This window comes from Enhydra lutris, unplaced genomic scaffold (genome assembly GCF_002288905.1).
Source record: "Enhydra lutris kenyoni isolate GAN:26980312 unplaced genomic scaffold, ASM228890v2 scaffoldscaffold37, whole genome shotgun sequence".
NCBI classification, from domain to species: Eukaryota; Metazoa; Chordata; class Mammalia; order Carnivora; family Mustelidae; genus Enhydra; species Enhydra lutris.
The window spans coordinates 14,487,846-14,632,024 of NW_019154121.1; the positions used below are offsets into that span (position 1 = coordinate 14,487,846).

General features: G+C 40.8%; 4 protein-coding genes across 10 annotated transcripts; 3 read left to right on the forward strand and 1 right to left on the reverse strand.

The window, feature by feature from the left end:
- The first annotated feature begins 28,857 nt into the window (after positions 1-28,857).
- Positions 28,858-95,389, forward strand: LOC111154440 (synaptotagmin like 2). Of its 2 annotated transcripts, XM_022514039.1 has the most exons (19): positions 28,858-28,958; positions 42,902-43,053; positions 44,678-44,810; positions 56,113-56,194; positions 57,100-57,214; positions 58,801-59,598; positions 64,449-64,517; positions 71,478-71,579; positions 73,595-73,648; positions 74,916-74,963; positions 77,899-77,993; positions 81,115-81,234; positions 82,706-82,875; positions 83,981-84,083; positions 86,184-86,354; positions 88,574-88,652; positions 91,692-91,791; positions 93,238-93,443; positions 94,319-95,389. In XM_022514039.1, exons 1-19 carry the CDS (start codon positions 28,858-28,860, stop codon positions 94,462-94,464), a joined length of 2,844 nt encoding a protein of 947 aa, XP_022369747.1. In that variant the 3' UTR covers positions 94,465-95,389. The 2 variants fall into 2 exon arrangements, with proteins under 2 accessions (XP_022369747.1, XP_022369748.1); XM_022514040.1 differs by lacking the exon at positions 74,916-74,963.
- Positions 95,390-100,709: 5,320 nt separating this feature from the next.
- On the forward strand, positions 100,710-102,406 carry LOC111154530 (coiled-coil domain containing 89). Its single transcript, XM_022514189.1, has one exon. The coding sequence runs from the start codon at positions 100,809-100,811 to the stop codon at positions 101,919-101,921; it is 1,113 nt and encodes a 370-aa protein (XP_022369897.1). The 5' UTR covers positions 100,710-100,808; the 3' UTR covers positions 101,922-102,406.
- Positions 102,407-118,363: 15,957 nt separating this feature from the next.
- On the forward strand, positions 118,364-123,838 carry LOC111154400 (CREB/ATF bZIP transcription factor). 6 transcript variants are annotated; one of them, XM_022513954.1, is made up of 5 exons: positions 118,364-119,700; positions 119,909-119,986; positions 121,066-121,134; positions 121,760-121,874; positions 122,920-123,838. In XM_022513954.1, exons 1-2 carry the CDS (start codon positions 118,607-118,609, stop codon positions 119,922-119,924), a joined length of 1,110 nt encoding a protein of 369 aa, XP_022369662.1. In that variant the 5' UTR covers positions 118,364-118,606; the 3' UTR covers positions 119,925-119,986; positions 121,066-121,134; positions 121,760-121,874; positions 122,920-123,838. The 6 variants fall into 6 exon arrangements, with proteins under 6 accessions (XP_022369662.1, XP_022369658.1, XP_022369660.1 ...); XM_022513950.1 differs by adding an exon at positions 120,231-120,345 and having other exon boundaries at positions 121,066-123,838; XM_022513952.1 differs by having other exon boundaries at positions 121,066-121,874.
- Positions 123,839-127,453: 3,615 nt separating this feature from the next.
- On the reverse strand, positions 127,454-136,145 carry LOC111154401 (transmembrane protein 126A). Its single transcript, XM_022513957.1, has 5 exons — positions 136,027-136,145; positions 133,663-133,788; positions 130,170-130,363; positions 128,311-128,425; positions 127,454-127,692 (listed from the first exon to the last, which is right to left on the reverse strand). Exons 2-5 carry the CDS (start codon positions 133,752-133,754, stop codon positions 127,500-127,502), a joined length of 594 nt encoding a protein of 197 aa, XP_022369665.1. The 5' UTR covers positions 133,755-133,788; positions 136,027-136,145; the 3' UTR covers positions 127,454-127,499.
- Positions 136,146-144,179: the final 8,034 nt, after the last annotated feature.

A 144,179-nucleotide genomic window follows, 5' to 3' on the forward strand; every position in this document is an offset into this window, starting at 1 on the left:
GCTGAAGGCAGAGGCTTAACCCACGAGCCACTCAGGTACCCCTTGTCTGCTCTTTTGTTTTAAATTTTAAATTTTAAATTAAATTTAATTTAAACTTAAATGTCTTCCTGAAAAGGTGCAAGTCAAGTTCTGAAAGGAGTGGAATTTTTTTTTAAGATTTTATTTATTTATTTGACAGAGATCACAAGTAGGCAAAGAGGAAGGCAGAGAGAGAGGGGGAAGCAGGCTCCCTGCTGAGCAGAGAACCCGATGTTGGGCTCCATCCCGGACCCTGGGATCATGACCTGAGCCAAGGAGTGGAATATTTTTCAGAAGTTCCTTTGAGCCAGAATATTTACTGAGTGTTCTTTGCCTTGGAAGATACACATTTGCTCACATGTCCCATTTCTTCTTCTACATCATACTTCATCTCTCTATCCTAAAGCGATTTCTAGGTCCTTTGGTTTTCTCTTCTGCTGTGTAAGTGTGATGGGGCAGGAGCTGCCAACACCACAGGGCTCACCTCAGTTTCCCTAAATAGCAGACTAGCAAGGATCTTCAAACTTTTCTTTCTCTCTAACATGTGGGAACCCAGGGATCAGAGGAACCTGCTGGGAGACTGTTCTTGCAATGTAGATGAATTTAGAAAGAGAAAGCACAGTGTTAGGCAGTAGTCACTTAATAAATAATTGTTAGACAGATGGATTACGGTGCTTCTCTCCCTTCTTCCTTTGTAATTATAGAACAGAAAGGGACTAAAGATGCACTCAGCTTGATCTCCTCATTTTATGTGGTCAAGCAAGTGAAGACCACAAATCTTAAATGATTTGCCCAAAGTCATACACTAGTTAGGGTCTGTGCTGGGGCTAGGCACAAGCCATTCTGTGTGTTCATATTATATTAGGTTGAACCAAGTGAGATTGCCATTTCTGTGGGACAGAACATTTGTATATCGACAGTTTGTGTGGTGCAACCTAAATATGTTTGAAAGATCACTACTGTATGTTTTCTTAGTTCAGTAATAGCAATAATAACGTTGGCCTTCTCTAAAACAAGCAAGCATATAGTAGTGGAGCTTATTGTAAAGGTCAAGAATACTGGTTCTGAATCAGGTGATTCTGATTTTATATCCTTGGTGTTTGTAAGCTGAAGTTTCCTTGTCTGCAAAACAGGAAAAGTGTGAAGTACATCACTTTTGATTGTTTTAAAAGTTGAAAGAGCTGATTCTTTGAAGGGCTTAGTATAGTGCCTGGCACATAGTAATTACTTAGTAAGTTTATGCTATCATTCATTGTATAAATAAGGAAAAGAATAAAAATCAGAAAGTTTTAACATGTATAATCCTTCTGAACAATTGTTTAAGATGGACATACCTTTATATACATACCTTTACATTCTATTTCATGTGGAGAATGTGCTTCGAATGACTTTCAGTTTTTAAGACCTTTGCTTTCACAAATGTGCTGTCATGTCATGTGAGATCATTATGGTAGAAGTCAAGCAAACACGTGTGAATATGCAGACTCAGACACAAGCCCCATAAAGGAAGGGGACCTTTTCTGTCACAGTCATACATGACTCTTCCTCAGTTTTTAGCAGAGGCCAAGTATTTGCTCGAGGCTCAAAATGTTGTTGACTGACCAATTGAGCTAGTATATTCTTTTAAAACCTGGATCCTGGAACCATATCCAGTGTTTGTCCATCTCTGCCTCATGGATCAGCAAATATCTCTACTGCCTGGGCTTGGAGACACCCATGTGTAAAGTATTTCTCAGAGAACTCCTCCTGACCCAGTGACACATCCAGAACAAATACGCTTTCAGACAGCTGAACACTTAGGGGAAAAGTTATTACCCTCAGAGTAAGATTGGACCAAGGCACTCCCAGCCCTGAGAAGGAAGCGGTAGACTTACCCTGAAAACAAATACTTCCCCAGCAGAGAAAATAAACATAGGTAGTCCCTCCTTCCCTTCAGGACCACCAGCCTACCATTCTTGCGTCTGTAGGTGCTGTGGGTGTCTTCCCCAAGTGTCTAAGCTGCCTTTGGGCAGGATCACTGCCTGGAACTGTGAGGGAGGAGAACCAGCCCAAGACAAGCCGTCTGTAGTGGTTTACAGGGAGAGGGGCTTGTGCTACACTGACAGCTACCCATAACTGCCCTGATGAGCTTCCACTCAAACTGGCCTCTTCCCATTTAGTGCCCCCTTTAGCTCCATTTACTTTGTCCATGTGCCTTCTGCCCTTGTAAGTGGAAGCAAAGTCTGATCTTCAGAGAAAGGTGTGATGTGAAGGGAACACTGCTTACTTATTTAAGAAGACATAAACTTACTCAGAATTGGCTTCCATTTTGAAGTATGAGGTGAACACTAGTGAATAGAAGTATCTGTGGAAGAATGTAAACATTTCTTGAGTTTCTACGTAGGTTGACATTGAGCTTGGCTGTTTATGTACTACATGTCTCAGTCACATAGCCACCTTGCAAAAAGAAGTATTATCCTCCATTTTCCTAATGGGAAAACTGAGGTTTAGAGAAATGAGCTGCCACAAGATCACACAACAAATAATCAGTGCAGCTCTGACAAAAGCTATGTATGTATTAGCTACTACTGTCGCCCAGCTGCAGATGACCTTTAATTTTGTGAGGCCTCTAAGGTAGTGGGCACAGCTGTCCCTGACCTCATAATGTTCAGAAAATTGGAGCAGAAGCATTGTGAATTTCTGGTTTGTCCAGCTTTACTATGGGGAGTAGAAAATGTATACATTCTTTTGTTCATTTACTCATTTATTAAAAACACTTCTATTCATGCTCTAGGCTCAGCATTGTGCTAGGCACTGAGAGGGTATCAAAAAAGGTTTAGGACATGGGCCCTATTTCAGGAGATTTTAGGTATGGTGAGAAGAGAAGAGTGCTGAAATAGTTACCCTTAGTGTAAGAACAGGTGTTAGATTGGGTGATAAAAAAACAGTTGGTACATTGGGAGTTTAGAGGTGGGAGAAATCTGTGTAGGTGGTTAAGAAAGGTTTCATGTGTTACCCAACCCCCCACACACATACACACAGTTTCAAATTAGTGGTGCCGATGGTCGCAGAGGAGAGATTGCTTGAAGATATTTTTTTAATTAAACTTTTTATTTTGAGATAATTGTAGATTCCCATGCTGTTATAAGAAATCCCTCAATGGTATAACATGATGCACAACTATAGTACAGTAATCACATCCAGGATATTGACACCCATATCATGTGTGTACCTGTGCCCCTGTGTGTTCTCTTCTGTATAATTTTATCACAGGTATTCAGTGCTATTACCAAGATAATTATCGGTTCCATCCCCACAGGGATCACTCCCATTTTTCTTTTATAACCATATCCATCTCCTGCTTACCTCCCCCGTCTGCATCTTAACCCCTGGCAACGATTTATCTGTTCTCCATTTCTGTAATTTTGCCATTTCAAGAATGTCACATAGATGGAACAATACAGTGTGTAACCTTTGAGGATTGGCATAATTCCATTGAGATTCACCAAAGTTGTACAATTTGTTCCTTTTTATTGCTTAGTAGTAGTAGTATCCAATGATACGGATATCCCACAGTTTCACTCTTCACCTATTGAAGGACATCAGGGTTATTTCCAATTTCTGGCTATTATAAACCAAGCTGATATTAATGGGATTTTTTTCTTGCTATTTAGATAGCATGGTTGGGTCCAACATTAGGCCTCGAGGCAATTTTATTTTTTCATTTAGCCCTCCTCATTCAGTGGGTACCTTTTGAGTTAGGCATTGCCTGCTTATATTCTACTAAGAAATAGATAGATGAAAATTACCTTTGGCTCTTAGACTTCAGTGGCCTAGAGCTCTTAGTATATAGCCTCTTTGGAGAAAAACTAGAAGTCCAGACCTCATTTACACTCCTGTAGCCTCTGATACACTTCACAAATTAAATTTCGGATGTTTTACTCTCTTTAATTCTCCTGGACCAATTTGGGCTTTCTGTAACTTTGCATGATCATTAAAAATCTCATTTATAATCTTAGAAATCAGGGACATCTGGGTGGCTCAGTTGGTTAAGTGTCTGACTCTTAATCTCAGATCAGGTCTTGATCTCAGCTCAGGTCCTGATCTCAGGGTTCCATGTTCAAGCTCCACACTGGGCTCCATGCTGGGTGTGGAGCCTACTTCATAAAAAAAGATCTTAAAAAACAGTCTTTTGCATTATTTCAGAAACAGAAGAATAGAAGAAGTTTCTGCAAAAATTGTTTAAGGATCTGCTTTTCTTTTTATAAAAATGGTAGACAAGGACTTTTATGCCTAGGAGGATATTCAGCATTTGCCAGATGATGCCCATTTAAGGAAGAAATGAAATCCCACTTTTCCTTCTATTTTCTTTCCCTAAAGCGGGTTTTTATTTCTAGCTGCACTCCAACAAACTGTGTTGTTTGCTTGAGCTCATAATGAAACTCTGTCCTGTCCACTCTGGTATTTAGTAAATATCTTTTTGTTTTCATCTTGTTTCAAATTACAAAAACCTCTACCCTCAGTTGAGATGGAGTCCCACAGAGTAGACCTTCTTGGTCTACTTTGGTGTTTTGTCTTCCAGCTTTCAGGGGCATTCCATGCTTTTCACTGCGTGGCGGGGGTGGGGGGGGCTGCAGAGACTGCAGTGTGGAGTGGGCGTGGGATTTCTCCTGGCTTCAGATGCCCTTTCCTCACCTCCCCCTTCTTCCCAACCTACCTTGACTTCTGGTTGGCTCAAATGAGAAGTAACACCCAAATAAGAAGATGCTGCCTTCAGTACATGCAAATGTTACATGTTACGGCAGGCAGAGGGCTGTGGTATGAGTAACTTCTCATTCCCACGGCTGATGGAAACTGGTTTATAAACCCAGATGATGGAAACATGGTTTTCCTTACCAGCTCTGTAGGATGGTAGGAAGAAATGAAAACTAAGATTTAAGATGATGGGGTTTTCTTGGGTAGTTCTTTTCTTTTAATTTAATTTTTATTTTAATTAATTAATTAATTTTTTAAAAAAGATTTTCTTTATTTATTTGAAAGAGAGATTACAAGTAGGCAGAGAGGTAGGCAGAGGCGGGGGGCGGGAAGCAGGCTCCCCGCTGAGCAGAGAGCCTGATGCAGGGCTCGATCCCAGGACCCTGAGACCACGACCTGAGCCGAAGGCAGAGGCTTAACCTGCTGAGCCACCCCAGTGCCCCAGTTCTTTTCTTTTTCTTTTTATTTATTTTTTTAGTTCTTTTCTTTTTAAATGAATGTTGGAGTCTGGTTAACTTTCTGTGCTTCTGATGTGCATAAATTTAATAAAATGAACGTGTAATAAAGTTAAGATTCACAATGGTATCATTTATTTCCCTTGTATCTCAGCCTAGGTAGTAGTGGCATTTGAAAGCCATTAATTTTGGGGGGGGTAGTATAATTATGGACCCAGTATAGGAAATGAAAAACCATTGCAGGCTGATGAGTTTTCCTTGATCTTCTTGGTATTTTCTTTCACTTTCCCCCCGCCTTTCTCTTGTATCTAAGATGAAAAAAAAAATGAGCAAGGCAGAGAATATATTTTTAGAGAAGATTTTTGTCTTCACATTTCTGTTGACTTACTTACTCCTTTTTTCAATACATTTGTGAGGTTCACCACGCTCTTCTTTATCCTCTTGGTGGCTTTGGCCTTCCTAATGGAAGAATAAGGCAGGAGGAAATTGAGGGTTAGCGGTTAAGCAGCTCACCAAGCCTGAGCTCTGTTTTCAGACCACTGTGTTGCACCATCTCTGCCATTAAACTTTTACAAAAGCCTAATCTCAATCTATCTGACTTCATCAAATGCTTTTCTTGGGCAAATGTTTCTTTTCTCCTTTGGCTGGGTCAAGTTCTCCCTGGATTTAAGAAAGATGATCCCTTTACTTTGCCGGGGTTGATTGTAGGACATTGTCTCAGGCCACACCAAGAAGTTTGCCCAGTGGCACATGGCTGTTGAGGCTGAGGAATGACCATCTGGAGCTGGAGGAGGCTGGAGGAGGCTGGAGGAGGCTGGAGGAGGCTGGAGGCTTCCACTGCCTCATCTCTTTGGGCTGTTGCGGAGCTGTTCAGAAGAAATCTGCCAGAGATTAGAAAGTGCTGAATCTGCCAGAGATTAGAAAATGAGCCAAGCCAGAGGGTCTGGGAGGATCAAAGAGAAAGAAGTAGGAAGAGTCAGAGACTTAAAAAGCTACATCTGAGACCATCTAGAGAATGACTCTGTGCTTTGTGACGTCATTATCCAAGAGAGATAGGGGGGTGTGGAGGGCCAAAGTGTGGACCCTGGAGCTGGGCTGCCTTTGTAGAGTCCTGCACTGCCACTTACTAGTTATTTCATTTCTCTATGCCTGTTTCCTAAGCTGTAAAATACTTGTCATGTTGTGAGAAAACATTGAGTGAATGATGTAAAGTGCTTAGAACAATGCCTAGCATATATATAGTAAGTGCTATGTAGTAATTTTTCAATATTGTTACAATTAACTAATGATAACTAATTTCTCTCAGTTTGCTGTTTACTGTCAAGAATTGGGGTACTTAATTTAGTTGTACAATACCACACTCTTTAGAGGAGTTTGAATACTATGGAAGGGCTGGCTCTGTTAACTTGCCCCTGCCGGGTTGGGATGGAATTATCCAGGCTTTGAGGTGAAATGAAAGTAGTACTCATGAGGTACTGGGCTGTGGTCCCCATAGCCCAGTGGACATGGTCCGTTGTAGCCAAATTCTGCCGTGGTCTGAATTTTGCTCTTTCACCAATATGAACCTGAGCATTGTATTATTGGCAGGGGTCTTTGAGAAAGCTCATCTTCTTGACCCTCATTTCGCAAATGATAACAAAGCTCTAGAAGTTAAGTGATTTGCCCCAAATCATAGCGAGGAAGCAACTGAACTGGGAGTAAAATGGACCCTGCCTAAGCCCCAGGATGTTCTTTCTCTGACCCACACAAGTTTTCCACCATCGTGGCCCAGTGCAGTGTGAGGCACCTGATGGGTCTCTCTCACGCAGCATGTCTTTAGGAGATATTTATGGTGGATCTTTGTTGATTAAAAATTTGAGAGTGTATCTTCTTCTGACATCAAAGTTATAGATAAAGTGTTTTGTCTAAATATTTTCAGTTTTCTGTTATAGATTTACCTCCGCTAGGAGAAAAAAAAAGAAAGAATAATGAGATTTTATGAGTATTACCTGACCTATCTGTTTTTAGTTTTCGAAATGAAAACTTGAATTCTGTTATCTCAGTTTGTAATTGATATCTATAATATAGAGATATACACAAACATGACGTAGTATTTAAGAAGACAGACGGGGGGGCACCTGGGTGGCTCAGTGGGTTAAGGCCTCTGCCTTCGGCTCAGGTCATGATCCCAGGGTCCAGGGATGGAGCCCCACATCGGGCTCTCTGCTCAGCAGGGAGCCTGCTTCCTCCTCTCTCTCTGCCTGCTTCTCTGCCTGCTTGTGATCTCTGTCTGTCAAATAAATAAATAAAATCTTAAAAAAAAAAAAAAAAGACAGACAGGGGTAAAGTTACTCCACTTCTCTGACCCCAGCTCCTCTCCTATAAAGAAGAATGATAATGGCACCTTCCTTCCAATGTGGACCAGAGGGTTTGATGTGGTAACTATGGAAACCTTCCAGCCTGGCAGATCTGCGTAGAGATGACAGCAATAGCAGTGACTTTGCATATAATCCTGCTAGTCCCTCCCAATGAACAACTACATCTGAACCAAAATAAGCCTTTTTAGGACATCTTTTATGGGGGAGGGTGCCTGGTTTTACCTACTACTTGGGCACCAGAATCCTGGTTTTACAGTCACTCACTTAGCAACCACTCTGCTTAGCTTTCTCTATGTAACTTTAAAGCAAAAATTCTCAGGATTTCACAAATTGATTGCAAATGACTGGAAACTCAATATGTCTTATCTATATTATTACATATATCTCTGAATGTATATGTATCTATATCCATCTTCAGTGTTCAGAATATATGTAGTGACAGGTAGAGCCTCTGTGTGTCTTTCCTGTTCCTCTTCACTTAGTCATCATTAGGCCCTTGCCTAAGGACAAGTCTTCAAGTCTCCATCGGTGGATGTCTATGGAAGGCTTTGCTGCCTCCTGATGAGGGCCTCAAGATGCCAGAAAAGCTGAAAAGATTCTGGAAAAGGTTCTGCACTCTGACTTGGTAGCTCGCTTCTCTTTGGTCATTGTATTTGTTCTGCAAATAGTACTAGATTCTGATGGGATGGAAGAGAAGGTTTAAATTCCCTTTGGTGGGGGTGCTGGGATCGTTCAGTCAGTTAAGTGTCTGCCTTTAGCTCAGGTCATCATCCCAGGGTCTTGGGATCGAACCCCACGTGCTTCTCCCTCTCCTTCTGCCCCTGCCCCCTGCTCATGTGACTGCTCTCTCTCTCTCTCTCCCCCCTTCTCTCAAATAAATAAATAAAATCTTTAAAAAAAAATTCCCTTTGGTGGAGTCACTTCCAGCTTCGAGTCCAACCTACAATCCTTTCTTGGGCACTACCACCAATAGTCCCTGCTTTTACCTCCTCCCTACTGCTTGTCAGTTACCTGAGTTTGGGGGTGAGACAGGATCGTTACTCTTATCCTATCCTGTATCCTGTGAATTTCATCTCAGAACCTTTGATGAAATAGATATTGTTTGAAATGTTACCTGTTTAAAAAAAAAAAAATGGAACCAGAATTCTCTAAGGTTGACTGAAGTCTCACTAGTCAGACCTGTAATTCTGTCAGGAGTAACCCTTAAAATCCCTGTCCCCTAACTTCCCTACCTGCAGGTCTGTGGTTTAAACTTAAATCTCACTCTTCTTTGTGCCTGAGGCTTCCCCTCTCAAGGACATCAGCCTGATCTCCCCAGTTCCTGGTTTTTTTTTTTGGCTTAAATCCCGTTCTGTATGAGGTACAGAGCTTGGGCCTGCTTTATTAAGCCCTTCTGTAATTTTAAGGCTCCATCATCACCTTGAAATCTTTCCCAGCCATTTTCTCCTTCTCTTCCCACCTTAGGAACAGGTCCAGGTTGGTCATTAATTACATTCTTGAACCTTGTAGCAATGAATGCAGTCTGGGAAGGCCGGCTTGCTGTACAAGCATGTGATTAGTCACACCCACAGAGAAAAATACTTGACTGAGGCCAGTTAGCTCAGGTAGCTAGAGTAATGGTCAAGAGTGCCAAGGTCAGGGATTTTCACCCTAGCTCAGTGGGTACAGATCACATATCCCTAGCACCATGTGGCCCTCTCCATGCTCCCCACAATAAGTGCCAAAGGACAAGGCTCAGAGCCACTCATTCCCGCTCCTGGGAAAAAGTACTCAGAGCACACACACGCTGATTACTGATGACAGCTAAAGAATGACTACTTCTTAAATGAGAGACAGTGTGCTTCTGTGTGTATAGCGACATCCTTATGTTTTTCTGCACTCCACCCTCTAAAGTAGTCCTGTGTTGTCTTCTGCATTGAAACCAGTGAGCACAGGGTGTGAACGGTCTAAATCTTCCCTCATTTTCAAAGCTCACCACAAGTCTTGCTTCTTCCCGGTTCTTGCTCTGATCTCTTCACTTCCCCACTTACCACATAATTGATGTTGAAGTATGCCCCCTTTGTCTGTAGTCTTTTTCCACTTTTGGAAACGTATTCTCTTCCCAGCTCTTTCACTCAGCAGCTGCATGACCTTAGACAAGCCACTTGACCTTGTGGAACCTCAGTTTTCACGTTAGTGAAGGGGGATTATGAGGATGCTTACTCTTAGCCACCTTCCCTACCAAGGTTGCTGTGAAGCGTACATGTGCCCTGAGTATAGTGTAAACTCCCAGTGTGGGACACATGGGAGCCATTATTATTGCTATGAGCCAAAGTCTTCTTGACAACACAAGACAGGTCTTACTCCCTAATAGTGCCTAGCCCAGTCCCTGAAACAGGAGACACTCTCAGTGACAAGGGAAGGGAAGGAGGGAGCAACAGAAAGAGAACAGAAGAGCAACAGAAAAGGGAGAAACACTTTTTTCGGTTTTTGTATTTTATTTTCTTCCCTTAACATACCTCTATCTTTCAAAATGTTAAGTTTCTGAAAGGAATTTGCTCTGGACAGCAGAATAACTTTTTTTTTCCCTCCAGTTGTCCTCCTCTGTGTCTCCTACCCCCTCAGCTAGCTTGGTTGTGGTGTTGGAATTCATTCTGGCTGTTTGCTTTTATGCTCATGAGGAAAAAATTTATACATTTGGAAGATGTCTGAGTGATTAGAGATCACAGGCTTTGTTTCACAGGTGAGGGCACTGTAACAGATGAGTGACACCAAAGGGTTTCAGTCACTTGTGGCAGAGCAAGGACCTGCATGCTGGTCTTCAGCTGTTCCTCCAGGCAGGGCACAGGCTGACCCCAACTAACAATGTGTCGATGATCATCTTTTAGCTTTGGCTAATCCTCTAAAGCTCTTTCTTAGATCAGTGCAAGGATTTTTTGTTGCTCATGAGGGTTTAGGAAAATAGATTTACTGATGCTACACCATCATATTCTCTGCCTGCTCTACACAATTCAGGAGTTTGTTGTAAGCTGATAAATTGGGATCAATATAGAGAATAAAAATACCTTTGTAACTCGTTCACACATCAAATTTCATAGCATTCTGTACTGCCAAGCTCAGTGTTTTGTGTGTACAGGGGTTTGAGGGGAAATCCTGGCTCCTCTTTGCATCTTTGGGTTCCTTCCTAGGGCACTGTGTGCATGGCCCTTCCTTTCTTCACTTTTACCAGAGCTCTTCATGGTGTGTTGGCTAGAACTCAGAGCTAGGCAGTCCTGGTTCAAATCCCAACTCTGTAGCTTAGAGGCAAGTCCCTTAACCTCCAGGAACTTCAACTCCCTCATCTGTAAAACACAGATGACATTGCCTACTTTGCTGGTTTCCTAATGCTATAGAAAGAATGTGTATAAAGATGCAAGAAGGTATTGGAGGAAGATAAAATGTCTGTTTCATCTACTCTTCCATCAAGTCTAACTCCTACCTCTTAATTTCACTAACTGAGTTTTAAAATCTTCTATAATACATGCACATGTATGTGCCTTTTAATGTTATTAGTGGTTAATAAGGCATTTTGCTTTTCTGATACAGGATCACATTCTTTCTTGCTGCTTTTCTTCTGATTTCCCAGAGCTTGGCTGAGAATTTTCAGAAAGCTTAGTGTATAATTTATCCCTTTTGGAAATTTTCCTTCCTTTTGGTAAACACACACACACAAAACCCCAAAACCCACCAAGTTGCACATCATTTCTAAATTTGAATCTCCCTTTTTTTTTTTATTGTGGTTCAGAGGGTTAAAAGAGAATTTTCTCAGGGAAAATGTAATGTATATTTTTCTACTCTGCAGAGATGATATCACAGTTCCTAACAGCTGTATATATTTTTTCCTAATAAGGCAAGGGTTTAGAGATAGTTTATTTTCTTGCCTTTTGAATAGAGAAAAGAGTACTTAAAAATCAATTTCTGGTCTTTTGGACTAACACTGTAAAATCATGTGGTACTCTGGTGGAATGCAGTACAGTATCAGCAAGGAGGCTGGCACAGGGTCAGATAGTGGGAATATGGAGAAGAACATGTAGTCTCTACTTTCAAGAGCCACTGAGGCTTGTAAGGCTGGTAGATAAGTAAACAGTCAATTGTTACAGAATACAGAGCTTGGTGAGACCACAGAAGCCAAGACTGTAACCAGCTTCTGAGGAAAGCGTTCGACTTACCTTCCCAGAGGAGGTGACACCTGGACTGATTTGAAAGATGACTAGGAGTTTATGAAGCTGGGGAAAAGCATTATAGGCAGAGAGGGGTCTATATTCTGAAGATACAAAGGTAAATTTAAGCAACATCTAGGTATAGTGTAGGAGGAAACGGAGAGGAAGAGGGGGCAGATCTGTGGGGGCCCATGTAACAATGAGGGGTGTGAATGAGGAGCCATGGAATGTACCTTCCAGGGAGTCTTAAACCAGGAAAAGGCCTTGGAGGTCAGAACCTAACATTTTATTTCACAGCTTTGGAAACTGAGGCTAAGGAAGGGCAAGTGTCCCACTCTTGGCCCCAGAGGTAGTTAGTGGCTAGTAGTGTTCATCTTTATACAGACTCGGTGGTACCTGGGAAGTAGGGCAGGGGGAGCCTTGACTATGAAATTGCAGTGCGGACCTTGTAAAGCAGATTCTCATAGGAACATTTGGCCAAGGATCTATCATGGGGACTGTATGGTTTAGGCTAATGACCCCAGCATGCCTTTTTGCATATTATGTCCTTTAAAGGAAAGGCCATCATCAGTAGCTAGAAATGCTCTTTGGCTATTTTTAGGCTGTGTGGTAGGGGGAATTAGTGGAATTCCTAAGGTCAGCTCCAGCTGTTTTTCTCCAAAAGACCAGCTGAATTTTTCATGAGATTTGCTCATTAGAGTTTTTATCCTTCTGTGAGGCATTGCACTGAGTCTGAGTCAGGCTGTCTTTGGAAATAAGTAAAGGGACTAGAGTTTGGGGAAGACTAAACTGGGATTAGGAGAGTTGCTGTCCTTTTTAATGTTAAGTGCTTTCTTAGATGTGGTTGGTCATCTCTCACACCTTCTCAATCATAGTGAAGGTCCTCCTGGATTACAGCAACTAGCTTGAAGGATGGCTGGATTTTGAAGATTTTGAGGATTTAGGGATGCCATATATGTAAAGAGTCTGGCATGATGCCTGGGCAGAGGTGATATTGACTATATGATAGTTACACTAAATAGCACCTCCCATTCAGCGATGTCAACTCAAAACACTTAATGAATATCAAGACAGATATTCCTTAGGACTCCTATGAGGGGAGCTTACCTTATTTTATTCTCCTGTAGTTATTTGGCATCTAGTTACAATACTACTGTCGTGTCTCAGGGCAGGTGAAGTGTCTATATGAAGGTAGGCAGAGTGAATACATTCTTCATTTCTTCTAGACTGCACTATGCACCCTTCCTCTTTAGTCTAATGGGATCTGATGGCGCTCGTGCTGTGTTAGACAGTGAGTGGATAAATACAATTGTACAGCATTTTGCAGTTCATAAAATGTCTTTCTGTATATGTTGTCATTGGCCCTCTGTAGGGATTTAGTGAGGGAGATGGGCAGTTGTTAGTCTCAATTTGAGAAATGAGGAAACTGTGACTCAAGTAAGTCCCACATTTATGGCCACCAAGCTATTAAGTAGGTAACTAGATTTCAAACCAGTTCTTAAGACTTTAAATCTCACGTTCTTTCTCCTACATGATGCTGCCAACTGAGTTGAGAAATAAAGGGCCAAGATTCCCCTCCATAAAAGGGGTTTACGGAATGCCTTTAAAGGAACGTGATTCTGTTGTATACCTGACTGAGGAAGGAAGGAGCATCTCCAGCATGAGGAATCTGAACATGATGGAGTAAACGTGGGCTCTGTCTCACTAGCTCTGGAACAACCACTGTTTTCTGAGCTACAGTTCAAGGACATTAAAATAACAATGTGTAACTTATGCTACTGCAAACAATGCTTCCTCTGCTTGTGTTCTGTCTCTCTTGGTCAAATAAATAAATAAAAATCTTTAAAAAAAAAAAAAAGAAAAGAATGCTCTTCGAATGTTGTTAGTTGGGATGAATAGTAGTTTAGAGGCATTAACTAAAGAGAGTGGGTCTTGCAAAGTTTCCATCTTAAGAAATCTAACACTGATACTGGTTCTCCCTTAAATGGAAAAAAATGAGGCTGTCCTTACTATCCCCAGAACAGGAAGACTGCAGAGATGCTCCTAACATTTTAGTGACTTACTCAGTATTTGAAAGTTTCTTCACTGCTACACGCAAGGTACTGTGTGGCTACAAAAGGAAGTAGACATACATATTTCTCTTAAAGAGATGATGGGAATTTGATATGTGTATAAATTACTATAATGTTGATGTAATTATTGAATACTTACTGTGCTGGGTACCTAGATATGAATTTTAATCTCAACAACCCAGTGAAATAGGTAGGATACCCATTTTACAGATGAGAAAACTGAGGCTCAGAGAAATTAATAACTTGCACAAGAGGGTCACACTGTACCAAGGTCTATCTCACTTTAGAGCCTGTGTTCTTTCTAACTTCAGATGGGACATGTACAAGTAAGTATCATAAGGGCTCAGTGAGAGAAGTAATTATTGCCAGCATGTGGAAGGGATGTTGGTGAGGTGGAAGGAGGCTGCAGGAGCAGCTTCATGGAGGAGGAAGTATCATTTAAGCTGGGACTTGGGTGAGGGCTAAGGTTTGGATATATGCAGATATAAAGGTGGTAGACCAGAAGGAACAGAGGTGTGGTGGTGTCGAGATGCTATTGAGCAATGCTTTGGCTGGGATTCATGCAGGAGGAAAGGCTCCATGTGAAATTAGGTTGATAGGGAGCTGGGAATGAGAAGAAATTTGGACTTACTCTGCCATTGGGGAAGAGCTGGGGAAAGTTTTTAAATTGTGGTATGGCATGCTCAAAGTAGGGCTTTGGACTATAAATCTAGCTGGATTGTGTGTAGTAATAGACCCAAGTGAGGGAGAACCAGGAATGAGAGAAGCTGTGTTTGGAGACCATTGCAGCCTTCTCAGTGAGTGATAGAAAAGGAAAGAAAGGGTCAATCCAGAGGCAAATGGTAGAGGTTTGGTCAATGGAAACTGGCACATGATTGGCTGGAGGGCAAGGAGAGAAAGTGTTTTTTCAGTGTTGTTGATGAGGAAGTATGCAGTCCACAGAGTTCCAGGCAACAAGCTGGAGATTCAGAGATGAATGAGGACATTATCTGTCTTCCCACTGTGTCTGAGTTCCCTATTTCTGCTGTAACAAGTCACCACAAACTTACTGGATTGAAACAACACAAATTTATTATCTAACAACTTTATTATCTTACAGCCCTAGAGGTCTGAAGTCTGAAGTGGGTCTTACAGGGCAAAATCAAGGAGTTGGCAGAGTTGAGTTCCTGTTGGAGGCTCCAGGGGAGACTCTGTTTCCTTGTCTATTCCAGCTATCAGAGGCTGCCTTTGTTCCTTGGTTTATGGCCCCTGCCTCCACCTTCAAAGCACATCACTCCAACCTGTCTTCATTCTCAAGACTGCCCCCTCTCCTCCTGACCATTCTGCTTCCTCCTCTTGAGGATCTTGTGTGTGTGCTGGGTCTGCTTAAATGATTCAGGATCATCTCCGTATCACAGGATCCTTCACTTAAACACATCTATGAAGTCCCTTTCACTGTGTATCCTATTCATGTGTTCCAGGAAGTAGGATGTAAACATCTTTGGAGACCATGATTTTTTTTATATGTTCAGTTAACTACTGTATAGTACATAATTAGTCCTTGATGCAGTGTTCAGTGATTCAGTAGTTAAGTATAATACCCACGGTTCATCATAGCATGTGCCCTCCTCAATACCCATCACCCTGTTACCCCCTCCCCCACCCTCCTCTCTGAAACTCCCAGATTGTTTCTCGGGGTCTATAGCTTCTAATGGTTCATCTCCCTCCCTGATTTCTCTCCCTTTGGATTTCTCTCCTTTCCTATTGCTTATGTTCCACATGTGAGTAAAACCATATGATAATTGTCTTTCTCTGCTTGATTTACTTCACTTAACATAATCCCCTCCAATTCTATCCATGTCGATGCAGATGGTGGGTATTCATCGTTTCTGATGGCAGAATAATATTCCATTGTGTATATGGACCACATCTTCTTTATCCATTCATCTATTGAAGGGCATCTGAGCTCCTCCCACAGTTTGGCTGTGGACATTGTGGACATTGCAGCTATGAACATTGGGGTGCATGTGGCCCTTCTTTTCACTAATCTGTATCTTCGGGGTAAATACTCAGTAGTGCAATTGCTGGGTTGTACCGTAGCTCTATTCTTAACATCTTAAGGAACCACCCTACTGTTTTCCAAAGTGGCTGTACTAACTTGCTTTCCCAACAACAGTGCAAGAGGGTTCCCCTTCCTCCATATCCTCACCAACATTTGTTGTTTCCTGTCTTGTTAATTCTTGCCATTCTAACTGGTGTAAGGTGGTATCTTATTGTGGTTTAGATTTGTATTTCCTTGATGGTTAGTGATGTAGAACCTTTTTTCATGTTTCTGTTAGCCATTTGTATGTCTTTTTTAAAGAAGTGTCTATTCATGTCTTTTGCCCATTTTTTGACTGGGCTTTTAGTTTTTTTGAGTGTTAAGTTTGAGAAATTCTTTATAGATCTTGGACATTAGCCCGTTTTCTGTAATGTCATTTGCAAACATCTTCCATTTTGTGGACTGCCTCTTAGTGTTTTGACTGTTTCCTTTGCTGTGCAGAAGCTTTTTATCTTGATTAAGTCCCAAAAGTTCATTTTCGCTTTTGTTTCACTTGCCTTTGGAGACATCTCTTGAAAGAAGTTATTGTGGTTGATGTCAAAGAGGTAACTGCTTATGTTCTCCTCTAGGATTTTGATGGATGGAGGATGATGATTTTGCCAACCTCAGGGAGTTGACAAATAGATCCATAAAAGATAACTTGTCATAATTTTGTTGTGCCACTCTTGTAAACTTTCTTGGCTTCTTCTCTATGCTGTTGAATTGTCTTGCTTTTCTTCCCTAACACCCTTCTTCTTTTCTTCATCCACAAAATGGGGCACCTGTTGTGTGCCAGGCACCATGCTAGGTGCTGGGGCACAGGGATGCCTCTGTCCACCACCAGAGGAAGCAGAATTAGATGAGGGATGTTAATGCAGACCCAGAGACCAAGATGTCAGACTGTTGACTTTTGGTTTTCTAAAGCTGAGGTCCAGACCTAAGATGAGAAGATTCAGAAGAATTTTTGGTAAGTGAAAAATGAGATTCTCCCATCTACCTTCCCTCCCGCCAACCCCCCACCCCAAATTTAGATTTTTTATTTCCTTTGGGGCCCCCTCAGAGGGAGGTTTCCTTTGGAAACCAGGAATTTGATTCCTTAACATGGGGTGGGAAGTCAGAAGATGGGAAACAGTCTAATGAGGAAAAGAGAAAAACAGCAGTAGTAACACTCTACCTCAAGCGAGCATGGAAAGGTGACTGAGTTGGTGAAATGTGGTTATTGTCAATAGGTATTTATGGAGCATGTACTGTGTCCCAGACCGTTTCACTTGTAGCCCGATGTTGTACTTGCTGTGACCCCATAAGGTGGATCTTGCTGCCACATAGTACAGAGCAAGCAACAGTATAGACAGAGTCCTCAGGGAGCTGCCAAGGAGCTAATCAAAGGTCAGTCCCCTTCCAGGCATCTCCTGATGCCCAGACCGGTGGGTTCCACTCCATCACAGCAGCATCTGGTATTGGGCAAATGGACATCCATAGTCAATGGATATGGTAGGCATTATTCACAGTTTCAAAATAAGTGTCTCTGTAGAGGATGGAGAGGAGTGAGGAAGACCTTGTATGTGGTGGGAACTTGATGTATCTTTGATGAGATAACTAATGGCCTGACCAGAGGGATTTGAACAGGCCCCGGGACTGGGGTAAGGTGCCCAGGGCACACATCTGTGGGCCTATGGACATGAGATCATGAAAGTACTGACCCTAGATGTGTGGACCCTGAGAGTGAGTGTCTTCTTGCAGTTTGTGCCCTCGGTGCCTCACTGATAAGGAGACCTCTTTCTTGGGAGGCTGCAGGGATGGAGTGCTGAGCTCACACAACCTTGCCTCCTTGAATTTTGTGCCCTGAGCTTCTTGTTTGCTTCTCCCCAAGGTCTTGGAGTTGAGCGGGGGCCAGAGAGATGGAGGACATGTTAGTTCGAGGGTCTCATCCCTGGCTCCACCTTACGATCACATGGGCGGCTGGGGACTGACCCCAGACCAGTTACATCAGTGTCATAGGGGGAGTTAGAGAAGGAAGAGACCTGGGCATGGCTAATTTTTTTTTAAAGCTTTTCAGGTTGATGCTACTGTACAGTCAGTTTTGGGAATCCCTGAGTTAGTACACTTGCAGAGAACCCCTCACTTTCCCAAGTAGGAAAGTACATGATTGTACAGGAGGGGAGGCTTTATGTCGTTCTTCTTCAAGTCTGAGTTGCTGATTGCTCCAGTTCAGTTAACTTTACGATCCTGGTTTAACTCCAGCCTAGTTAATAAATCAGCTTGTTGCTGCACTACCTTCCTCTGAATTTGAAACCTAGAAAATTATTAAATCTGGAATTCACCTGGAGTGCCTGCTGTTATCAGTGTGCCGGTTTAAGGGGCACTCTGAACTGGGGCTCAATCCAATTCTTAGTCCATTTGCAAGGTCTTATTCAGGTGGAAGATGCCCCTGTCCTGGAGGATAGAGGAGGCCCCCTTGGGGTGTCCCAGCTCTCATAATGGGTAGCTGTGTGACCATAGGCTCTTGGTCTAACCTCTGCTGCTCAGCTTCCTCATCTGCACAGAGAACGTGTGATGACTATATTCAGCTATTACTTCCATTTTCAGGTTTGCTGTTGTCACAGCCAGAAAACAACTGATGTACAATGAACATGTTTCACTTTGACTAGATGCTGTGCTCTTTAACCAGTCATAAGTGGTTTCTGACCTATCGGGAGTCCTTCAAGCTGTGATTCCCAGACCTGGCCAAGCATCTGGCAGCATGTGGGAACATTCTAGAAAATGCAGATTCCTGGGCCTCATCCCTGATTTTGATTCTGTAGGTCTTGAGCAAATCTGGGAATCTGCTACTCCTCAGCCACATTTGGATACAGATGATGGTGAATTTAATTAAAGTGACTGAACTCCCAAATTTAGAGGTCACTATAGAGCTTAAAGTTGATAGAGGTTGTATTTCTTCATGGAGGCTTTCCCTGGCCCTCAAAACTACATTAAGCCCCCTGGTTAAGAGTTTTATAGCTTCCTGCTCTTCTGCATTGTAGACATCTCCAGCTTGTTCAACATCTACCCTCCTTTCCAGAGCATCGATGCTCTGAGGGCAGGGACTGGGTATACTATCAGAACTTTCAGAGCATACAATTTACCCTCTCTCAGAAGTGATATCTTGGATTGTGGAGGGTGCTGCCCTTTTGAGGGGAGAGGGTGTTTCTCTAGCATTTTGAACTTAGACGAACCTCGTGGTGCTTCCCAAGCTGGATAATCAATAAAAACCCGTGGATATGTTGGCTTTTACAGCAGGTCTGTGCAACATCAGATGAAGCTTGTTCTACTGTGTCTTTTTATGATTATTATTATTATTTTAATTGTGTTATGTTAGTCACCATACAATACATCATTAGTTCTTGTGTTCTAGGATTCATATAATAGTAGTGTTCTAGGATTCATAATCCATATCTTAGTGCTTCCTATTGATAGGTTGTCAAAGGTAAATCATCCCTTTTGTAGATTGCCATCCTGTTTTAAAGACTTGAGTTTTCTGCCCAAATATGAAGTTTATTTTTTTTAAAGATTTTATTTATTTATTTATTTGAGAGAGAGAGCAAGAGAGAACACAAGTGGGGGGAGAGAGGGGTAGAGGGAGAAGCAAGGAGTCCAACATGGGGCTCGCCAGGATTATGACCTAAGCTGAAAGCAGATGCAACTGACTGAGCTACCCACATGCCCTCAAATATGAAGTTTAAAATGAATTTCAGCTACCCATTTCCCCAGCTCCTTTCTTTCTTCACTGTTTTCATCTTTTGGAATCCTGCTTATACAAAGAAAATACAGATTTAGCGGGTGGTTCTGGCACACTTATCAAGACTGGAAAATGTAAAAAATTCAGGTTCAAATTTCTCTTCCCTGGCATTTCAGGCCCTGTGGGGTCTGACCCCAGGTACTGTTTCCCTGTTCATACCCTATGCTCTGGTTACCAGCCTTCTTTTTGAGTCACTTCATGGTTTTGTGGCCCAGGACACTGGCCCAGAATTCCTACTCTCCTCTCTAATTCAGCCTTCAAGGCTCACCTCGCTTTATTTCCTTCCTAAAGCCCTTGGTTTGGGCCTCCTTTATTAGTACTTCACATGGTACTTGGAGTATGGTTAGTTGTGTGTGACCTTGTCTATCTCACATGGCTTGTTATCTTGTCCTTGGTTGGGGCTTGATGAAAATATTTTGTTCCTGTGGATACAAGTCCAAACTTGCCTAGGAGTGGCAGAGGTGAGTTTTCAGAAATCTGGGGACATTATCATTAGGTTTGAGTGTGAGATTAAGGGGTGGGGGGAGTTGTCACATATAAGGAGTCATTCCTTCTCTCTATTTCATTCTTAATTTGAGGTCACCAAGTTAATCTGTGGGAAACATGAGCTGTCAGCCACATCAGCCTGGAGCTGGAGGAGAAGAACGAACTAAAAAAATGGCTTCCACCTTTAGAATAATCCTCATGATAGCAAAAGCTTTGTATGTTGAAGATCTATCAGTTTTGATCTTTCAGTTGTTCCTCTAAGAAAAAACAAAACACATTTGTGATTGGATAACAAGCTAACATATTCTTTCTTATTCCATCTGTATCATTTACTCTTTTATTCAGAGGCTCATTTCATTTAGACATTTTATTTATTCATTCAATTTACATTTTTTTTAAAGTTTTGTTTTTTTTTTAAGATTTTATTTATTTATTTGACAGAGAGAGATCACAAGTAGACAGAGAGGCAGGCAGAGAGAGAGAGAGAGAGGGAAGCAGGCTCCCTGCCGAGCAGAGAGCCCGATGCGGGACTTGATCCCAGGACCCTGATATCATGACCTGAGCCGAAGGCAGCGGCTTAACCCACTGAGCCACCCAGGTGCCCTCAATTTACATTTTTTAAAAAAGATTTATTTATTTGTCAGAAAGAGAAAGAGAGCACAAGCAGGGGGAACAGCAGAGACAGAGGGAGAAGCAGGCTCCCGGATGAGCAAGGAGCCTGATGCAGGGCTCAAACCCAGGACCCTGGGATCATGACCTGAACCAAAGGCAGATGCTTAACCAACTCTACCAACTAGGCGTCCCTCAATTTACATTTTTGAGCAGTTACCATGAATCAGTCATAAGACAATGAATTATGCTTTCAAAAAGCCCAATTTAGGCAACATATTGGGTTGAGTAATTTGCTTATTTTAAAATAGCATGATGAAGGCCCTGACCACACAAAAAAATATTCATGTAGCATTGTTTCTAGACAGTGCTGTGGACAGTTTGCTTTTCATGGAAACACATCTCTATGTAAGTATAGGAGAATGCATTCTGATTGAGTTTAAACACATAAAGGTAGGTTCTTTTAGTAACAATGTCTGGTTCCTAGGGTCTCTACCATTCGAAGGGACTCAGGGCCATGTTATAAATTCCTGCATGTTGACACAGGTGCGTTTCTCCCTCCTTCCTGTGCTTTTGCTCCTTTCCATGTCTGTGCATAAAACAAATTGAAAGGGCTCAGTTATTTTCCGGTTCTTACAAGTTGTTCTTAGAGGAGCCAGCCCTGCTTTGAGGGCCAATGCATGTTGCTCATAGCAGATGACAAAGAAGAAAATAGAGCATGTGTGGAAAGAGGAAAGCAAGGTGAAAACAGACCTGGACTGGGGATCAGGAAACTGGGGTCTAATCTCATCTTTGCCCCTGACTAGCTGTGTGACCTTTCTGGGAATAAGGGGGTGGTTAGGTAGTGAAAGATGAAAAACAATGGCTTTGGAACCTTCCAGCTCTGGCTTCATATCACGTTCTGCTTGAGTGACTATAAACAAGCGATTTAACTGCTTGAGCCCAATGTTATCCGCATGAGGTAGAGAGTCCCCGCCTTGCTGGGTGGGCAGAGAGATTTGGTGGGACTCGGAGGTAAAACACGTAGCACCACCTGCTCATTTTTCAGTTCAGAGAAAAAAGAGCAAGATCATAAAAAGCTTAGACGACATCATGTGAGGAACAGCTGAGGGAGGAAGGAAGCTCATCTTCCCCTCAGCGAAGGAAATTCAGGAAGAACAAGAAAGCTGTTGTCCTTTTAAATGGCTCTTTGAAAAGGAGAGTGAGGGACACCTGGGTGGCTCAGTGGGTTAAGCATCTGCGTTCAGTGGGGCTGAAGGGTCTGGGGATCAAGCCCCACATCAGGCACCCTGCTCAGTGGGGAACCTGCTTCTCCCTCTCCCTCTGCCCCTCCCCCCTGCTTGTGCTCTATCTCACTATCTCTGTTGCTATCTTTGTCTCAAATAAATAAATAAAATCTTAAAAAGAATCTTAAAAGATTTTAAGAGATAGAGCACACTTACTTGTGAAGCATAAGGAATAACACGGAGGACATTGGGAGATGGAGAGGAGAAGTGAGTTGGGGGATATCGGAGGGGGAGACAAACCATGAGACACTATGGACTCTGAGAAACAAACTGAGGGTTTTGGAGGGGAGGGAGGTGAGGGGATGGGTGAGCCTAGTGAGTATTATGGAAGGCATGTCTTGTATGGAGCACTGGGTATGGTGCATAAACAATGAATTTTGGAACACTGAAAATAAAATAAAATAAAATAAAATTTTTAAAAAAGAATCTTAAAATCTTAAAAAATATTAGAAAGCAAGAAAGCAAGCAAACAAGAAGGAAAGAAAAAGAGAAAAGAAGAAAGAAAGGGCGAGCTGAAGGGGTCAGGGCAAATTGAAGGCAAAGGGTAAAAATTACAGGCAAGTTCAACCATAGGGCCAACTAAGCCCGAGAAGTGGAGCAGCCCCACTGGGGAATTAGGACTTTGGGCATGGGTGCCCTGGCATGGTAGACTGAGGGTCTGAGGACACCAGTGTGGTATGCAGCTAGGAGATCTTTGTGCTGCACAGGAGGTGAGCAAAGGTTCTCTGACTGTTCCACTCCACTTGTTCCTTCCTAGGCATCCTCTGAACAATCTGTGGGTTATTCCATCTATCCCTTGATGCCACTATGATCTAGGAAGCTTATAGAATACTTGGTTTGATGCATGATGGCTTGTCCCTGCTGGAAGTGAGTCCCTTCATTGATCAGGGCTGTTTCTGTCCAACGTTGTTTTCCCCAACCCCACCCGGACTCTGGCATAGTTATGCCTGCTCTCCTTCTGCCTCCCAGATTTTTCTTTCCAGCCTTCATTCTAGATGTCATGGGACTGTCAGGACAATTTGCTTCTATTCTCAAAACCTCATCATGTGAGAGTCACTACTTACTTGAGGTTTCCTCCCCTCACTTGGGGTCTGCAGGCTTTGGTACAAACAACAACAGTCATCTGGGGAAGGAAGAGGTGTTCTGTGGGCCTGCCCTTGCACCAGAGCACAGTGGGGGAACAGATGGTGTTGTTAATCAGGCTCTAAGTGGGGTTTGGCCGGGCACCATGATTGGGATTAGGCCTATATGTCTAGCTCTTCTAGTTGTGATCACCAGCAGGCGCCAACTGTTTGGGGCCTTGGTTTTCATCTCTTGCTTAACTTTGGACACTTGACAAGGAGAAGAGTATTGGCTTTTGTAGATGTGGCATAATAGGGCTGACACATGGAAAGCTTGAATTCAGCACTATCTGCACTTGGAGGCCGTAAATTTCCCTTTCATGCTGCTGTTCCCACTGCTGCTCACTCCTTATTTTTTTCTCCACAGTGTCCTGCCTTCTCACCATAGCTTCAAATAATCTCTGTAAGAAAAAGGAAAGCAGAGTAAATACACCCATCACATAGATGAAAAAACTAAGACTTGGGGAAGTCATATGAAAGATCTGGAGCTAGAACTCCTTGAATCATTTGGACCTGGTTTTTCAGTCTGGCCCTAGAGCCAGCTTCATGTGAAAGGAGAAGTGGAAGCTCAGGCCTCTTCCATCTGTGTTCATGCATTAAGTATGTGAGTGCCTAGGAGATGCGAGGCACAGTGCAAGGTACTGGGGTCCCAGAGCTCTCAGGTGCCCAGGCCTTGCTCATAAACGAGTGGAAAATGAGCATGAGTAGATACGGATTCGAGACAGTGTGATGAATATCCTGACTCAGGAAGTCAGGTGCTAATGAACACACCAGAGTGATGCCTAACCTGACCTTGAGAAGTTAGGAAAGACTTCTGTTCAGAAAGTTACATCTAAACCTGAGGTCCAAGAGGTGTCAACCCAGGAAAGGTATTCCAAGAAGAAGGAATAGCATATACAAAGGCCTGGGGGCCAAAGGAACTGAAGAGTTGTGTGTGGGCAGCCTCAGGCGAAGCACTTGGGGAAGAAAGCTGGTGCCAGTTCACGTGAGTCCCACAGGCCATGGTAAGGAGCTTGAGCATTAGCCAATGGGCAATGGGAAGTAGTGGAGGGTTTTAAACCTGGGAATATGGCTTAGTCAGATCTCACTTTTAGAAAGTCACTCAGTAGCGTGATGAGAATGGGTGGGAGGGAAGCTGAAGCTTAGAACTTTTTGCTCACCCTGGAAGCTACTCCTTCTGTGAACACATCGGGAATCCTCGTGGCCAAAATTTATCCCTCCCAATTTTTCCATAGAAATTGCCCTGATCGCTGACTGCCAACTGTGGGCCACTAGTTTTTCTATGCGTAAGCAGAGAATGAAGGTCCATAGTCAGAAGAATTTTGTTCTGCTTCCCAGTTTGAGGAATCTGTGGATGGGAGAATTAAAGGACAGGTCAGCACTGGGGTGGATTAAACTGACAAAGCTCCTGGCAAGGGGCGCTTGGGTGGCTCAGTCAGCTAAGCATCTGCTTTGGCTCAGGTCATGATGTCAGGATCCTGGGATGGAGCCCCAGGTCAGACTCCCTGCTTAGCATGGAGTCTGCTTTTCCTTCTGCACCTTCCCAGCTTGTGTGCACTCTCTCTCTCTCTCTCTGTCTCACTCTCATTCTCTCAAATAAATAAAATCTTAAAAAAAAAAAAAAAAAGGGCGCCTGGGTGTCTCAGTGGGTTAAGCCTCTGCCTTCGGCTCAGGTCATGATCCCAGTGTTCTGGGATCGAGTCCCACGTTGGGCTCTCTGCTCAGCAGGGAACCTGCTCCCCCCCGCACCCCATCTGTCTCTCTGCCTACTTGTGATCTCTCTGTCTGTCAAATAAATAAATAAATAAAATCTTAAAAAAAAAAAAAAGCTACTGGCAAATACCAGCCCTACCACACAAGGGTAGTGGCTGACACTTCGCTGAGCCCTACTCTCCTCATTTGAAAAACACAGATCATAAAATGCTTGCCTTACATCTCTCAGAGGATCCCATGAAATGATGTTAAGTGCCAGGCATGTAGGACATACCCAGTAAATATTTACTTCCTTCTCTTTTTTCCTGTCTTTCCTTAATGCTGCTCCATCTCAGAGTAAAAGCTGGAAATCGTACAGCACTAATGTAAGGCCTAATATAGGATGATCTACTTCTTTCTGACCTGCTCTCTCCTATCCTCTTCCTGGCACACTCTGCTGTCCCAGCCCTGACTTCTGTGATACTCTTCAAACACGCCAGACCTGCTTCGACCTCTGGACCCCCGATAGCAGTGTGGCTTGTTTCCTCACCTCTGTCAAGTTTTTGTTTCAGTGTCATCTTCTCAACAAGACCAACCCTAACCACTCTCTTTAAAACTCCCAACTCCCTCACTCCTTCCCTTCTATGCTCTGTTATATCACCTTCTGGCAAGTTATATAATTTAATTATTTAGGCGTTTTAAAATTATTATTTAACTTGATGTCTCCTCTGAGGGTCATGTAGGCTCCACAAAGACAGGACTTTTTCTCTGTCTTATGTATTGCTGTGTCTCCAGTGCTTCCAAAAGTGCCAGGCACATACTAAGCTCTCAGTAAATGTTTGCGGAATGAAATGCGTGATTAGCTTCCATGACAGAGAACATCCAGAGTATTGGGAACTGGGAAAGCAGCTGGTATTGAAGAGTCTTGACTGCCATCCAAGGGCTCTGCTGCTCTCTCTCACAATTAGGAGTCAGAGGTTTCAGCCCTTCCCTCCTTTCTCTGTAAAATGAAGACATTGCCCTTTGTCTCACTGATTTGGGGGAAAAACCTTTAACTCTTGGAAGCTCTTATGCAGAAGCACTGGTTAGCTTGCGGTTGTACATGAAGGTGTAGAAACCAGCATTTCCTCCTTCAGCAATGCTCCTAGTTACCACCGCTGGACAACCTGAGTTGTTTCTCTCCTTTTATCTCTTCCTGTCCTGCACTCGTTGACTTTAAAAACAGTCTCTCACTGAACCATATGTCATCATCCATGGTTCTCCAAAAGTGGCCTAAATTCAGGTCCTTGTTAGCCTCTGAGGTCTAAGGAAGTTACTATGCATCAAAGAAGCTATTCTGCAGGAAAGAATCGACAGCCATCCGCTGGTGAACTTGTGTACTTGGATGAGGTTCATTCATTGACTTACCTACTTCTTCACATTCAGAGACTCCCAGTCAAATGGGAGTGACTGAAGGAAGATAAATAATTACAGCGGTGGAGGTGGGTATATGGAGAAGAAAGTGTTTGTGTTAGTCAGGCTCCCACAACATAAGGATTATAGAACAATCCCAAACTTCAGTGGCTTCCAACAACAATTATTTATTTCTTCCCATAATCTCCAGGTCCGCTGGGGTGGCCTCACATACTCCGGGCGGCTCAGGTTCTGGTCTGACCTTACATCTCCTTTGCTGGGACTCAGACTGGAAAGGCAGGAGCTACCTGGGGCAGGCTCTTCTTGGGGCCAGTGGCAGGAGTATAAGCAGCCAAGCCAACCCACATGAGCCTATGCTTGTATCACATTTGTAGCATTCCATTGACCAAAGTCACAGGTCAGGCTCAACAATAGGAAGATAGGGATGAATAATCTGCCTACTCTCGTGGCATCATGGTTGTATGGCTATTTCAGGGAGGGAGTGAAGAGTTAGGAGGAATAAGTGAATCTACTTTTAATTCTAGCCGAGGTAGTTAAGGAAGGCTTCCTGGAGATGGTAACTTTCATCTTTGAAGGGTGAGTATTTTTCAAGATGAGCAAACAGGCACCGACTTATAGAAATGCATGTACATTTTAGTACATTCTTAATATTTGAGTAGTCAGTGTGAGCTACGTTCAGAGAGCCTCAGGAATATAAAACAAAGGTCATCAGAATACCTGTTTTTGAACTCTATACTTCATGGGGGAGATCGGAGAGAAATAGAACACAAAAGAGAAAAGGGAATGCCATGACCAAGTACACTCTTATTTGGGGGGATAGAACAAAAGTGTGAACTCAGAAAGGAAGCTAGAATATATTTTTAGTTGCTATTTTTGGTAGAGGATGCACGATACGTGCTGTTAGATTTTCATTATTTCACTTCATCTTTACAATCTGTGAGGGACCTCCTACTGGCAGGCAAGTGGGAATGAGAAAGCTGAGCCTCAGAGTGGGGGTCACTTGCTAACGTGACCAAGGGGATACTTCCCAGGGGTTCTATTTGGCCAAAGTGAGGAACTTATTCATAAAAAGGACTCAGTGGTACACGTACTGTTTTATTCTCAAATGAGACTGCCTAAAACTTACTGAATACTTGATTCTTAGTGTCTGTTGTCTGTGAAGCACTGTGTTTGTTAAAGGGCCCCCATCCTGGAGTAGGGGACCTCTGAAGCCCCAAACAGCTGTGAAATTCTGCATGTCACCTTCTCATTGTACATGGGTTTGAGTGGCCTCAAAGGAAATAAGATTCTTGCCCAAAGTCCTACTTAAAATCCTCACTTTGGTTGGGGGAGGTTGCCTCTTCCTTTCCCCCAGTTTGTCTACTTGTACCAGTAAGTGTTCTTCATCCTCAGAAATGAAGGGAGCAATCTTGGGGAGTTGCTCTAGATCCAGCAAGGGTGAGAGTTGGGACCAGGTGAAGAATAACAGTCTGCCCTTTGTGCACACTACCTTTACGTGATACTAGCTCATGACCTGTCATTACAGAGCCCAGATACGTTCCCGTGCAACATTCCTACTCACGGAGATGTGAGTGCTTGCGAATTTTTTTTTTTAAAGATTTTATTTATTTCTTTGACAGAGACAGATTAGAAGTAGGCAGAGAGGAAGGCAGAGAGAGGAGGAAGCAGGCTCCCTGCTGAGCAGAGAGCCTGACGCTGGACTCGATCCCAGGACCCTGAGATCATGACCTGAGCTGAAGGCAGAGGCTTTAACCCACTGAGCCACCCAGGCGCCCCGCAAATTTTTATTTCTAGTTTCTTACCCATGATCACTTGACAGCTGGAATCACGTCTTCCTGGTCTTACTGACATTGAGTGTGACTTTTTAGCCTAACATCCCATGATTTTGGAGAGCGAGAACCAGCTCCTTTTTACAGCCATTGCTTTCCTCAGTGAGTTGTCAAACATCAACAGGCATTTTGTGTGCTCTCCATCTTGGCGTTCTGGAATTGAGTAGAAGCGTGTTTCATGACCCGTTTGCTCAAGAAGCTGACCAAATCGGTTTCCTTGATCTCGGAGACCATCTCACTGGTCATCCTCTTTCCCCAGGCACCTTTTAAATCTTGTAAAAACGAGCAATGCTTACAGAACTGCCTCACACTGCCTCACACGTTCACTGTCTCCTGATTCCCCAGGTGTCACGAGATGCTCAGATGTTGCTGCCTCTCCTCGAGTTGATGACCTGCACGCAAGACGAATGAACTGAGTCTGATAATAAACTGAGTCTAAGACTGGTCCAGAGTGGGAGTGTGAGTAGGAATGCCACTGTGGGAACAAGTGACCTGGCTGGTAAGGAATGCAACGTCCTTCTGAGAGCCTCCTCTCCACGTCGTCCCACAGACCACCGCTTCCTCACTGGAAAGGGTGCGGAGGACTTTGCAATTAGGCACCTAAAACTTTGGCAGAGCCAACATAAGACTTTTGCTGCAGAACTGAACAAGACATTACTTCATTTAATTTTTTTTTTTTGCATCTTCTAATCATTGAGCAACAGGCATAGTTGTTTTGCTTTGAGAACTGTAAGCCAGATTCATTGCTCTTCATTTTGTGTATGATTTTCAAAATGATTGACTTGAGCTTCCTGACAGAGGAGGAGCAAGAAGCCATCATGAAGGTGCTGCAGCGGGATGCTGCCCTGAAGAGAGTTGAAGAGGAGAGAGTCAGGTAAGGGCCTGGGAGATCCCCTGGCATGGGGGAAGGAGGGACAGTCTGTCAGAAGATGGGACACATTCTCTTCTCAGCCACAAGTGGAAATTCTGACTTGGAGCTTGAACTTACAGGTTTTAGGTTTTAGGTTACTCCCTGGATGGGACTTCTTTCCTTCTTAGTGTCTCTTAATTAATCCCTTAGGACTCCTGCCAGAAATGGTCTTTTTTTTTTTTTTAAAGATTTTATTTATTTATTTGACAGACAGAGATCACAAGTAGGCAGAGAGGCAGGCAGAGAGAGAGGGGGAAGCAGGCTCCCTGCTGAGCAGAGAGCCCGATGTGGGGCTTGATCCCAGGACCCTGGGATCGTGACCCGAGCTGAAGGCAGAGGCTTAACCCACTGAGCCACCCAGGTGCCCCCTGCCAGAAATAGTCTTAAACGAAACCCCTGTAATTTATTAAATACTGAATTAAAAATGAAGTCTATACAAACACATACATACATCTACATACATATATTTGAATGTGTGTGTATTTATATCTACCTTTTAAAAAACTGAATCATGAGGTAAATTGAAAATATTTTTTAAGATTTTATTTATTTACAGACAGAGATCACAAGTAGGCAGAGAGGCAGGCGGGGGGGGGGGGAAGCAGGCTCCCCGCTGAGCAAAAAAGCCCAATATGGGGCTCGATCCCAGGACCCTGAGATCATGACCTGAGCCAAAGGCAGAGGCTTTAACCCACTGAGCCACCCAGGTGCCGCTGAAAAATTTTTTTAATTCCTAAGATTTTTAAAAGAAAATAAATCGGGAAGTAGCTCACATTTCTGCATACTTTGAGAAATGTTTGAATTGGTTTCAACAGCAATTGAAATTGGCTCTGACTGAGCCACTCTTTCATCTGTGTCTCACAAGAAGGAGTGGCAGCTTCGACATGTGCTTGCTGAGAGGAGCCCACATGTTCCATGTCAACATTCCCTCCACTTTCCACTCACCCACAGGGTTGGTAGAAAGAGAGTGAGAGCAGGATGCCAAAGAAGTGGGCTTGAGCCCAGGCCCTGCCATCTGTTACCTGTGTAACCTCGGGCTTTGAAGACCTTGAAAGGCTTCTGGAATGTGAGTTGGTGTATTAACTGCATAATCCCCATCCCAGGAGTTATCTGAAAGGAGCATAAGCCATGTTCCTATTTCCTGGGACACAGGACCATGAGTAATGGATCTATTGGCACCATTTCCCATATTTTGACCCTAATCAAACATGCTGAAATTCACTCTAAGCCCTTCAGAGCATCTATTTATGGCTACTAATAATAGCTCATGAGACAGTGCTTAACAAACTAATGATTCACAAATGGCAGCAATGAACAGATTGCAAAGGGCATTTTTCTGATTTCAAACACACTTGTGCAGTTGGTAGGGGCTCAGGGTGGGATATAATTATGCCCCCTTGATGTGTGAGGAAGTTGACTTTGAGACAGGTCAGGTGACTTGCTCAAGCTCATACAACCCATAGGTGTCAGGATTGAGAGTCACATTCTGGTCTTCAGGTCCTCATGCACTAACTCTACCACTTTTTTCTGAGAAAACAGTATCAGACTGGCCATCCTGGCACCTGGCCATGGAGAACAGGGCGGCTACTTGGTATGAGGTAGGACGCTGAGCTGTGATGGTGACAGGTGCTGGAGAGCCTGAGAATGGGACTCTTTACTAGTCATGCACCTCCCTACAAGCTGCCTGTAGTCCTCTATGCACCGGGATATGGGGTGGGGGGGCTGCTCTCCATTCTTAGCAAGTAGGGTGTCTTGAGTATTTTTATCCATGAGGAGCAAAATTTACCCTAATCCTCCCTCAGAGCCTTTTAGTAACACTGATCCTTTACCCAAATACAGTTTATAAAGCCCTTTCATGAATGATGTCCTACGTTTCCTTACAACCATGCTGAGAGTTGGTGAGGCAGGACTGTTACACCCATTTTAAAAAATATGGAGTGAGGACAACACAGAGACAATACTAGCTGATTCTTAAAGCATGGTGGGAATTCCTTTATCCTCTCAGGAGATAAGACAGGGAGACTTGGAAAGAAAGTGGTGGAGCAAAGATGACCCTGGGTCCCTCTTCCTACGTCAGGATGTGGGGACTGTAACTACTGGGTTGCTGAATTCCTTCGATTCCTCCACTGATCAGTTGTCATGTGTGGTCTGCAATTCTGTGTCCTCTGTTGAGCTGGGTTAGGAAGAGAGCTTTGTCCTCCCCCTCTTTTAAATGCACTTGGCCCTTGGGACTGCAGGCTACTGAGTCTTCCCTGGAGTTGTGTGTTTGAATGGAGGTGTTTTACAGGCATCTGCGTGGCTGATAGAAAAATCCTCCAGAAATGTCAAATTCTGGCTGGAACTGGGCTTTGTAAGGGGTGTAAGCCTATAGCCTCTGGTACCAGCTGTCAGCAGCTCCAGTGACAGGGAGTCCCTTAGTCAAAGCAGTGGGTTTGCAGACTCCCTTTCTGTTCGCTCTTTCTCAGGGTGCCCCAGCAGCTGCTGCTGCTGCCCTTTTTTTTTTTTTTTTTAAGATTTTTTATTTATTTATTTGAGAGAGAGTGAGAGAGCATGAGAGCGGGGCGGACTCGATCCTGGGACTCCAGGATCATGACCTGAGCTGAAGGCGGTCGCTTAACCAACTGAGCCACCCAGGCGCCCCGCAGCTGATGCTTCTGTAAACTGATAGTGAGAAGTCTTGGGGTGGCAAAAAAATCAAGTGTGAGTCAAGCCCCGTGTACTACCACCACACTGGGGAAGTTTTTAGTTAGGCATCAAGCACCTGATGTAGACTCAGCTACAGATAGGTTTAGGACTCTGGTCCTGGGGAGGAGTGATGGTGCATGGTGGATGGGGAATGGGGCAGCCAATGAGCGTGAAGCCCGTAGGGGGTGGACACAAAGAGATGCAGCCCGTGGCCTGGCCTGCTTCACATAAAGAGAATGGCGCTCTGACCCCTCTTTGATTTAGGACTGAAGGGACTTGTTGTTATGGGTCTGAGGCTTTCTGCCCTATGCTGGTGGAAATAGATCTCTGGTTTTTGAAAATGCTGTTCTGTAGGCTTTTGCTTGCAGCCCCCTTTGCCAGCCTCTGGCTGGTTGTCTTTGACTGTTGGGTTAGCTTTCCCTATAGCCTGACAGCTCTGGAAAGATTTTTTGGTCCCTATCAGTCATTTTACAGACGAAGAAGAAGGTAAAGCCCAGAGAGGGAAAGTGACTAGCCCGGGGCCAAACAGATAATCCCTGCCAGAGCCGTGGTAAGACCAAGCTCTCAGTCCGGTGCTATTCCCTCCACCCCATGCTGCTGTTATTGCCCTTTGCAGTTTGGGAAGCTGCAAGCTGTCTTTGTTAATCATTTGTTAATTGTGAAGCACTGTCTAGGAGGTATTATTAGTAGCGGTAATCAGACACTCCAGAGTGCTTGAAGTGAATCTCAGTGGGTTCACAAAGCATCATGTTCAGTTAGGGTCAAAATCATTGGTATTCTTTCTTCACAAGACTAGGGAAGAAGTCCCCTGCTTAACCTTGGAGTCAAAAGTGACATGAGTTTGAATCCTCTCCTCACCACTGATCAATTGTGGTTCACTGGACAAGTTACTTAACCTCTCTGAGCCTTAACCCAGAGACTGAGAATGACCGTTAACACCAAACCCAAAGGATTAGAGTGAGGATTAAGTAAGATAATTCTTAATCTTAGCACGTAAGAAGTGATAGACATATTTCCATTCCCTTATTCCCCACTTCACCTCTGCTTTTAAAAAAGGGCAGAATTCTATGCTTGATAATCTGACTCCTTAGGAGGAAATTACTCCCCAAACTCTCCATTATTTAATGTAGTGAAGTTTAATCGAGCATCTACTAAGTACAGGGAACTTCTCTGGACAGTGATATGAAGAGAATTCTATGGTAATTAAAATACGGTCCCTGCCCTCAAGAAAACTGACCTTTATCAATAAATTATTTATTATCAATAAATTATTTATTATATATTTATATATAGTATATAAATATTATCAATAAATTATTTATTATCAATAAATTGATAATCCACCTAATGGATTATCAATTGCACATTTAAAATCTCAGCTTTGTTTCCCTAACATGATTTTACAGTTTCCCAATACTTCTCCCTAGCTGGTGTGTGGTTTTAGAAACACAAATCATAATTCTGATATTGGCTTAAGCAAAACATCATTAGAAAGGCAAACCTGCCACTATAAATCAGACTGATCTTTCGAATGCTAATTTTTTATGGACTGTGGAGTATGATTCTCCAGCAACTCTGAGAGGATCTCACTAATGCAGTGAAGCACTATTGCCCACTAAGACCAGGTGCTGCCTCCCAGTGCTTTTCGGTCCGGCTCTAGGTGAGATTTCATGTTCACGCTGAAATCTGTTTGCCTTTCCTGACATATCAAGGGCTTCCAGTTGTTCACAACCATGCTCATCTGAAACATTGTGCAGATGACTTCATCTCTGTGTTACCTCCAGTCTGATTTCATGAATGAGAAAGAGGAGTGTCACCCAGGGGAAGTAAACGTTCAGTTCCCAAATCACTCTACCTATTTGTGGTAGAACATGGACTCAACCCAAGGGAACAGCCCCTGTGGTGTCTCAAGAGGCAGCTAGAAGATACCCGTCCCAGGTCACGGCCGCCCTGCAGCTGTGTTTCCCGCTGCGTCTCTGGGCACAGTCTTTACCATGCGTGGATATTCAGCTCGCTCCCTAACTGCTGGAGACATTCCACAGACCAGCAGTGAGGCAGACATCAGGATAGATTCTTTCTCTCTTCCTACCGCCTCTTCTTTTTAAGAAACACCATTCTGCATACACATATGTAATTTTAGTCTTTTATGGTTTGAAAATGAGACACTCTAAAGGTGGTGTTTCCTGTGCTTGACGTCATACTGTCAGCAGGATATCCCAGCACCACGCCTCCCACCCCCGTGCACACAGAGCCACATCGCCAGGACGGGCATTCTTGCCATAGATAGCATCTCAATCGTGACCACATCTTATGATTCTTAGCTGTTCCCCTAAGACCTAGTTTTTTATTTTTATTTTTTTCCTAAGTAAAGGCAGTTGGCATTGAAGAACTGCTTCCCAGGACCTCTGGGGTGTTTTCTGTCAAAGCCAAGAGTAGAGGAACCAATATTTGTCAAGAAACCATATTGTATACAGAGCTCCACATACATTTGCCCCTTTCAGCTACATAGCAGTAGTAGCTGAACCTGCTTAACACTGAGGAAGTGAGGTAGAAGAGGTTAAGCTCCCCGCATGATTGAAGCCTTGTGCCTCACACTGCAAAGCCTGTGCTTTCCATCTGCTGTGCTGCCTCTCAGCAGGTGGTAGGGATTTACGATGTGTCCACAACACAAGGGACACATGTGTCCTCCCATCTTCCACTGTGAGGAACATTTGCAATTTATTTCATTCTCACATGTGTTGGTTTTCAGATTCTCTTTCAAAGGTTAATTCCTTTGTAGAGTTAAGGGTGATGGTCATCTTAGACACCAACATCATGTTTGGCTCACTCAGGATGGAGTAGCAGATACAGCCTTGACCAGGAGCCTGCATGGCTTTTGGTCCTGGCTCTGTGTGACTTTGGGCAAACCTCCTAACTTCTTTGGCCCCGGAATACTTTCAAATCACACAGTATAACCATCTAGTCTAGAATATACTGAGGGGTTAAAAAAAAAAAAAAAGGCTGGGGAATGGGCCAGTTAGCCTCTCTGGACAGTCTGCTGGTTCTTATCTAGTTGACTAGATGACATCAAACAGGTAGGCCTTTGCCAAATCATGATGCGTAGCTGAAAGCTGGGGTGTGTTGTATAAATAAAAAGGGGGAAAAGAGGATAGACTAAGGGAAAACTGTTGAGGCCAGCCTGGAGGGTGTCCCTGCTTTTCTGGCTTTCCTCTGGAAGTGCTCACACCCTCTCTCTCTGCAACACCGGAATTGAGACAGGCATTGGGCTGTCTAAAATGTTGAATTTTTTATGCACAATTCTGAGAATATGGCTGGTATTAGTGGGGATTAATGAACTGTGAACTATGAACTATAAAGGGGATTAATGAACTAATGAACAAATGAACAGATATGGCCTTTAGCATAAGGAGGAGACAAGATGGCTGTCTTTTACAATTGACCAAATTCTTTGTATGTGATGGTGAAATTGTAGGTATTAAATGAGATGATGCATGTTAGGTTACTTGCATGGGGCTAGTACAAAACATGCTTTGTGTGTATTAGCCAAAAGAATGGGGGGCCAGTCCTGCCTGGAGGGCCAGCAGGACCCTGTCCTGTCTGGGACGAGGGCTCTTCCTCTAGCTTCACTTAAGCCCACCAGCCTGTGGGTGTTAAGTGGACCTCTTCTCCAGCCTCAGCTCTCTCCTATGCTCCATGTGCCTATGTGCATAGGATAGTAAGGGATGAAAACTGGGATCTTAAGAAACATCTTTTTCTCACTTCAACTAAATGATATAAGAATTAGAGAATCAAATGTCATTTTTTATTGGTACAATTAGAGTTGATGAAAAACGAGACATCAACCCAGGCTGATGGAGAAGATTGTAAGAGCACCATCTAGATGGTGGGATTTTTTTTTTTTTTAATGATCTTATATCTTTATAAAACCTGGGTTTTATTTTTTTTTTTAAATTTTATTTATTTATTTGACAGAGAGAGATCACAAGTAGACAGAGAGGCAGGCAGGCAGAGAGAGAGAGAGGGAAGCAGGCTCCCTGCCGAGCAGAGAGCCCGATGCGGGACTCGATCCCAGGACCCTGGGATCATGACCTGAGCTGAAGGCAGCGGCTTAACCCACTGAGCCACCCAGGCGCCCCAAAACCTGGGTTTTAATGTCATACATATATATTCATCTATGAAATATTCCAAATGACTAAGATCAAAAAAGAAATTGATTAAACCTAACAGGGATTATCATGTGAGGAAAGACATAAATGGCACTTAGTGAATTGGAGTAGTTTCTTATTCTTTTGCCACTTCAGTGATAAGACAGAAACCCCTCCTAATTCCATACTGTAATGGCTCCCAGCCTTCCAAGGGACTGCGTGTTTCGGCGGGCCTGTCTCAGCCAGCGTGTGCTCACGGTGCACACAATCAGGGCTTCCAGACAGTTGTTTGGGCAGGAGCAGGTCCAGAGTAGCACACAGGCACCTACAAAATGCCTCTCAGCCAAACACCAAAAATAAGTAAATAAACAGCCTCCTGAAGAGGAATCGAGAGCTGTTAGGTTAGGAAGGTTTGTGGTCTCTTTCAACAAGATGATGGCTGATGCCCGATTTCATGTTTGTTCCTATTCTGCCGAGAGTGAGGTGCCCTGCCTCGTCAGGAGAAGTCACTGCCTTCGTGATGGGTATGGTTCACTTAACCCCAGCGGTGGTAGGATCACTCTTATCTCTTGCCTGACTCAGACTTGGGTGGCCATGGAACATTTATGTGTTCTTTAATTTACCCACTTGCCAAACAATTGTTGGGTATCAGCTCTGCGCCAGGCTTGGTGCTGGGTGCTGGCCTGACAAAGGTGATTAAGACGTAGTCCTCACCTTCAGGGAGTTTGCAGAGTTGACAGGTTAGTGGGTGAGACAGATGTGCAAATAGGTCATTGGAATATGATGTGGTCAGTGCTGGGAGTGCCTGGGGAAGGGCAAGCTGTTGCCCTGTGCCTTGGCATTCAGGGAAGGCTTCCCCCTGGCGGTGGCATACGAGCCAGATCTGAAGGATGAGGAGCAATGTGCTGCTCAGTGAAGTGAGGATAGAGATCCTGAGAGACTTCAGGATTTATTGGCTTCCTACCAAGATGGAGGCACTGCTAGGGGCTTTTAGGTAAACACCTCATTTAATCACCTCAGAAGTCCTGCCAAGTAGGTCATATTTTCCTGTCTTTACAAAGAACTGAAGCTTCAAGGGGTGCAGTAACCTGCCCAGGTAGCATATAGGAAGGGCCAGAACTAGGATTTGGACCTGTTTGGGAGAGTCTAAAGCTCATAGTCTTTCTGCCAGGCCTTTCTGCTTCTAATGTTTAGGGAGGTCAGAAAGAGCATTTTGGAGAATAGTAAGAAGTCTAGAGTACTGGCAAGTAGAGTCTGAGGGTTAGTGCTGGAAAATGAACCTGAAAACACAGCCTGAAGCCAGGCGGTCAGGGGCTTCATATGAAATGCATTCACTCCACAAGTACTAAATAAAATCCCACTATTTTCCAGAGACACCAACCAAAGATATATGCTGCTGGGGCTCGTTTTCTAATCAGGACACATGGGAAGGACTTCTCTCTTCTGGAATTGAACTCAAACTTGGTCCTTTGGTTGGAGAAGGCAAAAGCTCCATCAGCAGCCCATAGGGGATTGTTTGCCCCACGGAAATCCTTAGGCAATTAGAAACCATTAGAAATGTTTGGTAAGAACCAGGACCTCTCTGATGATTCAAAATCATGAAGTGATGACTCTCTTTGTCAGGATTTGGTGATGACATTGTGTGTCCAAGTGTTGTGATAGGGTGTGTTTGGAATGGAGTCACTTCTACCCAGGTAATTGGGAGAGGAGAGAACGTTCCAGCAGAGAATTGAACTCTGGGTAAAAAGACACTCCTCAGGCACACTTAGGAGAGAGGAAATGTACTTGCTAGAATCCCTCCTTTTGCCCCACTCCCAGGTGAGTCGGTGTGCAGTGCTCACATGCGGCCCTGATGTCACCTTGGTGTGGCCATAAAACATGTTCTCTGGCTAAGACACACAGATTTGCTACTTTAGGAAGGGTGCATATTAGCTTGAACGACAATCATGAAACCTTCTTGGATTTCATAGTTCAGTACCTTCCAAAAGTTCAAAGTCAGCTTAAGGCTTTTATACCCCTTTATTCTATGACTATGTTCTAGAGTTTGTGATTCTCATTTTATTGAGATGGATGGAGAGATGTGGAGTTTAAAAGACTTGTCAAGTAGAGGGCTGGCTGTGAAGATTGCAGAGTAGGAGGACCCTAAGCCTGCCTCTTCCCAAGGATACAAGTAGATAACACTCCTATCTGCATAAATAACCCAGAAAGTAACCTGAAGACTGGCAGAACAAATTCCACAACTAAACGGTGAAGAGGCCAGATCAAAGAAGGTAGAAAGGGCCAAAACCTGGTCTTAGAGTGAAGTGGACTGGGGCCATCTGCAGTACAGAGGGAGCTGGTGGCACAGAAGAGAGTGAAAAACAGACTTTCACACTAGAGAACCCACCAACTGGAGAATGAATCCCCATAATATTTGCCTTTGAAAGTGAGAGGAGCTGAATTTGTGAATTCTTAAAGCCAGTGGGACTTAAAGCCTGGAACTTTAGAAATCAGGGGCTTGGCTCGGGTGAGAGCATGGAGGGCATTAGGAAGCTGAGGCCCCAGCATTAAAGAAACAGCACACAAATAGCCCAAATATACAGCTAGAACCAGCAGTTTGAAAAACACCGAGGGAAGACAGGAGGGAGTGATTTGCTCATCTCAGAGTGGCTTGTGGCTCCAAGAGACAAGAATCGTGGAGCAACCCCTCCAGGAACAAAGGAGCTGGCAGGTGCCATTTACCTCTCCTGCTCCCCAGCATGAACAACAGCCACCTGCAGGAACCAGCCTGGCTCTGACACTTGTTTACCTAACTTGTTTACACCAAGACACACCACCCTGCGCTTTGGTGGAGCCTCCCTTTTCAGTCACACTTGCCCTGATTTCAGCACTGTGGGCCCCTCCCCAGGAAGACCAGTGCAAATCTTGCCAACATCACATCTCCCCACCCAGGCATTGTGTGGGACATCAGTTCCAGCTGCAGAGGGAGCAGGTCTCATTTTGCAAATGGACAACCACACACTTTGTTAAAATGTGCCCCGCTCCTGCTGGGGACCAAACACTGCCCATGATAGGCAAAGAGAGCCTCTGCAGACAACTGGACTAAAGGAAAAAGAGGTCAAGACTCGATAGCAGAGGATACCAACACACCTAGGAAATATTCCTTTTGCCAGGCCCTGGGGAACAGGACATGCACTGCAGGTCACTACAGGACCTCTTCTTCATGAGGCTATTATTATCAAGAGCAAGAGAAGTAGCTGACGTTTCTAACACAGAAACAGACACAGAAAATCAGTCAAAATGAAGCAGAGAGGTATTTCTCAAATGAAAGAGGAGGACCACACCAAGGCACATAGTAGTTAAAATGGCAAAAAATAGTTATTAAAAAATGAGTTAGAGCCTATTCTTCTCAAACTATTCCAAAAAATAGAAGAGGAAGGGAAATTTCTAAATGTATTCTTTGAGGCCAGTATCACCCTCTTATCAAAGCCAGATAAGAACACCACAAAAAGTGGTGCCCAGGAGGCTCAGTCTGTTAAGCAGCTGCATCTGCTCAGGTCATGATCTCAGGGTCCTGGGATTGAGCCCCACATTGGGCTGCCTGCTCAGTGGGGAGTCTGCTTCTCCCTCTGCCTCTGCCCCCTACTTTTTCTCTCTCTCTGTCTCTCAAATAAATAAAATCTTAAAAAAAAATAAGAACACCACAAAAAAGAGAACTACAGGCCAATATTTCTCATTAATATAGGTGCAAAAATCCCCAACAAAATAGTAACAAATGAAATGCAACAATACATTAAAAAATCATGCACCCATAATCAAATGGGATTTTTCCTGGGATGCAAGCATGGTTCACTATTCACAAAACAATAAACGTGATATGTCACACAAATAAGAGGAAAGGATAGAAACCATATAATTTCAATAGATGCAGGAAAAGCACTAGACAAAGTAAAACATCCATTCATGATAAAAACTTACTGTAATGTAGGTCTAGAGGGAACATACCTCAACATAATAAAGATCTTATATGAAAAACCCCCAGTCAACATCATACTCAATGGTGAAAACCTGAGAACTTTTCCCCTAAGGTCAGGAACAAGATAAGCATGTCCATTATCAGCATTTGTTATTTAACAGAATACTGGAAGTCCTAACCACAGCAATTAGACAACATAAAGGCATCCACATTGTTAAGGAGGAAGTAAAACTCTCACTATTTGCAAATGACATGATACTGTATATACGAAACTGCTCGAATTGATAAATGAATTCAGTAAAGTCACAGGATACTAAATCAATGTACAGAAATCTGTTGCTTTCCTATACACTAATGATGAAACAGCAGAAAAAGAAACTTAGAAAACAATCCCATTTACAATTAAACCCAAACCAATAAAATATCTAGGAATAAACTTAACCAAACAGGTGAAAGACCTGTACTCTGAAAATTATAAAACACTGGTGAAAGAAATTCAAGATAATTCAAAGAAATAGAAAGACATGCCGTGCTCATGCATTGGAAGAATAAAGATTGTTAAAATGTCTATACTGCTCAAAGCAATCTACATATTTAACATAATCCCTATCAAAATATAACAGCACTTTTCACAGAACTAGAACAAACAATCCTAAAATTTGTATGGAACCACAAACGACTACAACCAGCCAAAGCAGTCTTGGGGAAAAAACAAAAACAAAACAAAACAAAAAACAGAACTGGAGGTATAACAAATTCCAGATTTCAAGGTATATTACAAAGCAGTAATTATTAACCAGTATGATACTGTCATAAAAATAGACACGTAGATTAGTGGAATAGAACAGAAATCTAAAAACAAACCCATAGTTGTTTGGTCAATTAATCTTCAACAAAGGAGGAATGAATATCCAATGGGAAAAAGACTTTTCAGCAAATTGTGTTGTGAAAACTAGACAACCACGTGCAAAGTAATGAAACTGGACCACTTCTTACACCATACACAAAAATAAACTCAAGATGGATTAAAAGGTCTAAACGTGAGATGTGGAATCATAAAAATCCTTGAAGAGAACACAGGTGGTAAGATCTCTGATCCTGGCCATAGCAGCATTTTTCTAGGTATGTCTCCGGAGGCAAAAGAAATAAAAGCAAAAATAAACTGTTGGGACTACATTAAAAGAAAAAGAAAAAAGTTTCTGCACAGTGAAGGAAACAACGAAACTAAAAGGCAACCTATGAAATGAGAGAAGATATTTGCAAATGACATAAAGGGTTAGTATCCAAAATATATAAAGAACTGATACAACTCAACACCTCAGAAAACAAACAAACAAAAAAAATGGGCAGAAGACATGATTTAAATTTAAAAATGGGCAGAAGACATGAACAGACATTTCTCCAAAGAAGACATACAGAAGGGCATCAGACACATGAAAAGATGCTCAATATCATTCATCATCAAGGAAATGCAAATCAAAACTACAGTGAGATATCACCTCACACCTGTCAGAATGGTGAAAATTGAAACACAAGAGACATCAAGTATTGGTGAGGATGTGGAGAAAAAGGAATCCTCTTTCACTGTTGGTAGGAATGCAATTGAAACAGCCTCTGTGGAAAACAGTATGGAGGTTCCTCAAAAAATGAAAAATAGAACTACCCTACAACCCAGTAATTGCTTTACTAAGTATTTACCCAAAAAGTACAAAACACTCAGTCAAAAGGATACATGCATCTCTATGTTTATTACAGTGTTATTTACAATAGCCAAGCTCTGAAAGGAGCCAGGTATCCATTGGTAGATGAATAGATACAGAAGAAGTGGTAAATATATACAATGGAATATTATTCAGCCATAAAAAAGAATGAAAGCTTGCCATTTGCAACAACATGTATAGAGCTAGAAAATATAATACTGAACAGATTAAGTCAGAGGAAAAAAAATGTCATATGATCTCACCCACATGTGGATTTTCTATACAAAAGAAATGAGCAAAGAAAAAAAAAGAGAGAGAAAAAAAAAAAAAAGAGAGAGAAACCAAGACACAGACTCTTAACTACAGAGAACAAATTGGTGGTTACCAGAGGGGATGTGGGAGGGATGGGGAAATTAGGGGATGTGGATTAAAGAGTACACTTATCATGATTGGGAGAAAAACAACAAAAATAATGACAACACTTGTCAAGTAAAACACTTTTTTTTTTTAAAGCAAGTGTAAATTAGGGAGATTTAAGGCTGTATTTGTTTGTCCTACAGGTGTTAGTTTTTCAGTGAGCATGAATGATTGTGGAACCCTTGAAAGCAGTAATTGCACAATTGGAATTTGCCTCTGCCTCTATACCTCCCATCCCCTTACTTCCATAAATTTGATCTTGCCTGCCTCTAGACTACTTTTTCAGTATTCATTTTCCTGACATTAAGAATCAGGGACATCATTCACCCCCGCTGCCTCCTTCTCCCTCCCACTTCCCCTGCCACGATCCCCCCTCCCACCAGCATGCCTCTGATACACTGATTTCACTAAAATGGAAAGGATTGATGAGCTGATAACTCCTCCACCAGGTATTCATTGGGTGTTAGGTGCCAGGCATTGGCAAAGGGCAGTTTTGCATGCATTAGCTAATTTAATCCTCAAAGCAATCCCATGAAGTAGATCAGTATGATGAACCTCTTTTTATAGATATAGGAACAAAGGCTTAGAGACACTTAATATACCATCTTTCTCTGGGGTATTTGCATTTAAATAGTAGACACAAAAGACTGTAGCCAAAAAGTGAACTGGAAAATTCCAAGCATCATGTGGAGGTCATGGGTGAATTCTTTGATTTTTAAAAAAGTGTTAGCCTTCCATCAAAGAGGAACATATATATATATATCTTTAATCAGCCAAGTGTGTGTGTGTGTGTGTGTGTGTGTGTGTGTGTGTGTGTGTATATATATATATATATATATACACATACATATATATATATTTCTTGGTCTTCTAGGAGATGTGTGGTATCTTCTAAAATATTGAGAGCTTTATTTGTATGTTTACAGATTTCTTAATGCACTGTCCCAGTGAAATCATTTATTTACTGTGGGCTCTCAGCAAAGTAAAGCTCTTTTCCTTTTGTAGACGTTTGCCTGAAAAAATTAAGGATGACCAAGAGTTGAAGAACATGAGTGGCCAATGGTTTTATGAAGCCAAGGCAAAAAGGCACAGAGACAGAATTCATGGTGCAGATATCATCAGAGCATCCATGAGAAAGAAGAAGCCCCAGGTAGCAGGTGAGTTGATTTGGCTAGGACATTTTGAGCCAGCATTTGTTTGGGAAGCCATTGTCAGGAGTTGGGAAGGGTGTTAGAGTCATTACTGAAATCTGCAGAGGGAAGTCACTTAGGGGTATACTTTGCATATGATTAGTCCTCCAGCTCAATATCTTCTTGCCCTGGATTCAGATGGATGAAGGCAGGGCCAAGGGACTCAGGGTAATATATAGAAAAACATTGGAAGTCCTTTAGATACTGTGTTGAGTTGTAGTGGTATAGACAGATGGGTTTATAAGGCATTCCTTTGCTTTTAACTCTGAAGATTTAGAACCATTTCCTCTGAGTAGGAAGACAGGAAGAGATTAGCTTCCCTTTCAACAACTTTGACATCTGGTACATCTTTAATCAGCCAAGTGCATCATTTAAGGGACTGTAAAGACAGTATTTTGAGGGCTTCTTTAGAATTCTGTTGGGTTTGTTAAATGGGTATGTTATGCCCTCTCTTTCACTCTGAGCTAGGCAGTCTAAACTTCTACCCCTGAGAAGAGCCCCTGTTTATATCTAGTCTGTACCCAATGAGGAAAATAGCTGTCACCTTTTGAACGTTTGACACATGATAGGAATTTGCTCTCTATTACATGCAACTATAGCAGCAGTCTTAAAAAGTAGGTAGCATTGCTAGCATCCCTCTTGATTTTCAACACCATCCAGGCCTTCGGAAATCTCGAGAGGTAAAGGTTAGTATTGTGGATTCTATTATGTGACAGAAGAAAGTAGACTTCTGTGTAAAGAGACCTGTGGGGAATACCACCCTGGAATGTGAGTATTTGGGAATCGGGAGCCCTAGTATTTCTTCATCTTAACATCAATGTAAAAGCATTCCTGGCACTTACTAGCACTGGGGTCAAAAGCAAGTTTCCTGAGCCTCAGTTTCCAAATCTGTAAACTTGGAAAATAGCAACTTCCTCACAAGGTAATGCAGGCACAAGACAATGCTGTGCCTGGCACTTAGCATAATTACTTAATGCTGATTATTTGAAAGGTGCTGGTAAAGAGCTCTGGCTGTTCAGAGGCAAAAAGAAGTCACTTCCTGAAGAGGGAGCATGGAGGTTTTATTGGGAGGGCCCTGGCATCTGAGCTGGGTATTGAGGAGTATGTAGAATTAGAGACTGGGGGAAGGAAGAGACGGTGGAGAAGAACATTCCAGGCTAGAAACATCTGTTCCCCTCTGCATTCCAGAACCCAGCCTCAAGTTGGACACATTGTTGACATCCAGTAAATGCTTGGTAATGATGGTATCTCTGTCCCAAAGAGGACTAGCTGCCCTGAGCATCTCCTGACCCCAATTCAGGTGAAATTCACCTAGAGGTGGTCACTATTTTGCTGGAGTGGTCTCTGGAGTTACCTGCACATTTAAAGGTCCACTCTTAGTCTCAGGAGATTCTGCTTGGGGGAAGCCAAAATCACGTATAATTTTGCAGTTATAATTCTGACCCTGGGGACTCAGACTCATGAATGATTGCCTTGGCACTGCAGGAAGACCTGAAGTTCAGGTTTGAGCTTCGGTGATAGGAGATTTAAGAATGTTATAGGTCATGGAGGTGAGAGATAACCTTCCTGACTTCACTGTTTCTTCTTTCAGCCGAGCAGAGTAAGGAGAGAGCAAATGAAGCAAAGGAAAGTTGGGTAAATAACGTCAACAAGGATGCTTTCCTCCCTTCAGAGCTAACTGGTGCTGTGGGAGAGCCAGAAGATGTAGCCCCAGCAAGCCCAAGGTAAGACAGAGCTCACAAGGACAGTCACTGCATGTGGGATTCATGGCTCAGTGTGCTATGAGCACCAACACCAGACTATTCTCACAGGTACTGTGAAGTATATATAAGAGAAATCTGGGCCTTAACATGGATAAAACTGAGTACTACTCTTTTCCAGCTTCCAGAATTTCTAATAATTCGGAACATTAAGTAAAACTAAAACGTTGAGGGGGGATTTCTTCCAGCACCAACAATAGCTGGTTTTTCTTTGTATTAACGATTTTACCCTAGAGTGGAATGAAGAGGTACTTCAAAATAAATATAGTCACTTCAGAGAAGAGGTGAATAATGATCAAATTGTTATAACATGGTGTGGTGGCAAAAGCTCAAACACGGGAACCAGACATGAATTCAAATCCTAAATGTGCCATTTATTAGCCACTTAATGATGGGCAAGTCATTTAACCTAAGTCTCTTTTCTTAACCATGGATAGGAATGATAATATAGACCAGGAAAGGCTGTAGTGAGAATTAGTGGTAACATATGTAGAATACCTGACACATAGTAAGTGCTAAGTAAATGGCTCTTCAGGATGCAGGTTGTCCTCAATATTTCAGTCTGATCGTGTTGGTGTTTTCCATACCTGTTACCATCTGTCCATCTGTCCGGTCTAAGTGTACATTTGAACCTGATCGTGGAGCTACATTGCCACAGATATTTTGATGATTTGCTTTTAGGTATGTAGAGATCTTCCCATTAGTGTTCATCCCTTGGGACTTTGGTTGTTACCCTTTAGTGGGAAGGCAGGTGCATTTTCTCTGTAGCTTCTCAGTGGAGATGATTCAATTCAGAGTCTCCAGCAGGGCTGAAGTCCACAATTTTCCTGATGGTACAGCCACCGAGTCAAGTGCCAAGTCTGAGGCACCTGGGGAACAGAGGTGTTCCCAACATAGTTTACAGGTGAGGGAGAGGGTCTGTAACATAGGCATCAATAGACATTTCAGAGCCGAATATGACTAAAGTTACATCACATAGACAAGGGAATACTGATTCTATTAAGGCACCCATTGTCTATTTCCCTGTTGGAGAGGACTCACTTTGTTTTCCATGGGTGGTAGACTGGACTGTTTCCCCTCTGGGCTGATTTGTAATGTTCTGTTATGTCTGTAGAGGCCATGTTGGCTAGAAGTTAAACAGTAAGTAGCCACTAGGTGATTTTGTGACCTTGTACTAGAAGTGACTTAACTTCTTGGGCCTTTGGTTCCTCAACTGTAAGATGGGATGATAATGATTTGCCAGCAGGATTATTGAGAATTTAATTAGCTAGTAAATGTAGAATTCCTAACATGGTCAACAGCACATAGTAGGCATTCAGTGAATGGAAGTAGGGGCTATCACAGAGAGTGAGAGCCTACCCCTGCCACCTCCCTTTGGTGACTCCCCATTCACCAGCAGTCCCCCAGTGGGATAAAGGATATCCTTCCATAGGGGAAGATGAGATCTGAAGTATTAGAAACTCCAGGAGTGAGAATGAGAACACAGTCATTTAGAATGACCATCAAGGAGCTGACAGAAGCTCCTAAGAGCAAATTTGATAGGGATCAAGGATATCAGAACACTGACTGACTAGGCGAGTGGATATAAGTCCCACAGAAGGAGGAAGGAGATTTGGGGATATCAGAAGACCAACTTAACTCACTGAACAGTTTTGTGTGGGTCAGACTTCCTGTCCTTCTTCCAAGAACTCATTTCTACTCAAAGGCCCTGGGGGACAGAGGCACCACTGCCCTCCTAGCCCAGCTCATTTTCTTTATGACCTAAGGCAGTCTGGTGGGTGTATCTCCCCTCTTCCTCAGTTTGAAGCTACTAATACAGCTTCAGCAATTCATGTCTCCAGTATTTCCTGCATTCCTTGTGTGACCTCAGAGAGTCTTTCTGGTCTCATCTATAAATCAGAGCAGAGCTGCCTCACCAGGATATTATGAGATTAAATGAAAGGAGATGTGGGAACCACTTAGCATTTCACAGGAAGAAAGAAAATTGGTAATTTCCAGTGGCTTTATAATTATGTGATTGTAACATAGATGAGGTATGGTCGAGAAGGCAAGAATAAAAATGTCAGATGCATCTAGTTTGCTTCCCTCATTACATGACCTGGGTGGTAATCATCCAGAACTGTGGAAGGGGCTGATGTATGCTTCCTCCTTCCCATGTCAGAAACTACTACTTGACTCAGTGTCAGGTCCTTGCGGTGTTTCTCACTTACACTTTAACCTTTGGGAACTGGGTGTGTTAAGTGTATTTTGGGGCTTGTGCTTTTAGAGGAATTGAACTTCAAAAGAATGACTCAGTACCTGTCAATATTTTCTTAGCTAGGAGTCAGGTGTCTGGGAGTGTTGTGAGGCAACAGTGACTAGAAATTGAAGTTTCAGAAGGAGTTTTTCTTTCTTTCTTTTTTTTTTTTAATTTAAATTCAGTTAGCCAATATGTAGTACATGTAGTGTTCAATAATTCATCAGTTGCATGTAACACCCAGTGCTCATTACATCACATGCCCTCCTTAATGCCCATCATCTAGTTACCCCTCCCCCCGACTCACCTCCCCTGCAGCAACACCCAGTTTGTTTCCCATCGTAAAGAGTCTCTCATGGTTTTTCTCCCCTCTCTGATGACTTCCCATTCAGTTTTCCTCCCCTCCCTTATGATCCTCTGCACTGAAACTAAAAGGTAGTATGCTGAGTGAAATAAGTCAGTTGGAAAAAGGCAATTATATGGTTTCACTCATATGTGGAATATATGAAGGAGTTTTTCTAATAGACTCTGTGGCAAGATTCCTTCTTTCTATGAGCACAATTCTGTGTGGTCCTGCCTGGGAAGAACTGAATCGCTGTGGGTGCCCAGCATGAACTCAACTACCATCCCATACCTGTGTTTTTCACAACTCATCTTTGTTTGCACCTGTCACATGAGGAAGCAGAGAGAGGCTTGATGAACAAAGGATCAGAGAATGAGGTTTTCTTTAGATTGGCAAAGGAAAGACTCCAAATACTTACAGTTCCAATGCTGGTTGCTGAATTTTAAGGGCAGTGTTGGTGCTAAGTGTGGTAAAAGACTAGTGTATTCATTTCCTAAAATGTGTGTATTTCTAGTCATCACAGATTAGTACCTTTTATAAAATATAACAGAAAAAAAATACAGAAAGCAACAAAGGCATGCAAAATATAAACCATGTGCTAGGATGTCTCAGCAAATTGCTATAAATGATTCTAAATGCATACTCTCAATTTCTGTATTTAGCTCATTGTGAACCAGTAACAATTCTCAGATTGGCACTGGTCCGTGAACCACACCTTATAGCACGTGTCCTTTCCATAATAGTCTAGAGGGCATGGCTAGGCCAAAGTGGGGAGTACACCATAAAGATGTGAAAAGCTCTTCCCATGGGGTCAGGACCCTACCATAAAGAAGGTGTAACATGTCTTGACTATGGAGGGAGACCTGCGCTGGAATGAGAAGACCTTCTTTTGCTACTTGAGATCACATGTTCTATGAAATAAGGTTGGGCGCCCTGGGCAACGCTGAAAGTCTAGTAGCATCTCTACTGACAAGGGCCATGGATGTCCCTACTGTTGGTGCTTCTTTGGTCTGAAGAAACCTGGAAATGGACTGGTCTTATAGTTTCTGTCTCTCTCTCTAACCTCTTCCTTGAAGATAGTCTCTATGAAGACCGGAATAGTTTATATTGTCTTAGCTCTGTGGCCTCACATGGGGCCAGTACTCTAAAAAGAAAAAAAAAAAAAGATAGTTTCTCAAGTGTGTCCCAAGCTTCCCAATTCTTTCTTCCTTCTGATTCCTCTTCCTACACCTTTCCCCCTCCCACATCCCTCAATTGCCTGGTAGCCTCTCCTTTCTCCTCTAAAGGGATAATTCCACTTAAAGGAATACTTGACATTGTAATAACTTAAGCCTGTGTGGATGGAAATGTTGAGCTTCTTGTCTTTTCTCAGTGGTCACCCTACTGAAACATGAGTCTGAGCATGTTTGTGACATCCTAACACACCAAGTCGTTCTTATCATGTGGTGTATAATGCAGATGAGGGCATTTCATTGAAAGGAAGCAGAGGTCTGTCACGTGCCTGTCTCCAACACTGTGTGGATTTTCTGCTGGGAGGACTTCCAGTTCCTCAGGGTTTCTGAAGATTAAAGAATTACCTTTTGAATACAGAAAGGTCAGAGGCTTCAACCATGGGAAGCAAGGTGTTAGGTGCTGAGAAGACTATGTTAGGGGCTGTGGGCATCTGAGTCAGGGAAGCTTCTAGAGATAGTTACATGTAGGGCAACTCTTGAAAGATGAGAAGGATTATGGCAGGTAGGCATGGGGAAGGAACAATACAGGCAGACAGGATGATGTGGGGGTCTGGTATGTTGGAAACGTGGAAAGGGTTTAGTCTGGTGGGTATGCTGTGTGAGTGGTGGGCAGTCAGGCTGGAGGAAGAGGCTGGGCCCAGATTGTCAAGAGCCCTGTGTTGGCCAAAAGGCTAGACTTTTTCCTTAAGTCACAAGAAGCCATTAAATGACTTTTTGATCAAGTTTACTTTTTAGAGTGATCATTCTGGTAACTCTGTGGAAGATGGGGTTAGAAAGTTCAATTAGAACATTGTAACAGAAGGGGTGCCTGGGTGGCTCAGTGGGTTAAGCCTCTGCCTTCGGCTCCGGTCATGGTCCCAGAGTCCTGGTATCAAGCTCCGCATCCGGCTCTCTGCTCAGCAGGGAGCCTGCTTCCCCCTCTCTGCCTACTTGTGATCTCTCTCTCTGTCAAATAAATAAATAAAATCTTAAAGAGAAAAAAGAACATTATAACAGAAGCTTAGGTGAGAGATGGTAAGAACCTAATGAAGGGAATGGAGAAAAGAGGAAAGGTATGGTGGAGCTTTAGAGATGAAATTAGAAAAAATTTGAAGGGTTGGTAGGACACAGATATCTGATAATCTATAAAGGATATGTGGGTCATTTGATGAGAAGTTCTCAACTCGGACCTGTAGATCAGAACTGCTCGAGGAACTTCTAAAAATCCAGATTCCCAAGGCTGAGTGTCCCTGCATTTCTTTCTCGGGGCTGAGGACATAGGTACTATTTACTACCATGTCCCAAGCATCTAACACGTGCTAGGTACTTAGGAATAAGTACCTGTAGAATGAATGAATGAATGAATGAATGAATGCCAGCACCCTCTCTTACTGTCCTTCAGCACACTTCTCACTACCTGACATCATGTTATATATTTATGGTGTGTATGTATTTTCCCTTCCCCCCAGATCCATGAGGAAAAGGACCTTTTGTTTATTGCTGATTGTTTCACTGCACTATTCCTAGCACCTATAACAGTGCCCAACGAGTGTCTTGTGGAATGAGTGAATGAATGAATGAATGAAGAATAGTGAGAGTCCAACCAACTAAATGAAAATTGTTGATGAGATAATTATGAAATAAAGAATAATGGTGAATGAGGGTTAATGAACAAACGAATGAATAAATGAATGATTGGATGAAGCAGTTTACAGCTCAGGAAGTGAGTAGAAAGAGGAGAAGGGAAAAAGTTAAACTCCAAGAATGGGACTGATAGCTTCCACTCTTCATTGCTGTGTGTTACTGAGAATCTCTCAGTTCAGTGGGCTCTGATGGTTATACCATGATGAAATACCGTGAGCTCCGGTGATTATAAAAGATGGAAGAGATTGGGAGGGGTATTCTCATGTTTGGACAACTACAAGAAAGGGAAGGGCATTCAGGATAGAGAACTGGAAGGCACAGAGGCAGGAGGGAGCTTGGCTGCCCCCTGAAGTTTGTGGTGTCCATTAATCAAAAACATCCCTAGAGAATGAATGTCTCCAAAATGAGTTCAGGTAGAACAACGCAAAGCCTTCCCTGCGGTGTTTCTCTCCATGGCATCAGCACTTCCCTGTGACGTGGAGAAAGCAATGAGTTTTCTTACAAGGGAAGCTGGGTGTCCTCATCTCACTTTGTTTTTGGTGAAATTAAAACACTGTTTTGTTGTATGTTGTAATGAATAAAAAGGCTAGTCTTTAAGCTTCACTGCCCGTGCTTCAGTAATACTTCTGCCACTGATCTCCCTCTTCCCTCCTGCTGAATGGGAACCAAGCAATTCAAACCATGTCTTTAGTTCTGAAATAGTATTATTTTTTTCTACTAATGTTCTTTTCCCTCGAAGGCTTTTGTTTATCTCTCTCTCAGTCTCAGTCCCTGTCTTTCTCCCTCTCCCCCGCATCTCTTTCTTACAGAAGGATTAGCTATTTACCTCCATCACCTCAATAACAAGATCAATGTGAGCCTCTTATCTTGCTCCCAGGGTCAAGGTAGAGGTGAGCCGATCTATGGACAGTGCATTTGATCTTTTGTCCTTGGATGCACTGCGAATCCAGGGAGTGACTGTTTCATTTTTTAGAGGCCTGCCCCACAGAACCACTTCTATGGAGCTCTTTAAAACAATCTTTCTTCATCCTGTAGGATGTTGGATTTACTCAAATCACTTTTGGTCGAAATAGTTGCACTGTGACATCTGTGTGAGAGCAATGTGTAGCGTGTGGTGTGGTGGCCCCACACAAGTAATGTTTTACTTCAGAAACTACCGACTTAAAAGGCTTGGCCCAGCATATTTTCTAATTTACTTCTCTCCCTTTATCCCCATTTCTTTTGTTTATTCTTTTGTTTATTTCTTTTGTTTATTCACGTGATGGAGCTTCACTGAGTGTCACTTGGCCAGCATGATGCTGGGCGCAGGGGGTGTGACGCAGCATTTGCTTCCAAGGTTCTCATCGTCCAAAGGGAGAGGTCAACAATAATGATGACGACACATGACAAAAATCACTTGCAGAATTTGCTTCCGGTTCAGTACTGTTAATATGTAAGCTGCAAAATGCCTCAAAAGAAGGCATAAGATGTCGGCTGTTATTTTTAACTTTTTTTTTTTTTTTTTTTTTAAGAAGGAAAGGCCAGTTAAGGTTCAAAAGCTCTTAAGCGTTGCTTTCATGGGGCGCCTGGGTGGCTCAGAGGGTTAAGCCTCTGCCTTCAGCTCAGGTTATGATCTCAGGGTCCTGGGATCGAGCCCTACATCAGGCTCCCTGCTCAGTGGAGGGCCTGCTTCTCCCTCTCTCTCTGCCTCTCTGCCTACTTGTGATCTCTCTCTCTCTCTCTCTCTCTCTCTCTCTGTCAAATAAATAAATAAATAAATAAATAAAATCTTTAAAAAATTTGCTTTCATGTGCTTTGGAGCACTTTAGGGCTGGACACAGAAGCAGATGGGGTATCCAGCTGCCTAAGTGGTGTGATCGAAAACCCCACCTCTTTCCCCAGCATCCCTGCCACAGTACCGAACGTGATTATTCTGTAGAGCTAAGTCTTCAGAGACTCGTGTTAAAAAGCAGATACTTTGGACCCTAATGCCAATATCACAATTTAATACTTTAATAGTTCTCCCAGCAAAGTGAGCACATTTTGTCTAAGTGTTCCTTCTGGTATTGCAGGTAGTTTTTGAAGGGTGCCTGAGGGAAGAATTACAAGCACAGGGTGTGGAATTTGGCTTGCTCCGGTTTAAAAAGCTCATCTTGTGGAATGTATTGGATATCTTTTATATGCAGGACACAGTCTCCTGCCTCCGAGAGGGATTCCAAGAAACAAAGACATAGTATCTGGCTATAAAGAGACTATACTCTCTTAGGATAAATTATGGATCCTTTATGTGAATATCTGATCACATGATAACGAATAGCGCCAGGCAGAGAGAACATTCCTGATCCAAAGTACCAAGGAGATGTGCTGCAAGATTGGAGACAAGGAGACCCACTTCCAGTTGGGCTGATAGAGGAGGAGCATTGCGTGAGGGTGAAATTTGGCTTGGGCTTGGAGATAACAGCAAGGATTTGGGCGAAGAGCCCAGCAAATACACAAGGGCAGGGCTAGGGAATAGGCTGAGTGCAGATAGCAACAAGGCAAGGAAGTTTTGGGGATAATGAGTAGACAGACAACTTCATTTAGCATGAAGGGTCAACAGGAAAGAAGAGGGGGAAAGTACATTGGGTAGACGGCAGAGCATCTCCAGTTCCTTCCTGACAAATTCAGACTTCATTCCACAGGCCTTGGGGATCCAGGGAAAGGTAAGGAGCAGAAGAGGGACAAGGTGGTCAAAGTTGTGTTTGAGACCATCCAAGCTTAGTGGCGGAATGCTGAGTAGGTTAGAAAAACAGGACTTCAGTATCAGGAGGTCAGATGTGAACCTAATCGAGTCAACAGAAATATAGGAGGTGACAGTAGGAGTGGAAAGGAAGTGATGGATGTGAGAGTCACTGGGAAGGAAGAATCACCTGGACCCCAGTCCCCTTGCTATGAACCATTGCTTTATTAATGTGAGAAGTCAGAGGCGGGATAGCCTAGCCATGACAATGTGTGTCTTTGGGGTCACGGTCAGATACCTGCCTCAAATCCCCAGCTCTTCATTAATTCATTTTGTGACATTGAACAGATTCCTTAGCTTCCCCAAGCCTCAGTTTTCTCATGAGTAAAAGGGGGAGAAGGGTACATACCTTATAGAGGTGTTGCAGAAAGCAGTTGAAAATTCAACGGTTGCTGTAATGGTTCTTGCCAAATAATAGGCAGGCATGCAAAACATTGCTGTATTCCTCAAGAGAAGCAAAGCCAGACCTTAATCTAAGAAGTCGCTCTATTTTCACAGACAGACTTGGAGATCTAAGACTCTTATTTTCATTTTTTCAAAGTAAGCAGACTAACCAAGTAGCTAACCCTGTGTCCCACCCCCATTTCATTTTCCTCTCTCCCAGCTACACGGTAACATAGCGAATACTGTGTGTTTCTGTATTTTAGTGACTGGCCCTGTGCTCTGAATGTGTCATTCCTTCCTCTTTTGCTTTCTGAGCAAATAGAAAGAAAGGCATTTTTTTAAAAAATCTAAATAATGTGCCTCCTTGTTGTTTGGCAAATAACATGAATTTTAAAAGGAAGAGTCATGGTTACTTATCGGCTGCTGCCTTCCCTGGTGCTGGCTCAGTGGCCTTCATCTTTTCAGTTGTTTACTGGTTGTAGTTTTGCACGAGCTTCTCTACACGGCATTGCAGGGGGTTATAAAGATGGTCAAGATGGGGGCGCCTGGGTGGCTCAGTGGGTTAAGGCCTCTGCCTTCGGCTCAGGTCATGATCCCAGGGTCCTGGGATTGAGCCCCGTGTCAGGCACTCTGCTCAGTGGAAGGCCTGCTTCCCTTCCTCTCTCTGCCTGCCTCTCTGTCTGCTTGTAGTCTCTATCTGACAAATAAATAAATAAAATCTTAAAAAAAAAAAGAGATGGTCAAGATGGTACTCCTGGGGGATCTCCTGTTTACTGTGAGAGATGATATGTACGCACAGAGTGAGGTTGCACAGTAGACATGAGGTACATTGCTGGGTAGAGTTTAGTAAGAGAGAGACTGGTTTCATGTCTGGTTTTATGATGTGAAATATACACATTCAGAGCTGAGGCCCGGGAGGCCCAGGAACTAGGTTTCCAAGGAGAAGAGAGGGCAAAGCGTCGTGTCCCTGCTTATCCTTTGTTCTTGCTGAGTGGGGGGAGAAAGGAGGACAGTGGTAGGAGAACATGGGTGTTCCATGGACTGCCCCAACCAGCAACACTGGGTTCAGGTCCTCTGATCATGTGATTGCTTTATGTATAAGGAGATGATCTAAAATGTTCTGAGACAGCCTGCCATGTGCTATAAAGTTCCTCATGTCCCTCCATGGTTCCTTAAAATGGCAGTCAAGAGAAATTGCTTTCTAGTCCTGGGCTCTTGGCTGTGCATTCTCTTAGTGACCAGGTCTTTTTTTTTTTTTTTTTTTTAACATTCGTTGCTAGATGACCTGATAGAAATGTGTGCCCACCTGTTGTGAGAATTGCCTCCTGTAATGTGTTTTTCTATTAGCCTTAATTCTGGCTCCATTGTAAATTCCCATTCTTCTTCCCTGCCCTTCCCCTCCCCAACCTTTTCCCCTCTTATTCACACCCATGTGATCAAGATGTATCTTACACACATCTGCCTCAGCTGCTGTAATTCCTTTCTGGAACAATGAGGAGGGTAATGAAAGGAAGAACAGCTCCTTTGGAAGTTCACCCTCTTCCCGGGAGTAAGTCTGTGCAAAAAGATCAACTGAAGTGCAGAAGGAAGGAAAGGAAACAAAGCCGCAGGGATGTGGAGTTCACGACTGCAGCCACCATATTCTTGGGCTGGGCTCTGTGGCCTGGGGGCAGATTGTCTCCCTCCCCAAACCCCAGTTCCTTTGCTGCATGGTGGAAAGCCAGTGCCTTCCTAGGTATTTTCCAAGTTGTTGACTGTGATGTCACTAAGAGAACAGGTCTAAGGGGCACAGTGGTTTCAGCCAATAGTGACTTCACCTGTCATGCCTGAGGCAAGCCCAATGGAGCAGGACGTCTGAGCAGGTGATTCTCCTCCCCTCCTAGAGCCCTTCTGACTCTCCTTGTCCCTTCTTCCTCGGTAGCCATGGGAGTGGTAGCTCAGGAGGGAGCCCTGTGAAACTCACTTTTCTCCATTTTCTCTCACCCTGCTCTCATTCTGGGACTTGGGTAGAGACTGTTCTTCCTTCTTCTGAGCCAGCGGCTGCTGTGCTTGGCCTTATCCCTCTTGTGTGTGGACAAGAACTTGCTGGCCAGCCTGGAGGGTGGGGTTGAGAGTCCTCAGCAAGTTGTCAGCACGCACCAGCCTCCCTGCACAGCATCCCTTAGATCTGCTGTCAAGTCATTGGTCTCATCTGAATCTTTTCTTCAGTTACTTCCTCCTGAGTTAAGAGTAAGCACTGCCATTCTGTAAAATCAAGCCATAAAACTCTTTGGGGCTTTATTTAAACAATGATGTCCGCCGCTGTACCACCCCCCAACACCCCCCCCCCCCCCCCCCCTTGAGATGAGTTCCTCCCTGTCATCCACATCTGATCAGATTCTGACTTGGAGATGAGCGCATTTCTACAAATTTACACTGTGAACCTCTTGTGTGCTTGGTACCATGATAAAAACTGGACAGCTTCTGCTGGATGGTTTTGCTTGTCTCATGCCTGTCTTTTCTTTCTGCTCTGCCCCTGCCTTTGCTTTGCTGCTTACTCATCTCTAGGCCCCAACTCCCTCTCTCTTCCTGGCGTTTGGTTTTACAGATTTCCTCTGCTGTCCTGACTTAAGAGCTTTCAGCTTCAGTGGCACAATTTACTCTTTCTCAAAGGCTGAGGGTATTTATTCTCTGAATTGTTTCTTTTGCAGTGCTAGCGTGGTCAGTCCAGCCTCAACCGTGATGGATATGTCACAGGAAAACACGAGGAAGTCAGCTGTGTCTTCGGCTAAGGTAGACTGAGCTCAGACTCCGAACATCTCATCTTTGGCAAGAATGCCGTTTTTCTAGCTTTAGCAAAGCACCATGAAATAAAGGGGATTTTTTTTTTTTTTTGGCACCAAATGCAGATGATTTTTACTATTTAATGTAAGAAGACTCTCTTGTGGTGGAAAAGTTGATGAATACCATGTTTCTGCATTGCTGAAGACTCTAATTTCTTGCTCTGGAGAATAAAAAGTCTCAAGCTACTGGGGGGTGCTTCTTTTTAAGCATTTGGAACGTGACTTGTTAGTCCCATATCAGTCCAAATTCTTCTTCTTGACTTCCTGAATCTCTGTTAGAGGTCTGCTTGTGGAAGGGGATTGACAATTTATGAAACTCTAGACAGCAAACATTGACACTCAGTTTTATATTAATAAAAAATTCTATTTACTGATCCCCTTTCTGTCATTGGAATTGATGATCATAATAGTGATAATGAAATACTTCAAATACTTTGATTAGTGTCTTTTAATTCTTTATAGGAAAGGTCATTTACAATTTTATTTAGTTCAGCTTTAATCTAGCACAGCAAGAGTCTCATGTGGTAGAAAGAGCACACATGAGGCAGGGCGGGGGTGGGGGTGTGTGGGGATTCTGCCCTGATTAGTCCCAGGTTTACCCTAACCTTGATGATTCTATATTTTGTCTAACTTTCTAAGACTCTGGATTATGAGTATATTTTATACAGTTTAATTTTTCTCTGGCATCTATGGTAACTCTTAGCCAGCCCCATTAACCAGGACAGTACTTTTTCAAACAGGCCAGATAGAGTTTACTGGATAAAACTATCAATACTGGAGATAATAAGCATTTGCTAACACTGAGTTGCTGCTATGACATTTAAAATGAGTTTAATAAGCAATATTTTTCCCTAGCAAAGGAAGAATCCATTTAATAGCTCCAAGTTGCCAGAAGATCAGTTATCTCAACAAACCAAAAGTGAGCTGTCAAAAAATGGAAAGGGTGATTTCTTTCAGACTCCAAAAGAAGGTAAATATTATTTTTATGGACTAGATATTTTTATCTTTGTTATCTGTGGACTAAGGGAAATTCTTAGTGTTCCTTTAACTAAAATAACTTCCAGGGGAAAGTGAAAAGTCCTGATGGTTTTCTTATTTTACTATGCCCATTGGTTCCCTGCCTGAGGGAAGGAAGCAGAAATTTTAGAAACTGGAAGTTCATGCATTCCAGTCTTGGAACTGACACTTGTTTGACCTCTGGGCCTTGGGTTCCCCCTCAGTGAACGAGGGAATTTTTGACCAGAGGCATTCAGTCATTCATTTCATGGCACATATTAGATATCTCCCACATGCAGACACACTTAGTGTGAAATTAAGACTTTGCCTCAAGAAAAAAAAGCCACTTGACAACGTTGTGATCCTCTGATCTGTAATTATCAGGCTGGTCTCTGAGGAGGCATTTGGTCAGGTTTGTGGCTTAGTTGAATTAAGTCTGTGTCTTATGGAATTTTACCATTCTCCCATGCCATTATGAAGAAATACTAGAAAATTCAGTCTCTTCCAAAGCAACTGTAAAAAGATTCCACAGGCATTAAATATTGGACAAAGGGTAGAAAATTAACATTGAGTAGTGGAGTTAGAGTTTGAGTTATCCTGTTTTAATATTAGCATTTTCCCCTCTCTATTGGATACATATTATGTTATGTAGAATATTTTACAGAGAAAAAAGGGCACTGGAACATGCTACCTATTTTTTTTTAACTTTCTGAAAAAATTAATTTTTGTTTTTATTTTAAATATTTACTTATTTTGAGAGAGAGAGAGAGAAAGAAAGCAGGAAGGTAGGGGCGGAGGGAAAGGAGAGAGAGTCTCAAGCAGACTCCATGCAGAGCACAGAGCCCAACTCGGGGCTTGATCTCACCACCCAGAGATCATGAACAGAGCTGAAACCAAGAGTCAGACACTTCTAACCAACTACATCACCCAAGAGTCCCTGAAAAAATTAATTTTTTATTTTAGAGATTTTCTTTTTAAAAATATTAATTTTTTTTTTTTTTTTTTTTTTAGAAAATTAAGTTCCTTAGAGTGGCTGGGTGGCTCAGTCGGTTAAGCATCTGCCTTTAGCTCAGGTCATGATCTGGGGGTCCTGGGATTGAGCCCCACATTGGCTCCCTGCTCGGCAGGAAACCTGCTTCTTCTTCCCCCTCTTGCCCTCCTCGTGCCCTCTTTCTCTCTCTCTCTCAAAAAAAAAAAAAAAAAAAAAAAAGAAAATTAAGTTTCTTTTTCTGGTTTTCATATATAAATTTTTAAAGTACCTTCTATGTTTTTCCTTAGCCTCCTTAAGGAATTTTAAAAATCTTTTCTAGAATTATTTTATTGAATATAAAAATACCACAATGTATGTATGTAAAGCACAGTAATCTTAAATGTATGGTTCAATGAAGTTCATGCCTGAATTTTTAAATGTTTTTTAATTAGATCTGCACTTATGATAATACTTTATTGTCTTTAATATTTTACTACTTTTGCTACATGTAGATTAAGTTTATGTTAGGTGTTTTAAATTATATAGCTATTCTCCATTTGACATGTCACCTAATGTGTTTTAATTTACAGGTGAATTGTCAGAGTCCAAAGAAGACTCATCTATCCCAGAAACTTCAAGCCAAAATTTAGAGAAAACAAAACAGACATTTCCAGGCCCTGAGAACAGATCTCAGGTCAAAACTCCAATCCCCAAAGCCAGGAAAATGCTCCCCAAATCACATGAGTTAAAGCTCGATGATAACCAGTCTTTTCCCCGACAAAGGACAGACTCCCTGAGCACAAGGGGGGCTCCCAGAGGGATCCTGAAACGCAACTCCAGTTCCAGCAGCACAGACTCAGAAACAGTGCGTTTTCATCAGAACTTGGAACCCAAAACCAAAATGGTGGCCCCTGGCCTCACCATCCATGAGAGAATTTCTGAGAAGGAGCATTCTTTAGAAGGTGACTCCTCCTCAAACTCCCTGGAGCCATTAAAGCATGTGAGATTCTCTGCAGTGAAGGATGAACTCGCCCAGAGACCTGGGCTAAGCCGTGGCCGGGAAGTAGGAGAATTCAGTGTTTTAGAATCTGACAGGTTGAAGAATGGAACAGAAGATGATGTGGACGTCGATGAGTTTTGCAATGACCCTCAGCCTTCCCAATACAGGAAGTCTTTGCCTTTACATCAGTCAGCCTCAAGCCCGACAGCATCCAAAAATGAAACACATCAGCCAATGGCTTCTGGTTCTTTTCCAGTTAATGGACGTCATTCTCCCTCAGAAGTTTTAGCTGCAACACCAGAGTCCATTGAAAATTCACCCACCATCAATGAACACAAAGCTAAAGAATTATCACAACTTGAATCAGAATTGTCCAAAAGCCCTGCTGGTAAGAGAGTTGTCACTACTAGACTATAAAAACCAACCCATGGGCTTAGAATGGCCAGATCAGCCCTGTAGAAGCCCCATTTGACCTCCTAAACATTCCAGCTACAATTCAGACAGGTGCCACTGGGGAATGATTATAGTACCTCTTTTTTTTTTTTTTTTAAGATTTTATTTATTTGTGAGAGAGAGAGAGATCATGCGCCCAAGCAGGGGGAGTGGCAGGCAGAGGGAGAAGCAGGCTTCCTGCTTAGCAAGGAGCCTAATGTGGGACTCAGTCCTATGACCCTGGGGATCATGACCTGAGCTGAAGGCAGATGCTTAACTGACTGAGCCTCCCACGCATCCCGATTATACTATCTATTAATGGGTTTGGAAGTTTTCCTCAATCATCACTAGCTAAAGGGCTAACTAAAACTAAAACCAGGATAGCATAGTTTCTGCCCATTATGCTTTTCCCTAAAAAATGTAACTATAAATTATTTAACCAAACGAATTACAGTGTTTTGAATTAAGTCAAGGTATGTATATAGAGTAAGAATTAAATATATACTAATACCTTTGTACAGAATATATTATCCACCTAATGCATATTTATCAATTACCATTCAATTAAACTTTGGGTTTTTTTAAAGATTTTAAGTAATCTCTACATCCAATGTGAGGCTGGGATTCACAACCCTAAGATCCAGAGTTGCACACCCCACTGGTAGGCCAACCAGGCCCCCCAGATTTTTTTTAGTCTCAGAAAAACCTTCATTTTTTTTTTTTTTTAATTTCAGAGAAAGACAGAGGGTGAGTAGGGGGAGGAGCAGAGGGAAAGGGACAAGTAGCCTCCTTGATGAGCACAGAGCCCAATGCCGGGCTCGATCCAAGGACCCTGAGATCATGACCTGAGCCAAAGTCAGATGCTTAACTAACTGAGCCTCACAGGTGCCCCAAACTTTCATTTTCTTAGCCATTTATTCTTAGATGTTTAAAGTACTGAAGGAACTTTCTCCTTCAGCTGCTGTGAGCTGAGAGGCAAAGAGAATGCTGCTTTTCCCTGCTGCCTAGCTAACTAGCCCTGTCTTGAAGATCTTACACCTCTCAAGGGATGAGACACTGTTTTCCTACACCCATACGACAATTTCATAATTCTTATGCTTTAAAAAACAAACAATGGAAGAAATCATGCTGTGTATTCTCTCCCATCTTCAGTAAGTGTTCCTCTGGCCCTATGATAATTTCTTTATAGTCAGGAGAATTTACAATGGCAGCAGTCACATGTCTGATGTACTTGTTCTCCCCCTTCCTTACTAGTCAGCATTAAGTGAACCCTGGGTCACTTTGCTTGGCCCTACAGTTCTATACTTGTTCAGATCAATCCTCTTCTTAAAGAGCAAAGCATTTTCAATTACCCATCCCTGCGCTCCAGACATTTTAATCATTTGAACACAAAGGAATATTTTTTTTAAATTAAAAATTAGTAGGTGCTTGTTCAATGAAAAAAAAACCTTCATATTAAAGGAACTTACTGAAGTTTGATGAACATGGACAAATAACTGGATGGTGCTCACTTAAATGTTTATTCAAAAGATGAAAAAAATTCTTTAATATTTTCCTTTATCATCCACAGAAAAAAATTGGTAAACCTTTCCTGTTTTTTGAACTGCACCTGCTTTCCCATGGACTACAGACTATCTTTATACTTTTGTATTAACTACTTATTTATGCTTTCTGATTTTTATTTTCAAAGATTTATTTATTTTAGGGGCACCTGGGTGGCTCAGTGGGTTAAAGCCTCTGCCTTGGGCTCAGGTCATGATCCCAGGGTCCTTGGATTGAGCCCTGCATCGGGCTCTCTGCTCAGTGAGGAGCCTGTTTCCCCCTCTCTCTCTCTTTGCCTGCCTCTCTGCCTACTTGTGATCTCTGTCTGTCAAATAAATAAAATCTTTAAAAAAAAAGATTTATTTATTTTAGAGAGGGAGAGTGAGCACAGATTGGGGGAGGGGCAGAGAGAGAGGGAGAGAATCTCAGGCAGACTCCTCACTGAGTGCTGAACCCAAAGTGGGGCTCGGATTCCGTGACCCTGAGATCATGACCTGTGTGGAAATCAGGAGTGGGAATTTAACCACCTGAGCCATCCAGGCATCCCTGCACTTTCTGATTTTTAAGTCCCAGCTGACCATGAAATTTGGGAGGAAGGCATCATCAGCTACACATATTTTTTTTTTCCTCTTTGAGGGAGAGAAAGAGCAGGGGCAAAGGGAAAAGCAGACACCCTGCTGAGCTGGGACCCCCCCCCCACCCCCGAACATGGGATCACAGCCAGATCCCAAGGTAGAAGCTCAACTGACTGAGCCACACAGGCATCCCCAGCTACACCTGTTTTGATTGACAGGACTCCTGGCCTTAGAGCTTATGCACAAAGTTCTGCTTACTTATTAATGCCCTGCTTACCACGAAAATATATACAAGTAAATAATGAAGCATAAAAAGAAAATCAGGCCCCAAAAGTGGTAAATGCAAAGTATGTGAATTATAAGGGTTTGACTTTAGCTCTGACCTCCAGGACAGTCAATATCACATTCGTTACTACACCGCAGAATACAGAAGAATTCCTCAGAGAAAATGGAACACTACCTTGCATCAAATCTTTAAAATAACTCCTCTTATTTTAAAAGTAATACACTTTTGTTGTAAAGCATTAGAAAAGAAGAAATGGATACGGAATAAAACAAATTCCATCTGTGATGTCATCATGTAGCACTAACTACAGTATTGATAACATTTAATTGTAGAACCTTTCAATAATTTTCATGCATGAATATAATCTTAAATTATGTTTATACTGCCAGAAGTTTTTTTTACTAGTAGTATATTATAATCATTTTTTCATCATTGTCTTCTGTTAAACAAATGAACACAGACTTCTTCAAGATTTCTCAAAAGAACTTCACAGTTATTGACATATATTCAATAGTAAAATGTGTAGTTAAGCGAATCAAGATCTATCACATGCCCATTACTGTATAACCCTTTGTTTTTTTCACACTTAGCCAGAGTTGATGATTAAAATTAAAGATAGAATTTTATTAACTGAATTGTCCTCTAGTGCATTGAAATGTAGCTGACTTCCTAAAAATTCAGCTGACATAATTTTCAGGAACATGCATTGTACAGCTTAGCATCTGTAAGGAAGGAGGAATGCAGAAACACCTGGTGTTAACTTAAGGGACAGGTGCCCGAACTCCCTTATCTAAGTCTCCCATGTGCCCTTTGATTAAGGCTCAGAAAGGATTCTTTGCTTTCTTTTTTATTTTTTTAAATGATTTCTTAAAAATATTTTATTTATTTATTTGACAGACAGATCACAAGTAGGCAGAGAGGCAGGCAGAGAGAGGGGCGGGGGAAGCAGGCTCCCTGTTGAGCAGAGAGCCCAGTGTGGGGCTGGATCCCAGGACCCTGAGATCATGACCTGAGCCGAAGGCAGAGGCTTAACCCACTGAGCCACCTAGGCGCCCCAGATTCTCTGCTTTCTTGATAGCTTAGAGCTTAAATAATCTTGTTTAGCTTCTCAGCCATTGGTCAGCCAACATCAGGGAATGGGTGGAGATCACATAATGCATCAGTTTTGTTTAGTTTATTTGATTCACAGAAACTACTTCGAAACTCACAGACTGTAGAAGAGAAATGGGGAATAACAGAGGAGCCCCTTGAGATCATGGTCCTCAAACTCCAGTATGCAGAACAATCACTGAGATAGTTGTTAGTAAAGATTCCTGGACCCCTCTTCAGAGATTCTGGATTAATCTATTAAGAGGAAGGCCCAGAAATACAAATACCCTCATTGTACCATTCTAATGTTCCGGAGGGAACTCCAGAAGGTTGTTTTCCCTGCTCCTGAAATTCTCCTTGGGCTGTGTTCCTCAAACTTGGTATAAGCCCGTCTAGTGTTTATTAGTATGCCAGTGGGTGGGTGGAGTCATAAAATCAACAATGTGTATCTTCCTACAGTGTAAAGTTCTATGCATAGATTTGAGAGTAGAAGGAAAGTAATACTTAAAATGTAACATGGATCACAGGTACCTGGGTGGCTCAGTTGGTTAAGCATCCAACTCCTGGTTTCTGCTGAGGTCATGATCTCAGGCTCATGAGATCCAGTCCCACGTTGGGCTCCATGCTCAGCAAAGAGTCTCTCTCTTTCCCTCTGCCCCTCCTCCCATTATTGCGCACCCATGTGTGCTTTCTCTCTCAAATAAATAAAATCTTTTTAAAAAATGCAACATGGATCAGAATACAAAATCTGCATGAATTTTTTTTAAGTAAGCTCTACACCCCACGTGGGGCTTGAACTCTTGACCCTGAGATCAAATGTTGCATGCTCTACTGACCAAGCCAGCCAGATGCCCCCATATGAATTTTCAGAATAAATCAGAGACTTCAGAAGAATTTCTCAATTAGGTCCATACCCCATACCTCAGAAGTCTACATTTACCTGCCTTTACTGTCAGAGCAACTCTAGTAGCATATCTTAATTAGGATGGTTTATATTATAGCCTCTGAAAAATGCTGATAGAAACAGTTAATGGTATGGAAAGTATAAATACAAAGTGCCTATTTAAAAGATAATGTGAGTGATTAATAATAATTCTTTTTAAAAAAATTTTTATTTATTTGACAAACAGCAAGAGAGGGAACACAAGCAAGGGGAGTGGGAGAGGGAGAAGTAGGCTTCTTGCTCAGTGGGGGCTCTATCCCATGACCGGAGCCCAAGGCAGAGGCTTAATGGCTGAGACACTCAGGTACCCCTGAATAATAATTCCTTGAGCATTCTCTTTCCTTATTTAGAAAAGCATTTCTGTGTTGCAGACGGACTGTCTTGTGTTGAGCCTGAGCCATTTCAGGTGCCAGATCACAGTTCTAGAGACCGTCAGCAAGGTAAGCCCCCTCTTCTCAAGGCTCTAAAAACTAGGACGTCCTCCCATTCTGGTCCATTTGCCACTGAGATAAGGAAGACAACTAATGATTCCATATCTAAAGTTCTAGACTGGTTTAATCGAAGTTCTCATTCAGAAGACAATAAGTCACCTCTCCAACATCCCCAAAGAATAGAGCTGAAGGAAGAGATAGACTCAGAATCACCGATTGCTACTGCCTTGGTGAGAGATGACACCATTCTAAAAGAAAATGGCTCAAAGGCTCTATTACCCACCAAAGTTAAACTGATGTCTATGGAATCTGATTCACCATTCCAGGGAAAGGGAAATACATTGCCTTCTAGAACTTGCCAAAATAATAATGTGAATATCAATCTCAAATCCATTATTTTGTCCCAACAAGGCAAGGAAGATCCAGGCATATTACAACCATGTGAAATCTATGGCCCACATCAAGGGAATAAAACTATGGATTCTAGCCATGGTTTAAAAAACAGAGGAGAAGGAAACTGGGCACTTTCCCCAAACAGTAACTATCCCTACAGTGCTATCAAAGGATCTGAGAGAGAAGACCAGGTTCCATGCAACATTAAGAATGTTGGCAGCTTAAGTGAAGAAGAGCCTAAGCTTCATGTTCATGAAAAAAATAGAAGAAACTCAGAAGTGAATTTTGACTCTTCAACACTTGTCAAAGAACCAAGTTTGAAAGAGAACATGAATGCAGAGCGAGAGAGCAAAGGAGGAGATCCATGCATCCTGAAAACTCCTTTAGAGACAGAGAATATTGAGTCACTACATGGGGCTACCAAAAACAAATCTTGGAAGAAGCCTGAGGTCCAGTTACAAGAAACTGCTGAGGTTCCCAAGAACCAAGTGCAAAGAGAAAAATACAAAAGAGTAAGTGAAAGAATATCTTTCTGGGAAGGCGAGAAAGCTGCTGCTAAGTTAGCTCATAAAGAACCCACATCGTCATGCTGTCAAGGGAAACCTCCTGCTAAAGAATATCAGCCTGTGAAGTCCATGGACAGTTTATCTACAGGCCAGAGTGAATATAATCAAACCACTAGCAGACAAGTGGTCCTAGATGAGAATGGCCACACAGCCCATCTCTCCAGTTTTTATTCCTCAAATAAACCTGAAGAAACCAGACCCCAGATATCAGGTCCATCCAAAAACTATCCTTCTGTTGACCAATCAGGTGAAGTGTCTCCATTTCAGAATAAGATAAATGAGCACATAAAAAGATCGCCAGTGGCAGAGAGTTGCCATTATGAAAGGGACAGTACTTTACCGGCTTGGCAACATTCTTTGAATATTGGGAGTGCAGCACACTCGCCTTTGGAGAAAGACAAACCTCTAATCGGTGAATCAAATCCCAACTTTAAAGTTATGTCCCTAAAAAAGAGAATGGATGAACCCAATACAGAACAGGTCTATAATCACTCTCAATTTGAGAATTTGAGAAAGTTTTGGGACTTAGGAGCCAATCCAAACAGTCAAGAAAATGTTGGGAAGAATACGAACACAGTAAGCCAAAAATATGTGGAGCCTTTTTATAGCCAGAAACACAAACAATTCAGTGACATCAAATCATCAGGAAAGAATATCCATGAAACAGGGATGCTTCCAGGTAAAAAAAAAATTCTGGCAAGAGAGGAAATAGAGAAATTAAATTCAAAGCATACACTCCAGGTGTTACCAGATGAAACCACATTTCCATTGGGACCATCCAGAAAGTCTACTCATCATTTGCCAGGAAACGAGTCATCAAAGGAAAATGTGGGAAAGAATATTAAATGGTTTGTTACACCAGTGTTCAAGGAAGAAAAGGATTACTCAGACCAAGAGGTTCAAGAATCCATAGTTAAAACAAGTGCTTTGTCTAAAGACTACAAAGACACTTTTAATGACAGCTTACAGAAGCTACTTTCAGAAGCTTCATCACTAGCCATGCATCCTTCGGGTGGAAAAGTTCATGGAAAACAAAAGTCTGAACCAGATATTTCCAGAAATAAAACATGGCCTCAAGATACAGATTTTGCTGAGACTGAGAGAGAAGACAAAGGACATAAGGAGAGCATTTATGAGCATGTAGACAAAACAGTAGCTCCTCCAAAAGTTAAGCCGAACACTTTGACTGCTAGTCTAGACAAACTCCTAAAGGAAGCTACTGGAACTTCACCCTGTGCCTTGCCAAGTGTGTTGGAACCTGTTACCACTAGGATCAACTCTGAACCTGAAGAGGGTAGAGTTTATAAAAAAGGGATAGAAGGGACAGAATGGAGTCACAGCACATCAGCCTATCAGAAAGAGCTAATAGCTCCTTTTCCAAAGGGAAGCGAAACTTTGGTAAATACAGCTATCTCCCAGAAATCTGGAAGTGGCGAATGCCAGCCAAGCGCGGAGAATGGGTGTCAGGTAGCTGCGGAAGGTTCTCACCCATTGGGTCCGCCTTCCCATCTTTACAGAAAAGATTCTTTTGGGAATGTGGCCAACTCTCCCCAAGAGAGGCCTTCTTTCAGGGATGCTCATCTGGCTCCCCAGGATGAGGCATTACCTTCACGAAGGGAAATTTCAGAGACTGTAGAAAAAGTCATTCTTCCACCTAAACCTGCCTTGAAAGATATAAACGCTGTATTACAAAAGCTGCTGAGAGAAGCTTGCTATCCAGTGGGGAGGGTAGTAGTGCCTGGGGAAGTAAAAGCAGAATTTCCTGAAGGAGTCCAGGCAGCAGGTAGCCCCCCAAATTCTACACCAGGGGCTACAATGGACGTTACAGTTCCAGACAGAGATTATTTTTGTTCCTTCAATGTAGTCCCTGATAAAACTCAGAATGCTGGATCTTATTTAGCTGCCCAAGTGCCTCCATCAGAGCAAACCCGTCGCTCATGTGATTCCCCTGATACTCAGTGCGGCAAAGAGTTACCTCAGGAAGTGGCAGAAATTGTGAGGGAAACAGTTATTCAGCCTAAATCAGAGTTCCTAGAATTCAGTGCTGGCTTAGAAAAACTACTGAAGGAAGCAGCTGAAACCCCCTCCTCAAAATACGAAAGTGACCCAGGGACTCTTTCTCCATCAAAGTTAACAGGTGGGACTGAGGTGTCCAGGCAAGCTGCTTCTGAATTCCATCCTGAGGAAATCAGAGAAACAGTAAAAAAGTCTGAGGCTCCATCAAGAACGGAGAGTGCTTTTGAAATTGGTTTTGAGAAACTTTTTAGAGAAACAACTGAAGCTCCTCCTTACCAGCTCCAGGTGTCAGTGAAGGAAGAAACTCCTGAGAAGGAGGCTTCCCAGTCAGAGCAGGCCAGTTTCTTGAGGACAGTAACCCATCTTGACCGGACAGCCTCAGAGACCTCTGAAATGAAGTTTAAGAGTAATGTTTTCCAATCACAAGTCAACCAGTGTGATGAAGTGCTGGGAGGTAACAAAGGTGTGACTGATTTATCAGTAGATCTTTGTGGTTCTGAAAGTTGGGTTGAGATCCCTGGAACCCCGCAGTTCTGTGTGGAATGTGAAATAGGGATCACTAAAACTATAAACCCCGCAGAGGACAGGGAGAGTGAAAGTGAGGTTGCAGGGGTTCGAGAAAAGTCTTCTCAGGAGCCTGGCTTAGAAGAGGCTCCTAAAGCAATTAGTGTATCCAAACGTAGGCAACTCATTCCTCTCCTGACAAACAGAGAAAACCCTCCAGAAACAAGTAATGTCGAATTGATTCTGGCATCGCCATGTAAGAGAATAGAGAAAGAAGAAGAAAAAGGAGGTTTCTCTGACTCTGATTTTTCAGGTGGAGACTTGAGTTCCAATGCAGACAGCTGGAGAAAAACCTCCAGTGAGCATTCTGAATTTTTTAACTCATTGGTTTAATGAAATGATTTAGGGAATGCTGATGTAAAAGATGATACGGTTTTAAAAACTGACACACGGAAATAGTGGTAAATTCTTATCATTTTAGGTCTTCCTAGCCTTTCTTAATAAAAAGCTACATTTCCTTTTATATTCTTTAGTCAATGCATTACATAGAGAAGTTTTACCCATGAGGGAGTGTTTCAGAATCTGACTTTATTCTCAGTAACAGAATTGTTAGGTTTTAAGAGTTTTTTTTTTTTTTTTAATTTTGGGTTTAGAAAGCACTTCTGAAACGTTCAAGCCAGTTTTTCTCCTAGAAATAATTTATCCTGGAAATAATTTTTTTTCTTAATTGACAGTCCACACAGAAGTCTCTAGTAAGATTTGTGGCAAGAAAGTGCCACACACAAATGGACACAAATTTCCCTTTTAGGATGAATATTTTACCACAGTAGTGGCTAAATTCCAGAAACAGAGGGCAAGACTAGAACCTTCTTTCCTCAGAAAACTTTGCTGTGGTGTTTTGTTGCCACCCTTTTCCTCTTGTTTTCAGTTATCTGCAGAAATCTGCAGAATCTTCCGCAGAATCTTCTCTAGAGTATGACTTTGGTCAGATGACTTCATCTGACACCACCTGAGGGCATCGCCTGGCTGGCTGCATTTCTTTGGCTCCAGCCTTGGCTAGGTGAATGAAGAACTTACTCGATTACCACATCCATCTAAGTGGGCTTCGGGGTATTGGTTTCAGCCAGGCTGGGAGCTACAGGCCTTGTCTCAGTTTGCTATGGTGATCAACATGGGCATTTTAGCAGAGAAACCCAGAAGCAAATAGGAATGCACAACTACCCAATTATAGGGATGAATGATAATAGATGCCTTCTGGCTGGGACATTTTAACCACAGTTGCAAAACAGCTGGTGTCGGTCATCCTCCTAGCAGTTTAGAAAATTTGTCATTTTCTAGTACTCCTCAGTATTGAGGAGAATGAATAAGCTTTCCTGAGTGGATGACTCGGGAGGTTTGGTTTCCTTTGCAAGTAACTATAGGGTCTCTTCTTGAAAACGAACCAAAGGATCCAACTTTAATCCTGATTAATCGATTGAAGCCCCTGTTACAAAGGTTGCTGGTAAGAAGAGGAAAAGTGGAATATCAGTCTCTGAAACAGGAGTATACATGACCATGTTCAACTTGCTGAAGTAGACTTTCACTAAACCACCCGTGAGTGAGGAGGGTAGACCGACCTACAGGAGAGCTTGTACATTTGTACTTACTCTGGAGACTTACCCCTGATGTATATAGCTTTGTTTATAGGGTATCAGCATAACTGATTGAATAGTAAAAAGCCTGTCTAAAAATGAAATCATCAGTATTAAATAACCACCCAGGCAGAGCTCAGAGAAGATATTTAAAAGTTACAAGCCAATAAGAGGTACAAAATGGTACAACTGTAGTTTTATATACTCTAACCTAAATTTTTATTTTTAAACAATTGGCTGGTGGTGGACTGGAGGAGGGAGGAACTTGCTTACAATGGTACCATGATTTTGGTGAGCAACCTAACATGTTTCACTTAGGGCTGAGCTCTTATTCAACCAATACCTCAATATGTTCCTTAAAAATTAAAAAAAAAATGTTCCATGGTCAGGTACTTAATGTGCTGGGAAATTATGCACATTATTAGCATATTAATGTCTCCAAGAAGATCTATAGTAAGAAACCTTTAAATTGGAACAAAGAGCATCCCAAATCCAATTCATCTTAGAATCCATTTGCTCTAGAATGCCTATTAACATTGGGGAGAACTGGGATGCATTTCAGGAAAGCATTGTGTGTAGAAGTGGTTCCCAAATTCATTGACTCATTAATGGAATCATTCATTGATTTAGCAACTTCTTCTTCTTTTTTTTTTTTTTTTAAAGTAGGCTCCTTGCCCAACATGGGGCTTGAACTCATGACCCTGAAATCAAGAGTCACATGCTGTATCAGCTGAGCCAGCCAGGCACCCCTAGCAAACATTTTTGAAGTGCCTATTGCCAGCCACTGTTCTAGGCACTAATAATGTAACAGTGATGAATGACCATATTCAGACCAGAGCTAATCCATGATGGAGTTTTAACTGTCAAAATGAAAAAGTTAAGGTATCTAGAGATATTTTTTTGTAACATTAGATATATTTAATTTAAAAGACTGCCCTTATTTTGAGGATATGCCCCCCCTCTTTTTTCCTTTGGTCCTAACATGCCTTTTTTTTTTTTTTCTAACATGACTTTTTAAAAAAAAATATGTAGTTATTAGAACATGATAGAACCCCCCTACACACTTTATTTTTTTTTAAAGATTTTATTTATTTATTTGACAGAGAGAGATCACAAGTAGTCGGAGAGGCAGGCAGAGAGAGAGAGAGAGAGGGAAGCGGGCTCCCCGCTGAGCAGAGAGCCCGATGCAGGACTCGATCCCAGGACCCTGAGATCATGACCTGAGCCGAAGGCAGTGGCTTAACCCACTGAGCCACCCAGGCGCCCCCCCACCTACACACTTTAAAATGACATAATAAAATAAAAAGCTGACTACCTCGTGTCATTTCCCAACATTTTGTTGGAAATTTTACTAGCTCATGAATCCCCAAGGGCCTGCAATCGTTGATTTGGAGAATTCGCCCATCTGTGTACCTGATTATACACAGATGTTAAACATCTGAATCCTGCCTTCTATGGTTTTCAGCTAATTGTTTTAATGCTCCTAAAACCACTTTGTGGTTGTCTTCAAAAGCTAGAAGTGAAGTGGAAAGATTCAAAGTCTGGCATAGAACAAATCATGGGCCTAAAATAGAGGTGTAGATGGCTCAGAGATCACTTTTCTATTCATGTGGTTATCTTGTTCCTTTATGATTTATGCTTGCAAATACTTCTTGACTAGGAAAATGGTTTTTAAAGGATCTGCAAAGAGTGGAGAAATTTTGCATTTTTTTCCCTGAGAAGTGTTTCATAGAGTAAATAAAAGTACAGAGGCTTCTGAATCTCCACCTACAACACCAACGTCCATTGGTTATTAAGAGTTAGGATTTTTTGGATCTTTTTTGTATTGCGCAGTGTTCAACAATTTTGTCTCGTAACAGGTTCAGAAGAAGAACCCAGTCCTGTCTTGAAAACTTTGGAAAGGAGTGCTGCTAGGAAAATGCCTTCCAAAAGTCTAGAAGACATTTCGTCAGATTCACCAAGTGAGAATAAAGGTTGCCCCATTGTTCACGCCCCCCCGTCTAAACTTTAAAATGCTCATGTGCTTTTCTGTGGCCTCACTGCATGCTTTCGTGCACTGAAGCCCCTGAGGCGGGGGTTAACAGATGACCGTAACCTTTCCAGAGTGAGCAGAAGAAGCTCATCCTACAGTGACTAGAACCTTCAAAATAGTGCCTGAGGTTTGGTTATTAGAACACTAGGTTTCCTTGGATTGAAGAACCCCAGCTCAAGCATTTCAAGTCCAGTGAGTTTTAAAAGACTGGGGTAGCTGGTGGTTCTAGTAGGAATAGCTAACCTTTATTGAGCACTGTGTGCCAAGACGTGCCTAAGTATTTCACATGCATTATTTCATGTAACTGGCGTACAGAACCCTGCGAGAGATGATGGTTATTCCTATTTTACAGATGAGGCAAATGAAGCTCAGAGAGGTAAAGTACCTTGTTTAGTGTCACACAGCAGAGCTGTGAATCCGAATCAATAGTCTGCTATCAAGAACATTTATGAGGTGACCGTCTTATATATGACAGTGTTGGATGTCTGATGAGTTTTGCATGATACGGAGATGAGTCGGTCCCTAGCTTCAAGGACTGTCCTTTTTCTTTTATCCCTTCTTTTCACACATTTCTTTTGTATATTGGAACTAGAAGCCCAAAGACTACTTGGCCTGCAACACATTAGGCGCACTGTACCCCCCAGCTGCTGCTGTAATTGGTGAAGGACTTCTTGAGTACTAATATAAAGCATTATACACACACACACACACACACACACACACACACACATATGTATGGCTTGCAAGTTGACTGAGAAGTCCTGACTTCTAGAGGGTTTGCTCTTAATCGTTTTTAAGCTAAGAGGCACCCCTGGGAGTGCAGAGGGTCATGAGAAAAGTTACTGAATGAAAGTTGATCACTGCCACACTCATATGCTTGAAAGTTGAACATTGTCATGTTTAGAATATGCTTCAGCTATCTGCATTTGAAACTAAAAAGTCAGAATTTAAAAAGAAAGGGGGGAAAGCCACTCTATTAAATAATTCCTAAAAATCAGAGATTTTCAGGGCTCTGAGGACAGTATTCCCATTTTGGAATGCAGATCTACCAGAGATCTTGGAATCTCAGGGTTGGAAGTGACCTTGAAGGTCATCCATTTTAAACACCTCCCAATGCAGGAATTCCCTATAAAGCCTCCTCAACAGGTGGCCAACCTCCCCACATCCGCCTGAATGCTCCCACAGAAAGCGAATCCTGCCCTTTGTTGGACCGCCCTAATTGTTCTTCCTGATGTTGGAGATGGGTCCCGAGGTGGGGGGGACCCAAAAAACAAAAATCAGCAAAAACTGTCCAGTTTGGCAAACCTCTTGCCTGTGAAGCATGGGGCTATTTCCACGGTGCAGCTTTAAAATACTCAGGAATGTGCAGGGTTAAAAAAAAAAATCACCATCAGCTGACGGGTATTCCTGCACGCTCCCTTCCAAATACCGATACCCACTCTCACACTAGCCTGCCAAGATTCCACTTAGCAGCTGGTCCCCAGTTACATCTCTTCAGTTGACTTCCCAAGCAAGGCTCCCAGAGGCATACACAAACGATGATGTATGCACAGAAATATTTGCTAATGACCATGGGTTTGAGAAGGTGTTAGTCATGGCTAGCATCTTACTCTTTCCAGAAGAATAGAGAGGCTGTTGCCGCCCTGTGTTTTCTCCTGCTGCTGGCCGATTGCTTGCTCTTAGCTAACCCTCTAACCCTGGGGAGTCTGTGTGCAGCAGTGTGCTGATGTAAGCTGCATCGGGGCTGAAATGGGAGCTCCCGCTATGGCACTGGTTCAAGTAGCTAATCTAAAGAGAAAGTATTTTGGGGAAGACATCTTGGTTGCACCCCTCACTGCATCTTGACTAATTGCTTCCAACTCCGGGGGCTTCCAGGGACAGTCTCATTGTTCTCTCTCGCCAAGGGTCAGCCGTGTTAACCATTTGTTAATTTCTCCTGAACAGATCAAGCAAAAGTAGATAATCTGCCAGAAGAATTAGTACGTAGTGCTGAAGATGGTAAATATCTTTATGTATTTGCATGTCTGTCTGTATATTAGGTTCTGGGGCGGTTTGGGCAGTCACTGGGACACAGCTGTTGGATAAATAGAAGAACGTCATTTGCCACTATGTAATGAATGGTGCCTAAGTTATTATAAAATGGTTCTGACTCGATGCATTTAATACTAACTGTTTATATTCTCAAGTCTTCTGCTGGTGATACTGTTGTAAGGATCGCATCAGAGACCTTTGGGAAGCGAGGGTTTCTATAAATAGGAAATTGTATTTCTATGGGTATGAGCTGATTTTTGCTACTCTGACTTGCAGAACTCCTTGTGAGGGCAGGAAGCATCGGGTGGGTTCTGGGTTAAGTTATTCCTGTATTTTTCTCATGTCTCAGCATTTGGAGCTCTCTGGGCATACCTGGTAAAGCTTTAACTTCAAAGGGAAGAGTCCCAGAACCAGAGTCAGGATCCTGCCTTGGCTCATTTAAATAGCTAAATATAGACTGAGGTAAAATTAACTGGTTCTGAATATTAAGGAGCCTAGAAGATCTTGAAGTTTGTCAGTGGATTGAGTATTACGTGGTTCACTTATAAAATATACAGGGTAATAGTGGTATAGTGGGGGAAGGGATGGAAATGAGTCTGATTTTTATAGTTGAGCATTTATGCAAATGTGTAATTTATATTTGTACACCGGAATTGTGTTTTCTAAATTCCCTTTACTATAATAATAAAAAATGTCTATGAACTAAGCTTCCCCCATAAAATGTAGCACTAGAACTCCTCAAAGGTCATTGATTACTTTTGTGTCATAGTTTTGTCTCTCTCATTTTATGCTTACAACAACTTCGTGGAAGTAGGTGGGGCAGGGATTTTCATTTGCAGATAAGAAAAGCTCAGAGAAATGAGGTGACTTGTCCAAGATCCTATAGCTAGTTGGTCAGTGGGGGCAGGAGTTGAGGGGGTGGTAGCAACTAGAAGTGCAGCTTTGTTATTCCTAATGCAGTGCTCCTTCCATCCCCCAAGCTATGTGTGGCTCAGTGACTTAGTAGAAAGATGCCAGACATCTCCTATACTGGATGTTGGATTTTTAGTTGAATAGAAGACCCCTAAAGGAGGTAATGAAGAGTCACTCTGGGGAACAGATAAAAGCAAGCTGAAAACCTGTCAGATGTATTCTGCAGTCTCTGTTGTGAAACTGACATGTGAGCCTTACTTTCATGTCTCTTTAATCCTTCTTGTAAAATGGTATTTATTCTCAATGTTGCTTTTCTGAGTAGATCAAAAAGCAGATCAGGAACCAGACACAAATGAGTGCATACCAGGAAGTGAGTAGCAGGATCTTTCTCACAAATGACTAAATGTTGCCACTTTACATGGTGTTAAATATACTGAAATAACTAACACTATTAATCACGCAGTATTTGTTATTGGTACTAAAACTCTTGCAGCTTACAAAACTATTTCATTCTGACAAGGGTTTTATGAAAAAACATTTTCCTGCTGCCAGTGTTGAAAGATTAATCCGTGGTTTCGCTATGGGGGAGTTACATATTTAAAAATTTTTTATGCAGACATATATATGTACTATATATAAATATATATGTGTAATTGCTGGGTAGTATTATACTTCTGTAAGGCTCTCTGCCCTTTGAGTCTTTTCTTAAAATGAAGTTGGCACCTTCTGTTATCACTTGGCTTTATGTTGCAGTCTGGTCTCGAGTACTGGATTTCTTGTGGCCTTTACATAAGACTGTAGACATGAAACAATTTATAATGTATTTGGACCTAAGAAAGAATTGTGCTTTTACAGTTAGTGTGCATTATGGTTGTGTATGCCTCTTTCCATACCTATGGAAGCCAATTGTATCATGTCCAGGGTTTAAGCTCTGAGGTTCAAAGCAGGATTCAGTCTATATTCAATCTATAAAGCAAGTGAACATCTGAATCTTAAGAAATAAGTATATACTTGCGGTGGCTAATGTCCATCCACTAATTAAACTCACCACCAGCCAAAGATAATGATCGTTTACTCTTTTCTGCTCAATCTTAAGATTGCTGTACTTAACACTGACTTCTGTCTCCAGGACAAATAGCACATTAAAAAAGGTGTCTATGGGGCCCAGCAAAGCATGCAGATATGCGTGTGTGTCTTCTTAGCTTCCCAGTTTCAGCCCAGTTGCATAATGCTGGGCGCTGGAGGTATGAAGATAATGATACACATGTCTGCCCTTAGGAGAGCACGAGATTTATATTAATAGTTGCCCAATAGTCTGGATGTGCTAATACGTCTTAATGAGAAGAGCAGCTAAATGAAGGAGCCATTTGATAGAGAAACAAGGTGCTTTTGCTAGAAGACTGTGACATCTAGCCTGAAATCTGAAACTTTGCTCATGAGGTCTGCCTGCTAGAGGTGAAGGTGCTGAGCTTTGGCCCATGACCTGAGCAGTTCTGAAGAAGTACATAGGCAAAAAGACAATCCAGGTTTCGGTCCCTGTTGCATGTTCTCTGCCCAGCTGCTGCAGAGGAGCCAAGACTTGTGTCCCTCGGGGCTGTTGGGTACAGAGGTTTCTCCAGTTGCTTTTGAACTGGCAGATACTCAAGTTTGGTCATCTTGTTTTTATCTGGTTAGGTTTTGTTCAACATTTAGCCCGAGGAGTGAAAACAATGCGTGGACATGGACATATATGCCAATGTATCTGTGTCTTTGCTCATGACTGAGCTTAGTTAGGTCAGGCCACATAGGCTATCATGTGCTGAATTCTGGGTGGATTAATTTCTCTCTTTTTTATGGTATTTTCCAAGATGACTCTTAATGGATGGGCTGAGATTACTTCTTTCCTCTACTGAAGAGTGTATTTTTACCACAAAACAAAATTGAAATACATGATCAAGACATAAATTACTAGAGACTAATATTTGTAAAACTGACTACATTTGAGTAGCAGATATACATTTTGAAAATAATAGGCAGCAGTACTATGATAAAAAGTTTTTGCATACTCATTGGGCTCTACTGTGGACTCATGGGACCTAACCTTATACTCCTGCAGTGCAAGTCACCCAAATATACCCACATACACATTACTGTTTAATGGGTAGTGATTAAAGCAGGTATCATCTTGTGAGTGGATTTTGATACATTTGAGAGCCAAAGGCTAGATGAGAACTACTATGTGAATAAACAAATATTTATATGTATAGTTCAATTTTCAGTTTTCCTTCATTAATTTTCTTTTAACTGAAGGTGAATTTAGCTAATGCTTAGGGCTGAATTTGAGCCTCTTGAGTTATATATAGAAATATAATTTTATTTTTATCTATTTTTCTGGTATCTGTTTCACTGGTAAAAACCAAGACAGTATATTTGTATCACATCGAAAAGGTAATTTAAACATTATCAGATAATATTAATTTTTAGCACATAATTATATAGAGCATGCTCTGTGCTGGGCACTGTTCTAAGGGCCTTGAAACATACTAACTCATTCACTATGCAAGCTCTTATTCACCATAAGAAAAACTTAGACACCAATTTTTAGGTAAAGAAGGAAATAGGTTTCTAACTAGAGTTATGCAAATGAGGAATAGAATTCATCATCTCATTGTGACTTCCACACATATTCTTACTGTATCGAAAGGTATCTAAATAAGGTATCTGATACCTTTCTATCACAAAAGTATCTAAATAATCTGTTTTCAAAAGATAAATAGTTTGAGCTCATAGTCTTTCATAATTCTGAGTGAGAAACATTATCAGAGAAGTAATCCCCACAATCACTGAACAAACAAGCCTTCCCTTCCACACTCAATAGCCAGGACACTGTTATGATTGAGTTGTGTCCGGAGATCCTTGCTGTCCAATGAAATAGTTTTCCAGCCTGTGGCATGTTTTAAAAATACATTCCAAGGAGATGAACCAATAAATCACACATCTTGTGGTTCCAATCTCTGGTGTGGGAAATAAGTGAGTGCCCTTTCACAATGGCAGTATGTTTTAATATAATTCAAATCCAGCTCCAGATTAATGAAAACTAATGGTCTTTAATTGTTATTTTCTATTGGTTCAACTCCTTGCCAGTTCTCTGTATAATTTATGAAAACTGCATGTTGCTTATCTTATCCTGTGCATGTGAACTATTGTACCTTTAACCTTTTTGCAAAAATATCTCGTTCATAGATGAAAGAAAAGTGTTTTCAACTTATGCTTTATGTTTGTTTGATAATGTGAGGATAATTTTGAATGGAAATGCTGCTGTTTAGTTTCCACAGTGCCTTCACAACTTGATAATCCATTTTCCCACCCTGACAAACTCAAAAGGATGAGCAAGTCCGTTCCAGCATTTCTTCAAGATGAGGCAAGTTTGTCTTCTGTAATTTCAGAAAAATTGAACCACATAGGTGCATTTGCTATGCCAAGGTTGGTGTGTTTGTATTCAGCGGTGGCAGAGACCAAAGAGGTCAGCGGGACTGACCCCTGCTTTTCCTATCAATAGAGGCAGTGTTGTTGATCCTGGAACAAGGCAAGGCATGTCTCATTTGACTCGAACAGTAACTCATTTTGGTGGTGAAGTCAAGTTGCATTGATATTTGGAATGTGACTTTTGTTTCAAAGTGGGTACAAAATAAGAAATCCAGGCAGAAATATGTTGGTGTGAGCTAACCACTCTGTAGTTTCCAGTAGAGCTGATCTGTGAGAGCTTCATCTAGGTAGCATGAATAGCTTGGAAGCATTTGTTAAAGTAGTGAAGTGACAAGGACACAACAGACTTTAAGGATATCTGTTGGGTGTAGGCAGTTGACATACATTATCTCATTTCATCGTCCAACGTGCCTGGAAGGTAGGCACCATCATTGTTACCAGGTATTACAGATAAGGAGGCACTGCGAGAGGTGAGTAACCTCACTCCGCTAGAAAGGGGTCGAACCAGGATGGAGTCTGCATCTGATTATCATGGTTAGCCATTATACCTGCTGTCTCGGGCTGGAACAGGATTATTATCTTGCTATTCACTCAGTACTTTGTAAACACCAGACACTTAATATTCGTTCTGACATCTAACTCTCACCAACTAAACGTGGTTGGTACAATTTTCTCCATTTTTTATAAGTGGGAAGTGCTTGAGAGAGGTTAAACCAATTTCCCCCAAATCCAACAGCTGCTAAGAAGTAGATCTAGGACTTTAACTCAGGTCCTTTGACTTAATTAAGATTCCATGTTGTGGGTGGAGGGATGGGGAAGGAGTGCACTTGTGATGAGCCCCGGGTGATGTATGGAATTGTTGAATCACTATATTGAACACCTGAAACTAATATAACACTGGATGTTAACTAATCAGAATTAAATAAAAACTTAAAAAGCAAAAAAAAGTTTTTTTAAAATTCCGTGTTCTAGCCAGAGTAGTTAGGATCTTGGAGTCAGACATTCCTAGCGCTGGCTGTGCTACTAATTTGGTGTGTGTGACTCCAGGCGAGTTCCTTAATGTCCCTGAATCTGGTTTCCTAGTCCTGTCTCATTAGGCTATGAGGAGTCAGCAAGATAATGTGGGGGAAACATACGGCGGAGTGCCTGACACATGGTGAATACCAGTAAATCCTAGCCCTTACTATTTGCAATTTGGGTCTGATTTTTGAGAGTAAGGAAAAAGCATTATCCTCAAACATTCTTTTAGTAGATGAAAGGTGAAGAAAGTTCTAGACAGCACACAAATCAGGTACCACCTCCCTGACCTCCCGGGCAACCCTCTGTCTATCCTTGGGCCTTAGAGGAGCTATATCTGCAAATGCATACCCTTCCATATGCTTACCAGCCCAGGTTACAGTTCCTTTGAAACGAATCACTCATTCTTTGAAACTAAATCATTAGTTGGAAGCCAACAGTAGGCGGCCTCAATGAGTTCCTGCTTTCACACTTTTGTAAATAGGCTTTGATCTTGGTTGGTCATATGAACGAGGTGTGTAATTACTTAAGAGGCAAGCGACCCCAGTTCCTGGTCTTCCATTTTTCTCCTCCATCATTTAATATGCCCCCTCATAGCTCCACACAATAGAAAGTCCACATTGAGTTTGTGTATCAGAGATGCCAAATGAAGCTGTAGAATTTTACCTTTCAAAGCACGTGGGTCAGACTGAATGTTAAAGGAAATGGACATGAACCAGGCCTTGCTCCTCCATCCACTCTCTCTTCGAGGCTTAGCATCAGTCTCGTTTGTTGAGTTCCTGCTACGTGGAAATCGGCGTTCCAGTTCAACAAGACAGGATCCCATCCCTCAGTAATTTACTAGTGTCCTGATACACTAGGCAGAGCATGGTACATGCTGAAATAGAGGGAAACAGCACGTGCTGTCAGCATGTAGGGAGAGAAGGTGATGATGGACACATGGTGGTGTGGGTTTTTTTAATCCTTGAGGGAGGGTTTCTTATCCATATAAGTGATACATTTTATTTTTCTTTAACTCCTTCCTTAATCTGCATTAGAATTGGCATCTGTTTTATGATACATAATTGCATGGCCCTGGGAGATGTTGGCATGTACTAACTCCTCCATAAAGGTATTTCTCTAACTCCACTGAACTGATCCAAAAACCCTCTGACCCCCAAAGGAGCTCATTCTGAATCATAGATTTTTAAAGCTACATCTAGTAAACTTGAGATAATTAATTGTATTATTTAAAAGATAATTAAATGTATTATTGCTCTCCCTTTTTTTTTTTTTTTTTTTTTTGAACTAGGTAAATATTTCCTGGGACATATTTAAGTACCTTTGTTTCTTTTTTTTTTTTTTTTTCAAAAAATGTATTAAAATCTAATGTGGGTAGAATTGAATATACTTGAATAAATATAATTTAGTATATACTTCCCTATAGCAAAAAAAATATAAATACAATAGCACTATGGAATTACATAAGAGGTGATTTAAAAATTTTTAAATTTGTGTGCATATAACTTTTAGTTTAAACAGGTCACACTAGCATTTATTTTTTCTAGTTTAATAGTGTCTCCAGTAAAATATTTGATTTTTAGGGATGTTAAGGCTGTGTTAATAATGAGAGGAATTAAGCATGACATTTTATATTTTGACAGTAAATCTTAGACCGTTTGTTGTCTGGGTAAAGTTAATTTCTCACATATATCAATAAAGTTCTCCACATAACAGAAATGCACAATATTAAGAGAGTGACAAGAAAGCTTGCAGCAGTGCTGACTTCTGTAGCGTCCTGGGCCCACCTTGGAGGTAAAAAACAAATCACTTTGTTCTTTGGGTAGCAAAGCCCTGCTGTCCTCCTTAGGTGAGGTCCACGATAGACCACCCACTTCATCCCGACTCCCGTTTCCTGGTGATTAGCACGAGTGTCCTTTGAGCTTCAGAAATGTTCATAGATCTCTGGGATACCAAGGTATCGCATTTTTCCAAGGAGAGATGCTGACCTTCACTCATTCTGAATTTAAATTTTGTATATCTTATATGATGTTTTGTAGAGTGATGACAGAGAAACAGATACAGCCTCAGAGAGCAGTTACCAGTTCAGCAGACACAAGAAGAGTCCGAGCTCTTTAACCAATCTTAGCAGCTCCTCTGGCATGACGTCCCTGTCTTCTGTATGTAAACAAAGCCTCTGTGTTAATATCTCTCCGCTTCTCTGAACCTTGCTCTGCCATGCTCCATGCTTGCTATAAAGTGGCCTCCTGTTGGCCACTAAACTGCAATTAGCTTCTGGCTAGCTAAATCTTTGTTTTTCTTTTTTTAAGCACAAAAAGAGTTCATATCCATTATAAATGAATTTTTTTAATGTAAGTACTTCAAAAATAAACCCGAATTTCTAACAAGATGAACGGCTACATTTTTCCGTGCAACAAATGGGGTAACTTTTGTAAAGTCTACTTGTATCAGATATGTTTTATATTTCTGTTTGCAGGTATAGAATTGTGCCTGTCTTTTGGCAAACCTGATGAATAAAAGCACTGATTCACATAAGAATAGAAGTGATTCTTTGCCTTATGGAAGGATTCAGAACAGGATTTGTATTTTTATTAATGTTTTTAAGATTTGTATCTATTGATTTGACAAAGAAAGGCACAGTGAGAGAGGAAACACAAGCAGGGGGAGTGAGAGAGGGAGAAGCAGGCTTCCCACCTAGCAGGAAGCCCAATGTGGGGCTGGATCCCAGGACCCTGGGATCATGACCTGAGCCAAAGGCAGACGCTTAACTACTGAGCCACCCAGGCGCCCCTCACAATAGGATTTTAAAAGGAAAGCTCCTTAACTATAGTTGTTCAGGTTCAATGTAGAAAATTTGACTTTACCTGGAACTTCTTTCATAACGTGAGGTCATCGTGTGCATGGAGTATATGTGTAGAAATATATATATGAAATATACCCACATACACTTATCCAGATAGTTCTCTGATATACACACCATCTCACAAGGTATGCTAACCAAATGATAAAGCTGCCCTTAAATTTTTACTAGCCTGCCGTTTTTCAAACTTTAAAAAAAAATCTATTTAAATTGAATTTCTGCTGATGATCTTTAAATGTATGGCCTTGGGAAGGCTTTCAACCGTCTTCATCAATCATCCATTCTTTACCCTTCCTGACCTCTGAAGGCGTATGGCCCACTAAGCATTCTCCTAGATTCAGTGGATGGGTAACATAGTAAGATTCCTTTTTAGTGTCTTGGAAATTTGATAGAGCAATGTGTCACTGTGATTTGTGTCCCTGGGGTTTCTCACATCCTCTTTCTTTACGATCTTAAATACTAAGCATGCCTAAAAATGGAACTCTGAATGCCCCCTACCATAAAATCCCCCTGCTTTGGAAATGAGCCAGCATCTAAATAACTTTGCATTTTCACTTGTCCTCTGTATCTTTTACAGGCAACTTTTTCTTAAAACATTAGTCGTGTCATATATCATGTCAGGTTGTTGGTTTTGGTCTATCTTTATGCCCTATTACCTGCTTTAAATGCAAACGAGAGACATAGGAGCAAGCCCAGATCATATTTGTGATCCTTGCATTAGGTCCATGAACAAGATAGGAAAAAACACTGCATGTTTCTGATGCCTTCAGGTAAGCGGCAGTGTGATGAGTGTTTACAGTGGAGACTTTGGCAATCTGGAAGTGAAAGGAAATATTCAGTTTGCAATCGACTATGTGGACTCACTGAAGGAGTTACACGTCTTTGTGGCCCAGTGTAAAGACTTAGCAGCAGCGGATGTTAAAAAACAGCGCTCAGACCCGTAAGTACAATTTGGAGTCACTGTTTTCTCTCAGTTATTCGTAATCTTGTAGAAATTGAGAAATAAAGAAATTAAAGAGTGGGTATGTGTGTGACTGTGCCAAAAAGAAATGTTTGAGAAGAAAAATTGGGGGGAAATGATGTTTTATTTACTCTATAAATATGCCAAACTTAATAAGCTATAAAAATGTCAGAGAAGCAGAAAATATTTCAAGTGGAGGGGACCTTTGAGGCCATCTTGTCCCATTCATTCTTCTAACAGATAAGGAAACCAGGGCCAGAGAAGATAAATGACCTATTTATATAAATTCAGAGAGTCAGCTTCAAAATGGAGAATGAGGGCTTGAACCCCAATCTCTTTCCATGACTCTCAAACTTCTCTAAAATTAGAGACATGTCAGGCCATACTTGAGAATGTTCAGTGGTGTGGAAACAGTTAAGATTCTAGAATGAGGTAGTTTCTAAATTTAAATTACATTTTACAGAAGAACTTTAGGGGGAATTACCAGCTCATCTTTTGGATCACAGACTTAATTGAATTCAGTTTATTTGCAAAAGTTAAATGGTATTCTTTGCTTTCCCTGTGCAGAAGTCAGATTCTTAGTTATTTTGCTAGCATAGGCCCAATCCTTTATGCTTTCATTATCAAAACAGCTGGGGTCAGTATCCTTTTCTCCCCCATTGAATATGGCTTGCTTATGTGTGTGCTGAGATCAATTTTTGTTTTCAAAAACCAGTAACAATACTTTTTAAATAAGTTCTTCAAGCACTGAAGCCTTTTCTCAATAGGAAACAAACCAGTATAATTAAGCACTACATTAGAGGTCTGTCCGCCTCACCCCCTATGTCAGGTAAGGCCAAAGGAAGAAAGGGTTCAGGAAATAGTCTTTAAAATTTTTCAAAACAGTATAAAATGACCAGTTCTGTTGCATGTGTTTACAGTTTTAAGTATAAAAGGTGTTGCTGAGAACATTCTTTACTTAACTGCTCTTCTTACTGTCATGAAATAATTATTTCTGTCAATTACCAATGCATTTTTCAAGGCAGAGATAGAAACATCACTTTTATGTTCTCTGACCTTCTTGTCTGTCTACTTCTCTTTTTAGATATGTGAAGACCTATTTGTTACCAGACAAGGGCAAAATGGGCAAGAAGAAAACACTTGTAGTCAAGAAGACTTTGAATCCTGTGTATAACGAGATACTGAGGGTATCTATGAATGTCTGCCTAGGAAAATCCTAAATGATGAGCTGTCACTGTGATTTTTATGTCAATAGCTGTGTCTTCTTGGGTAGTATCTCTACAGATGAAGTCAGTCAGGGAGAGAGAAGAAGGGAAAGGATAAACATCTTCTGAGACACTGCTTTGTGTGAGACCATACACCATAAACATTGTATGCCTTCTCTCCCTCACTCCCTCCATACTCACCAGGAGGGTATATTACGTGCCCCTCATACATGAGACTTAGAGAAACAAAGGAGTTTGCTCGAAGATACATAACTGAAAACATGGACCTCTAAAACTAAAAGAGCTACCAAAATTGTAATTCTGATCATGTTATTGCTCTGCCTACAATCTTTTAGGATTTCCATTGCCCTTAGAGGCAAGTCCCACTTTACCATGCCACCAGTCCCTTCACAACCCAAGCTCTAGCCTCCTCTTTCCATTTTCAGAGTCTCAGTTCAGGTCACCCTGATTGCTTTCTGTTCTTTGGAGGAAGGAAGCACATTTTCTCACACTCCTGGACCTGGTGTTCTATCAGACTGAAGAACTGTTTCTTACATTCTATCCTGAACTACTTCCTCCAGCCTTAAATGCCTCTTCCTGTGAGAAGCTGTCCTTAATCCCTCCATTCCTGCCCTGGGTCTGCTGCCTCAGGCACCTTGTTTTATATAAGGCTTTGTTAACACTCCGCGCTTTAACTTCGGGCTTCATTGTCTGTTTTCCCATTAAACTGTAAGTTCCAGGCAGGCGGACAAGGACCAACTCCATGTCATTTATCAGCTGTGTGCTTTTGGGCAAATGACTTAACCTGTCTGTTCTTCAGATCTGCCAAAAGCGGGTAATATTAGTACCTGCCTCTGTGCTTCAGTAGTTGTGAACATTAAGAGTTAATAGGCGGAAAGTGATTAGGATATATTAAACACATGAACATTGACCTTTAGTACAGTGTCTAGATAGATACTAAAAAAATGTTTATTGGAAGGAGAGATGGATGGACAGATGCATAGAAAGTATGCCTGTCTCAAATACCCATATTCCTTTTTCCCCCGGACTACTTAAGGCTGCCTTAGTCATGATAATGTAAAACTACAAATATACAAAGTGTTCCTCATTTCCGCTGTCTGAAAAGTCTGTCCCACTATTTGATTATCCTCTGAGAAAAGAGAATTAAATTAATTTTCAGTCCTTCATGGGTCAGTTTTTTATGGATTTTCTGTAGCCACTTTTTAATTACAGTTTGACTATGATATACCTCAGTACCCTAGCTATTTCTGGGTCAGCTACTTCAACCCTATACTCAGGAAAAGCTAGCTAATTTAACTGGTAAACTCAGAGAAAGGCAAGCCCGCTACAACCAAAATGGATATTGAAGTAGTACATCATAAAGCCAAATAGAGATTATTTTTAGATTAGAAGTACTATTATCCCTTCCATGATTATATATAATCTAGGATTGACTGTATTTTAGATAAAAACTGTAAGGATGCCAAATATTTTCCACTTAACCATATGAAGTGGGAAAAAACAAATATATCTTCTCTTAAAAAATACCTTGTTGTTGCAGGATATCTATAGTGGGAGACGTTGTGTGTAAATGGGAGCAAGTGGTATATGGGAATTCTCTGTACTTTCTGCTTAATTTTGCTGTAAATCTAAAACTGTTCTAAAAAATAGAGTCTATTAGAAAAAATACCTTGTCCTTAGGTAGAAAACAGACCACAGGATTAAACTTCATTAGTGTTTTTAGGCTGAATTGGGTTTATGTTATATCTAGTTTGAACTAAAAACATCCAGCAAAAATGAATAGTTGGCTTTTGTTTTCAGAGAGCTATTACTGGCTATGATATTTGAACTGTGATTTGCTTTTCCAGAAGCAGAAAGAAAATCAGCTTTTGTGGAAGATGGATTTAGAGCTTTGAAACAAAATACTTAGAATAAGATGACTTTGCAATGTTTTTGAGACTTGAAACCTAACAAATGAGAAAACCTGATCTGCGCAGATGATTTTTCTCTTCATCTCTGTGTCATAACTTTGGTTATAAAATAGTAATATTCACCACTTTAATTTCCTTCTTTGATCTGCAGTATAAAATCGAAAAACAAATCTTAAAAACACAAAAGTTGAACCTCTCCGTTTGGCATCGGGATACATTTAAGCGCAATAGTTTTCTAGGGGAAGTGGAACTTGACTTGGAAACTTGGGACTGGGACAACAAACAAAATAAACAATTGAAATGGTACCCTCTGAAGCGAAAGGTATGTGCAGACTTGGTTGATTGGTTGGTTGGCTGGTTGGGGATCTAATGTATAAGAGAAAGCTACTATAATTGCATTTCAATTCATAATGGTTATCCATAGTTTGGGATAATTGTATCTTTTCACTTTGTACCATATGTCTCTCTCGCTTTTTATTTTATTGTTTTTTTAAAGAGAGAGAGAGCCTGTGCAAGTGTGTGGAGCTAAGAGTGTCGGGGAGAGAGAGAATCTTAAGCGGGTTTCACGCTCAGTGTGGAACCCTACACAGGACTCAATCTCACGGCCCTGAGATCATAACCTGAACCAAAATCTAGAGTGGAATGCTTAGCTGACTGAGCCACCCAGACACCCCTGTACCATATGTCTGTTATGCTCTTTCTGATATTTTCTATTCTTTTTCTTTTTTCCTCTCTAGATTTCAGGCTGGCTAGTTTTTGCTAACTTATCTTTCAGTTTAATAATTTTCTTATCTGCTATGTCTAAAACACCCATCTTACAAGTTCTCAACATTATATTTTACAGATTTATATTTTCATTTGATTTTTTATAGACTACTTCTCTGCTAAAATTCTCTATCTTTATGTTAATCAAAGTTATTTAAGGTATATGTCTGAAAACCCAGTATCTTAAACATTTGTAAGTTTCTTTTATCTAATTTTTTTATCTTGGTTTGGTCATTTGGTCCTTTATCCTGGTATGCCTGTTTATTTTTTATTGCACACTAGACATTGTATATTAAAAACTTTAGGCATATTTTGAGAGAATTTTCTTTTGTTTCTGACACACAGAGTAGGGATAGACAATCTAATCTGAGAATGAACTGACTGGAAGCTGGGGTTCAGTTTTCATGTGGTCCAATGTAGTTTTTGCTTGCCCATATTCCTAGGCTACGACCCTTCAGAGGTTCTAAGTGAAAGCCTAGAGAAGTAGTTCTCAAATTTTACCATCCATCCAGTTCTACTGAAGGACTTACTAGAGCACAGATTTTCAGGCCCTATTCCCAAGGTGTCTGAGCTGATAAGATCTGGGCCCAAGAATATGCATTTCCAAGAAGTTCCTAGGCATTGCTGACTGCTGATGTAGAGTATGGCTTGGGGACCATACGTTGAGAGCGGCTGATCAGGGGTATTTTCTAAGACTATTCCTTTCTGGCTGCGGACTCCAATTTTTGTCTCCCCAGCCCTACAAGACAGGCAAAAGCTCTGCTTGAGCTTCTTAGTCTCTTTCATTAGGCTTTTTTCTAGTTTGGCACTACTTAAAAATAGCTGATGCCTCAACATGAAAAGCAGAGAATGTCAGGCTCAAAGATTTTGTCCACTTGAGTCCTGTCTATATTAATAATTCTTCAGCTCCTTCCAATAAATTTGTTTAATCCAGTTTTTTAAATTATTCTCAGTGTGAGGGTGAGTATGAGCCTAGCTAGAAGTCATAAATAGCAACAATACAAATCATTGTTAAGTATCTACATAATACAGCCTTGACAAGAAATAGCTCCCAAATATTGCATCAAAATCACCTGAAGCACTTATTTCTAGTCCTACCCAAGACTCACTGGGTGTGAATTCCTTAGAAGATGTCAAGACCTTTTCCTTTTAAACTAATGTCAGTTGCATTTCTGATGCATGACCATGCTTTGACAATAAGGCTCTAAAGGACCAGAATCTGAAAATAAAACCATCTCTCTTATACTCGAAAACAATAGACATATGTTTTTAAAATTATTGTCCAGTCTTTGTTATTCTTAGAGACCTCACATCATGTGATCTCAATCAGGTTAATGCAGCTTTGAAAATGTAATGTTTGGCTTTTCTTCCCCCTACTTTCCCACATTCATCTTACTCAAAGAGAATAATACGAATAAATAGTTTTATGTGCTGGCTGGGCGACCCATTAAAAAATGTGTGTTTTAATAAAAACCAAAGCATCCCAGAACATTTCTCCTCTCCCCAAGAAAGCCATTCTGATTTCTCTACTATTTGTGAGACTAAAGGCTAAGAGCTGTTTTTTGGATACCAAGCAAGTTTTTCCAAGATACACAACATAGCTTTCCCAGATATAAAAGCAACAGTTTAGCTCTGATGGGGAAGGAAATTTTAATCCAGGGCATGCATGGTTAATACATAGTCGCATAATTGGGGCAGTTATGCTCTCATAACAGAGCACCATCAAACAGTAAGGTCGTTTGTGTCTTATACCTACTAACAGCCCTCATTTTCCAGACAGCACCGGTTGCCCTTGAAGCGGAAAACAGAGGTGAAATGAAGTTAGCTCTCCAGTATGTCCCAGAGCCAATTCCTGGTATGTAATGACTTTCATCCAGGTTTGTGCCCCTTCCTGATTCTTTCCCTCTCCAAGGATTTCTTTGGACTCTGTGATATTTTCAAAGGTGAAACCCTGAGCAAATTTGTTAACTTAGTAATTCTGTGGACCAAATGAGTTAATTTACAGTAGACGAATTCATTTTTTTTTTATTGTGGCAAAAACACAAAACATAAAATTTGCCATCTAAGCCATTTTTAAGTGTACCCTTTGTGGTCAACAACAATGTGTTACATATATTCACATTGCTATGAAGCAGAGCTCTAGAAATTTTTCACCTTGCATATCTGAAACTCTGTACCCATTAAACTATACCCTCACCTTGTCCTTCTCCCAACCCCTGGTAACTACTATTCCACCTCTGTTTCCATGAAAAAAAAAAAAATCCTCATTTTACAAAATTCTCTAGTTTACAGATCTTGTTTTAATTTTCACCTCACTCTCCAAAAAGTTGGTACCTGCACAAAGTGAGTGGCCTTTTCCATATTCAGTATTTGGACCTATTGGTAGTGTTAGGGTAAGAATGGACGCTGAGTGTTTTTTACAGGTGAGAATTAGAAAGATTCTTACAGAGCCCCTAGGAAATTAGAGCTCATTGGTTCTCTGTTCTCAAGGCCTCGGCAGGGCAGAAATCTTTTTCCTCAAGGTTACCAATTGCATCCTTAATGTAAGGGCCTTGGGTCTATAGCCCCATTAAAGAGCAAGAGACTAGAAAGAAATGCATGCCAGCCCCCTCTCACTTCCCAAGAAGTTCCACAAGTTTTTCTCCTTAAGAATCTATATGAATGGGGTGCCTGGGTGACTCAGATGGTTAAGCATCTGCCTTTGGCTCAGGTTGTGATCCCAGGGTCCTGGGATCGAAACCTTGCATTGGGCTCCTGCTCAGCGCAAAGCCTGGTTTCCCTCTTCCACTCCCCCTGCTTGTGTTCCTGCTCTCACTGTCTCTCTCTCTCTGTCAAATAAATAAAATCTTTAAAAAAAAAAAAAAAGAATCTATAAGAATGTTATGACTGAAATCAGAGGTTGCAACTCATATGTTTTCAGTAACCAAGCAGTGAAACTTGCGGGATGAAAAAAATAATGGATGGTAAAGGCAGTGATTGAACTGGAGAAAGGCATTCTAATTCAGTTAAAAAAAAAAAAAAAAAAAAGAATCGATGGGTAAGCAAAATCTATCTTTAGGTCCATATGGCTGCCAAACCACCTTGTTGTTACTTCTGGATCTTCCTAAAAGGCAGATTTCCTTAATATATATAATTTGTATCCTATCATTTACGGTCCACATGCATAGAAATTCTGCCAATATCTTTTCCTCCACTATCATTTCTTGGTTGGGGAGAGGGCAAAGGGGACCATGTGTTGTGATGGGCTCTACCCTGTCTGACCTTTTGCTCATGAAGATTTTCTACCCTGGAATGGCTTCCTTTTCTCCAGATCTTTGGAGAGCTTGAGAAGAAGTCCCATATTTTCCATAAAGCTTTTCCTGGCTATATCCTTTCACCCTCTCTGATCGCATCATCATTTAGAATATTACAGTGAGGGGCGCCTGGGTGGCTCAGTGGGTTAAAGCCTCTGTCTTTGGCTCAGATCATGATCCCAGGGTTCTGGGATGGAGCCCTGCATGGGGCTCTCTGCTCAGCAGGGAGCCTGCTTCCCCCCCCCACCCCGCCTCCCTCTCTGCCTACTTGTCATCTCTGTCAAATAAATAAATAAAATCTTTAAAAAACAAAAAACATTACAGTGAGAACTTGGCATTTCATTCTGTATTACATTTTTATAGTTTTTATATGAATTACTCTGTGTAGTAATTTGATGAGACATAGATTTCTCATATCCCTTGTATATTCAATGACATTCCTAGCATAGGCCTGAGTACATCAGAGATACTCATTAAATTCTGATTGGTCGACCAGGTTAAACTATTCAGAAAAATATGGCAGTGGCCCTCTGTCCATGTGCACCCATTCTAGTCAACAAGTGAAGAGTAAGCCAACTTCTCAGTAATTCCCTGTCCATATCATTAGTTGCTATTTGTGTGTATACAATGTTCCCATAAAGTATGTAACCACATTTAACAAGAGTGGTACCTTAGCCAGTACTTATTTTGATTACTTTATATTCAGTAGGTTTCAAATGCCTCCCATTAACAGCAATTGAAGTTAGTATTAATATTTGAAAGGGAGATGCATTTCATTGAGATGTATTGAATATGACTATAACTGGATGATTTACATACCGGATATCTTTAATTTGTCCTAAAACAAGACAAACCCAGAAAGAATGATACAGTATTCTGTACTTAGAATCGATATGAATTTTTTTTTATTTTTAAAAGATTTTATTTATTTATTTAGAGAGCGAGCATGAGCCAGGGGAGGGGCAGAGTTAGAGGGAGAGAGAGAATCTCAAGCAGACTCCACACTGAGCAGAGAGCCCAGTGCCATGACTCTGAGATCATGACCTAAGCTGAAATCAAGAGTCAGATCCTCGTCCAAGTGATCCACCCAGGCACCTCTGGGCTGGCTTTAAGTACTGTATGATACAGGAGTTCAAATGATATCCCTAAAACTTCTTCCTTTCTCTCTCTCTCCATCTCTCAATTCACTTCCTTTGGGTTTTTACCATTCTTTTTTTTAAGGGTTTATTTATTTATTTGACAGAGAGCATAAGCAAGGGGAGTGGGAGAAAGAGAAGCAGGCTCCCCACTGAGCAGGGAGCCCAATGTGGGCTCAATCCTAAAACCCGAGGATCATGACCTGAGCCAAAAGCAGGTGCTTAACCAACTGAGGCTCCCATCTTCCCCAATGTAAATTATTTTCATAGAACTCTCTGAGCACAATGTAGCCAGACTATGGAGGATTTAGTTAAGAATGTATAGATTTAGCCAATTAGGATCATATCCTCAAGCTCTAGCTAGTATCACTGTGCCAGACATTTTTAGATTGGCATTTTTGGATGTAGTATTGCCAAGAGAAGAATGTCAGTGAAATTTTATTTTCTGTGCTTTTCCCATTACAGGTAAAAAGCTTCCGACAACAGGAGAGGTGCACATCTGGGTGAAGGAATGTCTTGATCTACCACAGCTAAGGGGCAGCCATCTAAATTCTTTTGTTAAATGGTAACAGCATCTGTAACTCTGCTTCTCTCAGTTCTACCAGAGCCTGGCCTTTGCTCATTGTTTTAGGTCTCAATATCTGTGATGCTGAAACTCATCATTCATGGTTTAAATGACATAACTTGAGACAGTAGTGACATGAACTAGAGGAATCTTTGACATGAACCCCTAAGCATTTGCTTAGTTTTAAAACCATAAAGAGGGCATACATACAAATGAAACTGGGACCATGTACTCAGATATGGAATGTCTTCTAGGAGATATATTTGCTGGTGGAAAATAGTCAGTATAAAAAACCCATCGGATTTCTAATGGTGAGATGCCATGCCCCTGACTCCTTTGTGGTGCAGGGTGAATTCTTCCTTCTGTCCCTGGTCCCACCTTTGTGAACTATTTGCAAAAGTTCTTTTGCCTCATCCTGCAATATATAGAAAATGACGTGCTAAATAGACCCTTACTAATAGTTTGTCATAGGACCTTAAGACAATTTGAGTTTAAAGTGGCAAACTTTTTTCCTCTGTTCTATATATAAATGCCTGGCATCTGTCAGTTGTAACTCCACAGATATTAGTGCATGTTCTCTTAGCTCCCACTGACTAATTTTATCTACATAGATTCTCCCAGAAGATCAGTTATAGCTGTTTAGATATTATGGCAGTATTTGTGATTTTCCCTATACAAATTATTCATAGATGTCAACTGGTGAGATTTTTCAGCTCAGGTCAGTCTCTCATTCTGAGACCGCTCGCAGACCTTCTTGTGTTTATAAGAGATATCATAAGTTAAAAACAGAAAACAGATTATCAAGAATGTTTCCAAATGCTAAAGGAATCCTCAAGCAATTGCTACCACATTAAGCATTTACTAAATGAAAGCACTAAGCTGTTTGCTTCATATGTAATTCTAATATTAACCTTATGAAACAGGCATCAGCATTCTCATTTTAAAGATGAAGAAGCAAGAGTCTGAGAAATTATGTGACTTCCCTGTAATACACAGCCAATAAGTAACAGAGTCAGGATTCAAAGCAAGTCTGGTCCACTGTAATACAGAGTCTGTCTAGCAGGATGCTGCTATTAATCACCACCATCACCACCATTATCACCACCAACAACATATCAACATCATCACAACCGTTACCACCATCATCACTACTACCACCATCTCTGCCACCATCACCACCACCACCACCACAGTCACCACCACCATCATCACCTTTACTATTACTGCCATCATCACTACTACCATCACCGCTGCCGCTGCCACCCCCACCACCTTCATCTCCACCACCATCACCACCCCCACCATCACCACCACCACCACTGCCTCTCTACACTCTACACTTCCATTTCCTTCGGCCAGTCTTCAGTAGTTGTATTGACGTTCAATGAAAGCATAAATGTTCACCATCTTATTAAAATGCTTTCACAATAATGATTCCTTTTATAGTATCATCCTTCCAGATACAAGTAGGAAAAGTCGTCAAAAAACCAGAGCTGTAGGGAAAACCACCAATCCTGTCTTCAACCACACCATGGTGTATGACGGGTTCAGGCCTGAAGATCTGACAGAAGCCTGTGTAGAGCTTACTGTCTGGGACCATTACAAATTAACCAACCAGTTTTTGGGAGGTCTTCGGATTGGCTTTGGAACAGGTAATGTTTGTTACACTTTTAATCCTCTACGAGCCAAGTGCTTCTGGGGATACTAGGGGTTTGTCTGTTTTTTTCCTAATGAAAACAGATACTCTATCTATTAAGTATAATGAAATGAATGAGTGAAGGAATGTCAGGCTGTATGCCAAGGACTCTAGATATGAAGATTAACAGGATGTAGTATCTGTCCACACAGAGCTCAAGTTATTGTGTGTGGGAGGCACAAAAAAGCCTTCATCACTACTGTCCCCTGAAAAACCGTTTATATCTTTTCATGACTAAAAGTGTGCTTTAAATAATCATAGTAAATAGTATTTATGGGGTACTAGTCACTGTACTGAGTGCTTTATTTATATTATTTTGTTGAATCCTCACAGAAATCCTGTGAGTAATTACTGATGTTGTCCCCAGAGGAACTGATGTTCCAAGAAATGATGTTAACAGAACTTATCAGTATGAGGGCCAAGATTCAAAGTTGAGTCTGTTAGACACTAAACCCCAAACTACACTTCCTTGGAGATCATCTGGTGTTACTTCCCACCCAGTGCCAGGCTTTACCCCTACTACCTCACTGTGTCCCTGACAGATTGTTAGCCAGCTTTTCTATGAACACAAAGAGAGATCATTACTCTCTGAGTAGAGGGAATAGTCCCAATTATGGACTCCTCTGTTAACAGACATTTCAGGTGATTAAACAGTTCTTTCTTATAATGAGCCCCACATATGCCCTTCTGGTGATATTAAAACTATCCCTCACTGTCTTCCATTGATGATTGTAATTAGGGGATGATCCATTTTTTCCCTCCAATGAACTATTTTTTTCTAACTAGAAAGCCTCCTTTTTTTTTTTTTTTTTTTTTTTTTCCCTTTTGCAGGTAAAAGCTATGGTACTGAAGTGGATTGGATGGACTCTACTTCAGAGGAAGTTGCTCTCTGGGAAAAGATGGTAAATTCCCCCAACACTTGGATTGAAGCAACTCTGCCTCTCAGAATGCTGCTGATTGCCAAGATTTCAAAATGAACCCAAAGTCGACTGGCTCCCACTGAAAACTACTAAGCAGGTGGAATCTGATCTTGCAAACCTGACTGTGTGGACAGATTCTCGTCTGCTGCCTCTTGCCACTAACGGAGGCTACACAGCATGTTAAGGTCAACCTGCATATGGTTCTTTGGTTAGAAGCCCCAAGAGATTTAAGCAAGAATAACGTGTGTAACTTACTTGTGACTTCGGCATGAGAGAAGATATTTGAGAAAGTTAGGAAAATCAAACAGTTGCTGCTGCTTCAAAGAAAAAGCCATCAACAAATATTAAATGTGGGGTGTTTTTACCCAGCAAAATATTCTAGTTTGCCATCCCGTGTTTCACACCACATGCCATGCAGTTAGAAGGGCCTGCTTGCTACTCAGTGGTTGAAAACCCTCGCAGGAACTGAAAATATGCAGTTTTTGGGAAAGAGGGACAGGAAAAAAATTCCTAGAAGGGGGGTAAAGGCAGAATATCCGTGATAGTAAAGAATTGACCATAGGAAAACTATTTACTCTGTAATCTCTGTTAAAATACGGAATTCCGGGTTAGGGCCGGAAGACTGAATCTAGCGCATGTATTCCTGCCTTTGAAAGTGCTTTCCCCTGTCCCACTGTCAAAGTCTCGTTTGTGCTTTGGTGCCACCCACTGGCTCATCGGTGGAATTCAGCTTTTGGCTTAATTTTCTCCTAAGATCTCAAGCCTGTATTTTGTAATAGACTGTGTAAAACTAAACCAAAAACAAAAACCTTGCATATATAAGATTCTGTTGTTCCTGTAACTCTATGAAATTAGCATGAGAGTGCTCACAGAGAAGCTTTGCAATGAAGTTTTAATTAGAATGTAAACTGTACTTCCTATGTATGTATAATTTCATAAAGTATTTTGTAAAAATCCTTAGAGTAAATTACTATATGATTTAGTTGTGTTGTCCAATTAATCTGACTTCTTATTTTGAATGAAATACTTTATGTTAGGAATCCTCAGATTTAAATTTCCCAGCAAGGCTAAAGAACCGCTTAGCTAATATTTCTCAAGTCTTTACTGGAACTCTGCACATCATTTCCTCTAAGTGAGAAGCTCTATGTTATTGAAACTGGAATTTTTATTTTAAAAAAGTAGTTGAAAAGCATTGAAGGGAAGTAAACATTTATTTTTGGAAAGTTTCCCATGGAGGCATTTTTGGGCTTATTTTAATATATAAAGCATTATATCCTCCTTAGGACCCAACTTGCTTGCCTTCCTCAAAACAAGCAGTGATTCTAATGTAGGTTAGGGGGAGCCTGGATGGTCAGGAGTGAGAGACCTTACAACAGAGTCTAGCAAATGTCACTGAAAATGACCAGACTGCTTGCCTCCTCTAAAGATGTTAGAATCTTCTACCCATTTGCCAGTTTGAGTGGCTAACCTAGAACAATGTCCTTCCCATTGTCTCGCAAGGTCTTCTAGGAAGACGTGTAGTCCAGCTCTATGCCCTGATTCTGTTCTGGCCACAGAGGAGGGACGAGATTAGCTGAGTGGAGAAACACCTCCTAGGTCGGCCAGGGATAGTAGTCAAAGTCCAAATCTTGTTCTAGCTCCTGCACATCAAGGTACCAGCTCCTTTCCCCTTCTTTCAGTTACCTGCTCTGCCACCTTCCAACATCCAGCCAGCTATGAAACAGTGCGATTGGTTCTAGTATCTCACTCTGGGACTGCCTGCCTCCTCCTATTCTCAAATCCCTGACATTTGGAACACCAGAGTGAACAATAGAACCACCTTTGGTATCAAAATGATTTGGGTTTGAGTTCTGGCTCTATCACTCTCTGGGTGACATGGGGTAACTTGCTTAACTGCTCTGTGCCTTGGTTTCTTTGTTCCCTATAAAGTATAAAATGTAGATAACAATGCCTACCTTTCAAGAATATTGTTAGAGTTAAATGACAGAAGATATAGAAATGCCCAGTACTGCTGTATAGACAAACTCTGTAAGTAGTAGCTTCAAAGAAAGAGACATCAAAAGACTCAACAAAGGCAAGAAGAGGGGACTCTGGTCATCACTAGGGAGAGCATCGACCCAGTTTTATGCCTCAGACGCCTGGGGAGGAAGTATACTGGATATTTTCAGATTCAAAAGTAGGTGGGGGAAAATGATAGAACAAGAAAAACAACCATGCAGAGAGGAGCCCAAAGTCTTTATTACTAAACTGCAAATTCTCTAAGACAGATGGTATCTAAGTTATTTGTTAGCATCTTACACCGCATTGTACATAGTAACTGTTTGTTGAGTAAATCAGTGAATGTATATTGATTAGGGTCTTGGGAGATTAGAGTCTTGGGAGATTCTTAGATTTGACAAGTAATCTATGGACTTATTTAAAATAATTTTAACATTTAGGGGTGTCTGGGTGGCTCAGTGGGTTAGGCCTCTGCCTTTAGCTCAGGTCATGATCTCAGGGTCCTGGGATAGAGCCCCAATCAGGCTCTCTGCTCAGCAGGGAGCCTGCTTCCTCCTCTCTCTCTGCCTGCCTTTCTGCCTACTTGTGATCTCTCTCTCTCTCTCTATGTGTGTGTGTGTGTCAAATAAATAAAATCTTTCAATAAAATAAAATAATTTTAACATTTAAGTGTAAAATATTTTTAGTGTGGAAAATCTGTTTAATCAACAAGTATCATCGAGCATCCACCACGTGTAAAGGACATAAAAAGGTGGAGAGAGAGGAGAAAACATCCAGAAGCTCATCCCTCAAGAAACAACTGCTGTTAACACTTTCAGTATTTTTCCTGTCATCTTTTTCTTTTCTTAGGAAATATACTCTGTGAATTCACTTTAGTACATCAGACAACCATATGTGGTAATCAGCAAATAATACATTCAATATATGTGTGACCCTTTATGTTTAAATGAAGAGGACTGTTCTAATTTTATAGTCACTTGTCTCATCTTTATAAGTCTCATTTTAGTATACGAGCTTGAAATTTAAGGAAAAGAAGAGAAATGAGGGGAAAATACAGGTAAGTTTAATTTATATTTTTTGAAGTCTTTGGAATCCACTTTCATAAAACATCAATATTCTATAACTTCAGAAGTTATTAAAATTTAAGTTCAAAAAAAAATTTCCCCAGTCTTCCAACATCACTTTCCTTTTGTAGACACGAGACCCTGATCTTTGAGACCAAAGTGAAAATCTGAAACTTCTTTCTGATCTGTTTTGCTTCCAGTGAAATCTGAGGCATTGAAAAATCCACCCAACATCTGTAATGACACCCAGACTTCTTCCTTTTCATCATGACTTGAGAGACAAAGTCTGAACATCAGAAACAGCGCCTGTGGGAATAGTCAACTTTTCATTCTGTGCTTAAGTTTTCCCAGCATTTAAGATCATTTTGAATTTTACATTTTTTACTTTTCAGTTCTCTTTTCAGCATAAAATTAAATTCCATTGCCATTAAATTCCTTATAAAGATGATAATGTTTTCAACACCCAAAGAACAAATAATCCAATCAAGAAATGGGCAGAGGACATGAACAGACATTTCTGCAAAGAAGACATCCAGATGGCCAACAGACACATGAAAAAGTGCTCCACATCACTCGGCATCAGGGAAATACAAATCAAAACCACAATGAGATACCACCTCACACCAGTCAGAATGACTAAAATTAACAAGTCAGGAAATGACAGATGCTGGCGAGGATGCGGAGAAAGGGGAATCCTCCTACACTGTTGGTGGGAATGCAAGCTGGTGCAACCACTCTGGAAAACAGCATGGAGGTTCCTCAAAATGTTGAAAATAGAACTACCCTATGACCCAGCAATTGCACTGCTGGGTATTTACCCTCAAGATACAAACGTAGTGATCTGAAGGGCATGTGCACCCGAATGTTTATAGCAGCAATGTCTACAATAGCCAAACTATGGAAAGAACCTAGATGTCCATCAACAGACGAATGGATAAAGAAGATGTGGTATATATACACAATGGAATACTATGCAGCCATCAAAAGAAATGAAATCTTGCCATTTGCAACGACGTGGATGGAACTAGAGGGTATCATGCTTAGCGAAATAAGTCAATCGGAGAAAGACAACTATCATATGATCTCCCTGATATGAGGGAGAGGAGATGCAACATGGGGGGTTAAGGGGGTAGGAGAAGAGTAAATGAAACAAGATGGGATTGGGAGGGAGACAAACCATAAGTGACTCTTAATCTCACAAAACAAACTGAGGGTTAATGGGGGGAGGGGGGTTGGGAGGGGGGTGGGATTATGGACATTGGGGAGGGTATGTGCTATGGTGAGTGCTGTGAAGTGTGTAAACCTGGCGATTCAGAGACCTGTACCCCTGGGGATAAAAATATATTATATGTTTATAAAAAATAAAATTAAAAAAATTAATACAAAAAAAAGATGATAATGTTTAATGGCTGCATAATATTCTAAGAAAATATAATTTCTTAACATTATCTCTTTTTTGGACATTTAGGTTTCCAGCTTTTAGTTGTTATAAACCACAGTGCCATGAAAAGCTTTGAGCAACATTTTTTCTTTTGGATTATTTCCTAAACAAAACTCTTCCCCAGAAGGGCAATCATTAGTTCAAAAGGCATAAACATGTTTCAAATCCTTAATACCTACTGTCAACTCACTTTCACTAAGACTATGAGAGAGCACCTATTTTGCTGTACCCTCATCAATCCTGGGTAGTTTTAAAATAGGGGGAAAATTTTGACTAGATTGGTAGATGAAACAATATCTAATTTTAACATATTTATTAGATCACTGATAGCGTTCAATACTGGACCATTTCCATCCTCTTATCTGTGAACTTAATTGTTCATTTCTCTTTTACGATGTTAATGCTTTATTGATTTGTTCAGGCTCTCTACAAAAATATAAATCTATTGTCTGTCATCTTTATGGTGGGTATTTTTCCCAGTTTGAAATTTGCCTTCAACATCCATTCAGCACACGTTTATCTAAGCCTTCCCAAAGTGCCAGGCACTGGTCAAGAATCAAGGATGGCCCAGACGCAGTTCCTGCCCTTAATGATCTCAGGGCTTAGTAAGAGGAGGCAGGCAGGTGACCACGGAGTGCAATAAGGCTTTCACAGTTTCCATTAGAAGTGTGAGCAGTCTACAGCAGATGCACTCAAAGTGAGTGGTCAGTTCTCATGTAAAGGCGGGGAAAGGCTTCACAGAGGAGATGATCCTGAGTATTGATGCTGAGTAAATTAGTGGAGCAACAAGGGACAAGGCGGGAAAAGGCATTCCAGGCAGAGAGAATGCCTCAAAGGAGGCGAGAGAGCTGGTCCCTTCGGGGAACTTCAGTAGTTGGGTTGGACAAAGGCATAAAATGTCAGGTCCTGAGAAACAAGAGGCTGGAGAGACCTCAGAACTCACAATTTCAAAAAGTGAAAATAACTTGAGATGTTCAGCAAAGTCAAATTAAGCTTTTCCTTACTCATCTTTTACATAATGTTTAAGCTGAGAAAGTCCTTTCTGACTCAGGGTTTTTATGCTTACCTTAATTTCCTTCTAGTTTCCATTTTTTAATACTTTAATTTTATTTTACTCGTGACATGTAACTGTTTAATACCTCCGGAATTGACTTTGGTATATGACGGTAAGCCTCATTTGGATCTTTTTTCAGTTGTAATGTTTATCACATCTTTGTTGTTCGTTAAGATTCTTTCTGTAACCTTATTTGGCTAATGGGTAAAAACAGGAAATGCTGCCTATCTAGTAAGAGGTATTCCAAGCCGAGGACCATGGTAAGGGAAGCGAAAGAAATTTCGTTGGGGTTTGCTCTTTTACTGAGCTGTGTTGAACACTGCAGGTACAACTCACAAAGCACTTAGGATCCTGACTCCCCGGGTAGAGCTGCTGTTTTGTTTTTATAGATTGCAGATTTTTAAGGAGCAAACTTGTTTCCACATGACAGCTGGAGTGGGGAGAGGGAGGAAAAATACGTCCCCGCAGCTTAATTTGTTTACTCCAGAAATTAGGTAGAGCCGGGTTTTCTTCCCCCGAGGCTGGGTGGAAACCCAGTGGGGCTGGCATATCCTCTCTGTCCAGTACAGGCAAGACGCCGGGCTGGAGCTGAGAGCTGAACGCTGAGAGCTGTGATTGGTGATTTGTTGGAAAGCAAGCATAACCCGACTGGATTGGTTCTGGCCTCCCCCAGACCTCCCTGTTACTTCACAGCAGTCTGGAGACCTGCCCACCAATCACAGGGCTCCTTACTGGAAAAAGCAACTGCTGGAGCGTGCTGGGAGTCCCTAACAACACCCTGAGAATTTTGAATCTGACGGGGAAGGAGTGTGCAGTCAGCCGATGGTGGAGGAGAGCAGCGCCTATGCCTCAGGAAGAGGAGCCTCTCAGCATGGATCCTCCACCCCCGGAAGAGCCCTTAGAGGAGCAAACCAAAAAACTAGAAAAGCAGGAAGAGGAGATGGAGTTTAAGGAACTGGATGGTCTCAGGGACGCCTTGGCAAACCTCCGGGGTCTGTCCGAGGAGGAGAAGAGCGAGAAAGCGATGCTTTGCTCCCGCATCCAAGAGCAGTCCCAGCTCATCTGCATCCTGAAGCGGAGGTCAGATGAGGCCCTGGAGCGCTGCCAGATCCTGGAGCTGCTCAACACAGAGCTGGAGGAGAAGATGGTGCTGGAGGCTGAGAAGCTGAAGGCCAAGAGCGCGCATGCCCAGCAGCTCGAGGAACGCTTTATGACCTTGGCAGCCAACCACGAGTTGATGATCCGCTTCAAGGACGAACACAAGAGTCAGAACGTGAAGCTCAGGGAGGAGAATGAGAAGCTGAGGCTGGAGAACAGCAACCTCTTCAGCCAGGCTCTGAAGGACCAGGAGGCCAAAGTGTCGCAGCTCACCGCGCGGAGCGAGGCCCTGTCCAAGGAGCTGGAGACCGTGAAACAGAGATGCGCTCAGGAGGCCCGCCAGGCGCAAGCCAGAGAGAAGGAGCTGCTGGAGCTGCAGAGCCAGCGGGCCGGCGCCCACACCAAGGAGATGGAGCAGCTGCGCAGCCAGCTGCAGAGCCTCAAGCAGAAGCACCGGCAGGCCGTGGAGCAGCTGGCCAACGCCAAGCAGGCGCACGGCAGCCTGAACCAGGAGCTGCAGGCCAGGCTGCAGACGGTCACTCGCGAGAAAGATGAGCTGTTGCAGTTGGCCATGGAGAGGGGCCGGGTGCTTCAGAACAAGCAAGCAGAGATCCGGCAGCTTGAGGAGAAGCTGGAGACAGCCGATGTGGCCCGGAGGCATGCCCTGGAGAGGTTCGAACAAGAGGCAATGGCCGTGGACAGTAACTTGAGAGTCCGAGAACTTCAGCGCAGGGTCGACGGGATCCAGAAGGCCTATGATGAACTCAGGCTGCAGTCTGAAGCCTTCAAAAAGCACAGCCTGGATCTTTTAAGCAAGGAGAGAGAACTCAATGCCAAACTCCGCCATCTCTTTCCATAGGAAGCTTCTGTTTCCTCTTTCCTCTAATTTAGAATTTAACTCTTTGTGCCTTAGCATTATGACAAGAGTAAAGTTGGTTTTCCATTTGTTATACTTTTAAGCACAAAAGGCAATTCAAAGAAAAGCTATTTTACTGTGGTGATGTGGTTGTTACTGTTGTAAGGCTAGCACTAATTTTCAGCCCTACCACCTAAAATACACGTGACATACCAGGTGTCTTTCTGTGCCTTGGAAATCCTGCTCTAAGTTTGCTATCATTATCTCCATCTTCCCCATAACTTATTCATTCTCAACCCCAGATATCTTCAGATAGCCCGAGACTTTAAATTAGCAGCTCCTGTGGACTTAAGTAAATCTTAAAAGTGCAAGGAGATGTACTGTTGTGAAAACAGTTTTGCATAGTTCCCCCTTGTAGCTAGGCAGGTCCGTAGTCTCCCTTAGTTGAAAATAGAAACTCGAACAGTTAATAGCATAGAGAGCTTGCAGAAGAAAGTGTCCAATTTTGCAACTGACGCTTGCTTCACCTGCTTTACAGCAGTATCCTTTTGATTTTTATTTTACTTGTACTAGCTTGGAAAAACAAAGATTGAAATCATTAAATTTTTCACCAAAATGGGCAAACTTTATTACAGTCATTCTATATGAGCAGTAAGATTCAAATAAGTGAAATCATCCAGTGTTTATGTTTCCTGCAAGCTTAGATCACATTCCATTTTCTTGCTTTTTTTTTTTCCTTAATAAAAACAGGATTTAGTGGTGCAAGTATGCAAGTATCAGTGTGCATAATATGCTAATAGGCAAAAGGCCCCAATTTAGGGTAACAAGTCAGAGCAGACCGCCTATGATACATAAAGCAACGCATAGTGATTGTTTTGTTTCTGTTAGCATTATTTCCTTGCAATTACCTTTTCCTTTTTAATTTTTTAAAACTTTTCCTTATTTAAAAAACATCTAAATGAAATATATATGTATAATTACAGCATGGTTTGTAGGAATACCTAAATATGTAGCTATTTAAAAACATAGTTATTACATCTATTTATAAAAGTTTTTAAAGAGGCAATTATAAAAAACACTTGATGCTTCCTTATTTCTGTATTTTTAGTCAATACATAAACATTATAAATAGCTCTCAAAATAGATTGTAATTCTGTATTTTTCTTACCCATTTGGTGCCAAGGGTCCCAAGAGTTACCTAATAATTTGGATGTATTAACTCTACTTGGTATCTTTTTGATAAACAATTTTTGAGGGTTACTCTACCTCAGGCAGTTTTTTAAACCTATTTTCTCACGGTCCTATTAAGATTGTGGTATTAAATACAAATTCCAAGAAACCATGATTTTGGCTCAAAAAAACTATTTACTTCCTCTTACACATTCAAGAATCAGAATATAGGAGCTAATTTAATTACGGTTATCCCTTATTGGGGTCAAACTATTTATCATTGTGCTGAAGCAGTTTGGATGGCTTGTTTAGTTATTTAATCCATAGGGCCATGTGAGAAGGTAATTATGTTTATTTCTATTGCAAAGAAGAGGAAACTGGGATTCAGTAATTTGTCTAAGGCCAGTTGATCCCTAGGGGTGCTGGGATTTTGATGACAACATCCCACTGAGATTCCTTGACTATTTATGGAGTGCCAAGCTCAGGGTTTAGGCACTATGAAGAAGCACTTTTTCTAGCCTGGCAGAGCTCCCACACAGTCTAGTCTAGGAGCAAAAAAAACCAAGTACATACAATGTGATATGTCTTCCTGAAGGTGTTAACGAGATCGCGGTAGGTAAAACACACACACACACACACACAGCAGCTAACTCACCCTGGGGTAAAGGTCAGGAAGGTAAAGAGGATTAATTGGCAGGGATGACTAACACAAGAATTTTGATATGTAAGTCGGTTCTTAAATAACTAGAATTTCATCCGTGTAGAAAGGGAGAAAGTCTTATCTACACGATGAGACAGCATCGTGTAGAAAGTCATGGTGTTTTTAGACAAATATACAGGATATTTGTGGACATAATAGGTAGTTGGGAGGACGTTCGGAGAAACATTATCTACAGATAAGACTGGAAAATTAAGTTGTGGACAGAACACAGGGAGCCTCAAAGGCTAGGCAGACCCCTTATAATGGAGGGTGAAAAGGAAGAGAGGGGCAAACGTACAAACGCAGCCACAGAAGCCCTCCTTTCCCCAGCCAGGTTTGGGCTGCTTTGCCTGTGGTCTGGTGCGCATGCGTGCCTGGTGGGCATGTGTGCATAGAGTATCCCCGCCTTTATCCCACCATTGCCCCCAACCCTTTCCGCCTGTCCAAGCTCCACCCACTGGGCCCAATCGGTGTCTGGAGGTGGGGTAGTTCGCCCAGATTTAACACCCAACCTCCGTGGAGGAAGCATCTCCTGGGCAGAGACAAGGTGGGGTCTTATAAAGGCCTAGGGCCGTTTGGGCAACGAATCTTGGCATCCTCGTACTGAAATGTGGTCTAGTGGAGGATTTAGCCCATGGTACTTTCTTTAGATGGGGAAAGGTGCATCTGGAAGAGTGCAGGGGTAGGTAAGGTAGGGGGACACGGGCATGTGTCCCCTAAAACATGGGCACAAAGGCATGGTCTCAGGTGCCTGGGTCTGAGGACAGTCCTGTTCAGTCATGCTAAGGCTTTTGTATTAGGTTGTACGACATGAAATTGCCACTTTGTGGGTTATAAATGATTAGATAGTGACTGTTTTGTGATGTTTACTCTAATACCCCTTTGAAAGATATTAAAAGGATAGGATAGTGGGTAATGAGAAGATGGATGCCTACAGAATTGATGGAGACTGATGTGGAGAACAAAGATAAAAGAAATGTAGGAAAAATTAAACTTCCTTACAACTTAGAACCCATTGACAAGTACTTGGGATAGGCAGAATAACTTTCTTCCAGGAATTCAACTGCCTCAAAACTTTGCTGAAGGCAGAAGGTAACCTTAGCTTGACAGTAGTCCGACCTCCAGGATCCTGTAAGTCTTCTTAAACATATAAAAATCCCTTTGGAAACCACCTTTATATCTACACCGCCCTTTGCCCATGCCAAGATATATGTTAGCAATCATCCTCCAAACATATGGTCCACTGATAAATATCTGAAGGGTCTCATGATTAAGGTTTTACTAGACAGTAGTGAATGACCTTATCCTAACAGCAACTAGCCCCTCGAGGTCCTGGAAGCCTTGCTTCCAAATTCCTTGGAGACTTAAGCTATCGCTAACACACTCCAAACTTACAAGTATATAATCAGTCTCTTATCATGATCTCAGTGCAGCTTTTTGCCCATGGTCCTGTCTCGTGCTTTAATAAAACCACATATTTTTGCACCAAAGACATCTCAATCTTAATCTTTAGTTTCTGAACCCCAACATTTCACATCAGAGCCCACAATACAGAATAGAAAGAGGATTGTGAACCTATCATGTGTCAAGTGCTTTTCATTTCAGCCATATACCAACGCCAGAAGGAAGGTTCATTTATCACTGTTTTACAGATGAGAAAAGTGAGACTCAGGAAAGTGACTTGCTCAAAAAAAGTGAGACTCAGGAAAGTGACTTGCTCAAAAACCAGAAGGCTTTGGTGGGGGGAGAGGGGGCAGGGACAGGAGAAAGGTTTGAACCCAAGCTCCTCCGGCAGGCCCAGCTTCATAGGGTGTCACCTGCATGGAGGCCCCACATTTGGTTAAATGCTCTGCTGTCAGTGTCTTGAGATTTTTTTTTTTTTAGAGAGTGAGTGGGTAGTTGAGGGGCAGATGGAGGGAGAGAGGCTTAAACTGACTGGACACCCACTGAGAGCCTGACTTGTGGCTCAGTCTCACGACCCTGAGATCATGATCTGAGCCAAATCAAGAGTTGGATACTTAACCGACTGAGCCATCCAGGTGCCCCAAGATTCCTGATAATTGTGACAAGGAGTTCCACGTTCTCCTTTTGTGCTGGGCACTGCAAATTATGTGGCTGGGCCTGTTTTCTGGCTCAAAAATCCATGCTTTCTCCCACTATACAAACTACCTTCTGAATGGCCACAAAAAAGCATTATTGTTTTCCCCCTCCGTGCTCCACAGCACTTTGCATTCCACTGTCTCAGTGCTTATCTTGTTTTAATCTGTGACCCACAGTCAGATTTGGGGATGAGTGACAAGTGTAGTTATTGTGGTATGATGATGTATAAAATGATGCAATCACTGGAACAAATTTAAAAAGTAAAAAGTGGCCACCTCTAGACTACTGCCCTTGAGGGGAAATTTGAAAAACAACAAAACTCTTTTCCAAAGCAGACCTGTAACCCTGGTGAATTTTTTCTGCAACGTTCACAACCAGTAACCCTAAAGTGAAAGTCAGCAGGACAGAGATTCTAAAAACAAATAATGTGTGAATAGTGCTGTGTAGATTGTGTGATCTTTTGTGTTATGTTTTTGTAACCTCAGTGTGCCTTTAAGGAACTTGTTTAGTTAAAAAACAAAACAAAACAAACAAAAAAAACCATGGTGAAAGAGAGCTAGAAAAGGAAGGAGAGCTATAGAAAAGGTGAACTAACCGGGCTGATGTTTTCATACTCATTCTGCTTCCATTAGGGAATATTCATTCAGGTTAATTTGTTTTTAGTAAGGTATTAATAAAAAATTTATTTCTTCCCAACTCCACTATATTAAACAGCTATTTATTTATTTATTTATTTATAGGCTCCGCATCCAGCATGGAGCCCAATGAGGGGCTTGAATTCATGATACTGAGATCAAAAGTCTGATGCTCACCAGACTGAGCCACCCAGGCACCCCAGGTTAAGTAGTTCTTTAAAGAACACTGAAGGAGTACCTGGGCACTTGCTGTTCTATGAAGGCCTTGTTGACCCAGATACCTCTGGGTGGAAGGGGATGCCTAATGGGTAAGCCATCGACAGTGCCTGATGCACAACATCTACTGAGATTAACAGAACCTTATCAAGCAGGGAGTCTTTTTTTTATCTTGGTCTCCTAAAAAAAGTTGGAATTTTGGGGAGTGGCCAAGAATTGGCTTTTCTAATCATGTGTCCATCTCCCTAAGGAGAAGCTCAATTTTATTTTCTAAACACTAAAAACATCTGATTAAATTTAAGGGCCTAAGGCTGTCAAGATGAGTCTTGCTACCTGATGCAGTTCTCTCTAAGCCTTCTGTTTATTTCACTTTGAAAAAATTAATCCAAGAAAACTTTTCCTTTGGACAGATCTCCCTGGTCATTCATTACACATTCAACTGACCACAGTGCCCCCTTCCTCAACCACCGCACTCCTCAGTTCTACAAAGGGACTCATCTTAGCTATTTGCCAGACTTGCCTATTGAATGCTCTAATCCACTCATTTGTACTAGTTTAAAATAATCTTCTCTTTCATGTTTGAGATTGTTCATTACAGCATTGTTTGTAATAGCAAAAGATTGAAAACAGCTTAAATACCATCAATAAAGCACTGGTTAAATAAACTGTGGGCCCTTTATACTACAGAATACATTGCAAATGTATTTTTTAATAAAAGAAAACAGGGGCGCCTGGGTGGCTCAGTGGGTTATAGCCTCTGCCTTTGGCTCAGGTCATGATCCCAGGGTCCCGGAATCGAGTCCCACATCGGGCTCTCTGCTCAGCAGGGAGCCTGCTTCCCCCTTTCTCTCTGCTTGCCTCTCTGCCTACTTGTGATCTCTGTCTGTCAAATAAATAAATAAAATCTTTAAAAAAAAAAAACAAAAGAAAAAGAAAGCTCTTTATGTATGGATATGAAAATATCTCCAGGACACAAGTAGGGAAAAAATAAACAGGGTACAGAATAATACCTGTAGCATACTGTCTTCCACATAAGGGGAAAAGAGGAATAAGAATGCAAACATATATTTAATTCCTTGTGCTTAAATACATATTGAAAATAATAAATACAAATAAAAGTGGTTATTAGTAGTATGGAGGGGTATGGGGACTGGAATGGTGAGGGATAGGACTGGGAAGGAAACTCAGTATATACCTTTTTATGTCATTTGACTTTTTTTTTTATTAACATGTATTATTTGTTTCAGGGTACGGGTCTGTGATTCATCAGTCTTACACAATTCACAATGCTCACCATAGCTCATACCCTCTCCAGTGCCCATCACCAGCCACCCCATCCCTCCCACTCCTCTCCCCTCCAGCAAACTTTAATTTGTTTCCTGAGATTAAGGGTCTCTTATGGGTTTTCTCCCTCTCTGGTTTTGTCTTGTTTCATTTTTCCCTCCCTTCCCCTAGGATCCTCTGTCTTATTATTCAAATTCCTTATATCAGTGATATGATACATACATCATATGATAATTGTCTCTCTCTGACTTATTTCACTTAGCATAATACCCTCTAGTTCCATCCACATCATTGCAAATGGCAAGATTTCGATTTTTTGATGGCTGTATAATATCCCATTGTATATATATACCACATCTTCTTTATCCATTCATCTGCTAATGGACATCTAGGCTCTTTCCACAGGTTAGTTATTGTGGACATTGCTGCTATAAATATTCAGGTGCATGTGCCCCTTCGGATCACTACATATGTATCTTTAGGGTAAATACCCAGTAGTGCGATTGCTGGGTCATAGGGTAACTCTATTTTCAACTTTCTGAGGAACCTCCATGCTGTTTTCCAGAGTGGTTGCACCAGCTTGCATTCCCACCAACAGTGTAGGAGGGTTCCCCTTTCTCCACATCCTCACCAGCATCTGTCATTTCCTGACTTGTTAATTTTAGCCATTCTGACTGGTATGAGGTGGTATCTCACTGTGGTTTTGATTTGTATTTCCCTGTATATCATTTGACTTTTGAGCCATCTGAATGTATTACCTATTCAAAAAGACAATATAATTAAAAACAAAGAATCTTCCACTTAACTGTATAACTTCCTAGTAAGCTCTGTTTCTGTGTAGATGACTCAGAAAGCCTGCAGATTTTTCTCTCTCCAAGAGTTAAGTAGACAAGACATATTTTATATAGAGCCAAATATGGCCTGACAGATTTAGGTCAGGCCATTCGATTGAAAGCTGCTGCATTCACAAATGTTCAACAACATATGGCTAATAACAATTTCTTTTCCCACCTTGAATGCCTTCTAAAGATGACTATTTCTCTCCCGAATTTAAAGATTTGAATGTATTAACTTTTCTCATGGATTTTCTTATGTCTGTGTGACATGAATTTTAGATCTTAGAAAGAGTATTTTCTCATATATTAAAGCCTTTAGGCTGGTATTGGTTTTGCCCTAACAGACAAACAAGAGATGGTAGAGGATAGGGCAGGCTAAGCCATTCTGACCTTTCCATTTTAATAAGTTATTCATCTAATGTACCTCATTATTTATTGGGAGCCATTAATTGGCCAGGTACTGTACCAGGTTCTGGGACACAATGTGAGCAAGGCGGAGACCTTATCCTCCTGATTTTGCCTCCTGGTGGGTGAAGTGGCAGTTAAGCTAAAGCCTGTTAACTGTGGTAAGAATTGCCCAAAACAAGAGATGAGGGAAACAGTAGACTATGGTAGCTCGGCAGCCTTCAGAGCATGTCCTGTTGCTGGTAAGAAACTGCCTTTTCCAGTAGTCATGCCATCTAGGGCTGCAAACTAAGCAGTCACAGTAGACTCTTACCACAGACCCTGCAGTCAGATTAATCTCATTATACTCACATCCATGTTTATCTCCGTCCCTGCCAGAAGTCTGAGCCTTCATAATCTGGCTCAGTCCTCCCCTCGCCTCCATCCCCACTCAAATCCTGCCACTAGGTCCTTTGAAAACCTAGATCTCTGATCAGCAAACTACCAAGGTATTAGTGCAGTGAATGAAGGAGTGTACTGGCATCAGACTGGTCATTTACTGGGGGACCTCATACTGGATGAAGCTAGAGAACAGAGCTAAAACTTTCAGTGAATGAGAGATATGACCAGAAGATGGCATGAATTTCACACTGGTGTAACCATAAAGAGAAAAAAATTATCTGAATTTAGGAAAGAGGTGTTTTTTTTTTTAAGATTTTATTTATTAGAGAGAGGAGAAATAGCACAAAGGGAGAGTGAGAGGGAGAAGCAGACTCCCTGCTGAGTGCAGAGAGCCTGATGTGGCGCTCTATCCCAGGACCCTGAGATTATGACCTGAGCTGAAGGCAGACGCTTCACCAACTGAGCCACCCAGGCATCCTAGAAAACAGCTTTTTAAAGGAATATCCTTAATAGGCAATAGTCCATGGAAAAATAGAATCACAACCAAATCTTAGTAAATTTTATTTATTAGTTTTATGGTTAGTTGTAATATTGGCATTATTTTAAAACTATTATATTTTAAAAATATTTTTAAACTATCATATATATATGAATTTTGTATATCATATGTATGAGAGAGAATGAGAGAGGCTAAAGCAAAACTAATTATATTCGTGTTGCTAGGCACAAAATTTTCAGTGTGTATGTTAAGATAGTAAAAAGTAGAGTAAAGCATTTGATGTTAAATTTGAATAAAAAATATCAGTATAAATCTATGGGCAGTTTTTCTTTGAAAAAATAGATATGTCCCAGCTCTGTCAACTGAAAGGCCTAATTTCAGTGACAGTCTGATATGAGCATCCCTCAGGCCCAGTCTGTGGCCTCCAAAAACTATTTTCTATTAAAACGAAGAAGGACTCTTTGGAGAAAGGGCTAATTCCAGATCTGTAGCTGGAAACGTACACAATGAACCTGATACAGTTAGTTGTACCAGAAAGCAAGTAAACTGTCAAAGACTAACACAGTTCTCTTAACAAGACCTGAGAGCCAAGTTGGAGAGGTTCCCAACGGCTAAAAATGAATAATTCGAGTACAAAAATAACTGCAATTGAGTGAAACAAAACTGAATATTTTAAAATCTGTGAGTTCATTATGATACATAAAAAAGACAAACAGTAGCAATAATAAAAACAACAACATGCAAAGCTCATTCGTTACTAACTGAAAAGTCACTATTAAAAGGAATTAATTGATCATTTATCTTACTTTTCCTGTTCCCTGTATTTTAGGGTGACAAAATGGCCCCTATGTGAAGAAACATAGTTGTTTTTCAGGGAATCCCAGGTAATTAAAGGAATAAAAAAAGTTAAAAGGCATTATTTTATAACCCGTAGTGAAACAATTTATTCAGGCACTGATCATCATTAGATGAAACTATTAGGAGAAAGGTTAACAGAGACTTTTACAAGGGAGGTGGAATTAGAGTGTCTCCATTTGAAAACTCCATCATTCTTAGTATCACTAAAAACAGGAAAGTTAAACATGCTTATGCTGTCGGATGCCTGAGAATGTGCACATTTTCTTCTAGGAAGTGTTCTGGCCATAAATGTGGAACCTGAAGCGAACTAGTAATTTCCCACTTACAGGAGCGATGGGGCTAATGGGAGAAGTAAAATGGCACCACAAGAAGGCAAACAAACAAATCTGGAATATGGGACATTCAGCAAAACAACTGGCCTGATTTCTTCAGTCAAATGGCACGGGGGAAAAGGGGTGGAGGGGATGCCGTCCTAGACGAAAAGAGAATTAAGAGCTATACCGAGGAAATGGAATGCATAGAATTGTTTGGATCCTGATTTAACCAAGTCATCTGTAGATAGAAATTTGTGGAACAACTGAATATTGACTGGGTTCAAATGATACCAAGAAATCCATAGTAATGTTACTGGTTGCAATCATGACATTGTGATTATAGGAAAAAATGACCTTAGAGTTAAAAATGCATAGTGACACATGTAAGGATAAAAATGACATTATTTCTAAGGGGCGCCTGGGTGGCTCAGTCAGGTCATGATCCCAGCATCCTGGGATTGAGCCCTGCATCGGGCTCTCTGCTTGGCCAGAAGCCTGCTTCCCTCCGCCCTCCCTGCCTCTCTGCCTACTTGTGATCTCTGTCTGTCAAATAAATAAATAAATAAATAAAATCTTTTTTAAAAAGTGACATGCTGTCTAGAATTTTTACCTTAAAATACTTGAGCAAAAAGAGGCAGGGAGATTACACAAGTGTGGCAAAATCTTGATAGTACTTAAATCTGGATGAGGAATATATAGGGATTCGGTATACCCTTTCCTTTTGCCTATGATTGCAAATTTTAAATATTTAAACAAAGATTTTAAAAGGTCTGAGTCTTCTGAAGGAATGAAGAAGAGAAATAATTTGGAATTGGCAATAGGAAACTGGGGGAGCTCAGCCAAGTTTCAGCTCTGGGGTGCCTGGGGTGAGAGATGAGGAGTGGAGTTCTTCCTATCAGCACATGAAAAGTCCTGCTTTTGCCCTTCCAAATCTCTGTTCCTGAAACTTCTACACCTGCTATCCCTTCCCCACCCCAAAGCAGTAATTCTCAACCTCAGTGGCAGCAACTGTGGGGCTTGATTAATTGGGAGACATCCCAGTACTTTGTTACTATTTTAGTTGATTACAGATGTTGGTCATTTTTAAAGAAAACAAATCTGATTGCAGATTAGTCCACGATAGTGTTACTTTCATCCATTTGCATTTATAAATGCTTTCTTGAGAGGAGGACAAAGGAATGGAAATATAGCTAGCACACTGTGGATTGCACATAAACCATGCAAATATGCAGTGCTTGTAAACATAATCCTGCAATGCCCAAACACTGTCAATCCCACAGTCTTCAATATTCATTCAGTAAGAGCTTCTCATGGTTTTACTTCCTGCTCCTCACAGATTATACTTTCATGGGTGAATAGGCAAACTAGATTAAAATGAGCGTTTGGGCCTTTGTAGCGCTATTATCCAACTCTGATTTACCTGCATTCCCTACCATCTCTGCTCCAATCCTCTGCCATAGAAAATCCAGTAAATGCAGGCATTAGTGCTGAAGTCATGGTCTTTATAGAGGACTTGATAGATCGGTATTCATCATCTATTTCAGTCCCTCTTTTAATGTGCTTTCCCCCCTATTACAAAAATGGAAAAGCTATAACAAAAGAAACACAGGAGCAAACTCTATTTGCCAGACTCCTCTGCAGTGCAGTTCTATTTGGAAGACGCAAATGAGGCAGGGGCCCTCCCCCTGGCCCCCCTCCCTCCCTGCTTTGGCTGTTGTTGCTGCCAGGCATATTCTTAGAAACACTGGGTATTTCTGTAACAACATCCCTATATTCATTCACTAGTTTTATGGGATAGAGTTTTATATATAGCTAGCCCCCAAGATAGTACCTAATGATTCTTGTCTCCTAGTATTCACTTCTCGTGTAGTCCCCTTTTACAGGGAGTAAGGTCTGTGTGACCAGTAGATTCCTACAGAAGTGATTGTATGTGACTTCTGAGGCCAGGTCATAAAAGACATTGCTGCCTCTTCCTTGGTGTCTGGGACCATTCACTGGGGGGAAGCCAGCCACCATGCAGTGTTGACATTCACGTAACCTATGGAGAGGCCCACATTGGAAGGGGACCTGAAGTTTCCTCCAGCCATCTCAGAGGTGGATATCTAACCCTAGTCAAGCCCACAGATGACTGCATCTCCAGCTGAAATCTGAATTCCATGAAAATTCCAGAGCCAGACTGCATAACAAAAGCACTTGAAGATTTCTGACCAACAGAAACTTCAAGAGATAATGTTTATTATGAGTTTAAGCCACAGCCATAAGCAAATATCTACTGTCGTTTTAAGATTTGGGGTAATTTGTTAGGCTGCAATAGATAATTAATACATGGGATTGAGAGTGTGGGCAGTAGTCATGCACTTGGACCCAAATCCCAGTTTTCTATTTTACCACTTTCCCAATTGGGGCAGAGATAGCAGGTCCCTGTCAGGCCTGTTTGGCTACTTTGTACTGAAAAGCATTCTTGGTCATGCAGCCTAGTGTCTACTCCTCCAGTCCTCCCAATGACTTTATGTGCACACATTCTCAGCATTACAAAGTTTTCTGCTTACAATAGCCAGGTTGGTTTCTCCATCTGAAATTAACAGCGAGACACTAGAGACATTCCTGTTAAAGTCAGAAATAAGACAATTGACAGTATTATTTAACATCAAGGCAGAAGTATTTCATGATCAGTCAAGATAATAAAAAGAGTATTGCAAAGGAGGAGGCAAAATTGTTACTATATATAATAAGGTGATGTAACTGTCTACCAGGAAAATTTGAATGAATAAATTGAAAATAAAAACTATCAAGAGTTTTCAGTGGAATGAATAATCAGTAAAAAAATTTAACGAAAAAGATCAAAAAGATTTCCTATGCAGCAACAATAACCACTTAGAAAATATAAAGAAATAATGCAGCCCACTAGCAAAAAGTGCATAAGATAACTTGGAAAAATAAACTAATAAGTTCAATGCAATGTCCATGAAAATTCCAGCTCTTTTTGAACTTGGAAAAGTTCATGTTATGACATTATCTGGAAGGTTCTTTCTTTATTCTTCTAGATACCATTGGCTATTTTTTTTTTTTTTTGGCCCCTTGTGGAATTGTTGTCTTTTAGTTGAGCTTTGTGTTATGCCTTCCACTGAAACTGGAGACCTTCATTTATTCATTCAACAAATATTTATTGAAGTCTAAGCTGTGGCAGGTACTATTGCAGATATTTGGGATCTATCAGAGTCCAACTTTCCTGGCATTTGATTTCTATCTAAGAAACAACCATATAAACATAGCTATTCGTTGAGGCTATTTGCTATTTTATTCAGTATCCCAAAGAGAAGTTTCTTAAGACCGTAGAACTGGAAAAGTGGCTAAGGAATTCATATAAAGTTTACTCATGAGCAAACAAAGTAAACTTTCTTCTTTTGATTTGCCATGAAAGCTTAGTTTATTATTAGCTCAACTTGAGTAACTGTAAGATTTTATGTCTATCTTATTCCAATACAAACTTTCCCCTCTTTGGAACTCCTTATCTCCCTATTTCATCTAGATTTTCACTGGCCTTGCTTTTTAAAATTTTGAATTTTTTTGTTTCATTGTATTTTACTGTACTTCTGAACTGCTTCAAGTCTCAAATACCTTGTGCAATTAGAGGAACAATATAACACCAAGAAGAAACAGAAATATCCAGAATGTGGTGCATTTTTTTTTTAAGATTTTATTTACTTACTTGAGGGAGAGAGAGTGTGAGAGAAAGCATTAGAGGGGAAAAGGTCAGAGGGAGAAGCAGACTCCCCACCAAGCTGGGAGACAGATGCAGGACTGGATCCTGGGACTCCAGGGTCATGACCTGAGTAGAAGGCAGTCGCTTAACCAACAAAGCCACCCAGGCGCCACAGAATGTGGTGCATTTTTTTTTTTTTTAAAGATTTTATTTATTTACTTGTCAGAGAGAGAGAGGGAGAGAGAGCGAGCACAGGCAGACAGAGGGGCAGGCAGAGGCAGAGGGAGAAGCAGGCTCCCTGACGAGCAAGGAGCCCGATGCGGGACTCGATCCCAGGACGCTGGGATCATGACCTGAGCCGAAGGCAGCTGCTTAACCAACTGAGCCACCCAGGCGTCCCAATGTGGTGCATTTTTAAGACAACTAACTGCTCTTGTCTCTTCAAAAAGCCAATATTAAGAAAAGCTAAACAATACAAAGGTCTCTTTTAGAGTGAGAAATGGGGGAAAAGAAAAACTTTATAAAAACATAACCAAATGCAGTACGTGACACTTGATTGGATCCTGGCTAAAAGTAAAGTATCCTCTGTAAAAGATTATTATGAGGAAAGCTGAAGGAATTTGAATATGGCATGGGTAATAGATAATGTTAGTAAATGATCGTTAATTTTCTCAAGACCTTGTATTAGTGTTATGATTATGAAAGAGAATGTTCTTATTCTTTTTTTTTTTTTAAGATTTTATTTATTTATTTGACAGAAAGAGATCACAAGTAGGCAGAGAGGCAGGCAGAGAGAAAGGAAGGGAAGCAGTCTCTCTGCCCAGCAGAGAGCCGGATGCGGGGTTCCATCCCAGGACCTCGGGTTCATGACCTGAGCGGAAGGCAGAAGCTTTAACCCACTGAGCCACCCGGGCGCCCCGAGAATGTTCTTATTCTTAAAGATATAGACTTGGGGCGCCCAGGTGGTTCAGTTGGTTAAGCGGCTGCCTTCGACTCGGGTCATGATCCCAGAGTCGAGCCCCGCATCGGGCTCCCTGCTCAGCAGAGAGCCTGCTTCTCTCTCTCCCCCCCTCTCCTTGCCGCTCGGCTTACTTGTGCTCGTTCTCTAGCTCTCTGTCAAATAAACAAATAAAATATTAAAAAAAAAAAGATATATATTTAAGTATGTTGGGGTCATGTGTCTGGTCTGCAACTTTGGGATGACTCAGCAAAAAAATTGTATTTTACAAACATTTACAAACAGATCAAGCATATATGGCAAATGTTAATTGTTGAATTGTTGTGTCTGGGTATTGGATAGTATTGTAGAATTAGTGTGGATACTGTACTGTTGTTCACATATTCTGTGAAATATTTGGAAATTTTTAAAGTTATATATATCTTTTTATTATGCACAGATAAAAGATATAAAACCGTGGTTATTAAAAACCTGAGAATACTTAAGTGAAGTGATTTCCTATGCAGTAAGCGTCCACAGAAAGAAATTGATACTTTAACTTTCTATGGGGTTTAAATTTAGAGACCCTATTATTATGGTCCCAACTATCACTAGAACCACTAGAGATGATTGCTAGAATTTTGATGTCCAATGTTACACAGACCTACAGACCCATTTTTGGGTAATTTACATATTCATTACTCCCTGAGTAGTAGTTTCACATACCTGATTTTGGGAATCATTATCTCAGATTTCACATTCTGCGTTTACACTTCCTAACATATTTGTCGCAAATGGCAATTTTCTTTCTTTCTTTTTTTTTTTTTTTTAAGATTTTATTTATTTGTCAGAGAGAGAGTGTGCGTGGACGAGCACAAGCAGGGGTGGGGGTGAAGGAGAGGAAGGAGGCTCTCTACTAAGCAAGGAGCCTGAGGCAGGACTAGGACACTAGGACACTAGGATCAGGACCTGAGCTAAAGGTGAGCTGAAGGCAGACTTTTAACCAGATGAGCCACCCAGGTGTCCCTCAAATGGCAATTTTCTTATATTTGGAAAATATGCTTCAGGAATAATTTTTTAAATGAATCAATAAAACCTTATGTTAAAACCATTTCAAGGAATTATAGACTCTACCTGATAGAGATGTATCTTTCGTTCGTTGTCTTTTAGTATGGAGAAGAGACCACAGCATTGTCACAAGACTTAAGGGGGAAGAAACTTCTGAAATTCCTAAAGAACTGGAAGAAATTTAGTTGAAACCCCAAAGTTCTAAGGAGAAGAGTTTGCCTCTATAGCCCATTTCAATATCTATTTTTTAAATCAGAATTTTTTATGATTTCAAGTAAAGTCAATGTCAGAGAAAATATGATCCTGAAACCCTGATCAGAATAAATAAAATATAAAATGTAAAAAAACCAATTTAAAAACCCGTGGTTATCAAAACTAAGCACGTTCATAAAATGGCCAACGCAACACAGAAAAGAATACAACAGAGCTGTTCAACTTGGCCGCGGGGTTTTTAAGGGTACTCTTTTTACCCTGATAGATGAAAAACAGCAACAAAATCAGGCTCATTCAGGAAAAACCAGAAACTATTCTATTTAGAATGTGATAATAGTCCTTTTCAGAAAAAAACATGTCGGTTTCATGACACCCAATCCCCAGCCCCCGCCATAAAGCAAACAGGAAAAAAGTCACACACACGATTCACTCAACAAAACGACCTCTGTTAACACAACCGGCAATACAACCATCACTCACACCGTGAGGTAGTGGCAGTACAAAGACTGGCACGCATGTGCGCACCCACGCGTGCTCACGATCACGCCCACTACAGAACACACATAGAAAATAGGTTTGCACTATTATCACAGACAAGGACAAGACGATTTTTTGGTTGTTGTTTAGAAAATGCATAGAAATGGCTTAGACATTTTAATAAAATTAGGATGATAAAAATTTGGAAAAATTATGTTGAATGACTTATTTACCTCTCTCTCTCTCTTTTTTTTTTCCCTAGTACTCTGTTGAGTGGAAGGATCGCGCATTACAAACGGAAAGGGAAAGGAGCAATTTCAGGCGGTATCTGATCACCAGTCGTAAAATTCCAGGGAAATGCAGGATAACTTTAAGATTATTCGTAAATTTGGTATTTAAAAGTTCAATTCTGAGAGAGAGTGGTTTCACTTGAAGTGGAAGCCTGAATACGGAAGCTCGAGAAGCGAAGGCGGAGAGAGTAGACGTTCTCTCAATAAATTCAGGTTTTGTTATTTTTGCTGCTTGCGGACTATGACATCACTGGAAAACTGAAATTACTCCCATTCCAGACCTCACTGAACTCTCGCGATACTAGAGCCCTGTGGAGCGCGAAACGCCGTGGGAGGGGCTGGGGTGAGATCGACTGACTTCCGGCCAGGCCGTTGTCTGGGTGGCGCGGTCGAGTCATCGCTGGGCTTCGCAGCTTCGATCTCCCATCCCTCCCCCCCGCCCCGGCGCGGGGGGTCGACCAGCCAAGTGGGGTGGGAGGCGACTCGGACCTTCCCCTCCGTTCCGCTCTAGCCAGCTCCCTGGCCCCCTGCGCTGGGGTCCCTGGGGCCCGCGAGGCCCGGTCTGAGGGGCCGGGGCCTACGTGGGCCCGCCGCTGGGCCCCATGAGGCATAGCCTGACCAAACTGCTGGCGGCCTCGGGCAGCGACTCCCCAACCCGCAGCGAGAGCCCGGCTCCAGCCGCGACCTGCTTGCTGCCCCCGGACCTGACCCGGGCGGCGGCGGCGGCGGCGGCGGCGGCGGTAGCAGCAGCAGCGGCAGAGGAGGAAGAGACGGCGGCGGCCGGATCTCCCGGCCGCAAACAGCCGTGCGGCGACGAGGGCGAGTTGGAGGCCGGGAGGGGGGGCCGCGGCGGCGTGGCCGTGCGCGCGCCCTCGCCCGAGGAGATGGAGGAGGAGGCGATCGCCGGCGTCCCGGGGGAGGAGACGGAGGACATGGACTTTCTGTCCGGGCTGGAACTGGCAGATCTGCTGGACCCCCGGCAGCCGGACTGGCACCTGGAGCCCGGGCTCAGCTCGCCCGGGCCTCTCTCCTCGTCCGGCGGAGGCTCGGATAGCGGCGGCCTGTGGAGAGGGGATGACGACGACGAGGCCGCTGCAGCCGAGATGCAGCGCTTTTCCGACCTGCTGCAGAGGCTATTAAACGGCATCGGAGGCTGCAGCAGCGGCAGTGACAGTGGCAGCGGCGAAAAGAGGCGGAGAAAGTCCCCAGGAGGAGGAGGCGGCAGCAGCGGCAACGACAGCAACCAGGCGGCGACAAAGAGTCCCCGGAAGGCGGCGGCGGCTGCTGCCCGTCTTAATCGGCTGAAGAAGAAGGAGTACGTGATGGGGCTGGAAAGTCGAGTCCGGGGTCTGGCAGCCGAGAACCAGGAGCTGCGGGCCGAGAATCGGGAGCTGGGCAAGCGCGTGCAGGCACTGCAGGAGGAGAGTCGCTACCTACGGGCCGTCTTAGCCAACGAGACCGGACTGGCTCGCTTGCTGAGCCGGCTGAGCGGCGTGGGACTGCGGCTGACTACCTCGCTCTTCAGAGACTCGCCCGCCGGTGACCATGACTACGCTCTGCCCGTGGGAAAGCAGCAGCAGGACCTGCTGGAAGAGGACGACTCAGCGGGAGGAGTGTGTCTTCATGTGGACAAGGATAAGGTGTCGGTGGAGTTCTGCTCGGCGTGCGCCCGGAAGGCGTCGTCTTCTCTTAAAATGTAGGGTCAAGTAATCTGCTCTTTATCCGCGTTTACCCCTTTCAACTCCCTTACACCATGTAAAACACCTTAGTGGGACATCTTCACTGGACACATTTCAGAGGAGGAAAAAGTAATATTGAATCTTTAAGTGTTTAGCTAAAAGCATGAATGTGACACTGTAACCAACTCCTAATGATAACATGTGACTATTAAATCTCTCTGACAGTTTCTTTTTTAGGTGATTTCCTTCCTGCCAGGCTCCGTTGTAGGGGTTACAGAACAGTCGTTCCCGCCTCACAACCTGGTAAGGATCCATCTCTTCACGTAACGCTCATGCTCTGCTGCTTAGTCTACTTTAATGGGCAACATCTCAATTTGTGTGCGTGTGGGTTTTTTTTTTTTTTTCCTTTCTTTTTTCTTTTTTGGAAGGTGGGAGGGGAAATCTAATTTGGGCCCTGTCCACCCTGGAAACAGACTTGTGCTGGTCAATAATGTATTTAAGATGCTTCTTATGGTTGAAATAGCTGTTAATGTGTCCCCTTGTTCAGACTTGCGTGTACCTAGCTCTTCTGTCCCCAGTGTGGACATGGCCTTGGATGACATCGGTTCCAACTGTACACTGAAAGCTGCTAATAGAGATACAGTTTGGAGACAGTGAAACAGGTGAAGTTGAATGGAAGTTCCGAGTTGTACAAGGTGCAAATTGGAATTCCAATTTTAGAGCAACTTTTTAGAGGTTGACAATAAGTATTTGGGCTTGCACAAATGTGATAGTTATTTTGCTGGAGATGACAGAAATATCTTAAAATATTTGGGTATGCCTTTTAGTTTTCAGTAGGAGATCTAGAAATACAATCTAGAGTAAAAGATTTTAATATCTCACCATTAAAGAAGTTGGAAAATAACATGCATCTCTGTTAATTAATTGAAGGAGAATAAGAATGGTTAATGAAATGTTTCTTTGAGGACCAGCACAGTGATTACCCTATCACTGACTATAAATAAATTGTTGAACACCTTTACTTTTGTTGTATTAAAATTTAGGTTAAATTTATGTATGATTAGATATTGAAGGTTGTGAAATGTGAATGAAAACGTGTAAAGTGAGGCTTCACAAAGAATCTTACTCTCCTTATTTCAAAGGTTTTTGTCCTATTTAAAAATAATTTTTGAAATTGAGTGGTTCTGGCTACCTAAAGACACGATTGACACTTTTTCCAAAGATGGGACATATTCTTCCCTTGAAGTACTGTATTATTCATTGTCCAATTGTATAGATTTAGTGTCCTTCAGTGTAAGAGGCATTAAGAAATTCTTTGTGAAACATCACTGTTTGATAAAGTATATACATATTTAGCATCCTTGTTTTTCTTTGTGCTAAAGTGGATACAGCTGTTGGGGCAGAAGAGACGGGACCAGCTGCTGGCCACATATCCTGCTTTATTTTAAAAGGTAGTATAAGAAATGAGGAAAAAGAGGTAATATCAGGGCTTCTGCTGTCTTTTATTTTAAAATGTTCATAATTAAAAAGTATTTTCCAGCAGTCCAAAGATGTAAGTTATCTTACACATGTTTTATTTTGTTGTTATTTGGTTATAAAAATGGAATCCTTGTTCTTGCACAACTGTAAATGTTTTGTTGCTAGATAACACAATTTGAGACCTAGCTTGGTCTCTGGTTTCCAGTGCATTACAGCATATTTTGTAAAATCACCTACTGCACTTCAGCATGAATGGGTAGTAGCCAAATTCACAACCTGGAGTGATGAACCTGCTTATACCTAAGTGCAGGAGCAAGCCCCTCACAATGCAGCTGCATGGATTTTTAGTGCCTACTGAATTATATATATATATATATATATAAACCAAAAGTAGTTGGAAAAATTATTTGAAATGACTAATTTGTGCTATCTCTATGGAATATGTTAAATGTAGCTTTTTGAAACAGAAGCCTTGAATTGAAATTTAATTAATACTTGAACGAACAATTTTGTATATATTTCTTTGTATATAATTTTGTGCAGTACCAATGACAAAAATATGGTGTCATAATAAAACCAGGTTTGTTGATCTTTCAGTTATGGGCTCAAAGAATTTATTCATCTCTAACATGACATTGGAAAATAATGGATGAAAATAGGAAAAATGATTGTTGTTAATGCTGACTGTGGGTCTTAAAAGGTTCTGGAAGCAGTAAGTGTGTTTTTCTAAAACCATTCCCTTGGAATATTTTCTTCTAATGTCAGTGCTTTTCCTGAATTATTTGAAGTTCGGGGCTGGGGAGAAACAGTAGTCAAAGCTTTCTGAATTGAGATGCTTTGAAAATTCCAAGTGTAGATTTTTAGGATGTCATTTTATAAATGGCAGTTTTTGGAATTACTTGATTAAGAACTTTTGAAAATGGAGATTAGTATTGCCTATTTTTAAAGCTGCTTTGTTAGGCTCCTTGTTTTAACTGTCTTTTCTTAGTTTCCATTTCATTCTTTTTTTTTTTTTTTTTTCCTTTTCTAATTTTGGTGACTTAGTGATTTTGTCATTTTTTACATCAACTTCATGGTCTTGTTTTTACATGGTATTGCATGTGTTTAGGACCTATCTAACGGGGTTTAAATAAATTTGATCATATTTATGTGTAAGCACATTTTACTGTAAATGTTTGGGTTTCTGAATTTACAACAGATCTGTTTATTTCAGTATGTAGTAAACAATATCTTAAAGTGTCCTATTCACTACTTGTTAATTAAAAAAAGTTATGATTAATATGAAACTGTTGTCTTACTATTTTTAGAAAATTGTGTTCTGAATGATGAGTAGTTGGATAAAGGAGATTTCTGGAATATATGGATTGTGTTGAAATTTTAAGGTTTGGCTCTATTTACTGTAGAGGTTGAAAACATCTTAGTATTTGGGGAACTTTTTTTTTTTTCATCATCTTCCCTAATTGCCTCTATGGCAAAATGATACAGAATTAGTGTAAAGAGGGTAGTTTTTTGATACTTGTTTTCTGATGGTGACAGGAATTCATACATTAATTGAACTAACACACCATATTGACCTCCTATTTCTATCATATTGACTTATTGTTTCTGCCCTTTCTTGACCAGTTCTAACTAAAAAGGTACACGTTTGTTAAAATGTCACACCTCTGATATAATCCGGCAAAAAGTGTTCGAAATATTTTAAATATTTGTGCATTTTGTAATCACTAAATTAATCTCTTTCTCTTCTCTTTGAACAGCTTAGCAGTGTCTGCAAAAACGAATCTTTTCCTACAACCTGTTAACTGACTGGACTGATGGTAACAAAGTAATTGTGGGAGCCATGTCGGTCAAAAATTTGGCATCTGCTGAAAAAAATGAATGCCATTTTCAAGTTCCCAAATTACTTCTATACTGATTTCACTTTCCAGATTTCACTTTCCAGAAATGGAGATATGAAAAGATTCTCTGGAATCCTTGAAAGACTTACTAGAAATACATGAGACTAAGTTAATTTTGGAACAAAATTAAACCTTTTTTTTTTTTTTTTTTTTTTGGTCTTTCATGGCAGTGATGATCAGTTCTTTGCATAATTTAAAAATTGTAACTATTGGAGAAGAGAATTGCAGTATTTCATCAAGGAATATTAGATTCTTTACATAATCAAGAACACATTCTATGGAATAACATTCAGTGGTGTAGAATTACATAAACAGGCCATCAGGGATCACAAAGCATATCATGAGTTTGTATTTATTTCCTGGAACTTGAGAGCTAATCTTCAGTATAGGCAGACCTTGCTGAGTTGAATATAAAAGTTAATGTAAAGTCCTTAACTATAAAGAGTAGTCTTTTTAAAATAGATGCATTGATGTGTCATGTGTATCTGAAAAAATTATGACTGAATATGTGAGTAGTTATTTGCAATTCAGGGTAATAGGATGTTCGCATTCTGAGGTTTTGGCTTCTTGAGTTTTCTCTGAGTACTTGACACTTTTTTGACTATTTTGAGGTTTCTAATGAATGGTATCCTAGTTTCTGATGTTATATATTAAAATGTCTCCAGTGCTATGTAAGGGCTTTAGTATTTTGGATGATGGGAGTGTTTTTTTTCCACATAATATGGTTGTTTTACTTAATTGAAACATTTTTCCAGTTTATTACAAGTGTGAAAAAACACTCAACTCTGGATTGTTTATTTCATTTTTGTTGGATTATGGTAATGCATTCTTTCGTCTGTTCTAGACTGAGTCATTTTATCTTAATTGACTCATTGGGAAGTGTGCAGATGAGAGGTGGGAGGGGTAGGAGATTGGCCCAGAATGATTTATTATAATAACTATACAGTTTGGTTATTGTATGATATTATACTAAACCTATTAAACCCACTCTGTTTCTTGTAATCTAAATTTAGTCAGTGTCTGTGATGCGAGGCAGCAAAGAGCATGCCCACTGGCTTATACTTAGCTGATGGATGCTTCTAGGATACAAACGCTACAGCTAGTTGTAATTCTACAACCAAAGATTTGGCATTAACAATAGTTGATGACAATTAAGATGGAGTGATTCACTGATAATGAGTAATTACCTTTAAAAATATGGGATCACCTAGTTCAGCATTTTGAAGTACTAGTTTAAGGTCTCACTAATTTAATCAGATTTTTAAAGCTAATTAATCTGATTCTTGAAAGTTGAATAGGCAGTAAAATACTTGGAAGTGTTTTTCCCCCACACTCGTCAACACAAAGTTTTGAGACCTTCCCAAATGTTTATATTTCTATATTTTACTGTGCAGTTTTTCCTTCAGAAACCAGTTAGTTACCATCTAAGCAAGGGACAAAATGGGGAGGTCTTCCACTAGAAACTTGGAAAATGTTTTGTGTGGCCAACACAGTATTTTTCACATACTTGAATTTGACTATCTCAGTCCTCTCTGGCAGTCACTTGTTATTGTCTTACCATACCATACTGTTCCCAGCTCTGACCTAGACTACAAAGGTCATTTACTTTCAGTTTTGAAATGGAGAAAAATGAAACGGGAAGTAATTTAAATTCAGAAAGTAAATGATTATTAGGAATATAGATTCAATATTAGAGAAAAATAAATATTTTAAAAAACACATAGGTTATAGTAGTTGCTTGTGAACTTGGCTTTGCCCCTTTCATTGCTTTGGTTACTAATAAGTGTTTTTATTCCTTTTTTACCTTTCCCGGATTTGTACATTTGAGATTTCTTAGAGCCATTTTCCCCACTTTTAAAAGGAAACCTGTTCACAGTGGACTTTGGTAATTTTTATAGTTTTGGTGAACCAAAATAATTTTTGTTGAAAATTATTCCGCTTAGTTTTCAACCTAATTTAAAAACGTAGTCTTAAGTGGCATTTTGAAAAATTGTGTAGTTATGTTAATATGCAGATTTGATTTTTATTGGTGGCCCAACTTTTCTTTTTACACTGCCTCTGAATTTTGCATCTTTGCTGTATACCCACAGAGGTCAATTTCCTAGACCCCTCTGGCTTCTAATGTCCCATAGTTTGGGGTTTACAAATTATATCAATATCTGAAGTAGACTATAATGAGTCCTCTTAAAGCCAGATAACTACACCAAGTAAATTGTAAGATGGATTTAAATTGTTTAGTATGACTGAACTGTTAAAAACTGTCTTCCTGACTGAGGCGGTGTTCTTTAGGTCTTAGCTACAAATGACTGTTCCCTAAATTGTAATGCAGATCACAGTAAGTTTACATGTATTTCCCTGCCCCCAGGCAAAAATTTTGGTAAAGGAGACTTGTAGCAATAGATGTAAAATAATATGGTCTTTTGCTTACATTGCCCATTTTTACTAATTGGAAAGATGATTTAAAAAATACATGGTAGAGGACAGATTCTAGAATCCTTTTTAGTTTCAAAAACCATTGCAAACTCTTCTCTTTGTAGATGGTAATATGCTAGGAATGTATCAGGATAAGAAAACAATTTGTACTGAATTACCAACTTAGTTATATCAATGGTTTTTGAATTGTCCAAGTTGATAGCACCATTCTTAAGGAATCTAATTTAGTAATTTGGGTTTCTTATTTTTGAAGTCAGAAACTACTTTTCCATGTTTTTCTCTGCTGTGATAAGTAGAGCTTTCCTTTAAATAAAAATGATAGAATATACATAGAAGTGTATAATTTTGGGTCAGAGAGCTTTAAGTAAAGCATATCCATTATAGAAAGCAGAAAATTCAGCAAGAAATCAAAACATAAAAATCACCCCTAATTCTCTAACCAAGAGAATATTTACAGCAAAATAAAAATTTTTTTTGCTCATAATTGGGATCATTTCATATATAAACTTGCTAGGGAATACATTTCAAAGCACTTGTTGAATACCCGCTTTGCTTCCTGAAAAATTTTAAATGTATTTTGTTAATTTCATTTAATTTTAAAATCTTTAGCTGGACTGCTTTCTCTTTGAACAGACCCTGAAAGCCTCACTCATGAGGCTGCCTCTTCTAGGTGACAAGCTAAATTAAATTCTCCTTTCATATAATTAAGTAGCATAAGATTACTTAACAAGTATGTCACTGTACTTGAAAGGAATAATGAAGATGCTTGTCAATATGATCTGGGATGGTACTTATTTTATTTGGTATGATTGGCTTATTTCATTAGAAAGTGTTGATCTAAATCTGTATTGTTGTCCAATATTGTAGCTCTTAGCCATACGTAGCTAAAAAATTTAATTTAAAAAATTCATTTATTTAGTTGGACTAGCTACATTTCAGGTGCTCAGTAGCCACATACCGCTAGTAGCTAACACTGTCAGTCATATATAGAACATTTATTTCCATCATCACATAAAGTTCTGTTGGGCAATGCTGATTTAGATGTTGTCACATAAGAAAATGGTTTAAAGAGCTGAAATGAAAAGTTTTACAAAGGGGAACACAAAAAGTCACTTCAAAAATTTAAATGATCTGTCTTAGGAAATGAAGGCTATTAGACTAGGCTATTTTAGAAAACAAAAGCAGGAATATAGGAAGAGTATAGCTACCATTTAAGTGCTACCATTTAGTCAAGTGCTATGTTAGTCAACTTCCCTGTATTACGTAATACCAGTCCTGAGTGAGGTTACTGAGGACCAGAGAAGAGAGGTTAGCTTGCTTACCATCACACAGCTGAAAAGAAGAGTCCTAGGTATGTGATCCCCAAAGAACTGTCCCAACTAATGGAAGCTTCAAAAATAGAATTTGCCTTAATCTTCCAAGAATATAGCTTTCCAAATACAAATAAGAGGACTCTTGAAGTAGGTAACTATCGTTGTACCACTGCATCAGCTTTATCAGTCAGTATATCAGCTCTAGCTGAGCCTACCATCTTTCAGGACTATTGGAATTGATTCCTCTGTGAGGAAGGTTGTTATATATGTTCTAAATTTCTATTAATAATAGATTAATAATATCTATGAAAACAGTGAATTAGGAAGACAAAGTGAACATCTGCTGTAGTGAACTGATCCTCATGACTACTCCCATTTTCATTCTTGCTTGGATTCTTTGAGGTTTTCAGTAAAAACTGCTGTATGGTTATTTTTCCTGTTACCAAAATATGCTTAATGTAAAGGAGTGGAGCAAGCAAAGTAGAAGACACTATTGGGCAAACTAGAGAAGTTAAGCTCTTGTTTAAAGTGATAGCCCTTACTAATACTCCCCTTTGGTTGCTGCCCTGTGTAGCCGTATGTTAAAGGTCCCAGAACTGTACCTCATATGATTAAAAGTCTACGTTTATTCATACACTAAACACTTATTCATACATTATAATTTTATTTTTGTGTACACATTTGTTTTAACAGTCACTGAATTTCTAGGCCAGGTTCAGGTAACTGAAGGGCCTTTATAAATAGTTTATATTGTTTAGATCCAAGGTATCCTGCAAACATAGTCTGGAGCAAAATGGGAAATAACATCTTTCTAAAGATAGGCTTAGAAACTCTAGTCCAGTAAGTTAAGATGTTTCCTTTCTCTGGTAGCGGGGCTGACTCATACCTGTAAGAAAAGATTGAGACAGTTCTATAGAAAAGATAGTTGTATCAAATGGCAAACCCATGTACAATATATATTAATCCCAGAAGTCTTAAGATAAAAGTAGTTAGGTAAAGATTAAGTTAATCCAGTTACTCTCTTTGATAAATATTGGTCCTGAAAACTGTACTTTTGTTTTCTTTTGTCCCTTTCTCCACTTCACCTCTGAAGGCTCATACAGCTTAGGTTGCTTGGTAAGAGTTCGATCAGAAAATAACTGAATTATACTTTATAGCCAACCATTTTGTGATGGAATTTTCCTATAGTGGAATTGCTCAAACTCTAAACATGGAGCATATAATTAGCTATCATGTTAGGCACAGTACTGTTTGTAGCTTGTAGATGGCATTCAATACACAAATTAAGGTAAAGAACCTGAATTACACATGCAAGAGGTATGATGGGATCAATTTCTAGAACTGTTTTCAAATTATTAAATAATACTTTAAGAAAAAAAGTCTAACTCTTTCAAATTAAAAAACATTGCCTTAAAAGCAGAAAATGTATCTATGTTAATTTGTGCATTTTCTAGGTAATCATTTAAATATTGAAGTTTTTCATTGATTATGAGAACAATCTTACCTGGCTGCTAAGCCACCATTCACAGGTATAGCCAAGATAATAGGGTACAGACCACCCAGAACAAGACCAACCAGTCCACCCCGTGTTATGGTACAGGTTTCACAATTCAAATCACCTAGGAAATAAATCAGTTCTGAAAATGAAGGTCATGATAGTCAAGCAAACATGATTTAAAGAATGCAAGGTCATCTTAAAAGTATCACAGATACTCAATTTTTAGGCAGCAAATGCAAATCTATAAGGCATGTTAGAAGGTACAAATAAATGTACAGATAACCTAAAATAGCCAGGAATAACTGCTAGAGGATTTTTAATCTCAGTTTGCACTGCTTTTATCTTTCTGCACTTGTATTGGCAAACCTGAGCTAATATTTTTCTGTGTGCAGAAAACGTTTCACCCATGGGAATTTTTTGATTTATTTATTTGACACAGAGCACAAGCAGGCAGAGAGGCAGGCACAGATAGGGTGGGGTGGGGGGGAGCAGGCTCCCCGCCGAGCAGAGAGCCCGATGCGGGGCTTGATCCCAGGACCCCGGGATCATGACCCAAGCCGAAGGCAGAGGCTTTAACCCACTGAGCCACCCAGGGGCCCCAACCCATGGGAATTTTTTAAAAAATAATTTGTACTTCATCTTACGTTTTTACATTATATAGTGTGACTATTTTTATAACATTCTTTATTTATTTCCAAGTTAGTGTAAGCTGCATTAAGAATAGAAAGCTAAGTTAATAACATGTTTTACTCAGTCTGTTCAGTTGACTGGGTGGTAGCTTTCCCTAGATCATAAAAATTCTTTCTACATTGATCATGGGGATTCAAGCAAAATATTCATCCAGTTTAAACCAATTTGGAACAGCACTTCAGAGAATTTAAATGGACTGTCTTCCTGCCATCCCACTATCATCTGTGGTAATATTTTTATGTGAAATCAGTCAGATTATTCATGTTTCCCTGTGCTGCACTTTACTGCCCTTCACAGATTATGCATTTTTTTTTTTTTAATTGAAGGTTTGTGGTAGCCTTGTTTTTGTCAAGTATGTAGGCACCAATTTGCAAGTAGCATTTGCCCACTTAATGTCTCTTGTCACATTTTAGTAATTCTCGTATTTCAAACTTTTTCATTATTACTATATTTGTAACCATGATCTGATTACCACACACTGGAAATCAAAATGATGGTTAGCATTTTTTAGCAATATTTTTTAAGGTATGTACGTTGGTTTTTTAGACATAATACTATTATTGTACCCTTTAAACAGACCATAGCATATTTTAAACATAACTTTTATATGCACTGGGAAACCAAAAAATTAATATGACTTTACTGCAACAGACACTTTATTGCAGTAGTGTGGCAAACCTGCAGTATCTCCAAGGTATGCCTGTACTCAAAGCACTCAGCATATATGGTAAACTATCGAAAGGAAATCAGGTCTCCATATATTTGATAATTCTTGTATATACATTTAGTGCTTTGAGAGGTTTACTATGTAAGGAGACTCATCTTCCCATAAGTGTTTTCTCTTTTGAAGGACTTAACTAAATTTTTTTTTTAAAAACCCAAGGTAGTCATCTTTAAAAAAAAAAAAAAAGTTTGCAAATACTTCTTTAAGTACTGTGGGAAAGATAAATTAGATTAAGTATTTAGAACTGTCATGTATGTGTATTTTACTTGTACAAAAGATTTTGCTAATATGACCTGCCACTTTACATAGGCTAGCAAGTTTCAGTCTTATCCATGCACTCACTACGATATAGCATAATAGCTAGCTACCTGATGTTAATATTTAAGGATTAATGAAAGGTGCAAATAATATATACTAAAGCAAATTCTGGTGATAGTGAAATAGAATTTACCTGTAATCAAAGGTAAACTTACAAAACCTCTGTAAGATAAGTCTGCAGTCAAAAATGGGATCACTGCCATTGGTAAGCCAGCAGCTATACGAGCCTGGGTCACATTTAAGATGCGTCGAAAAAGACTATTTGCTATTAGACCACAGAGACCAGCGTTAAGTCCAACATATGCTGATCCATGTTCGAGCAGATTTCTGAGTGGAGACAAAAAAGAATATTTTGGGAGGTACTATATTTTGTGTGTGAGTTGTCCAACAATTCTGGTGTATGTCTGCAGAGTCTGATATGAATGCCTCTCCTTTGGGTGCCCACAGTACCCAGTATCCTCTCTAGCACAACAGATAATAAGGTGGTACTATCTTACAATCATTGATTTTTATGTCAGGCTTCTCCACTAATCTTTAAGTGAATAACTTGATAGTGGATACAAAGATACATTCATCTTGTGGTTTCAATAGCATCTGACACCTAAAAGGCATTCAGTAAGGTGGAGTTAATTATGTTTCCTTTCACTTTACTCTGAAGCATTAGTCAGGATAGGGGGGTGGAGGAGTACTAACATTTAAGGGATGCTCTATGCTAGGTACTTTACAACAACTCACTGAAATAAAGAATAAATTGATGTTTAAGTTACTAAGTGGCTTTTAGTCAAGGTATATATGAGTTTTAAAATGCATGTTCTGTACTTGCTTTAGTTTTGGAAAAAATAATACCTAAACTTAATGCTAGATACTGAAAGTATTCTAAACTCTTCAGCCAAGCACTTAACTTTATTTTACTACCTGCCTTGCCATCTACAACACAGGCATCAGTCTCTCAAATTCTCATTACTTATTTAGCCAGACTAGCCACACAATACCCGCCTAACTTCTATGGTTAACACTCCTCTTAAAACAGCTTTTCTAGGAATTCCTAACTGAGCTTCCTGCATTGCATAAAGCATTACTTTTCTTACCTGTCACTTTGCAATCATAATGATGTTTGTCATTCAATACTGACCACTACTACATGCAGCAGACTTGATGTTGAAGTCACAAAAAATTTTCTTCTACCTTTAGTGTTTTCATAGTTTATTATTGGAGGATGAAAGACATGTGAGCATGAGATACAACAAATCTATTGAAATGGTAATGGAAATATAAGAGAGAGTTTAAAAACTTAGGGTACACAAGATAGTATTTACAAAGTGAGGAGAGCCTACAGAACCTACCAAACAGTAACAACAGAAAACACAAATGTGAAAGACCTGTATGTTTTTTTCTTTTTTAAAGATTTTACTTATTTATTTGTCAGAGAGAGTGAGCGAGCACAGGCAGACAGAGTGGCAGGCAGAGACAGAAGCAGGCTCCCTGCCAAGCAAGGAGCCCAATGGCGGGACTCGATTCTGGGACCCTGGGATCATGACCTGAGCGGAAGGCAGCCGTAACCAACTGAGCCACCCAGGTGTCCCAAGACCTGTAAGTTTTTGTGGGCACTGAGGGAATAGGAAACTTGAGCGTGTCTTCTGAAATACTTTTATCTTCATAACAATCTGGTGAAGTATATATGATCTCCATTTTAGTCCTAGCAACCAAATGCTCAAAGGTAAACAGTTTGCCCATATATATTTTTATATATTATTATAATTATTTTGAATATATAAATAAAGCTATAGGCTGATGTGAAGTATTTTAAAAACTTAATATGTAAACTAAAAGGAGTGCGACTAGAATCTGAACAGCAGTTTATGGTCTCCCAAATTTTAATTTCCTATGGCTTAGAGTCACATTTTTTTATTATTTAATAGTTAATTAGTTAATAATTCAGTAGGTACAAAACTGTTACTATCTAATAGCTCCTTTCCAAGTCAGTTTTCCAAAAAAGTGCCTTTACTACTGGAAACTCATGATTGTTTGGCAACACACACACATTTAAAACTAGACACATGAATGAAACATAACTATATTATATTTAACAAGTGGCAATGAAATATATGGTACATAAAATTATTTTATAGATCAGAAAGTGAGGTTTTGATATTAAAGTTTCATACACCTAAGGGCTTTTCAAATAACTACTAAGTATATCAAATGATAATGCAAAAAGGGATGAGGATTCAAACCTGGGAGGACAAGGATAAGAAAATAGGAACAAAGGAAAACAGGGAGTAAGGCAAAAGATAAGGAGACACTATCATCTGCTCTCTTTAGGTACCAGTGTTTGAGAGCAATTTACTACTTCCAAACCAAAGCTTACTTTGCAGTTCCAGCTTACTTCCCCACTGCTTGTCGATTCTAATTTGGTTAAAGTACCAGTGATAGAGCCTGCTCTTTTCTCTTCAAAGCTGCCACCATCTACTCTATTCCTTGTGTCAGTCTTTCTGGCGCTTTACCTTACTGACGTGGCAACATGGACACAGGCCCTTTGGTGCTTGAAAAGTTTTTCTGTTATCTACCTCAGGAAAATAACGAAAAGGATGTATAATGTATGTGTGGTGGGGGAAGAGGTGTAGGATATACAGCTTATGAAGTCTCACCAAGTTCTTATTGCATCCTGGGTTTATAGGTTCTCTCTTGTTCAGAGGGTAAGTGGCAGCAAGGCTGAAATTTACTTAGGACAGTTAAGACTATAATTCTAAAACATACTCCTTACCATCACCACTTCCAGACTACCATGCCAGTTTTCCTACTGTCTTCGTTTTTTTTTCTCTGCTACCTTAAATCTATTTCCCAAAAGCAACTGGAATTTTCTTTAGAAATGTTAGCTGGATCATCTCATTTCTTGCTTAAAATTCTTCCTGTTCCTTCAGCCTTATGCCTACTTCCCTGTACTTCAGTAACACTGGTTCCTCAGATACGATCAACTCTTTGCTATCCTGTGGCTTAGGCATATGCCAACCAGTCTGCCTGTGACAACTGTCTCCCCACCCACTCCCTAGGCTGGCTCTTTTTTTTTTTAATCCTTTTGGCCTCATAATTTCTCTTTAAATGGAACCTAGTCAGAGAGGTATTCTTGCTAAGGAAGTGCACTATAGTTCACTCAGTGTTGTCCTCAAAGATCAGTAGGGTTCCTATATAGCATTTTTCTATTTAATGATAAAGATCTTTTAGCCATGATCCCATTTCTGTGGCATTCCTTGTAGTTATGTGTGTTACAAAGCACTCTCTTAGACTGTTAGACATAATAGAAATGCACTGACAAGACAATTTAAAAGCCATCTTAAAGGACTGTTACTTAGATGAGTCCATAAATGTTCACATTTAACAGTACTCTAAGCCAAATGGAAAAACTGAGAATGATCATATAATTAGATACGAAGACATGAATTCTAGCCTCAACTTTAAGCAAAATGGTTAATCTCTTGGTCTCAGGTTTTCTCAATAAGGCAAGAAAAAGAGCTCAGTTTCCTTCTGATATTCTATGTTTATATTCAAACCAAATAAATGTGAGATAATGAACCAATGATGAAAATCTACCTGGTAAAAAATATTTTTAAGTTATGAAGGGATCTTACCTTTCTGCTTCTGGGAGTTGGTTAATTTTTCTGGTTATGATATTGAAGATTAAGTCTTCCTTGACAGTATCATGTGGTTCATGATTTTCCATCTTGAGCCTTAAAATATTTTTCAATAGTATATATCTATAGAAAAACAAAAGGGCTTATAAAAAGCTTTCTAAATACCATGAACAGTTCATTTAAAAAATTAGCTATAGCTTGATTCATAATCTGAAAAATCAATGCATACACATACACCAAAAAAATATATTCTAAGTGAAACAGAAACCAGAACATGAAAAACAACCCATAAGGCTTCTAGGAAATACAGAATATCTTTATAAGCCTTAAAAATACTTCTTAATTTACAAAAAGCACTGAACATAAAACTAATATTAATTAAAATTAAGAACTTGTGTTGATCAATAAATACTATAAAGATAAGCCAGTGTGGGAGAAAATGTCTGCAGTATAACTGACAAAGGAGCAGTTAGTACCCAGAAAATGTAAAGAAGGACACATCATCAAGAAGAAGGCAAGCAACCCAACAGAAAAACTGGCAAAAGGTTTGAACAGGTACTTTCCCAAAGAGGGAAGCAAATAGCCAATAAACAGAAAATACACCTAACCTCATAATAAATCACGGGGGGAAAAAAAAAAAAAAACAACAGTGATATATCCATACGTAAGTTAGCTAAATTAAAACCTGACAATTTCAGTTCCTGACAAAAATGTAGGGTAACTGAAACTCTGTTGTGCTGCTGGTAGAAGTATATACATGGTACCCACTTTGGGTACAAACACTTTGGAAAAGAATTTGGTATTATTTAGTAGGTAGAAGAAACATACTACCAATTTCACTTACAGGTATACCCTGAAATAGGAATTGGCAAAATTTTTCTGAAGGGCCACAAAGTAAATATTTTAGGCTTTGCATGTCAAACGTGGTCTTCATCAAATAGCCCAGTAGTTTTTTGATCCCTGCACTAGTTGGAATGAATGCAGAGTAGGCGCAGGATGGTGAATGGTGAGTTTTAACCCAAAGATTTAGCTCATTAAACAAGATTTCAGGGTAGGAAAGTTAAGGAAAGCAAGAGTTTCAGAAATAACAGCAAAATACATGATTTTATGAAATTAGATTTTCATGGTTATCTATTTGCTACAAGGTTAATTTACAACACTGATTTACTGCTGGGTACCTGTTAGATATAAAAGGTCATTGGGAACATGTTAAGTGAAATTTTATATCCTTAGACTCAAAATTAAAAAGTACAATGTAGGCTTAGAAATTTACATGTAGGTTTCCTGGACTCAAACTTCTTAAGGGCCTTGGTTACAATATCATGACAGACACAATCTCTGCCCTATAGGAGCTGTGATTCTGTTTATGTGTTAAAGGCGCGCGCGCGCGCGCGTGTGTGTGTGTGTGTGTAGATACAAAATCCGGTATACACAGAAAGTGTACAGTGTACATGCTGGAGGCGGGTGTGTGCGCACGTGTATGTATAGAGCCATAAATTCAGTATATAGAGAAAGTGTACGGTGTATATATCTGAGATAAAAGTTACTTCCTCAGAAAATCCTGCCTAATGCTATCACTAGTTTTCTGCTCTACGCTCTGCATACTGGTGAGGTTCCGAGTTCTGTGAACTAGCTATTTCTTTCTTTTTTTTTTTTTTTAAAGATTTTATTTATTTGACAGAGATCACAAGTAGGCAGAGAGGCAGGCAGAGACTGAGGAGGAAGCAGGCTCCCTGCTGAGCAGAGAGCCCAATGCGGGGCTGGATCCCAAGATCCTGAGATCATGCGGGGCTGGATCCCAAGATCCTGAGATCATGACCTGAGCCCAAAGCAGAGGCTTTAACCCAATGAGCCACCCACGCACCCCAATGAACTAGCTATTTCTAAAGTGTACCTATTAAAAGTCTCCCTTAATTCAGTAAAAGTTTGACACGGCAGCCTGCAGTAGGACGTTGTGTGTCTGTTACTAATAAATACTAATCCAAGATAATACCAGTATCTAAGATAATGTATTTAAATACTACAAACATTTCAAAAGGCGCTTGCATCAGCTAGCTCACGTCCCTCAAGTTAACCATGAGACAAGTCAAGTGGGGACTCTGAAAATTAAATTAGGCCAAGGTCACTCTGGATATTGGTAGTAAAATCTGGGTTAAACCCAAGCGCAGACATTTATTTTCTCTTTTGGTTTAAATATAAGATCTCTTCTTCTGGGTGGAAAGGGAAGAGACCGTAGGTGCCGTCTCCCCTCCCCCGCTTCCGACCCAGTCCCGGGATCTCATTCCCGCACTGCCGGCAGACAGCGTGTCGCCGCGCTTTACTTCTCTGGATACCTCGCCACTTTTCCAGGGATGCCAGTACCTTATGCTCTCCTCACAGCACTCGGTGCCTGCACCGGTCCTCTGCAAGCCACGCTGGGAGCTCACTCCAACTTTTGTTCTCCTACCCTGAACGCAGCCATCTTTGGCTGGCACGTGACTCGAGTCAGGCAGGCGCGGGGGCGCGGCCGCTGATTGGGCTCCCAGAACGTAGGTTGCCTGCCCCGGCGACGTCCTGCGGAGGTGTTTCCCGCCGAGAAAGTGCTGGGCTCCTGGGTGAGGAGTTTCAGCGAGCGCGGAGGTTACTCTTTACACCCTCCCGGCTGCTTTCGAGGACTGAGCTTGTGGAAATTGTGAGGTGTTGATTTCCTGTTCCTTTCACTGAAAAGTAACCTTAGACGCATTACCTTAGTGCCTGGCCGATGGAGCCTCTCTTCCTCATGTGTTGACATGTGGGACATACGGAAACTGCACAGCCCTCCGCGTTCAATGGATATGCGGTTAAAGAGAAGTCGGAATGAGCTGTGGCTTCTTGCTCCGTCAGTTTTTCATTCTCCCTAACATCTTGAGCTCCCTGTGCTATTTTATTATCTGGCTAGTTGTCCCACCACATTCTGAGACCCTCAAGAGTAAGCAAGAGCTTTTTCTGAGGATCGCTCGTGCTCTGCCAAGTACTGCTTATAGAAACAGGTTTGGGTGAATGTGGTTAAAGAAAAACCCGAGAGCGAAGGAGCTGGTGGCTTCGTAAGTCGGAACAATTGAGAACCAAAGTTTTGGAACAAGCCTCTGAAGACCTCTCAGCTCTCATTCCCGCAGCTTCCTTTATCATCTATAAAACCGGGGGGGGGGGGGGGCGCAACTAACACTCTTCTTGATTATTGTGTAAAGTTGTGAGGATCCTAAAAGTGCTTATCCAGGTTTCTTTGGAAAACACTGAACTTTGTCAAGGAGAAAGAGGTGTTTCAGGTAGAGGGGGAAATTTTCATTGGCGAGGTGAGCAGTAGAGCACCCCAAACTCCTTTGGCTGCGAGGAATTTATCCCATGTCAAATCGTCGCTTGTCCGTAAACCCGAAAATTAAAACAGATCCCCAGATTTGGAGGAAAGTCAGCATACGCTCCAGCTGGAAAGTTTCCGAGGTAAATGCAGGGACGGTTTGAGAAAACCAGTTTATTAAGACGCTAACTATAACGTGTCCGTGCGCATGTGAATACTTTGTTTCCATTTCATAATCAAAAAATCAGTTCTCCACAAGACAAGAAGAAATGTCCATTTCATCTAAGTTCTCAAATTACAAGCTTAAATTGTTCAGTTATTTCCTTATTAGCCTTTAAAACCTGTAGAATCTGTAGTGAGGTCACAACTCTCATGATACCTGTCATTTCTATCTTCTCTTTTTTTATGTTGGATCACTTTGGCTAATGGTTTATTATTTGATTTTCTCAAGTAACCAGGCTTTTTTATTGCCTTTTTTTCTGTTGTTTTCTGCTCTGATCTATATTATTTGTTTTCTTTTTCCTACCTGGAATTTAAGTTGCTCCTCTATTTGTAATTTCTAAGGAAGAAGCTGAGGTCATTTGATGTAAGATCTCCCCCCCCCCCCAACCCCAGCATGTGTCTAGTGGTGTGAATTTCCCTCCAACTACGGTTTTAACTCTGTCCCACAGATATTGAAATGTTTATTATTTTGATTTGGTTCAAAACACTTTCTAATTTCTCTTTGCTTTTTTCTTTGACCCATGAGTTATTTAGAAGTGTGTTAATTGTCTCATAGTTACAATTTTCTGGGTAACTTTCTGTTACAGATTTCGAATTTAATTCCATTGTGGTCACAGGATATAGTTTATATGACTTGAATTTTTTAAAATTTATTGATATTTATAGCCCAGATTCTGGTCCATGTTGATACATGTTCCATATATTATCAAACAGAATGTATGTGCTGCTGTTGTTGTGCCAAGTGTTCTAAAACATCAATTATCACAAGTTGGTTGATAGCACTGTTTAAGACTTTTTTATCCTTTCTGAATTGCTACCAACTTGTTCTATCAATTACTGAGAGGTTATTGAAATCAACTATAATGGACATTTTCCTATTTCTCCTTTCATTTCTAACAGCTCTTGCTTCATGTATTCCAAAGATCCATATGAAATGATTAAACATTTAGGATAAACTGATCCATCATTGATTAGGAAATAGCCTTCTTATATCTTGGTAATACCTTTTGCTTTGCAATTTACTTTTTCTAATATTAATATACCCACTACAATAGCTTTTTTTATTAGTGTTAACATAACATAGCTTTTCCCATCCTTTTACTTCTAACCTATTTGCGTCTTTATCTTTAATGCAGGTTTCTTTTTTTTAAAAAAGGTGTTATTTATTTAATTGAGAGAGAGAGAGTGAGTGAGAGAGACAGAGAGAGAGTGAGCAGGAGCAGGGGGAGAGGGTGGGGCAGAGGAGAAGCAGACTCCCCACTGAGCAGGGAGCTCTATGCAGGGTTCAATGCCAGCACCCTGGCATCATGACCTGAGCCAAAGACAGCTGCTTAACTGACTAAGCCACCCAGTTACCTTAATGCAGGCTTCTTATAGGCAGTATATAACTGGATTTTAAAAATCCGAATTGACAATTTCTGAGTTTTAATGAAGGAGGTGTTTAGATCATTTATATTTAATATGATTTTTATATCCCAGGGTTTAAAATCTATCATCTTGAGATCTGTTTTCTGTTTTTCCCATCTGTTCTACATTTCCCTTTTCCTTCTATTTCTTTTTTGTTTTGACTAATTGAATTTTTTTATTCCATTTAATTCATTTTGTTGGCCTATTAGCTACAATTCTTAATAATAATTACAATGATTGCTTTAGCATGTATAATATACGTCTGTTTTAGTTTCCACAGGCTACTGTAAGAAAAGACCAGAAAATGGGCGGCTTACAACAACAAATTTATTTGCTCACTGTTTTGGAGGCAAGAAGTCTGAAATCAACATATTGGTAGGATTGGTTTCTACTGGAGGTGTTGAAGGACAATTTGTTCTATGGTTCTCTCCTAGCTTCTGGTGGTTTCTGACAATCCTTGGTGGCTCTTGGTGTCTCTTGTCAATGCATTGCTCCAATATCATCTTCTGTCTTTAACATGGCATTTAACACTGTGTCTTTGTGCCTTCACAGAGCCATTTTCCCTTTGTCTGTGTCTTTGTACCAAATTTCTGTAGTCTTATGAGTACACCAGTTATTCATCAAGGACTTGTCCTATTCGAATTTACCTCATCTTAACTTGATTACATCTGCAAAACCCCTATTTCCAAATAAGGGTACATTCACGGGTATGGAGGATTAGAACTTGCAAATATGTTTTGGAGGAACCCAGTTATACCTGCAACAACATCTTTAATTTATCACAATCTATCTTCAAGTAATATTATACCATTTTATGTATGGTAAAAGAGTGTTACAACAGTATACTTTTCTATCTTCTTGGTCTTTATGTTATTATTATCACACATTTACTTCTAAGTATGTTATAAACCACACAATACATAGTTACTTTTTTTAAAATTTCAATAGTCATTTGTCTCTGAAAGAATTTTTAAAACTAAGAAAATTTATATTTATCCACATATTTTCAGTCTCTGGTGCTTTTCATTCTTTTTATAGATCAATATTCCATCTGGTATCATTTTCTTTCTACCTGAATTATTCTGTAACATTTCTTAGAATGCAAATCTTCTGGTAATGAATTCTTTCATATTTTTCCAACTCTATAAAGTATTTAGCCTTAGTTTTAAAATTGTGGTTAAAAACACATAACATTAAATTTACCATGTTAACCATTTTTAAATGAATGGTTCAGTAATGTTAAGTATATTCATAGTGTTATACAACAGATCTCTATAACTTTTCTTCTTGCAGCATTGAAACTCTTTATCCACTAAATACTAATTACTCCTTTCCACACCCCCAGCCTTTGGTAACCAACTTTCTATTTTCTGCGTCTGTGGGGTTGGCTTCTTTAGACACTTGATATGGGTGAAGTCATACATTATTTGTTCTTTTGTGACTGGCTTATTTTACTTAACAAATGTTCATTTGTTTTGTAGCTTGTTACAGGATTTCCTGCTTTTTAAAGAATGCACAATATCCCAATGTATGTATATGTATATGTTACATTTTTTTTACCTGTTTATTCGATCATGAAGATTTGGATTGCTTCCATCACTCAGCTATTGTGAATAATGCTGCAATGAACATGGGTGTGCAAATACCATTTCAAGACTCTCTTTTGAGTGCTACTGGATACATACCCAGAAGTGAGAATGTTGGATCATGTGGTACTGTTTTCCATGATGGTACTGTCTTCCATACTGTTTTCCATGATGGCTGTACCATTTTACACTTTTACCAATGGGGCTTAAGTGTTCCAACTTCTTTTCCTCACCAGCACTTTTTATTTTCTGTTCTTTTGATAGTTGCCATCCTGATGAGTATGAGAGGGCGTCTCATAGTGATTCTGATTTGTATGTCCCTAATGATTTTGTGATGTTGAGCATCATTTTGTGTGCTTCTTGGCCATTTGTGTATATTCTGTAGAAGAATGTCTATTCAAGTCATTTGTCCATATTTTAATTGGATTTATTTGTTGTTACTGAGTTGGAGAAGTTCCTTATATATTCTGGATTAGCCCCGTATCACCTATATGATTTGCAGATATTTTCTCCCATTCCATAGGTTGTCTTTTTATTCTGTTATTTTATTGACATGTAGAAGATTTTAAGTTCGATGTACTTCTGTTTATCTACTTTTATTTTGCTGCCTGTGATTTTGATGTCATAGCCAAGGAATCATTGCCAAACACAATGTACTGAAGTGTTTTTCTATGTCTCCGTCTAGGGGTTGTGTAGTTTCAGTCTTATATTAGGTCTTTAATCCATTTTGAGTTAGCTGCGACATGTAGTATGGAACAAATCCAACTTTATTTATTTATTTATTTTTGTATGTGGATATTCAGTTTTCAAAACACCATTTGTTGAAGAGACCATCCTTTTCCCCATTATTTAGTTTTGGCACCCTTGTCAATAATCATTTGTGCATATATGCAAGGATTTATTTCTGAACTATCTATTGTATTCTATTAGTTGATAGATCTATGTTTGTGACAGTGCATCATATTAATTACTCTTGCTTTGTACCATGTTTTAAGATCAAGAAGTGTGAGACCACCAGCCTTGTTTTTTTCCAAGAATGTTTTGGCTAGTCAGGTTACCTTGAGATTCCTATGAATCTTAAGATTTTTTTTCTTGTTTCTATAAAAAATGCCATTGGGATTTTGATAGCAATTGCATTAAATCTATAGATCAATTTGGGTCATATTGGCATTTTAACAATACTGAGTTTTCCAACCCACAAGCACAGGGTCTCTTTCCATGTGTCTTCTTTGGTACTTTTAGCAGTGTTTTGTAGTTTTGAGTCTGAGTCTTTTACCTCCTTGGGTAAGTGTATTCCTAAGTATTTTATCCTTTTTGGTGCCATAGTAAATGTGTTTGTTTTCTTAATTTCTTGTTTTGGCATTGCTGGTGTAGAGAAAAACAACTAATTCTTGTGTGCTGATTTTGTATCCTGCAACTTTGTTTAAATAGTTTTTAGTTGTAACAGTTGCCCCCTGCCCTTCCCGGGATTTTAAGGTTTATATATATATAAGATTATGTCATCTGAGAACAGAGGTAATTTTACTTTTTTTTCCCAATTTCTTTTCTTATCTAATTACTTTTGCTAGAACTCTCAGTACTATATTGAATAGTATTGTCAAGTGTGGACTTGGTTACCTTGTTCATCTCAGTGAAGAAGCTTTCAATCTTCTGCCATTGAATATGTTAGCTATGGACTTTTCATGTGTGGCTTTTATTACACTGAGGTAGTTTCCTCCCCTCCCCCCCCCCCGCCCAGGGTTCATTTATTTATTTGAGAAAGAGAAAGAGAGAGAACACAGGGTGGTGGGGGGCAGGCAGAGGGAGAAGGAGAGAGAGTCCCAAGCAGACACTGCGCTGAACACTGACCTGGACATCATGACTGGAGCCGAAACCAAGAGTCAGGCACTCAACCAACTATACCACCCAGGCACCCTGAGATAGTTTCCTTTATTTCTAAGTTGTTAAGTAACTTTCATCATAAAAGGTAGTTAATTTTTCTGTTAATTGAGATGATCAATGGTTTTATCCTTAATTTTGTTAATGAGGTATATTATATTAATTGGTATTTTTATATTGAACCATCCTTGCTTTCCAAGTATAAATTCTACTTGGTTACTGTAGATGATCTTTTCAATGTTCCGTTGAATTCAGTTTTCTAGTATTTTGTTTAGGCTCTTTGCATCAATATTAATCAAGAATACTAGTATATAGTTTTCTTTTCTGGTATCTTTAACTTTCTTGGTTTTGATATCAGGATAATGCTGTAATGCTGGCCTTATAAGGTGACTTTGGGAGTATTCCATCCTCCTAAATTCATAAGCAGAGTTTGAGGGGGATTGGTGTTAATTCCTTAAATGTTTGGTACGATTCTTCAGTGAAGCCATTTGGTTCTAAGCTTTTCTTTGTGCGTAGCTTTTCAATTACAGCTTGAATTGCCTTACTAGTTATAAGTATGTTTGGATTTTTATTTCTTTGTGATTCAGTCTTGTTGGGTTAGATGTTTCTAGAAATTTGTCCATTTTTTCTAGGTTACCCAATTTGTTGGCATATAATTATTGATAGTAGTTCCTTAGGATCCTTTTTATTTCTGGGACATCAGTTATAAAAAAACCTGCTTTCATTTCTAATTTTAGCTATTTGGGTCTTCTTTCTTATCTTCTTAGTTAATCTAGCACTATCATCAACCAGGCTCAGAAAGAGCACCTCAGGAAATTATGCAAGTGTAAGAAGTACAAGCCCTTGGATCTGCAACCCAATAAGACAGGTGCCATGTGCTGTGACTGAACAAGCACCAGGGAAACCTGAAGATCAAGAAGGAGAGGCTATAACCACTGCAGAAGTACCTGGTTAAGGCCCAAGCATCAGCATCAATAAAACAAAATGGGAAAAAAATACAACTACCATATGATCTGACAATTCTACTTCTTGGTATTTTTCTGAAGGAAACAAAAATGCTATCTCCAAAAGAGATATGCATCCCCATGTTCATTGCAGTGCTTCATAATAGCCAAGACATGGACTCAACCTAAATGTTTACTGATGGATGAATGGATAAAGAAAATGTGATATATATATACTCAATGGATATTATTCAGCCATAAAAAGATGGAAATCTTGCCATTTTTGACATGGATGGGCCTTGAGGGCATTATGCTAAATAAAATAAGTCAGACAAAGAAAGACAAATACCACTGATCCCACTTATATGGGGTATCTACAAACAAACAACAACAACAACAACATCAAAACCAAGTCATAGATACAAATAATGGATTGCTGATTGCCAGAGGTGGGGGATAAAGGATGGGTGAAATGATGACAGTGATCAAAAGGTACAAACATTTAGATACAAATAAGTAGGTCGTGAGGCTATAATGTGACCACATGATGACCACAGTTAATAACACTGTATAGTATATTGAAAGTTGCTAAGACATTAAATCTTGAAAGTTCTTATCACAAGAAAAAGATGTTTGTAATTATGTGTGGTAATAAATGTTAATTCAGCTTATTGTGATTATTTTGAAATACACACATATATTTAATCATTATGTTATACACCTGAAACTAATTTATGTTAATTATTACTCAGCAAAAAAGAAACCAATGTATAAATACCTAAAAATAATTAAAACTTTGTATTTTATAAAAAGAATCTAAATAAATAGGCTTTTTTATGTGTGAAAAAAATGAAGGGAGTTGTATGATAGTCAACTGTGTTGGACTAGACATTAATTTGCTGTGTGACTAACTACAGAAAGGGTGCAGGTCAAAGGACTGTAAGGGTTGCAGTCTGACACACTCAGCAAGGACTTGCAGGAGGCCATATAGGAGGACCAGTAGTGGTCTGACTTTTCTGACACTGATGTCAATTGCGTCTAAACATAGAGGGATTTGGTTTTACTAACTGAATTGAATATATTTGAACTATAATCTGAGGGATTTTAGTTATGCCTATTGAGGTAACAGTTTTTGTTAATATATGGAATAATATATATTTGAAT

Bases quoted from the DNA above. Each gene is read 5' to 3' on its own strand.
- LOC111154530 (XM_022514189.1), top strand. From the start codon at position 100,809: ATGCCTCAGGAAGAGGAGCCTCTCAGCATGGATCCTCCACCCCCGGAA.
- LOC111154400 (XM_022513950.1), top strand. From the start codon at position 118,607: ATGAGGCATAGCCTGACCAAACTGCTGGCGGCCTCGGGCAGCGACTCC.
- LOC111154401 (XM_022513957.1), bottom strand. From the start codon at position 133,754: ATGGAAAATCATGAACCACATGATACTGTCAAGGAAGACTTAATCTTC. The intron at 130,364-133,662 runs GTAAGATCCCTT...GTCTCCACTCAG, and splicing joins CAACTCCCAGAAGCAGAAAG to AAATCTGCTCGAACATGGAT. The intron at 127,693-128,310 runs GTAAGATTGTTC...CTTTTCTTACAG, and splicing joins AATGGTGGCTTAGCAGCCAG to GTATGAGTCAGCCCCGCTAC.
- LOC111154440 (XM_022514039.1), top strand. From the start codon at position 28,858: ATGATTGACTTGAGCTTCCTGACAGAGGAGGAGCAAGAAGCCATCATG. The intron at 56,195-57,099 runs GTAGACTGAGCT...ATTTTTCCCTAG, and splicing joins CAGCTGTGTCTTCGGCTAAG to CAAAGGAAGAATCCATTTAA. The intron at 82,876-83,980 runs GTAAGTACAATT...TTCTCTTTTTAG, and splicing joins AAAAAACAGCGCTCAGACCC to ATATGTGAAGACCTATTTGT.